General features: G+C 39.8%; 2 protein-coding genes and 1 pseudogene across 2 annotated transcripts; 2 read left to right on the forward strand and 1 right to left on the reverse strand.

Moving 5' to 3' along the window:
• Window positions 1-8,833: 8,833 nt before the first annotated feature.
• Window positions 8,834-62,193, reverse strand: WASL (WASP like actin nucleation promoting factor). Its single transcript, XM_066550649.1, has 11 exons — window positions 61,821-62,193; window positions 36,468-36,602; window positions 35,122-35,208; window positions 34,523-34,619; window positions 29,582-29,605; window positions 24,505-24,673; window positions 18,459-18,501; window positions 17,907-18,060; window positions 14,264-14,784; window positions 13,034-13,142; window positions 8,834-11,622 (listed from the first exon to the last, which is right to left on the reverse strand). The coding sequence occupies exons 1-11, from the start codon at window positions 61,932-61,934 to the stop codon at window positions 11,561-11,563; spliced, it is 1,515 nt and encodes a 504-aa protein (XP_066406746.1). The 5' UTR covers window positions 61,935-62,193; the 3' UTR covers window positions 8,834-11,560.
• Window positions 62,194-94,087: 31,894 nt separating this feature from the next.
• On the forward strand, window positions 94,088-102,703 carry LOC136556848 (hyaluronidase-1-like). The gene is made up of 3 exons (XM_066550250.1): window positions 94,088-95,005; window positions 101,068-101,157; window positions 102,275-102,703. The coding sequence occupies exons 1-3, from the start codon at window positions 94,088-94,090 to the stop codon at window positions 102,701-102,703; spliced, it is 1,437 nt and encodes a 478-aa protein (XP_066406347.1).
• Window positions 102,704-105,497: 2,794 nt separating this feature from the next.
• LOC136557119 (hyaluronidase-4-like) lies at window positions 105,498-120,017 on the forward strand (annotated as a pseudogene).
• Window positions 120,018-141,457: the final 21,440 nt, after the last annotated feature.

The following is a 141,457-nucleotide window of genomic DNA, read 5'->3' on the forward strand; positions in this document are numbered from 1 at the left end:
TTACACTTAGCTTCTAAGTGAATTAGGGATTTAGTCTGGAAATTCTGTTGAAGCTCTCGCTCTACTCTGATCTGCCTCTTACACCAGTTATATTATAATCCTTCCAAATGCAAACACTGAGCTAACCAGTGCTGGCAGAATTTCCTTCACAGTATCTGTATAGCTGCTTTTGAGTGGGGCCCACACTGTGCTGCAGAGGGGAAGGCTGCATTCAAATATATGAGGAGGAAAAGATGCTACAGTAAGGACATCTACCTTGAAGCGATTCCAGATGAGGCCATCAAGTTGATTAGAGGGATGGAACACCTTTTCTATGTGAAAAAGCTGAGAGAAATGGGATTGTACAGCTTGGAAAAAAGGTGGCTTGGGGTGACCTAATTGCAGCCTTCTGAAGGGAACCTATAAGAAGGTTGGAGGGGACTTTTGTAGATCAGGTAGTGACAGAACAAGGGGAATGGCTTCAAACTGAAAGACAGCAGATTTAGATTAGATATTAGGAATAAATTCTTTACTGTGAGGGTGGTGAAACACTGAACAGGTTGCTAAGTGGATTATTATTTGTGGATGCCCCATCCCTAGAAATCTTTAAGGCCAGGTTGGATGGACCTCTAAGAAACCTGGTCCAGTGCAAGGTGTCCCTGTCCATGCCAGGGGGCTGGAACTAAATGATCTTTAAGGACCCTTCCAGTTCAGGCTCTATGACTCTGTGGTTTTATTTGCCTTTCCCCCAAGGAAGGATCACCTTGCTGTGGGGCAGAGGTGAGCACCATCCTGCCAGGGACCTGACTTCTCACTTGAAGAGCTTTTTCACCAGCTTGGCCTCCTTGCTGCAGAGCACCAAATAAAGCTTGACTGTGGTCAGCTTTTCTTTTTCCTTTCCATATCTCTTGCCATTCCTCCAATAAACACTTTTAAAATATGGAGGAATATCTCCATCCCTTCCATTTTCTTCTGCTGACCCTTCCCTTCATTGCAGTGTTTTACATAGAAGAAGCTTGATTTCTTTTCCACATTTGCTGCTTTGGGTCTGTTTAGTAACTCTCTCAGAGACAAAATCAGTGTGATTCAGTGTTATCAGCTTGGGCTCAGGGGCTCTCATCAGTGTCAATCCTCACATGTCTCTCTGCTGAAGTCCACATTTTCATGTCAAAAGACACCCTACAACTATTTTTTCCCCTCTTTAATCCTCATCTGGCATTGCTTAGGTAATGGGAGATGAAAGCAACTGAGGTAAGGAAAAGCCAAGCCTAACCCATGAAGACAGTCTGAATCAAAGCTTCATCACACTGCTTTTTCCTTCCCACTGGCTCTGAACAAAAACAAAGAATAAGACATCTTTTCATCTTATGTCTCACTAGTGATGAAGAATATTCCCTCCTAGTAGATATCACACAATCCCTCAGTTGACATCCCTCACTGTGTTTCAGGTAAAGGGTCGTATCCTAGTGGATATCAAGCCCCCCAAAATTTGAATCAAATTGAATTTTTTTTGTTGTTAATCGGTAGCTAGATCTGGACATTTATGATTAAGCAATTGCATTGTGAACATTGTGTGCTTGACTAATCAATCTTTCAAGGGAAAGGGAAGACAGTCCCAGGCTGAATGGGCTGTTTGGACAAGAGCCACCAGGAATGAAGTCAGCAGAACTGAGCAGTAACTGGGGGAAAGGTAATTCCAGCAGTGGGAGATCCTGACCACCAACCCATCGACCACATACTCAAAATGAACCAACTCAAATGGAGGGAAGAACTGTGCATGCAGACTAATTAGAATGAGAATGAGAGGTAAAACTTGGCAATAGGTGTTTCAGTACTAATTAATGAAAAAGTTATGTAATCTGTAACCAATGAATGCTGATGCCTTTGTGAAAATGTATAAATAGCACAATGTTTTGATGATTGAAGAGCCAGCTTTTTGTGAGTTATGTCCCACCTTCATACTTTGCACAAACTAGTATAAAAAATAGAAATCACACCTCATCTTGGTGTGAATTGGTACTGTGCACCTGATAACAAGCCTGTGTTTGAGACAACAGCTGGAAATGTGATAAACATAAATGGGAGACTTCCTTGGTATATAAAGATAAAACTGAAACTTCCACTCTAAGTAAATGTTCTTCGGCATTAATTTCTCAAAAGCAAAAAATTCACAAAGCATTTTTAATATAGATTTGCTTCTGTTCTGTATTCTAAAAATCTTTTTTATAGCTTTTATTGGAAAGCAGCAGTTAAAACACCTGCACCACATTTAAAACATGTGATTGTATCTTGGAGGACAAAATAGGCTTGTTGTGGTAATAAAAATTGTCTATCAGTAGAATTTTATAAATACAATGCAGCATGCAGAATCAGCCTTTTTTTAAAAAGCCTTCTCCAGTACTACAGAGGTACGTCCTTTATACAGCTCCAGTCTCTGGTCAGCCTGACAATGACCAACCCCTGTTACTAATGCCAAATGCTTTGCCAGTTTGCAAGAACCACCAAAACTGTAACAGGAGCTTGTGGAACTCTTGATATAACCTTGTACCTACTGATATCCTTCTGTGTGATGGGGCACTGCTTCAGATAGCCTAGCAAACCCCTTCTGAACTCTGTAACTCCAGTCTGTTTTGCCCTGTGCATTCTGCCACGCCCTCGTGTGCCATGGCAGAGAGAAGGGGGCTTTGTACACACATTGCTCCAGATGCTCCCATCTGCAGTGTCAGCTTGTGTCTTGTGCATCAGCTACGTGCTTCTCTGAGCTAGCATACACTTCAGAGGAGAAACAGTGATGAAATGCAGAGACAACCTCATGGCACAAGTCCCCAGCAAGGTAGCTGTGGCACAGGAGAGCTGCTCGGTGGTCATTATGTAAACTAATCCTACAGGGACTCTCTCTCTGCAGACTAATAGTTCTATTCCTGTGTTTGAAGTACCACACCAATTAAACACATATTCTTCTCTGGGACTGAGACTGTTGCTAGGGCAGTACAACTGTACCTCTGCACTGGCTGCTGTACATCCTGTACATCTTGGCTGTTTCCAGGACATCCCAACAGCATGCCCATGCATGCACAGGACAACCAATATTTAAACTAAATGAAAAAATTTGGTGCAAGTACCTCTATGAGCTTCTGCTCAGCAAGACCTGAAGAGATTTTGTAGGGCAGAAACATTTTGTCAGTTTCACTCAAATTAGCAACACAAAGGACAAAGATTTTCTTTCTTTTTTCCTTCTTTAATGCAACAATATAGATGCTGCTAAATAAGCACCCATCTTCATAGTAGTAAAACAGGAGGTCAGATTTTAAGAGCTGTGCTTGCCCTTGTGTTTCTTAGAAGCCTTCTCTGTCTCCATGTTGACAGTGCAGCTGTTCACTGAAAATTATGCAGAAAGATTAATAAAATCTTAGATGGAATCTAAAAATGTATGGCAAGTCCAAAAGTTTTTTAAGTAAGCATGGATCGTGTTGTTCAGATGCAATAGCTGACACATTTTTACCTTATGGCTGTAGTAGTTATCAAGTGCAAATTGTAAAAAAAAAAAAATTTAATAGGGGAAAGTAAATCAATCTGACTTCAGCCACATCCTGTCACAATTTCTCCTAATGTTCCATGATGATCCAAGGGACTGGGGAATAAAGTGTGACTACCATCCAGCAGCAAAAATATTATCACACACTTCAGAGCTACTGGCTGCCTTTCCTCTAACAAAGTCAGAGCTCTAACGTGCACCCTGATGAAAACAGGATGGCCCCTTTCAAACTGAGATGACAGACGAGGCAGTAAGACGAAACCAGCCGAAGCCAGCACACGCAGAGCTGCAGTAAATCTAAGCCATAAACAGAATGCCTCCTGCACTTCAAATCCTCCAGGGGCCCTGCACTTTCTGAAAGCACTGCAGCAGCACTGCTGCACCTCTGACCTTGCAGACCTATGGGCACTCAGAGAAGCAACGATTCTGGAGATTTTCAAATGACTCACACCCATGAAACTGTCGCTTTTCACAGTTTGGGGAGGACCGTGTGGCTGTCGCTGGGCAGCTGGGGAGGCAGCCTGGTGCAGCCCAGGCACAGCCATCCGATAGGGCTGCCCACACACTGCTGCTGCAGCACTCCCTGTTCGGGATCAGTTAAGCTTCTGACACCGTCACTCACAGCAAAGTGCTCCTGATGGGAGCTGTGCTGCAAACCTGGCTTGCAAACCAGGGGATTAGCAACTAGGCTGTAGGTCCCAAACCTCATGTCTTTCACACAGAGTCTTAAAACATTTTTAGTTTTTAAAACTAAATCCATGGGGAACTGCATGCTGTGCCTGGGTTTCCAAAATATTAAATCAAAAACCAGTTTGATGCAACACTAGAGCATGACCCAATATTTGCACACACAAGTAATCAAACTGCTCAGATTAACTGCTCTACAGACATGATTCATGTTGTTTTGGTTTTCATTTTGAGAACTTAAAAATGGCTACTGATTCTGAAAACTAGACCTTGTAGAAATGGAGAAGTCTTACCTAATGTTCTTGTTCTGAGAACTGAGATAACTAAATTTGAACAAGGAAAACCGCATTTAAAAATATTTTAAGTGTCACATGTCTGGAGTGCAGTACATGTCTGGACTAGATGTATTTATATGCATTATGCTATTAGCACCATTAGACAAATGAGCAACTGAGGCACAGGGCAAAACAGATTTGGTTTCAGTTAAAACACCTGCATCTAAGCGCCTGAAGTGCAAGATGGCACCTGCTCAGTGTCTACACGCTGGTTACAGGGGGTGGAGATGAGCAAGGGTCAGAAGAGTGACTGAGTTGGACAAATGCAGGATTCCACTTTGCACTGCATCCCTGATTGCTCAGTTACACATCACATATTTCTGAGGGAGCACAGCTTCCCCTCCTGAAGGCTGGGCCATGGGCCTGGTGCATGGGACACAACCCCCACGCTGTTCTACTTTCTGTGCACACCACTGACATACCCCGTGCAGACCATCTGCCCTGATGGCCTGGAGACTCTTTGAAGCCACCTTCAAAAGAGCACCAACAGAGAGCCTGCTTGAGGTTGGACAAGATGCTTCTGTCACTCACAGCAGCAGTTTCATTCAGGGCTCTGTCCTCCTGCTAACAACCTGAATTTGTTTTATGGCAAAGAATGGACAAGACAGCAAATGTACAGATAGCTTGACTTTTCTGTGTCTTTCAAAAGGCACTAGTTCTATCTAGGCAGAGAAGGAGTATTTGAAGAATGGGCCAAAGGCTAAGAGGCTTACTGCTGAAAATGGCCTGGGGAAGGACAGAGGGAAGCATATAACCTAGTTTTGGTGGAAATTCAGAAACTACAAAGATCTGTAATAATTTCATACTGTAATGAATTCATATTGCATCACTCTTCTGGAGGATTTTAGGACCAACAGGAAGGCTGTTGTGACTGAACACACAAGGGATGGAACTAACAACTTGATCTACCACAACATTTGATTTCAATTGGGAGGCTGAAATTACAGCCTTTCAGAAAACAAAGATACCTTGTGTCTACAAGTAACACTGTGACAATTCACTTCTGCTTGGCACAATACACAGGTCCCACCAAATCCTCCCCACTGCAGCACAGCTGAAGATAACTCAGGTAAAACCTGTCATCCAGGGCACAAAGTACAAGGGATCTGCTCTGAGCTCACTCCCAATCCAGGTATCATCTCTAGACTGCACAGGCAGCTTAACTGAGGATTCTATATATAAAATGTCAGAATGATGATGATCAGCGTGCGTGGCTGCTGCCCAAGGTGTGCATGAGGTTCATAGCCAGCAGAGTGAGCACACACAATGAATCAGGCAATGTGCCCATTACCAAAGAGACTGTAGTGTTTTTTTGTTTTCTATGTCAGCAGTGATCTATGTTGGGTTGATTCCTGGAAAAATGCTTCTTGGATTACATCTATCCTTTAATCAGCCACCCACCTCTCACAGTGCTTTTGAGAGCAACCAGCATGGTGTTTTCCCAATTGGTCATTTAGGATCTCTGTTGTTCTTCACCTTGACACATGAGTAAGACATTATTGTCCCAAAGAGGAATCCACATCAGGACCACTTGTGTTTCCTTGAAATGTGCTGAACAACAGCTGTGTGCTGTAAGCTGCTGACGGTATTTGTGCTGACTGTATTTCTACCAGGAGGTTTAGGGGCACTGTTAGTGAAGACAAGAATGGTCAAATAGTAAGGGCTGAGATGTGATAACTTCTGAGTTATCCAGGACATTAGTGCAGTAAGAGTCAGAAGAGTATCACAGCTCCTGTAAGGCAAGCATAGAAGATACTACCGTACAAAAGAGATCCTTTAACGTTGCAAAATTATTTGATACTGTTTTTCTTCTAACCACTGCAGGCCTGAGCACTGTGAGCACAACTGAGAGCAAAGAGATTTGCTCTCCAAAAACTCCTACACTTCTTACCTGACACAGCAGGTGCATTTCAGTAACACCTCTAGGGATTAGGTACTAGTAGCTACTACAGGTAAAAAAGACTACTACTAACTAGCAGATTTCTGCTTTAACCATGGGCCTTTCTCATTCATACACAGGAGATAAACCATAAAAAACACATTTTATGTTAATTGGGTGTAGTCTGCTTTTTCCATTTCATTTTGAATTTAAAAATAAAGCCATATTCTCTGCTGACAGCTGGAGAGCCATAATTCTGAGTGACTATATTCTGAGGATTACTTCTTCTCTTATTAAATAAGCACTGCTTTGGTCCAAAGGACTACTACTCTGTAGTATTAGCCAGAAAAGAAAGAGAACATAAAATGTGCAAGCTTCTCTGCAATTTGTCAGTCCATGCTCCTTGAATAACAAGCATCTGGGAATGACCCATCTACCAAAAAAGTGCTCCAAATCCAGCTCAGATGCTCCAGCAGTTCCTTGGTTCTTGGCATCAACATCCAGAAGAGCCAATTCCCAATTCTCTGCTCCTGCCAATGTCATTTAAGCAAATACTTTGTGTCTGATACATGATACAATCATTATCCTATTTCTTAAGCTTTAAACATCAGATTTCAATTGTGTTCCCAAAGTGGTACATACAAAAATATAGTAGCTGGTAATGGCTGTTTTTAAGCAAAAAATACCCAGCTGGTAATGGCTGTTTTTCAAGCAAAACTTGCACTCCCTCATCTAGTCCTTAAGTAATAAATTTAGAATTCATACTGCACAAGTAACCAAACTCAAGATGATTAAGCTTCAGGGAGGAAAAAGCACACACATGAAGTAATGGCTCAAGAATTTCACTCCAGAGAAACTCCAAAAACCCTTCAGAGCACAAGGAAAAAGACCTTAAAGTATATTTGTTGATAATAATAGATCAAAAAAACCCAAACCAACCCCACAATAATGTAAAATATAAAACTTCCTAATTTCACGCACTCTTTATAAATGGGTAAGTCTTACAGTTATTACTTAAAAGTATGTAAGAGAAAAATTTGAGTAACAGAAAAATTACTAGTCTAATTCCTTTTAGCAGGTTACACCTGCAAATACTGTAAAATTCAGCATAAAATAAAATTTGTCAGAAAAACATCCCACTACTTATATTTGGGCAATGATTCTATTCCTCAACATGTATCTGAATTGTTTCCAAACCTGTGATTTCAAACAACCAGTGTTTTATTTTTTTCAAGCACAATATAACAGACAAGCCATAGCAATTTGGCCATTAAAAAAACAAACCAAAAAGGCTCCTTCACAACGGGATAAACATCCTCAAACTTTCAAAGACTGTCTTAGACTTGTCAGGCTAGAGTCACTGACAAGGTAGTTAAAACATGGTGTTAAACCTCCCCAGCTCACATTCTAGTTCTCACTACCCCATCCTTTCCAACTTCTCACTCACAAGACAATTCCAGGCAGGAAACAAATACATAGCAACAGGAGTCCTTACTGCAGTGCTAGAGGATGACACTGGTCCTTTGAGAGACAAAGGCTGAGTATCGTCTAACCTTCCCTAAACCATTTTCACTTTTCTATAAATAAAGCTGCTTATCACTGTACTTAAGCTTCAGGAACTTTAATTAGACCAAAAATTCCTCTAATGATTAGATAAAGGCTGTTGCAGTGGACTGCTAACAGTCTTAAAAGCAATAGAATCTTTCCTCCCTTTTCCTCCTTACAAGAATGTTGGGAAAGTAACCACTATCAAATAAAAAAAGGCTCATTTCAAAAGCATATTTTGACCTTCTGCTCATGAAGTGGAAATGATTATATACCTCAGCTGATCCTGCAATGAACAATTCCAACTTTGCCCCATGCTTAACACTGAGAAATCAAATAAGCACTAAACCCCAAAACAAAGTATTGTACATCAGGTAAGTTTGAAATGCTGGACTCAGATGCTTTAGGAGAGAGAAGCAAACTTCTGAAGTATCCTGAACTCAAACTCTATAACATGCAGGACAAAGATTTACATCTGTATAATCCAGGCTCAGTTAGAGCATCCACGAACAAGAGTTAATTATTTAGAACTTCTTCTAGAATGTTTATTAATGATCCCATGTTTGTTTGACCTTGAAATGTTGCTGGTTTATTGCACTTGCCTGCAGCAGTAGCTGTTTCCAAGGAGGCTGCTTAGCAGCAGTGAGATCTGCCAGGAGGACGGGGTGTCACATTCTTACTCATTGTGTTTACTCAACAGCACAATCCAACTTTCCAGAGACATGAAACTTCTGCGATTTGACAGTGGCTATTTACTGCTTTGTGAACTTGGCCAGGTGGCCAAAGTCACTTTTAAAGTGTGTAATCAATCTACAGATCTATTTTAAACCCGTGCCACAATCAGCACTTAAAAACCACACAGTTTTACACTAGTTGGGTCAAATTAATTTTATTATGCTTCATGATGAATTGCCACCAGTGCAACATCCTATTCACTGTACATTTCAAAAATTCACATACTAAAAATTTCAGTTTGATAAATGGAAAACTGAATGATTGAGAAGTTCTTACGAATTTCATACGTACAAGTGGCTAGCTGATATTGTCTATGCACATAGAGTGTTGAGATACAAAAGCCTCATGCTAGTTTGTTAATTGCTAAGGCTATCTGGACAGTCAATTAACCAGAATATATAAGAGGCCTTCATTACAATGTTTAGCAACAATGCACCAGTATCATGAAATGCTGTCTTCTGCTTGGAGCAAAAGTGGCAGAGTGCTGAAGCATGCAGCTATGACTAACTTAACTGCCATTGCAGTCTGTATGCCTGAAATTTATCATGAACAAACACTACTTGAAAGTAAATATTAACCTGGACACCACAGGTGTGAGTGTACTTTTTATATGAAGAAACAGAAAACCCAAGAACTTTCTTTGGCCAGTATCTACAAATCAAAGTTTTATTCAATAATGCAACTTCAGAGCTCCCAAAATCCAGAATAGAAATTTGATTAATGAACTGTGATGCCTAATTATTAACTATATTACAGAAATTCCAATCCTGGGAACATAACAGCTAAACATATCTAGTAAGTAGCATGTTAAGAAAACCTCTAGGCCTCATCTGCTTAATTTTAAAATGCCCTATATGCAATAAAAATAAGAGTGCAGTGCCAGAAGTTATATGAAAGCCATACAAATATTTTCCTTATACACAAGTTGCTAACTCCACTGCCATTAGCTACACCAGGCTGCACTTGCACTTGATCCAAAGCTCAAGCCATTACAGCAGCAAAGCTAGCAGGAAGTGTTTCCAGCAGTAGAGGCCAATGAGAAAGTTACTGCAAGAAAATGAGACCACTTGGCAATTTTTTTCCTCAAGTTATGTGCTTAAATTACTCTTGGAAGGAAGTTAGCATCCTACGAATAATTTAACTACAACCTTACCTCTCCCACTACTTCTCAGCAACTTTCTTTTCTCCTCTACAACTAAATTAATTTGCTAAAGACTAGGTTATAACTGGGTTAGAAATCCAAGCCATATCATGCAGGTCCAGCCTGTCAAGATCAGGTCAACACTGGGTTTCAGTCAATACTTTTCTGATAACTTAAATTTTGTTTGATACCCGGACTACAGTCAAAGACCCAGGACACTATGCATTAACTACACTCCAAATGTAACTGACTTTAATGAACATTCTGTGTCCGATAATGTGGTTTTTAAAAAGATTTTCTACCTGAAAATTACAGTAAGTACAGTAATTAATGCTGCAGATATTAAATACCCACTTAGCATAGATTAGTATTTCATAATAGGCAGATGTGCCAATGTTTACTGCACTACAAAGTACAATGTATATAAATGTGCAAGCTGTGAAATGAAAATCCCATGTTCTGTCCACTTATTCAATTACTATTCTTGTGAATCAGGTTCTTGATCTTCATCACAACCCTTGGTCTTAAAGCCAACATATGAAGACAAAATACTGCCATAAAGTTCAGTACTTTACACTCCATAGTGTATAATTCTGAGTTAATGAGACTTTCCAACCTACAGGATGTAGGATTGGTGTTTCAGCATCTGCTGTGTACCATAAAGCAAAGACTGCAAAGTAATACCATTTGTGTTTATTAGTACACCAATGTCCTACAAATTTTAAAAAGTAATTAAATGCTATTGAAGCAAGCCTTAAATGCAGCCCTTCAGCCTAAAAACCACAAAAAATTTATTTTAAAAATAGATCAAACTGCAGCGATTGCCAGCCTCCAGTATCGCCCCCAGTAATTTAGACATCTTCATTCTGAAAGTAAGAGCAGGGAACGAAAAAAAAACCAAAACCAAAAAAAACAGTGAACCAACAAAACCCAATCCCCCCAAAATCCCCCAGAAACCCTCCCTAAAACCCCAAACCAAAACCAACTGAAAGTTGAACTTGTTTGCATCAAAGTTGCCTTTACCACTATGACAATACAGAGCCACCCTGTTTAACTTCAGATAGAGGTCCCCATTGAAGAATTTGATTTCTACTGCTGTTCAAGAGCAGTCAGTACTATAGTTAGGACAGGTAATTTTCACAACTAGCTGTGCATTTCTGCAGTGCTTTTGTGTTATGTAAAGCAGACTGCTAACATTTGACCTGCAATGTTTTGATGTATTTGAAACCATGCAATAGTATAAATCAGCCTCAACATTCATACAGCATTTCATTTGAAATCAAGGGGCTAAATAAACTAAGAGCTGCATCACTTAAAGAACATAGTGCTATACTAGGCTTTAATAAGAAAATTTAGATACAGAAAAAGTAGGGTATGAAAATAGTGTTTTCCTTCTTGCATTATAACTAAATTACATTAAGGTTTTTGTCAGTCTCACATATTACATTTAAACTCCCTTATTGATGGAATGGAAAGTATTCACATGTACATTATCATCCAGGTGTAAACTTGCACACATTAACAGGGAGTAGCTTTGTAGAGGATTATGACAAACCTTTACAGATTAAATGAGGTATTGCACAGATTAATAAAAAAGCAAAAGGCAACAAAAATATACAGCAAATTGGTAGAACATTTACATGATAATTTTACAGAATCCATAGACAGAAAGCAGTGTTTAGTATATCATTCACCTTAAAAAATATATATATAATAATATATGATCAATCATCCCATTCGTCATCATCCTCAAAGTCTTCTTCATCATCTTCATCCTCATCTTCATCTGTAAGATAGGAAAAGCAAGTCACTTGCATGCACAGAATTAACATGATCAAAGTATTACTGATTTCTATCACAATTTTCTGAAAAGAGAACCATCACTCAAGGTCGTCATGACAATACATTTAGTAATACTCTATTTTAAGATTGCTAGACATGACATCCAGTTCAGATAGTTACTAGCTGGAAGTTAAATCTAATTTGTTTCTTTACTCACTCCTTTCTTCACAAAGGAAAAATGTGTTTTGTTCACAAAGAGAACAAGAATCAGAAGTTCTTGTTTAACAGTTACTATTTATTACTGTTGCTTAAAGAATGTGCAAGTTGCCAGCTTGTTCCAGACTGGGTTTTAAACTTCAGGAACAGATTAATTTCTGGAATGTAAGAACTGCTTCCCCAGGTTTGTTACATAATGGAATTTGTTTACTTTACAAGCAGGTAAAAAACCAGCCCTCCAAAAAAGTCTGGTGAGCTAAAGACCATTGTGGATACTGGAATATTCAAAGCTGTGTAATGAACATCAATTTCAAAGTCAATGCTTGCTGACTTTATTCAGCCTTCCACTTTTTTTACATGCATCATTTAAAAATGTACTCTGATGAAATTAAACTACTTATTTGTTGGACAAGAGCATTTCCTTCCCAGAGGAAGAAACTGTAAGGGAGCATTTAGCTCCCTTCAGGTATTTAATTTCTCTATTGGCAATTATCACATAGGGCAGCATATCAACTAACCATAGTGCACTTGGTGAGATGCTCTGTAGACTGCATATACAGTTCTGATATCAAGGCAAGCTCCAGAAATGTATCAAAGCCTAAGCAGAATAGATGTACTCAAACAGCTGCATTGCAGCTACTGAACTGCAATTTCAACTACATTACAAGTTGGTATTTCAGAAATGCAAATCCTCTTGCAGCCCTTATTTTTCCCAGCACTTAAGCATGGGAAGTTGATTCAGTCCTGGCAGAAGCCTGGTCAAGTAACATTGCTTATCCAGGAGGTGGCAGCCAAAGCCCACCAGAACTGACAGCACGGGAGCTGAATGATGGCAAGAGATTTAGCGTCAACAAACAGAAAACATCAAAAACTTTCTTCCAAAATATTTTGACCACTTATTTCATCAGACAGCTAGTAAACAAAAACAAATCAGTTGCAACAACAACAGAAATGTTTTTCTAAGGATATTAACCTTGCTTAGTAACTCAGTTGAGGATTACTGCGAGTTGCTTAACCCCAGTAATTCAAAGCAGCATGAAGGAACCATTCAGCCCATCACCAGGGCACTGCTAAGGGCAGTCTGCCCTGCACTATTTGCTGGAATCCATGCTTTTCTCCAGAAGTATTTTACAAAAAATAGAAGTGTTAACTCTTGAAAACCTGACACTATGAAGTCAGAAAAATTCCATCAGACGCACCTGAAGAATGAATGGCTTTGCTCCTTTTCTGCATAACTTCCATTAATGCACCCACAATCCCTGAGGTGGGTGCAGGTGTAGGTGGTGCACTTTCCTGACCATCAGATACCTAGGAAAAAGGTTACAACAGAAAGATGCAATTAGCAAAGCAGAACCTCTGTATTTTGAGACAAACTTCCTTGTACGACTATTGAGTTTATTTTCCACCGGAAGAAAGTGTGGAACAGTTTATTGTGGAACCTTTAGCTCAAACTGCAAAATCTTTAGTAAAAATAGTCAACTTTTTAACCATGTAACAGAACTGTAGCCATACCCAAGTTTAAATATTTCAGCTTTGATGAAGTGAACACTCATCTAAAAGAAAGCTTCTTAATATGGTTGGACAGGCATGACTTGTATGGCTGCACAACCATTATTTGTTTTATCTTTGGAATAGACCACAACATATTTTTCATTGCTTGGGTTTGTAAACTGAGTCTGCTTTGGGCTGATAATCCCTTCTGAAGTAATGAACTCTTCTAATGGCAAATAAATATGAACGCTTTTTACAGCAAATAAATATGAACGCTTTTTACAGCAGAAGCCTTGAGTGCAGAGGAGTGGCAAAAAATAAGTATCAAGAGGCAAAACAGTTTTAAGAGATTATTTTTAAGATACTCAGTGGCATCAGTAAGAAACAGTAATAGCCTGTTCTGCAGCAGTGACAGCTACAGCATCTCTTATGGGCAGCACTTGTCAAAACAGAAGCAGACACCTTCTTACAACCCTCAATATTTGCAGAACACAGGTCCGTCTTAAGATGAAAATAAAAACAGATTAATAAATCTAGTGTTTGCCTTCTACTACTGTTACTCCTAAACTCATCTCCTGAAGTTTAGATTATTTAACTGAACAGTCAGGAAAGCAGCAATCTTTTCACAATCCTTGCAAAAGTTCCGTACAGCCATGATACTACGGCATCATCATTGTAGGATTTATGGATTTTACTCAAAAGTGAGAATTGAGTTTGAAAGGGTGATTTCATGCCCCAAAACTCATCTATAGCAAACGTGTGTTCTTTGCATTTTCTTAGTACTACTGTTCTTTGCATTTTCTTAGTACTACTGTTTAGTCATGGCTTCAGAAACTCTAAAACTTACAATCCAGCCCCCAAAGCAGAGCCACATTTTACTGTTCACACTGCATTTGCAAGTCCCAAGGGAACCTGGGTGCCAAACACCTTTTACTCACAGATTTCAACTGTATACCCTGTCGTATCTGGTCTAGCAGTGCATCTCTTCCTGAGCAGGACACTGGTCGACTGTTCTGTTCTACCTTCTTCAACTGAGCTCCTTCTCTGATTTGATCCAAGAGTGCTGCTTTGTTTCCCGCAGGAACTGGAAGCTGGTGATCAACCTCTGAAGGAAGGCCTGGCGGTGGAGGAGGACCAGGAGGGGGCGGAGGAGGTGGAGGGGGCGGAGGAACAGATGAGCCGCTTGCGGGTGGCGGCGGGGGCGGAGGAGGGCCGGGTGGTGCGGCTGAGGAATGCACGGGCGGCGGAGGAGGATACATCCGGTTGGGAGGAGGCGGGGGCACCGTTGCACCAGGTCTGGATGGAGGTGGGGGTGGAGGCGCTGCTGTGGGAGCCCTTGAAGGAGGTGGAGGTGGTGCCCCTCGGCCCCTAGCAGGGGGAGGAGGAGGGCCCGAGCTATGGGGAGGGGGAGGTGGAGGTGGAGGGGGTCCTCCTCTGCACGGTGGTGGCGGAGGTGGAGCTGAAATGAAACAAAACAACTTTGAATTACCTGCTACTCAACACCTGAAAATCTTTCAGAGACCAGCAGAAAAAGAACACAGGCTGTGCCTTGCCTTTTGCAAGGATCTCTGTGCCTGTGCAAATTTCACCAATTCTGGATTAAAATGGATACAGCTGAATATAAGCTGTGCCTATAGGGCAAACCAAGCGAAACAAAGCCTATGTCAGTTGTATATTTTGTAAAAGAGTCAATGACTGCAGGAAGCAGGTACAAGACTTAGAATGACTGATTAAAGTTCATAAGAATCCTGTAAAATTTTGTTGAGCTAGGACACAACAAAAGAGAAAAACTTTTCAGAAATACACTTAAAGTGAAATACAGAATTTCCACTTTCTAATCTATCCCTTATTTTAAGTAATTACAGAATCAAGCATTTTTTAAAGTAGTATCTTCTAGTAACAACCCCCTCCCCCCCCAACAATGCATTATAATGCAGCATAAACTGACTCTTAGTCTCTTTTACTGAAAATTACTTCCAACAGTATCTTTATGGCAGGGGCTGTCAAAAGGAAACAACTTTAGGGCTACACACAGGATCATTTCTCTGTGAAGTGGCCTTGAAATGTACTTGCTTTGCTAATGGCATTTTAAGTAGCACTGTTTCATTTCCTCTTCCATTAAACATCTAATGGCTCATGGTACTTTAGGTTGTGTGGTTGCTACACATAACTACTTAATAATCCAGGTGCCATTGTATAATGGCACCTGGATTATAAAATTCATGTTTGATTTCACATGTCTTTATAACAAAAGGGGTATTACACTCAAGAAGATCCTTCTCTACCTGTTCTATTATCCCCTTCACGTTACTGGCAAAGAAAGCAGTTTGGCTGCACTGGCATAGAATAGGGAACATCCATAAAAATAAGATTTTGGGGAAGCAGAAGTCACTAGTACCTCAATGCCTCCTTCCCTGCTTATCTTTAGATACAACTCTTAAAAGCATGTATTATGTTCTTGAGTTCCACGAGTTGCTGAGTTTTTTTCTACCCCTTCACAAGAACAACATAGAGAGAACTGGATCTGAAATGCCATGTATTTTCCAAGAGACATACTGCTAACATTCTTGATTTTAAAAAAGTGCCGGTTTTGGCTGGCATGGCTGTAGTTCCGCTTAGGGCCACTGGAGGGCGGTGTTACCAAGGGCCACAACCTGCCAAGCACTACGGACGGGTTTTTGCAATACTGAAAAAATCGACGTGATCGTGGCTCTAGACTCTATACTCTCCCTAGATTTCTAACACAAGGTTTAGGTTTTCCTGTGGGGAAATAGTTTATTCGCATTATAACTAGAGAGAGATATGCCACATCCAATCTGTGGGAACAGCATTCTGCCTGTCAGCTGTAGTGAATGAGGAAGGAGCAGCAAGGGGAGAGCACTATTAACTTACCCTCTCTCTCCCTTCCCCCTCAAACAGATTGTACAAGCAAAGCAAGAAAATAAATTTAGTTTTTTTATAAATGCACACTAATCCGTACACTGATATTAACAATAAAATTTGTTATTATTATATATAATATAATATATATAATTATCTATAGATGGTACTGTCACCAAAAAAATAACCACCAGTACCAAAACTAGGGAAAGGGCAGGGAAAACAGGAAAATAATTTCCATCTCAGCAGAATGGCTTTTCTGCAACTCTCTAGTCAGCATGCTAGCAGGGTGAATATGTAAGCACAGAAATTCTTGCAATAAACACAGAAAAATGTTTTTCAGTTGAGGAAGAACACTTCAAACAGCAGTCAAGCCCATACATCAAATAACGCAGTAGTGGATAAACCCACTGAAACACTGGAATATTTTATCTACCTCTATAAAAAAGCACAGAAGTAGATTATCATCATGCATATTATAGATGAGGCAGTTTTCTTTTAATTGCATACATGCAAATGGTCATAATGTGAAGTTAACACATACAAAAATAGAAAAATATAGAAAAATAGGCATTTAAAAATATTTTAAGCTAGTCATAAGACTCCAAGGCAAGTGTCCTCAATGTAGTTTTAAAGTTAGCAATATTGGATCAACACCCTTGTAAACATTTAAACTGAGTTTATTCTATAGAGAATGTGACAGATTTCTTACTGAGAAAAAAAATTCATAATTGGAGTTTTGTTTGCAATTTAACTACGAATTTCAAACATAATTTTTAATATTGCATTCAAACAGATGCAGATTAAGGTATCATCTAGGAAAGAAATCACACAACAGCATGGATACTTTGAAGCATATGCTTAGATGCCAGCACAAGTACATACCGCTCCACCGAGGCGGACCTAAGAAATAAATGTAACAAGTCATTGTACCCTGATTCTGTATCTCTTCAGTCACTGAACAACTTACTCACTGCTTTCAAAATGTTATAATTTCACCTTAGATAATTTTTCTCTTGAGAAGAGCTCTAAGCAAATTTTTGAAAGTTTGACGCTGGCAGTATAATTTTAAACTGACTTGCTATCTTCCACCAGATAATGCATCAGCTGAGGTCACATTTAAAGGTTAGGCAGGCAGCAGCTTATTTGAGAATTTTTACCCAGCAGAAGCATGCTCAAAACTAGTATTTTTTTATTTCAAATGAGAAAAAGACTAATTTTAAAATATATAAAAATTGCAGGTCTGTTGCTGTTTCAAGGCTCTCTACAGAGTTCTGCCAGGGTACACATGCAGCAGACATATCTGCCAGCCGTCTACTACCAACACAGCTGACAACAGCATTATGTCTTCCAACATTTTCATTTATTTATAAGATTGAGATTATAAATAAATATTTAACATACACAATCTGAAAAAGCTGTATCAAACATACTGTGTAGCTTTGCATTCAGACTAAGTGCTACTGGAAATTACTTAATTGGCATAAATATCCTTATTCATCAGGGACAAGTACACTCATGGGTCATGCCTGAACATTTTTACATAGTGTACAGTGTATGGAAACATGATCCAGTGCAACTGCAGTGACATGAAGCCCAGAGAAGAGAATCAAAAACTGCTCACCATCAGCAGTTTCTACTCTAATCCTTAAGGCAAAAAATACCCTGTTAATTTTTACATGGAAGTGAAAGGAATCCCACCTTGTCTGCGCAGCTCGTTTTTAACAGCTTCCACACCTCCTGTTTTCTCAATGAAATCATATATGACCTTTGAAGTTTCTTTGTCTTTTAGTTGAGCCTCTGAAATTCCACACAGATCAAACAGATTTTTCAGTTCCGGGTCTAAGTTGTTCACCTGCAAGTGAGATACATTGGTTTTAAGTAGCTTGGAATGTGGAGATATTTTAAAACTATCACTTATATTAGGGAAAGAAAATGCTAACAAACCATACAGTTAAAAGGAACAGCAAAGTCATGTATAGGTCTCTGAGTTGACTTTTCAAGTCAGAAAGTACTACTTTAGGAGAAGTAAGTACCCTGCATGAAAAACTTAAGGTTTTGAATCTTTTCCCCCCCTCAGTCCCCCATGCCTATTCCCTTCTATTCCAACATCCCCCTGTTTACATCACATCATAAAATCCCAATTTATAACTATTTAATGTACAGTTAACTTGTTCTTTTAATGCAAATCTTTAGTGCAAAAAGTCTCTAAAGTTTAAATCATTGTCTTCAGCAACTTATTAAATTACTTACATCAAAACCTGTGTTTGGATCCCAACCAACATGTCCAATGTGTCTAAAAAAAGCAGAAAAGTCCATTTAATCAGCATAAAAAGGATCCTATTAACTAAAATAAGAGGACACCAAGATAACCAGAGATACCAGCTTCTAAATAATTCTTATTCCTCAGTGCCCCACTTGAGAATGGAATAGTAAAATGTCTTAATTTTCACTTTTTGTCTCATGTCAAGAAGACAAAATGAAGAATTTCTCTCCTTAGGTTGCAATCTGTGGCAAAACATGAAGGCTTCATGCCACCCTGTGGTGCATACGGACAATGATGGAAGAACTGCTCAGAGATCAAGGAGAAGTTTTGCCTTTACACAGCAACTGGACCTTGAGCTATTGCCAAATTTTTCAGTGCCAGGCAGCTGGAAAGCCTCATCCTCCCTGTCACCAGTGTGTATCACTCCTTTCTCATTCACATCTTTCAAAGATAAGGCAAGACTGTTTTCAGCTGCCATCTTCCTAAGCTTCTAGCAGCCATTTCATGTGACTACTGAAGTATTATTTGATGTGATGCTATCACCAGTTAGAACACAGACGAGTTTGGTGCCCCTCCAAGCTACTTGACAATACTGCTTTGGATATGGAAAAGAGAACCATAATGTTACCAGGAATCCACGTTTTGTGATTCTTTGCACACATGGTGACTTCTAGAAGGAAGATACAGTTCTCAGGAAGTTCAGCTCAGAGTTATAAAAAATACCAGGTCAGCTGTTAGTAGCCACAATGCAGTCTAGGCTACACTTGATAAATTACTAAGGCCGTTTGGCTGCTGTTAAACAGTGCCTTGCACAACAGACCTTGTATTCTTGCTGGGGTCTGTTTTTATCAGCAGCATAAGTTTTCTTCATTAAAATACTGAAGTACAATGATCAGTTTTGGTTTTGGTATAACTATGGCTAGTTAACTACTTATTTTAAGAAGCAAGTAAAAGGTTTGGTTTGAAGTGCCTTTTTTTATGCCATAAAAAAGGAAAACCAACAAAGTCCCTGTTTTACCTAATTATTTAAATGCCTTTAACTAACTACCAAAATATGGGATGATTTGTTTACAGGATTCTGAATGCTAAGATACAGCTAGCTTCACATAAATTAGACATGCATTTCCTAACAGGGTCTCACAGCTGATCACAATGTATTACCCTGGCATATGTAAATTGACATTAGTTTACCACTAATACGATCTTAGCCACATATTTGTGCACATCTGTATGACTTGGGATGCTCCTTTACAGGATCACAGAATTTCTAGGTTGTAAGAGACCTTTAAGATCATTGAGTCCAACCCATGTTCTAACACCGCAACTAGATCATGGCACCAAGTGCCACAGCCTTCCTTTTTTTAAACACATCGAGGGATGGTGACTCCACCACCTCCCTGGGTAGATGATTCCAGTATTTGACCACTCTTTCTGTGAAAAACTTCCTCCTTAATTCTAGCCTGTATCTCCCCTTGGCGCAGCTTGAGACTGTGGCCTCTTGTTCTGTCAGTTGCTGCCTGGAGAAAGAGACCGACCCCCAGCTCACCACAGTCACCCTTCAGGAACTTGAAGAGAGTGACAAGGTCACCTCTGAGTCTCCTTTTCTCCAGGCTGAACACCCCCAGCTCCCTCAGTCGTTCCTCACAGGGTTTGTGTTCCCAGCCCCTCTCCAGCCTCGTTGCCTCCTCTGGACATGCTCAAGCATCTCAACGTCCCTCCTAAACTGAGGGGCCAGAACTGGACACAGCAGTCAAGGTGTGGCCTCACCAGTGCCGAGTACAGTGGGAGAATGACCTCCCTGCTCCTGCTGGCCACACTGTTCCTGACACAGCCCAGGATGCCATTGGCCTCCTTGGCCACCAGGGCACACTGCTGGCTCATGTTCAGCCGACTGTCAACCAGCACCCCCAGGTCCCTTTCCTCCTGAGCACTGTCCAGCCACACTGTCCCCAGCCTATAACGCTGCAGGGGGTTATTGTGGCCAAAGTGCAGGACTCGGCACTTGGACTTATTGAACTTCATCCCATCAGATTCTGCCCATCCATCCAACTGTTCAAAGTCCCTCTGCAAAGCCCTCCGTCCCTCTAACAGATCCACACATGCTCCCAGCTTAGTGTCATCTGCAAATTTGCTAATGAAAGACTCTAAAGCCTCATCCATGTCATCAATAAAAATATTGAACAGAACTGGCCCCAGCACAGACCCTTGAGGGACACCACTGGTGACTGGCTGCCAGCTGGATGCGGCACCATTCACCATCACTCTCTGGCCATCCAGCCAGTTCCTAACCCAGCAAAGAGTGCTCCTGTCCAAGCCATGGGCTGCCAGCTTGTCTAGGAGTATGCTGTGGGAGACAGTGTCAAAGGCCTTGCTGAAATCCAAATAAACAACATCTACTGCCTTCCCTGCATCCACTAGGCGGGTTACCTGGTCATAAAAGGTGACCAGGTTGGTCAAACATGACCTACCCCTCCTAAACCCATGCTGACTGGGTCTGATACCCTGGCCATCCTGTCAATTCTGTGTGATGGCACTTAATATAAACTGTTCCATTATCTTGCCAGGTACTGAGGTCAGCCTGACTGGTCTATAATTACCAGGATCCTCCTTTGCACCCTTTTTGTGAATGGCTATCACACTGGCCAGCTTCCAGTCATCCGGAACCTCACCAGTGAGCCAGGACTGTTGGTGAATGATGGAGAGTGGCTTTGCAAGCTCATTTGCCAGCTCTCTCATTACCCTGGGGTGGATCCTGACTGGTCCCATAGATTTATGGACATCCAAGCATTTCAGTAGTTCTTTGACTGCCTCCTCTTGGATAATGGGGGGACCATTCTGCTCCCTGACACCATCAACCATTCCAGGCGGGCAGGTGTCTTGAGGGCAAGTCATCTTCCCACTAAAAACTGAGGCAAAGTAGGCATTAAGCACTTCTGCCTTCTCCTCATCTGCAGATGCTAAGTTCCCTCCCTTGTCCAATAAAGAACAAAAGCTGGTCTCACCCTTCCTTCTAGCATTAAGGTATTTGTAAAAACATTTTTTATTATCCTTTACAGAAGTCTCCATTCTAAGTTCAAAATGAGCTTTGGCCTCCCTAATTTTTTTCTGCATGCTCCAGCAGCCTTCTTGAATACTTCCTTAGAGACCTGACCCTCCTTCCAACGCTGATACTTCCTCTTTTTATTCCTAAGTACCTCCAAAACCTCCTTGCCCAGCCAGGCTGGACGTTCACCCCGTTGACTGATCTTTCAGCACACCGGGACAGTCTGTTACTGTGCCCTCAAGATCTCTGTTTTGAGGCATGCCCACCCTTCCTGAACTCCTTTGTTTTTAAGGGTTGTTTCCCGAGGGATGCTCTGAATAAGTCTCCTAAACAGGCCAAAGTCTGCCCTCTGGAAGTTCAGTGTAAGAGTCTTCCTGGTGCTCCTCCTGACTTCACCAACTATTGAGAACTCTATTATTTCATGATCACTCTGCCCCAAGCGACCTCCAACCACCACATCTCCCACCAGCCCATCTCTATTGGCAAAGAGCAGATCTAACATAGCCCCTCTCCTGGTGGGTTCACCCACCAGCTGCGACAGAAAGTTGTCCTCCATACATTCTAAGAATTTCCTGGACTGCCTCTTTACTGCTCTATTAAGCTCCCAGCAGATGTCTGGTAGGTTGAAGTCACCCACAAGAACAAGGGCTGATGATCTTGAAACATTACCTAGCTGCTTATAGACTAAGTCATCTACCTCTTCTTCCTGGTTGGGTGGACAATAACAGACTCCCAGCAGGGTGTCAGCCTTGTTGGCCTTCCCCTTAATTCTTACCCATAGGCATTCAACTCCATCTTCCTTAGTTTCAATTTCTACGGCATCGAAAGTCTGCTTAATATAAAGGGGCACCCCTCCTCCTCTTCTTCCTTTCCTGTCTCTTCTGAGGAGCTTGTATCCATCCAGTGCAGCACTCCCGCTATGTGAGTCATCCCACCATGGTTCCGTGATGGCAACTACATCATAGCTCTGCAGTTGCACCATGGCCTTTAAGAGGTTGTGAGCATACAACTCAATTTAGTGCACTTAATTGACTCTGAAGTTTTATATGCCATAGTTCTAGCATTATTTTTTGTTCATTTTTCACCCTTCAAAGTAAATTACTTGTACACACTGACTATAACACACGTTTTCACACTTCTTTTCAATGCAAATACATATTATCAGATAACCCCAAATCTTATGCTGCTTAGAAGAATGTATACAGTAATAAGTTCCATTCATTTTGAGTACAGACTGTTGTTTTTTTCTCAAAACACTGCAACTCCTTATCTGTCTAACAAAAGACATTCAAAAATTTTATCTACTGATTGTAACTTTGATCTGGCATAAACAGTGACCATGTTGGTCTTCACAAATATCATAGCACAAATGATACAATTATCCTACTGGCTTATTTGCCTAACAGTACCAAATGCCAGTTTCCATATGTTTGTACAAAATCAGTAGTTAAAGTATCTTACATGGTAAGATGACACATATCTGTTGCACTCTACAGGAAACTTAAACAGACCTCAAGCCAAAAGGATTTTCAACAGACTTCTTTTGTAAAGGGTCACCATTTACAACTTAAGGTTACATTATATGATACTAGAACATATCTTTTGTTTGAATGTCATTAAGTATCTTATCACCTTACTCTCAGCTTCCCTAAGTCACAATCTGATAGGCTTCATAAACAAAGTCTCAAAGTAATTTTATATCTATGCTGCTGCACAACCCCTTCCACAAATTCCAACAGAAGTCTGACAGGGTAATGCAAATTTTGTCCACATATGCTCAAGTCTGCATCAGTACAGTCATAACAATGACCAGCTACCAAGCACTCTTCATTTTTGTTTCCCTCTTCCTTCTTTTCTGTATTTTTCTATTCAAGTGACACTAACAGATGCAGCACTTCACTTGATACTCAGACCAGTAAGAACAAGGTTGATGCCTGAATTTTCTAAGCAGAGTTTGTTTAGGGAAGTATTTTAGCCCACCTCTTTTATGTTCCACCCACTATCCCATTCTACAGAGCACTGTTCCAAAACACTGTGCAGTAATGTTACTGTAACTAGTAATGCCAACATTACTTTAATGGAATTATATTCTGGGAAAACACATCAGTGTAATGATGCAACATATCACTTCAAAAGAATAAGGCATTCACTTGGCATGTAAACTTCACACTGCTTTTCTCATGCTTCACAGAAACTGATCTCTCTTGTAACTAACTCAAGCTCTAAGTTCCTGTTGCTTCAGCAAATAAAGTATATTTATTTTAAAAGGCAGAAGATTATTACAACAATTAATGTTCAGGAAAGCAACAGTTAATTGAGTAAAGTGACCAAAACCAAGTTTCATGAAAGTGAAGCTCAAAGTGGTACATCGTAACTAGTCCAAAAGATTAAAGATACATAAGAAATGACAATAGGAAAAATTTCTGAAGGATGTATGCTGTACTTTGATCAAAAGGTACAGGTCCTAGCCTACAGGTCCTAGCCTACACAACAGAAAGCTTGTAAACAGAAAGCCAAAGATGAAATCATGGCAAGTAATTTCTGCAGTTATGACAAGTCAGGACAAAAATGTGTACTCCACATGACACATGCACAGCTAAATATGTGCAGGAGTAGGAATTACAGTGTTAAAGAGTTGACCACTGAGGTTGAATGAGTCTTCACTGAGCTGACAACTTCAATAAGGCACTTCTATGCAGCTGAAGTCTTTTCTAAGCTGATTTTCCATAGCAAATTACTTTTTGTTCACAGCTGCAGGAAAATCCTCATCTATGTATAAGCTAACCTCCTTTTAAACCCCACAGCATTCCAGCTAGCATTTACTTAGTTTAGGTTACACAGGTTCAAGAGTTGACCATTTTCAAGTGTAACTGACACAAAAAAAAAAAAAAAAAATCAGAAAAGCAAAACGGCAACATCCTTCCCCACCACCCCAAGCCACAAAACTCCCACCCATCCAAAACCAAACTCAAACTCATGAAAATACTTACTGGAAATTAGAGGGAGTTCCAATATCTGCCTTTGTCAATCTTCTCTTTTTAGTTTTTCCTTTCTTCTTTTCTTTGGTATATGAAATATTGTTGACTTGTGGAGTATAAAATCTGTTAGTTGTAATTTCTGGGTTTTTGATATCAACAGTTGCCATTGGTAGATTTGGGCCTGTGAAAGTAAAGTACAGGAGTTTTACTATTGTGTTTCACCAATGCCATGTTCAATGCACAAACTTTGGGAGTTGTTTTTGACCCGTAAAACATTTGTACTCTAGCTGTAGCTCCTCATGCCACATGCATCCAGATGGGTTCTGGATGTCAGATGCATAAACTAAGATATTTGATTAAAAAAAATGTTGCTAGAGCAGAGCAACAGGAATATTTTCTGAACTACAACTTGTTTTTTGCAACATGCATGGAACACATGGAATGACGAGACACATTAAGATACAACATAGCTACAATCCTAGATAAAATCAAAGATGTAACGCTCATAAACAGTTAGACCCAAAGAGCCAGCAGGCCATTACCTGGGCAGCATACTAAACTGATCCTTCAGGAGATAGAACCTTCCCTTAATAAACCCCAAGTGGGAATGCTTTCTGCCATCACACACAACCTGAACATCACAACGACTTCAAAAGGCTGCTCTGGACACACTACTGTCTTTAAATACAAGACAATATCTGTGGAACTATTCAGGGTTTCTTATGTCTCACTCTTCGACAGGTTTTCAAAACAGTGAAGTCCCACATAAGAAACAGCTTGCAGAGACAGTAAAAAGAGCACTAGAAATACAATTTGTAATCTTTGTGTTTCACATAAATTCTCAAACTTTGCTTTTAATTCTAAATAATTCTGAATTATTATTCTAATTATTTAAAATGCATCTGAATTATAATCCTGCTAATTTAAGCATCTTAATATTATGTTACTTGCATAATGCTAGCAAACTAACATACCTAGAACATGTTCCACTCAGGTTTTTTAGCTTTGACAGAAGATAATTCCAGACATAAGCACATGATAGCAGTACTTAAATGCTAAGAGGCAACTTATGCATTTATCATACACATACACATATACACAGGTGTATGTTTATAGAAACCTACAAAAAGGGTAAGTAATTTCAGTTTTGGAAGAATGAGATTAGGCAGGTCATTTAAAACCAGTTTGGCCAGAAATAGTTTGAAAACATTCTCTACTTCCCTGTGAGTTAGGACCCAGTAGTTAACAAATGAACTAAAGACACAGTCTTACTGGGCAGATGATAAAAAAGTATAATTAGACTTTGATAAATTTGAATCTTGTTTTGACACTATTTTTTCATAACTGCATTCAGAAAGAAGCAACAAGCCTTATGTTTACAGTGCAGTATAAAAATCAGAAAGGACAAGTAGACAACACAACAGGTAACATAGCTGACACTTGCATTTAAACACCTCAGGGGAGGCACCTAGTATTGGCCAGGACAAAAAACAAAACCAGAAACATGACACTGGGCTAGACAAAACTCATCTAAAACATATGACAACTCCAACACCCCTGTAGGAGTCTTAAAAGACAAGATTAAAAACTGCATTGAAACTGCATGAAAAGAATTCTAGAATGTTTTCTCTGCTAAGCAGAAATGCTTTTATCTAGAAATGTTTTCATCTAGACAACTGTCCTTTGAGAATACCCAAACATAAACTGACCACGTAAGACTACACAAAACAATCTGCATTGTTAAGAGTTTCACTTAAAAGTAGCACTGAATTGACTAATCATCAAATATTATCAACTCTAAACTTAACAATAAGTTCAGTAAAATCTTCAGAATTAATTGCAAATCACAGTCTTAATTTCCTTGGTACCAAACACTAGGAGTTAATATTCACTTTAATCTCCTATTCCATTTTTTGTTATATTCTGTCCATTTTTACCTATTACATTGGTATTTACAGTTTCAATAGCTGTATTGACATTCAAAAAAGAAACAGGTATGTCTGTAATGCTAGTAAGTTGGTGACATTCTTCTCCCAGTTTCTAACAGTCTTTGAAGTGCATCTTTCTGTACATAAAATTCTGAACTAACCAAACATGGTCAGTTGCCTGTAAAGCAGCAGCAATTTGCAAACAGAAGTTGAATTCAGCTGAGCTAAAATCAAGGATGATAGCCTGATTCCTAGACAATAATATTCATACAATATTCAGCTGAGCTAAAAATCAAGGATGATAGCCTGATTCCTAGACAATAATATTCATACAAGAGGTCGCAGTAAAATTAAAGATGAAAATTTTTCTTACCGTCCGGTTTAGACCTTTGATGTCCACGAGGGATAAAAGAACCTTGCAAAGAATTGTACTCTTCTAGAACTGCCATATTTATATCCAGTAAAATTTTTCCCATCATTACACATGCACCTTCCCCAGCAGGTGCAGACAGCTCAATAAATGAAGATGAGAGAGGCATATAGAGCTCATCATTAGGAAGTACCTGACAGTACAGTGGCCTTAAGCATCCACTGTTATCAATATCTGTGACATCTTCAGAAGGGGCTCCAGAAAACGTTGTACAGAACATTTTGAAATGTTAATTCTAGTCTGTATTTTATTTAGAGTCTCTCTAGGTATGTCTCAGACTACAGACAGCTCTACAAGAAATGCAAACTGTTCTAGTTAACAGCTGAAACAAAATTCTGCCACATGGTTCCTCAAGATTCTCTCAAAACCTAATACTCTGACAAATCCTCATTTCATCCAGTACTCCACTACGAGGTCAGTTCAACCACAATAACTCTTCTTTATTTGCATAAAGAGACCTAGCAATTACAAATGAGTAGAACACAAATCCCAGGAAATTACAGACTAATACATTTTACATAACTGTTAATGCCAATTTGAGTTTAATCCTGCAATTCTACAAAAAAAAACCAACAAACCCAAAACCCTTAAATCCCTATCACTGAAAACATTATACAAAAGACCAAGTGCTTTTTCCATGCAGCTTCAATGTATGCAGAGAATCCAGACTAACAAGCCCCAGTAAAACAAAATTCCTCACAGTATTTCAACCATGGGTCATGTGAGTACAGAAATGTGACTGTTCTCATTTTACAGTTTTAGAGCTAGTAATACATTAGCACAAAAAACACCAGCACAAAAAAGCAGGTGTTTAATCTTTTCTTCTCAACAGAATTTCTGAGAAGCAAATGCATATAGACAGTAAAATAAAAAGCAGCTGTTTTTACATTAGATGTGCATTTTTCATCCAGTTACATGCTGCTAGTATGTATCTGCTCTAGTCTTAATTCCAAATACTGAAATGCAAAGTCTGTGTAGGGTGTAACAACCTGAGGCTATAATCCATGCCCTGACCACATCTTATCTGTGACTGTTGAGGATGTGGCACAACTTCTCACCAGCAGAGAAGACAGGCATTACAGAATTTGATAAAATCAGAAAAAGAAAAGGTTTTGATAGGTTTTGAAAGAGTATGTGGACGTCCCAAGGAAACAGTTTATTAAAAAACAGATGCTGAAACCTGTATATAACCTGAAGTGATTATAAATCTAAAAAGACTGAGTATAAACCCTATGTCTTCCACAGAACACTCAGGATAAATCCAGCATATGGATAATGACTGCAAGTTTAGTATGAGATATTTTTTTCTCAGAAAAATATTGTTCCCAAGGTCTTACAGCATGAGTTACGGAGAGTATTTTAAGCACAAAAATTTTTGCAGGCTTAGTTTTCTTAAATCTTATTCTATTCAAGGATAGCAAACTAGACCAATAAATTGTTTGTGTTATAACAGAGACAAAGGCTAATTTTTGCTTTGTGGGAGGTGTTACTACATGATCACTGCTGCTGTAATTCCCATCTGCTCCGCAGACACTGCTATCAGGGATGTGCTGTTTAGGTAACCAGAGCACTTAAAGGCTTTTGAAAGCTCAGAAAAGCTGGCAAGACCATCACACATGGTACTACTGTGAGTGTTTCAAAACTTAACAGCCCAGTCAAAGTTTAATCTATACTAAAAATGCCTGACCTAAACTGATGATTGCCTGAATTTCCTCAAAACTTAAAGTTCGTGAAAAAAAGGAAAAACAATTTTTTGAGAAGTATTCCATATGAGGCAAGTTTTATCTGGGTATGTAAAAGGAATCATTAGTTCCCATAATTCAGGCTTAGTTATGAATTACCTGTTTTGGTGACCTACAGAGAGCTGCTTGAATGACTTGGTCAGAACAAATTTTAAGGCGACCACCTCAAACCATAAGCAGATTTCAGAAGATCAGTTGACTCTACCCTTGCTCAAGCAGCAAACTCACAAATACATGCAATGACCTGTATGATCTGGCTCACCAACTGAAATATGACAGGAGAAATCCCTCTTTAACTTCAGTGTGAATTCAGAAATCAAAAGCACCAAACTTGATATTCATTGATGCACCTTTTTCATGATTTTAGAACGGATGGTAAAAAAGTTCTGTATCAAACTGATACATAGTTTGACTCCTTCCATCAAGTTAATAAGAGGATCTCCTGAGGAACCTGTATCTTCATGCTAGTGAGACACATTCCTGAGAGGCAAGGAGATTCAAATAATTCTTCATTCAAAAGGAGTTTAATATTGATGAACATATGACATAAACCCAAAAGACTATGTTACATGGTTAGCCAGATATACTGAAATTGAAATATTATATTCTATTAAATCCATCATTATTATACCTGCCATTAAGACAAATGGACTAACTTTGTACTGTGATCCTATACATGCAAATTCTGAAGATCAAGCAGCAAGTGAATACTACAAGGTTTTCTCAGTTTAAGCTGAAGGGTCCTCTCTCCTACTTGCAACAAAACATGCTTCTCCAGAAACATTCTTTACAAATGCCAGCTAAGCCACAAAGTTTTCAAGCCACAACAAATACCAAAGAACATAAACAAAAAGAATACTGTAACCTCCAGTTTACTGCTTTTGTCACTACATGACTATCCTGAACAAATCTGAAACAAAGCTATGCATAAACAGTAAATGACAGCAGAAGGAAAAAATAAAATGCAGTGATTCATGCAAAAAGCTTACCATTTGGTGGGTCTCGTCTTTTTTCTGTTGAAAAAGAAAAAGAGCCATTTAAACATAGGTATCACAGGAAAAATTAATTCTAAAGTTTAGTGTCTAGTGAAGCTTTCAATGACCTTGACCTCAAACTTAGGAATCTATTAAAATCCTTCAAGTCTACTTGTGCAGTTGAAAAGTAGTATTACAGAACAAAAAAACCCCAATCTTAGATAACAAGCACTGATTTAAGGTGTACAAACTGAGCAGGAGCATATAAGGCAATAGCTACTGACTAGGTTTCAGGCATTTCAACTGTGAAGTAGAATGAAATATTCAAAAATAATCTGTTTTAAATACAACCTATCAAAGTAAGATTTTTGAAGCATTATGCTTTCTGATGTCCACTGAATGAAACTGCTCTTTCATTTTTATCTGAAAGGTAATTAGCACTTTTATAGAGTATTGTTCCCTTACAGAACCTAAAATTCAAATCATTTTTGCTCTATGCCTAAAAAATAGGACACATGGGGATAAGACACTTCACCTATGTTATCCAACAGATAACTGAACAATATGGAAAGAACTAGAACCTCCTTGATACTAATATGATATTCTATTCACAGCACCAGTGTTTCACAGACTATGAAGAATCTGGCTTAATGATTTCAAATGTAAAGTTTTTACACCTCAGTATTCTCAGCCTATATTAAGTTCCCCTTCAAAGGAGATTTCCCTCACTTACTATTAATTACTATCCACCCCCAGTATATATTTACACACAGTACATCTATACACACACACTTAAAAAATTTGGATTTAGCGGCACCCAGAAAGGCAAGCAGTTTATCATCTCACTCTGTAAGGATCACAACTCTATAAGGATTTGGAGTATCTCTAGTCTAACAGGGGCTCTCAAGAGTTGTATAGTTAAGAATTTGTAACAGGCATTTCACTTTCCAGCAAGTCCAAGAAAAACTTAACTTCTTGTAAATACCAGACTCACAAACATAAGAAGCAAGAGGCTGACTCCACAGATGGTGCTGACCTTGTCCTAGGCATACTTATAACTCCAAAAATATACAATCCTTAGTATGCAAGGCGAGTCAGCCTCATGACAGTCTGCTGATCTTCAGGTAGGAATAAAGGGATGTGTCAAGATCAAACCTTCATGGGAAAGTGATCAAAATCCATTGAGAGTTAACTTTTGATGAAGAAGCCTTCCAAAGACAGTTGATTTTTAGTTCACAGCAGGTTAGTTTCAGGCACAGAGGTGGAGCACCTCTGCAAGGGTGCCTCAGCATAAGCTATCAGGTCTGAGGTGAAAAAAAGAAAAAAGGCTCTTTGACTAAGTACCATGCTCTCTCTTCCTACAAGATTCAGTTTAAAAAACCACACCTTGTACTGTCCCCTAGAAAGAAATTTTTAAAAAAATCCACCTCCAACTCAACCTTTGGACCATAATTAGAGTTCTAGGCAGCAACTTAGAGACAGCAAAGGAGAGTGGAGGACTGGTTGCAAATCTGTCCTGGGATGGGAAGATACAAAAGCAGGAAGCATTCATAGAAGTGTTAGGTGGCCTTGAGTCAAATCATGGGAATCCTTTACAATTTTCATTATAATAAATAGTTCAAGAGAAAAAATAGTGGGAAACAACCCAAAACATTATATACGCTTCCTGCAATTTTTACTGGCTAGATTAATTTGTGGCCCAAAGAGACTAGCTCTGTTTTTCTGTGGTTACCACTGCTGACAAGAAAGTATGAACTTTTGTTCCTGAAGCACAGATGACCTGATGAGAGTGGCAGATTTTCCGGTTTTTGAAGATGAACATGCCTACTGATCTAAAACAGATGAATATCAGGAGCTGCCTATTTACAAAAAACACGGCTCCATCCAATGAGCATTCCTGGAAATGAGAATAATCTCTGCCAAGACTTGAATCCAATGAAAGCTGAGCAGGTTAGAGATGCCCTTGTCACCCAGGCAGCAAAAACAAGAGCTGTGACCAAAGATGAAAGAAAAAAAAGCAAATAAAAAAAAATCCTCTCCATATGAAGTATCTACCTTGAAACTTATGAAGTCCATTATGAAGGTACTCAGGAGCTAAAAGCTTGTGAAGGAAAAAAGCACTTTCATGGAAGGTTAGCAGCTCCCACCCATGAGCTACAAGCAGTACACAAAATTAGTCAAGAAGCCTCCTATTTCAGAAAGAACTACTTGCAGTTAAGAACAAGTGTCTGTTTCTCTTTTAGGGATGAGTGCTCAGCATGTGGAGAAGGCACTTGTGTTAGTACACACATGAACATTTCCGAGGCAAGATAATAAAAATAAAAACTAATGGTATCTATGTGCAATACCTGAAGTGAGAGTGCACGACAGTGACAAGCACTGAGAAGAGACACAGTGTGTTCAGCTGTTTACTGGGGGAACTAATTGGGATTGGTTTAAGAAGTAAATGGAGAGATTATTTAAGTAAATCTACTGACAAATTAATGAATTAAAGCAATTTCTTTCTAATCTAAGGTAAAGAATTTGACTAAAAAAAACCAAACCCAAAAACAAAAACCCAAAGCCCCCAAAATGAAAAGGCCAACCCAAGCCAGAGTTTAGTTAGATAAAACCCTGCACTATTATAAAGATTTAGACAACAGATCAAAAATTCTTTCTCTACCTTTGTCCCTCATTCTTGATATTTTTTGTCCTTCACTCTACTTGATATTTTGTACCTTTTAAGCTTTTGTACATTCTCTGTTTGGAGCAAAACTTTCACCTCTCTGGAACTCCAGATGCACTTACTCAGGGTTTGTCTGTATACTGGAGTGCATTTCATGCTGAGTGAGGAAGAGCAGAACCCTGTTGTGTCTTCTCTTTGCTGTCAGACACTATTTTGTGTACTAACCTCAGCACCAAGCCATAGCATTGTGAGCCAGAACTGCTGTTACTGCTACCTTTCAACAACATAAGTTTTCCATAAGGCTCCTGGAGAAGTCTAGCAAGCCCTGAATGGTATAACAGGCAGCTAAATGATCCCATGGAGTACTTGGTTGAGTTTAAAGCATCTCAAGTGACACTGCTATGTGAAACATAGTTTGGAAGGCAGGAAAGTAAAAATCCCGTTAAAACAGAAAAGCATCAAAATTATCAGACTATTACCTCTGTGACTGAGAAATTAAGATGTATTAGTATTATAGATGATATACAACTCTGGTATCATTTGTGTGTATATATGTATACATCTATATGTAAATTAATATGTGTTTCATATAAGCATATGAAAGTTTATATATATATAAGTTTATTTATAAATAAACACATAAACACCAACAGCAAATCAGCTTTGATTTGAGCAGTGCAAAGCCTGTTATTTTCGAAGCACAATTAAATAGTCACAAGGACAAATACAGAACTCCATCTGGTGGCTTGACTAAGGAATCTTGTAACTATTTTAAATTCTTGGTTTGCAGCTCTTAACAAGGAAAAATCTGAAGTGTTTTGTTTTGAAGGTTATTTTTTGGTTTTCATTTAATTTTCTTTTTTAAATAAAAGCTGTCTTGAAGTTGCAAGTGTTTGGGGAGGTGGAGTTGTTTGTTAAAACAATATACAAAGTAACATGAGCTTTAGCATACAAACAAAGGTATTAGTTCAGAGAGTAAACAAGAAAAACTTAATCTGGTCCTGTGGAAAAAAATCACTATGTGGAAGAAAAACTCTGTGAGCAGAAGGTTTGACTGAACCACTCTTTTCAAACAAAGTTTGCTACAGCCACTAATGCAAATATACTTCTTCCCATGTCACGTCTGTGCATTGTAGCATTGCATTTCAGATGTAACAGAGTAAAATTTCAAGAACAGTAGATGCAAAATTACTTTTGCAATGTGAGTATGAGAAACTTTATAATTGCCAGTTCTTAATGATCCCCCTTCTTCTCATGAAACCTTATGAACTTATTCTGAGCTGAGGGAATCTTAAAGAAGTCATTTAAGCTCCTCGAACAAGTGGTCTTCTCCTGAGTCACCATGCCTTGGTGAAATCCAAGTGAATACATACAGATCGTGCACATTTGCAAGAGCACTTGCAAGGGCAGCTCTCCAGGATGAAGGCCTCCTCCTTCTACAGAAGCCTCCACTGCATTGCTAGTGTGACTCCAGAATGGATTACGAAAACGCATCCTGTAGCTCGCACACAAGTCCACCCTACATCTTAGAGCAACCCTGAGCACATCTACTTGTTCCAAGCCTGTATTTTGTGTCACTTTATGCTTCACGGACATATGGCTGTCAAGACAGAAAAGTTGGTTATGGGCTCCCTGGAAAATGACCAAGACAAGATCTGTAGGGAGCCTGAGCTGCCTTTAAAGCACTAACCACATTCCCAAGGTATCTTGCAGCTGGCAAAAAGCCTGCTGTGCTTCATTGGCTGTCCTGTGCTCCTAAGGATAGTCTAGGCACATTAGGTCTTCTGTTCTTGGCCTGAGCCAAGATCACTAGTTCTGAATAAAAGATATTTCTCTATTAACTGCTGGATCAATGCCAAAAATTCATGAACTACTGAACATACCAGATGGTAAAATTTTTGTTACAACCCACTTGGGCTGAATTTAACAAATCAGTTATAAACAGCCCAGGGCTAAAAGAGGGTTTATTCAAATATGAAAATAACTTAGAGAAAGATTTCTAGTTTTCCTGATGTTAGCGTACAATTTTTGTTTCCCCCAGTCTGTATTTTCAAATCACAACCTTGGGGTCTCAGCTTACACTTACAGAACAGAACACCAAGGTGAGTTGTTTCAGAAAAGTACTAACTTTTGCACACTAGAGAAAGAAGAACAGTTTAATAGCATAATTACTTCAAAATATAAATATGGCAGTAGTGCCTCCAGTGGCTTTCAAATATAGCAGTAGCTTCCTGCCTCCCCCCCAAAATAACATAAACAAGCCTGAATTTAAGATTAATTTGAATATTTACCAGATTTTCTCTGCCGTCGTCCAAGTAAATCTGTTACTGTTTTGCGGAATAGTTTAGCTTCTTCTTCATTAGCAAAATTAAGACCAACTTGACATGTCTGAAAAACATTAATATTTCCCCCCCCATGACTAAGAAAATGTTTTAAAGGCTTTCTTAAATATTGTCTTACACCCTTCTAAAGGTCTGACAAGAAAAAAATCACCGCAAATTAGGAACCAAGTCTTAGTGCAACATTATATCTTAGGAACATCTGTCTACTAATCAAGTTTCTAAAGATCATGGCTAATAGATATAAGCAAAATCTTGTAGCTTCGAATCAAAGAGGGGAGGGGAAAGGAAAATTTCTGCTTTAAGAATATATGCTATGTCATAATCTGCAAGTCAAAATGCAATTTCATTAAAGAAATTTGAAAATAAAGAACCACATTGTAGGCTTCTGTACTATATATTACATTTTCTAGTTGAGATGACAAACATTTCTTTAATAAATAAGCTTTTACAAAGAATTCATAGAATTAATAATTTCAGTTACACTAAAAGAAAATACTGCTCAAACTGAAGGCATTTTAAAATAGGTATTCAAAGACATTGAGACTCACATCTCCAGCAAAGGTATGAAAATATCCTCTAGGACTATTATATACAAAGTTATTGTACAGCTCCTGCTCCCACAATAATTTCCCATCCTGAAAAGAAGAAAACAAATAAAAAAGACTAAAAAACTTCAGATGAAATGGCAGTGTTTAATTTCTTTTACAATAGAACCTATTAAGAATTGGACACAGCATAGCATTAAACATCTGCCTTGCTATTATATTAACCCAATGGATAAATTCAATCAAAATCAAAATACACCAGAGCTTGTGGAAGGGCTGTGAAGGCCTATTCCACAGGGTCACTGTGTTCTGTTCAAATTACAGGTGCTTCCAAAAACTTCTTTCAAGTTCTATAATCCTGCAACAGCGATACTGACAGCAGTAATAGTGACCAGTTACAAGAATACAGTGACAAAACAACAAGTGCCATAATGGAGACTTCCAGTCTCCTGTTCTTATCTCAGGCTTGACTTGAAAATAGTTAACTAAAGAGAACAAAAATCTCACCTTTTTAAAAAGTCCCACGTATTTAAATGACATTATAGCTCTGCACCCAAGGAAGAGGTTTCTGGCAGAGTCTTAACAATCAAGTGACCAAATCAAAGTCAAATGCAAGTGCCAACTGGCAATACTTAACAAATCTGAGAGACTTCGAGCACTGAATGCTGACAGATAAGGAGCTGTTTCCTGGCTGCAGAGATAATGGGAAACTTTCCAAAGTCTCAGCACAGTCAGTAGGACTTAGGTTTCTCAGTACCATTTTTGTTACAAAAACACATCTTGGACACTTTGTCTCTCAGTTCCCACTCTCTTGATCAGAATATTATAATAGGACAAAGAACTTCAGTATGAGTCTATTTTTTGTGGAGGGGAATGAAAGAAAAAGCCACCCACCCCACCCCCAGAAAGTCAGAACAGACAACTTGTTTATCCTGCAGTTTTCACATGCACCACACTGACCAAAAACATTGTTTCCATCCATACATAAGACAGCATCTATTTCTTTAAACCATCCAAAGTAATGACACCCACTAGACTTTTGACAGCTATCCATATCTGTGACACTATACTAATTTCCACTAATCAGATCTGTAGAGGACAGCTTCTGAGAGCTGTGAGAATAGTTAATATTTATTTCATCCATTAAAGATGACATATATGAAATTGTTTAAATTTAGAGTACCTGAAAAAGTTATAATTAGCTATTGATAACAACTCCAACTGCACAGCTTAAAGCACAACCACTTGAGAATTTCTGAGTGCATAGCTACAACCTAACTCATTGAATTCAAAATGGAGAATGAATACAACCCAACTTAAAGGTTCTGAAAATGAAAAAGAATGCTTACCTTAATGTCAAATATTCTGATAAAATACGACCTCTGTGGATTGTCCTTTACAAGGCAAGCTACGCCACAGCACTTCTTTGACCACACGGCATTGCGATCTGCTGCGTATATCTGAACGACTGCTGAAGACATTGTCTAAAAAGAAAAGGTAGCTATTACTTTTAATGAAAAAAAAATCATAAATTCTATAACTGATCCTTTCCCAAAGCATCTCTTAGATTTGTTCCTTGCTCTAGGCAGCAACTTTGCTGATTTCCCAGGCAGTTAACACCATAAGGTTCAAATGACCCCAAATCACTCCTGTACTTTAGATTTTCACTTCTATACAAGATTTAGACACCTTAGGAACCCAAATGAACTTACCATTCTTTTTCATGAAAAATAGCAAAGAAATTTTGCCTCTAGGAAGCAGATCAGTAACTATGGTGGTCACACAAAGTAGCCCTACTGTGCAAGGAAATGTCTGTTTAATACTTCAAACTGAATACACAGACAATACTCAAGATGAAACTGTACATTGCACAGTTCCTGGACACACTCCTGAGTACTGGAATGCAACTGGAAGACATTGCTTAATTGTTTAAGTGGTCTCTGGCACAATTTTAACCTATGCCAACTAGCAAACTCCAAAAATTCCTGGGCACAGTTTGAGAATTCACATGAGCTAGGCTCATTCCCAGCTGGCAACCAGAAACTGTCCGGTTTTCAAACTGAGAGATTCTAGTAAGAGATGAAGAATATTCCAAACCAGATTGCTTCAGTCACTAGAATATTCTTGAGCATATTTTCTAATATATATGTGGTTTACCTTAAGAGTCCCATAAGGAAAGGAAAATGGAAGCCCTCAGAATATTTAACAGCCAAGTCATAGGGACATAAAGTTTAAATGATCTGTAATAGGCCAAACCAGAGGCTATCTAGCCTAAGATCTATGCTCCAGCAGCACCAGCTGCCAAAAGAAGGTAAGAATACAAGAATATACCATTACAACTATGGAAGCATGTCCCCAGGAACTGCCAGGCTGGAGCTCAAAGCTCCCCAGGCCAGCAGCACATACTGCATTGTTCCTTTGTGAATTTGTCTATTCGCTCTTCAGACCCACAAGAAATTCTGAGCATGATAACACTGCATAGGATTGTGTTTCACAGTTTTCTTATGTGTTGTGTGAATAATTAGCTCCTTTTATCTAGACTTTTGCCACCTGCTAGTTTCAGTTATCGTCCCTCCTTGGTCTTCCACTAAGAGATGGTGTTGATGGCTTCACAGTTGTTCCTTTATGCTGCACATCCTTTTATAGATATTTGCCACACTTCTTTGGCCTCTACACTCTCTTTAGCAAGCAACACTAGTTGCAACACAAGAAAAAAAAATATATTACACATTACCCTTGTCACTTTTACATGGATATTAACTAGTCCTACTATGTCCTTCTTTGCATAGAGATGAGACTTGTGCTGTATGAATCCAGTTTGTTAGCCCTTTGAACATAGGGTCACAATAATAGTTTTCAGCTTTGTTCTCTACTTATTTCACTATCAGTCAAAAAGCTGTATTTCCTTTATCACTATGAAATATTAAGCAGATGTTATTTTAGATCTGTTATAGTTTCAAGACCTTTCTGGATGACTTATACCTAATCTGAGTAATGGGCTCTCCATTAGGTTTTCCCCACCTGCTCCACAAGGATTACTATGCCTTCATCAACACTGACTACTTGCCAAAACAGCAGATATCTAGAATGCAGGCATGCCTTCTTGCATTATAAGATTATCTACTAAATGTCATTGTCACCATGGTCATACTTTTCATATGGCTTAAAACTCCAAAAGAATACCCTAAGTTTCATTGGATTTTTTTTTAATCAAAAACCCTTCAGTTTTGTTAAAATAGAGTCAACATAATATAGTCAGACTGATGGCTACACCTTTGGGAAGCTGAATTACCCTTGCCCAAGCACTGTGATGCTAACTTTCAAAAACCAACATATATTTGTGATTCTTTTTGCAGCCACCTTGTCAGAAGTTGTCAGACTGACTACTAATCTTGCTGGTAACCTACAGAAGAAGTTAAAGCAGGTTTGTCTGATGAAAAGAGTGCTTTGTAGTCACTTCCTCAAATGCTCTACAACTAAGTGTGGAGTAAAACTTCTCTCCCTATAATCTGCAGAGTAATACGAGTAATTTAACCATAACTGCACTTGTCAGAGAAGTAAAAAGGGACCTAAAGAACTACCCATGCTACCACAACAAAACAGTTATATCTGCAACTTAATGTCATCTAAGACATGCCATTTTCTCCTCTACGTTGCAAACAGGCAATGACCTGATTTTGGACACAGCCAGGCAGATTTTGTTCAAAATCTTTGCTTCTCTAACAGCCTCTCCCACTCATTTCTCCAATACTGTCTACTTAAATTGATAACCTTATAGACACAAGATAGCACACTGGAGCAAAATGGAGCATTCTACAGTTCACATTTAAGCACAGCAACTATCTCTCCACCCCTGCAAGAAACCTTCTCACTACTCCAAGAGAAGTCCAGTTCCACTAACCTCTACCCAACAGGACTGCTCACAGAGGTGGTCTTGGTAGGAATTATACAACTTAAATTCAAGGCACAGGAGACAGTGACTTATGTCAAGACATGGCTCCTATACATTGCTGATTATCACATCTAACAGCAAAAGCACCAACTGGAGTATCTGGGTAAACCAGTAACTGTTGTAACTTGACAAGTGCTTATAAAAGCATGAACCAACGCCCACCTCATGAGTACAAAGAAGAATATTACACAGAGTGTGTCCTCATTCTGCATAATCATAATATATTTAATATATACTTGGTTACCCTGTGAGTAGAGCTTGATTTAGAAGATAGAAAACAATTTCACTGGATCTATAGTAGGTTTTGTTTTGAGGTCTACCAAGTTTAGAGCTCAATTGCATTTTAACTTGCTCATTAGCTTTGTACAAATTCCTAATGTTGACAATTGCAATGAGGCTTTTGCATATTAGAATATAAAGCTACAAATTCTGCTGTCATACCACTCAGGTTTTTTTATTAAAAGGGTGATAAAGGAAAAAAAAAAAGTATATTTTGGGGGCCAGAGGGAGGAGGACAAAATCCAACTCCTTTTACTTCATCCCCTGTTCATTTTCATTATGTACAGCAGTGGTGCCAAGCCTTCTGCTATTCAGCTTCTGGAACAAAGATGGTTAAAGTAATGATCCACACGATTTGGAAATTCACAGACTCATGGCAAAATTTAAAACTTGAGAAAATAAAACTTCATCTACTGCTATTCAATATAAATCCTAGCCACATAAATTCAATTTTAAAAGTTCAAATTTAATTGCATAATTACAGCATCTGAGAACATTTACACAAATATCATATTTGAATATTCTACTGCATTTACTGAGTATTTACTGTCTATTTTGAAGATCATTAATGTAGTTAATTGTTTCAGTTTCTCACAGCATTCTTGAAGAGAATCTTGCATTTAAAAGTACAGGTTCTTTTATACATAAGTATTTCTTCAGAGTAGGTCAGACCACTGATTCAACATAATGATTGTATTTTTTCTGACATGTAGTAGGTTCCTTGTTACTACTGTATTTTCAGGAGGAGGATTTTCAAGTTGTCACTACTGCTTTTTTTAAGAGCTTTGGTGAAGCTCTTGTCCTTTTTATACAGCTATATATCTAGAAAAGGTGCATAGGGGAAAGAAATAAGGTAGTCCACCAAAAACTGCTGGGCTGTGGAGGTGAAAACCAACCTGGCTCAGCTCCCTCTATTTTTTCCACAGTCAACCTCCAGCTGGAGGACATACCATTGATTCCAGGAACCTGTCACACCCTTCAAGCTGATGAGCTATGAAGCAGCAAGTCTGTGCTGTCAGCTGTACACTGGCTGCCTCACTGGAAGAGCTGGTCTTACCCTCGGACCCATACTGCAGGATATGTGGTACCAACAAAAGGCTCGTGAAAACACCTTCTGCCTGCAAAACATAGCCACAGCCAGTCACCACACATCTGCAGAATGTGATCACAGCAGCCACTGACAGTTCCGACTGGGCAGCAGAGAGATGCGTACTTTGATCAGCTTCTGGTGTGAACATTTGCTGCAGTGGCCTGTCATGTTAATGACTAGCTGTAACTCAAGTGTTTCTCAAAAAACAGTGAAGCAAGCCAACCCAGACAGTGGCACAGCTCATTACAAAAAAGAATTATTACAATGCATGGCTTATGGCTGACAGACATTAAAACACAGTGGGCCAAAAGTCACAACAAAGAGTGGCAGCAAGATTAAAGCTTCAAGATATTCAGCCACCTCAGTATACAGTAGAACAGAAAGCAAGACCCATTTGAATGTTTTTCCCCAGTGTTTACATACAGCTGACAACAGGTTGTGGTGCAAAGATCAAAGGCTCACAAAATGACTTTGGTTGGATGTGACCTCTGTAAGTATTCCAGGCCAAGCTCCTGCTCACAAAAAGGCTAATTAAAAGCCTAGAGTTTATTTATTCAGTGTTCTGTCCAGTTAAGTTTAAGGGCTACAAAATCAACTCTGTACTTAATAATTCCCATTTTGGTGCTTGTGCAAATGCATCTAGGTTTCATGCATTTCTCTAATGGTTCAGTATTGTTATGTGTTACATGTTGACAGTACTACTGAAAACACACTAGCACTAACTTTCAACCTTTTCCTAATTTTAAGAGTGATGGATTTTTTCCCATAAAGGGGCAGAACTATACATACACACAAGTTAATCACATGACAGGCTTGCTTTTCTCAAGTTATCCTTCCCAGCCCCTGAAAACGTCTTACAAATAAAACCAGGAAAAAAAGATTAAAAAAAAAAAAAAGAAAATACTTTGTTCTGTAATGCAAGAATGCAAGTAGTAGCAGATGCTTTCAAGTAGAGTAACCTCTTGAAAAAACCAATGCCTATACAATGGCTGTAGCTTCTTCACCAAGTCAGTCTGAGGACCTTCAGCTCAATTAGCTAATTTTACATTTCTGTGGGAAAAAGCAAGCTATGGTGAATAGTTGTGTGCAATCCAAACCCTGTAAGAATAGAAATCAGTATTTCTCTTCTCTTTTCCATAAAGCAAGTATCTGGAAATGTTGTCCTAATCAATACTAGAGCTGGTGAGAAGACACCTATGGCAGGTATTTTTAAGACATGCTATGGTGGAAATCTTATAACTAAGCCAACATGTTGCAGCCTGACCAGGTGATGCTGGCTGGGTGCTCCTGGGTGACACATTTCTTCTTTGATACAAGACCAGGAAGACAGCCCGCAGTTTGCTCCTAGGGCAGCTGTTCCAGAATGTAGAGCTTTTGCTATTCTCTGATGCCACAACAGCTGTAATAGTTTTCCTCAGAGAGCAGGGCTCAGGAACACAGGCATGCTATCAAGTACCATTTCACTGCAGAAATGCTTAGTAAGGCCTAACTTTAATCTTGACCACAAGAACAGCAGGAAGCTTAAGTACCAAAGCAATCTCTAATAGCCTGGCATAAGCTGAGTCAGGAAAGAACATACAGAAACAATACCATTAAGACTTGTGAATGAGAATAACAAGAAGAAGAAGTGAGACCAGGTTCTATAGAAAATTGACCTTCATTCACAGAAAATGAGGCAATTAGATAGAATTCAGTGGCTGACATTTTTTTCTCCAGATGACAAATATTCCGAAGGAAAAAAACAACCAGAATATAGCACTGACTAATCAAGCAGAGACAGCTCTTGAAATCTTAGGTGCTCTTCTAAAATAAGCTTAGGTTTTAGCAATTACACTTTTAAATGTTGGTACTTAAAATTAATTCATGTAATTCAATGCAAATGCAATTGTAATTAGACAGTGATAATAATTCCCTGTTGTTTTGCAATTGCCTTATCTTCAGTGTCATAAATACATGGAGATTCCAAAAATATTTCTGTAGTGCTCAATACAGCTATACATTTTATCTCATCACTCAATACAGAAACATAAAACCTGCTGAAGGGACAAGGCACCAGAACTTCCACCCCTTTCTCAAGGGAAGATTTCAGTGCCCTACACAAGCAAGCTATACTTGCTCTTTCTGGCAGTTTAATTTTCCTTCTGCACAGTGGTCCTGTTTCAAGAAAAAAAAAATGTAGCTTTTTTTCTTGGCATTGAGGAGTCTCCTGTCATGTGGGAACAGTCTGTTATGTTCCCTTCCTGCTAGGAAGGGCTAATAACCCACTTCTAGGGGGAACATTCTCTCCACCATGCACTCCTACAGAAGGCATGCACTGCAACCTCTCCCAACAGCATTTTAAACAGATTGACTAAGCCTGCCACTATTGAAATGACCCCTAAGTAATTAAGCCACATAAAAAACATGCAAGTACGCTTCCCTAACAATTGCAACATTTCAAGTAGCAGAGGCATTTGCTAGAGTAGACAAAAAGACTTCCTAGCATTTTCACAAAACTTAGAAGAGTTTAATTAGGTTCAGAATCTTGCAATATTATAAGCCCTGAAGAGTAGGTAAGCCAACCTTCTTAAGCATGGGTGTCTAGCATGATGGTAGAGGTGCAATTCAGGCCTAACAGTGAGAAATATGAACACAAATTAACATCACCACTAAATTTTAAAAACCTCAGGAAGTATTTACAAGTGTCAACTTGTAATTGCTTTTCAGTTACACATGGGAAAGGATTGAGATGGGAAGAAATTGGAGAGAGAAAGGACCGGTGATGCTGAAGGCGCACTACTCTTGCTTACTGCTGATACCTTTATCTGAAGGACTGCAAGGATTAGGGCCCCAGACAATGGAATAAGTAAAATACATGCATCTGTCTTTTTAGGCTTTTCCCCTCTAAAAACAGTGTATCAGGCAGTGTATGGTTACTGCATCTTGTACAAGAAGTGTGATGATACTGTCTTGATAGCATGCACACACACATTCGTGCTAAAAATATTCTTCTAAGACTCCACAATATTTTTACTACAAAATTAGGTTTTTGTCAGTCAGCTTTTGCAACTCTAACTGGTGTATAATTTGTTTTCACACCAGGTTGCCTCTAGAATCTTCACAACTGAGTCCAAATGTGACAGCATTCCTCCACTAGGGATTTGACTACTACTTTATTTTTAATTTGGACAAACTGTGATTACTTCAATTTTTAAAGCTATTACAACTTCTGAAGATATATTTAGCAAATTCTTAAGAATCTCATCCTTAAAGACAATTGTGTATTGCAAAAAAGCGAGCTTCAGATGTTACCAACATGATTTTAAACTAGTTTCCCATAGAAAGAAGACAAAGAACTTCAGAAGTTTGCTGACAGACTTCAGTAAGTTAGGCAGCTAGAAACAATCTTCTAATTTTTATGTCCTTTACAGGATATTGTTTTCCAAAGACCAACTGACTGCTCCGAAGACAGGAATGCTAAAGCAAGACTTCACATTATTTGACAGAACTGACAAAAGAAAGCCTTTTGTAAATATCCAATCACCTAAGTAAAACTTTATTTTGTGCAAATCGAGAAATTACTCACTTGAAAACACTGAGGCCTCACCAGTTCTACTGCTTGTGAAATTATTTGCTACAATTACCAAGTGTTCAATTTTAAGCTTATAGATTGCTTTTCATTAAATTAATTCTCCATGATTACCCACTGATTTAAAAATGCCGTGTATACAGACATCAAGAAAATAGTAATTTTTTCCAAAAAGGCTGTTAGAAATAAAGCTACTGTGTAAGAGATGCTGCTTTTTCTTATTTGAAGGCAGAAGGAAGTCAGAACTTTTTTCAGAAATAACAAAGCCACTTCAGGTATTTCCTATCGCTTCTGAAACATGAGAAGACAACTCCACATATTGCATAGTGTTATGTAGAAAAATTTAAGGAATTAAGAGACCAAAAATTCAACACTTAAGAACAGAATCCCTGTCTTGCCTGTGCCCTGATAACCAGACAAGTCAGCTGCAATATCCTCACTGAAGATATTTTATTGATGTGAATAAAGTACCAGTGATGATTAAGTGATGTTAGAACAAAATGGGATGAAACAAGGGACTGCTGTTTGACAAATCTAAGCCGTAAAAGTGCTTGTCTGAACTTAGTGTGCTGTTGTCCAGTAAAGAGATCCTTCACTCCTAATCCTCAGTCAGCCAGTTACAGACAGCTCACATTTTAATGAGTGTCTTCAGATAAAAATTCATTTGCCTTTCCAGTACCTCCCACAACCCCACAGTTCAGTTAGAGCTGGCCAACTCCTTTTCAAAACATTGCTCAATGGTGGATCACAGAAAACCAACAATTAAGGTGTGGGCAAACAGCACAGCATATAAAGCCTAATCAAACAGCACGTGATTAAGAGAGACATTCTTTTACCAGACACAGCATGAAGATATTTTTAAATCCTACAACCTCCATTCAGGACAGCACATGGAAGACTTCAGCCTTCCTGAGATGTGACATAACCATACCCACAAGCATGCTGCAGATTATAATATTCCAAGCTATCTCATCTAGCAGATCATTTACCAGCTGACATACACAACCTGGGGTTTCCACCGATGAGCAAACTGAACACTGTCACTTCCTGTTTACCTGCACAGCATCACTCACTGAGCTGCACCTCGCTGCTTAATGCTGCTGAAACCTTGGCTGGCCACACAACAGCGCACACAGCAAAACAGTTACCCGTGTTCTGGAGCTGAAGTTGTTCATACAGATATAGATAACATGCTGCATACAGGCTTTCCATAAACTTGTCACTGTCTACTGCCATGGAACAGAAATTCTCGCTAAAGATGACATTTTGTCTTGCAGTTGCACAGCCTCTCCAGCCTTCCACGAAACGCTCAGATTCAAAGCATGTAAGACTGTTCTTGCCAAAGCTTGGGGAATTTTTAGATGAAATGCTGAAGTTTACCTTTCAATTTTGATCCATTTTAAATTTATCAAGACTCCGAAGACTAGGATGAACCTTACATAACCATGTAAGAGATTGTACAGATACACAGATCAACCAGTTCTCAAAACTATGTTTCATGGTCATACACAAATTGCAGATTCAAGTAAAGAATCAAAAGTTTCATGCAATGCACAGGATAAAATTTGAGTTCTCCTCTGTTTTGTCCTGTTCCACTGCCCATCCAGCTATAAGAAAACCCAGCCTCTTGCCCTCAACATTCCCTTCTCTTCTACAGCAACTCACTGCCTTCATGCACTAAGGTCCTCTTCCTTCAGCCATTCCATTCTCTGCACAGTAACATTTTTGTAGATGCTACATACTAGCTACATATTAAATGTAGATTCTTATAAAAAAATCTTCATACCCACTTTGAAGATATGAGAGTGCTTTGAGAAAAAAAACATCAGAATTCAGGCCCATTTTTTTAAAGTTAGATCCACGCAGTTCCTTATCAATCCACTTAGTGATATAGGTATCATGAAGTTTACAATTAAAAATCTGAAGAACAACAGTAAATTGAGTAAGGAAAGGATGTGAAACATAAACCTCAGGAATTCATGAATTATCCCAGCTCTGGAACACTCAATTAATGAGCCCTTGAAAATGCTATTCAGCATCCACTTGGTACTCCCAGGCCCAGATTTAAAAAACTCGTTAAAAAAAATGAGTATTTTCTTTGCAGACATGATATTTAGGTGAACTTCACTTATGAGCTCTACACTTGAAGACAGAAAATGACATAGAATTTTGACTTTTGATACTTAGGGAAGATTGAAATAAAGCAGCTTCATTTGTTTTAAAAGAACTCTTTTATAAGAGCACATTAATTACATGCCAACATAAAACAAAGAACTCCCTTCAAAATATTAGGAAATATGAGAAAAGGCTATTAAAAGTAAAACCTCTTTGAATAATAGCCAGCAACTGGTCTCGCAATTGAGTATACAACTTGTGTCCTGTCCTGTAAAGCACACTCAATCCACTTACATAAAGGTACTTAGAGATGCAACCCCCCTCACACTTTCACCATGCCACAATTCAACATGTATTAATTCCTCCTTGAGCAGTTCACATTTAAACAGAATAGTTATGGCAATTCAAGTCAGATACAAGAAAACATAACTACATGTAAGATTTTTTTTTTTTTAAATATATACCAGCAACTTACTTTGCTATGAATAGTTATTCCCAGTGACAAGTCTTAAAAAGTTGCTATACTATGGCAGGAAATAAAGGCATGAAGATGTGTTAGTTCTACGATCCCTTGCCATATTCAAAGTTTACTGCAGGATAAAACATTAGACACCGCTGAATGCCCAGGAGATTGCTGGTTTTCATTTTGTTCTAGCAATAAGAATTTGCATGCTAATGTTTGTTTGTCCCCCATGCCTCATTTTCCTCATGTGTAACATGTAAGGGAGACACTGACCTGCATCACTGTAAAGTGCTTTGAGAAATACTGATGAAGAAGTATTATGCTGTCACAGACAAATTATTTTTGGAGGGTGTGGGATATGTGTCAATAGCTCCTAATTGCTGCTAATAGCAAAGGTTAAGACAGGTTAATTTCCACATATGTTTTAGGTAAGAAAATGGAGATATTCTTTCACTATGGGGGGGATGCCCCTTGAGTCTAGTGACATTTATTACAGCTAACAGTTTCAATTATCACTGCCCAAAGGGGCTCCTTCTTTACAGATACCAGCACTACTTTTACCAACATGCTGTGGAGGAAAAAAGCCACTTAAATTCACCTGTCAGTAAACAAACTCTAGTTTGGAAGCAGTGTCACAGAACAGTGGTCTTAGATGCCCGAATGTACATAGATCTCAGGCTTACAATTTAAATCCCCTATTTCTATTCTAGACCAACCATGGCTGCAAATTCTTAGTAACAAAATTACTAATGCTTTTGTAAGACACCATCACACTTATTTTACACAGCACATTTAACTTGTGATTCTTAAGATGGAAGACTAAAGAGCACAATGAATATGACTCAAAACTTCCCATGTACCTGGAATGTCTCAGTCCTCTATTCCATGAAAACCCCCTGAGCAATAATAATCGGTGCAGTCTCAGTATGTAGGCATTGAAAAAAAATATAAAGCAACACACCAAAAAACAAGCAGTTTTGAAAACTAGGCACTCTAGCCTAGTTCTGAAACAGCCTGTCAATAAGGGCAATCTCACAATCCTCATATATCTAGGTTCATTTACAAAGAATTCAGGCTGCATAGAAAAATGCTAGGGCGAGTTTACTTTAGCTTTTGGCATTGCTACTTGGTCCCCTAAACTCCTCTAGGAGCTGAAAACTCCACTGTAATATGGCCTTTGCAGGTAAAGATTTATGTTTATACTCTCAGGTCAGGTATTACAAACCTTCAATTTCTACTACTAAAGAAAAGCCCCCACTAAAAAATAATTTGTGTTTTTGTTACATTCTCTCTTGACTGTCTAAATGAGTAGTACAAAGGTAATTTAGTGTGGTTTATTGAAGGGAAAAAACCCTTAAGGAAAGAATTGCTGAGTTTGCAATATTCAATCTCCAGGGTGAAAAAAGAAATACAACTGAGCTCTGCCAAACTGGGACTTAATAAAAAGTTCAGATTAAGAATTATTTTGAAATTCGGATATTAACAATGGAGTTGACAATTTCGTTTCTGAACTTACTACCCACTATCTGAAAATAAATGCAGAGGGCTGCTGAATGGGAAAGCTCTGTCCCTGAAGCCAAAATTCTTCTGTAACTCCTTATGGTGCCAGAATATTTCTCATAATGAAGCTGCCTGCCTTACTGAACACACCAAGAAAAGCAAAAACTGTAAAGAATCTACTATTTAAAGTTAATGAAAAAGTGTTAATTTATACAAGTAAAATGTTGTAGAAAGAGGGCAGCAGGATGTTATTTTTCTACTGCACTTAACACGTCAGTGTCCATATCCAGTCACCAGTTTCCAGTTTAAGAATAAAATTAAAATATCATGCAATACTTATTTTTTTCTTTCAGTGCAGAGCTGGTAGTACAAGTTCACATAGCAAAGGGAAGGAACAGATACAGTGATACTGTTCTCAATCTTAATTCTTAACGTCTGGATAATGAGAACAAAATCACCCTCATCGTAATTTGAAGATAGCTAGCTCCCCTTAACTGCTGTGTTCCTGTGTGTAGCTTGTGAGCATTGTTCAACAGCAGTAACACATATACTATATGAAAAGTTACGTGTACCCACCTGAATTTACAAGTAAAATAAAAATTATTTCACTCTACTTACACTAGTACTAGTAGTACTAGACTCATGTGAGAAACAAAGCTTACAATAAAGAAAATCAATATTTATTAGACCAATATAAGATTTTAGAATCCACAAAGTCACACGAATATAATTAACATGGACACGGTAAAGATATTTTAACAACTCTTAGGACAGAAAACATTTGTTTCAAAGAACAGCTAAAAGAATCATCTGGTCTGAAACTGACCTCTAAGCTTTTTGGTGAGTATTTTCTGAATTAATATGGAGCCAAAATATAAACTTAAATTAAAAAGATGTTAAGATAGCTTTGCTTGTGATCACAGTGAAGCTGTAACACTGGTAACTACCAATCTGTATTGCACTGCAGTCCAATCAATCAGTATTATTATCCTAATCAAGCATCAGATTTGAAGCAATACATGCTTCAGTTTCTGAACTACTTTTCTGCAAGTCTCCAAGTCTGTTCTGGAGCTGAAAGATGCTCACATACTCAATATTACTGGTTCCTGCTGCTTGGGAGAACTGGCAACTGCTTTCTTGTCAGGTCAAGTGTTTGTCACTATTTGAAAACCTCCACTTATGCAATAAATTACAGTGCTTTTATGACAGCATAAAATCAGTATGTAAATTGTTACGCCACACTAACATAAAAATGTACATAATAAATGTTATGCTAGTTACCATCATTGAACAGATAAAAGTTATTGTGACATAATGATTATTTTTTCAGGTGTGTAACACTTTTGGAAACAAGATATTCTTTGTAAGGGCAATGATGCACCTTAAATCCCAATGGGTGAAAGAAGGTACCCCTTGTCAAAGCAGACTTTGGATTTCCAGTTTTTGTGTGGATATTCCCTTCCTTTGTGGTAAACTACTTCAGCTGCTCTGAGCACCTGAACAGCCTCGATCTGTTAATATAGAAACAGAAAACTCTAGATGTTGAGCGTATGAAAGATAATATCACTCCCATGAATATGCCGTTTAGACAAAAAACAAGCTGGTTACCTCATTAGATAGAATTCAAGAAAAATTACACCCTCCTCAAGAGACTTTACATGAATATAGAAACAGGATACCTCTCCCAGTCTCCTGCAATAAATTATTACAGGTGTGGGACCTACATAATAGCAACACATTACTAGAAATTCAGTAGGGTTGATATGTATCAGATTTAAGTCTGTATAACTGGGTCCTCAAAAGACCTAGAAGATACATTGCCAGAAGCTTTAAGACTGTGGTACAAGCACTCCTATAGGAAGATGGTGATGGAGAGTGCCAGTAACACAGCTGGATCTTGAGAAAGCCTTGCAGGGGGATGAGGGGTTTGGGGTAAATAAAAAAGAAAATCTTGATTTCCTGATAGTCTCGTATCCATTCCTGGACACACAGAGCAGATTTAGAGAATAAATTGAAAGCTACTCAGCTTCACCAATGAAGTGCCCCATTGAACATCTGTTACTCAAAAGTGCATCCTTCAGAATGCCACTGCCATCCACCAGGTGCAATATTATACACAGCTTGAGAGCTTTTTACTAGATTATGTGAACTAACATCTCTAAATCTGCCAATCCCTACATAAAACCTTCGGTTCTGCAAGAAATGCAACAGTCCTCTGCAGAATTCCAGACTCCAAGAAGTAACATGTCAGTCAGCTCATTCCAGGACTAGGTTACTCTCACAAACCAGGCACCATGCTGCACTTAAAGTGCCCAGAGCACCTGAATTAAAAAACAGCCTTGATAACGCATGGCAGACATCTGTATTCAAGGCTGATTTGTTTATCTGAAGTAAGCTAACTATGCAACAACACCCTTTGCTAATTCAGACTTGCATCATAGTGATATTTTTTTCTGTATGTGGTGTCCTTGGAGAAGTTATTTTCAGTCAAATGGATATTGGTACTGCATCATCTCATTGCTAAAACAATTACTGCAGCCAGAATAGACACGCAAGCCACCATCCTGAAATAAAGCCTAAAATCACTCAGCTGCTCTGAACCTGTTGTAGGAGAAAACTGCTTGCACAGCACCAAGCCTCATCAGGGGACTGGTTCCTGCCAGTCCTGACTTATAAAAGTGATACTGGGAAAAAATATGGCCTGAAGGGAGAGAGAGATAACCAGACACTCAAGGGGAAAAAACGGTAAAATAAAAACTTGAGAGAAGTGCTTACAGAACTGAGGCATACAAACACTATCTAGCAGATCTTGTGGACATAGAAGACAGAACAAACTGAAGTTTCCTGAACTCATACCTTTATACACCAGACAGAACCAACGACTAAGGTGAGATATCAGCACAAACAGAATATGTGATGATCAAACTGTCACTAATTACAGTACTTGACACCCAAGAATGGTCTCTGGAGCTCAATCAGGAAACAAATTACTGCATCTGAGCTGATGGGAAACTGTCATGACACTCCAAAATGCAGTTAAGATTCTAAGAGAACTAAGCACATCCCTAGAGGCTCTGAAGATGCACAGAACTTTTCTTAAATTACTTACAAACTACTCATCAGAAAAGAACCCTTCAGACAGGATACATTTTCTTAGGCCATTGTTCTGCAAACAAGGAGTGAAGTAAAAGAAATGCAGCATCCTTTAAGGTCATCCGTGCTGTACCTCACGCACTCTGTAGAAGCAAAGTTACAAGTCAGCTACATCTCTTGACCAGAAGGCAAAATCTTTTTTTCCCTCCTGGAATCAGAGATCAGAAACCTTATGAGCTTTAGTCACAGTATCAGTATCAAATAGACTTGGTAATTTATCCACTGCAGCAGGTGATTATGTGCACAGGCACACTTTGGTCTGCTGTAAACTTCTAGGCACCTACATTTTCTCCAGTTTTCAAAAGCAATTTCTAGGAGCAGAAAGGCATTACTGAATTTTGCTGCTGGCAGGAAAAACCGGTTTGACTTGAACTTAATGTCAAAATAGACAGTTACGTGCACAGCAGCAGAGTTGACGCTTATTCTGTGATCTACATGCTACTGACAATGCAAGAAGAGATAGTTCACATCTCCCCAGCCCCAAAGCTGCTTGCAGATTTCCCTGGTTGTGCAAATATGAGTTAATAAGACCTGGGCCACTTTCTGGATATGATGGGAAATGGTGAAAAATGCATATATACATAGAGGAATAAACTCTCTTCCCAACACAACACAAATAGGGTGGTGATGGCCCTACCCCATTTGATGTACCAGGAGCTGTTAATACAACTCCAATCTCAAAACCACACTCATACTAATTTGAGAAACTACTAGACTACCACTCAAAACTGTGCCAGGAAGTGTGCCAACAAATTGAACAGCATGGATGGTCATGGAACAGTGCCTGAGTTCATGCTACTGCCCCACTTCGGTTTGTTAGCACAGCTGGCTGACACACCACAGTGAGAAAAAAGACAAGATGCATCCTTCTGCCACTAAGCTTAAATGTTATCAGCAATGTAAAGGTATGGTCCAGACAGGTATGGGCAGTGTGAGAGATGGACTCCTTGGTGACACACATGAAGCCTGGACTAGCAGCATGAACACTTTTTTGATAAATAAATTTCCATAAACAATACGAAAAGAGGACAGAGAAACAAACAGGATTTTTTCTGTCATTTACAGGCAGAAAAGACCAGAGGTGTTCAAAGAGGCTGTTAAGCAAAAGCCTCAATGATGAACTGAAGCATTCAAAGTATGACTTTCTAAATGACATAAAAAGATGACATTAAAACCATGACATGGAGTGAGATCTACATATCCCAGCAAAACATTTAGCACCAAATCCATCTTCATGCATCCTATCAAATAAAACTGTCGCACAACTATAGGTATGTTGCATCTAGATGTTTGAAGTAAGGCAAGGAAGGTCGTGACCTGAGCAGAGGCAACAGCTGTTATTATCAGTCTCTCAGGTACAGAAATACTGGCACCTAAATATGATATGGGACAAATCTCTTAAAGACAAAACTATTTTCTAAAATAAAGAAATGGTGCATGGAATCGCTGAGTTCTAGACACCACGTGCAACCACCACTTTCTGCCACAATCACACTTTAGATTTAAAGCTATACAAGGTTTTAAAGTTCCAGCTACACAAACTGAGCCCTGTGCCACCAGTACAGTGTAACACAAAGAGGCCAACATTGTTTAAGAAAGGTCAAAATTACATACTATTGTATGGCTAAAAGATACTGGTTCACATAACATTAACACAAAATTAAGACCAAACCCTTAATATCAGGTTGATAAAAATATAAACGCTAATAAATGCATATCCAGTTATAAAATGAATTCCATACCTGAGACACTCTTAACTAAAACCTAAAACAAATAAAGAAAAAACAGCCCTGCATTTAATTTGTTAGAAACTACTTCTTCCTTCTCTGCAAACGCAAGGGGAAGCTTTTGCCTGTGGTATTGCACAGAGTGCACACCACTACAGGATGTTCATAGTTTTCTTCCTCTTTTTACTTAACCACAAGAATCAAGCACAGTTTTAGAGAGAGGAGCTTATTTGGATGCCTCTGTGTATATTTAGTGTCATAAGCCAAGTGATGTTTCTGTTTGCTTTGGCTGACTGAGGGGGAGTAAAGGGAAAAAATGTCTACTTAGAAAGAATGACCACATCTTAGCTGTGCTCACAGAGAGCTGTCACATGGTTAGAGGAGCAGGAAATAACTTACAGTTCAGTCAAAGCAGGACTAAGCAATTCTGTGGTTTCAAATCTGAGCTTGTATAGTTGATGAAGCTGTATCTTCCAGTATACAGTTTCTTAATAGAGCAGTTTACAAACTGGAGAGTCCAGTCCTGCCTGGAGAAGCAGCAGTGAAGGGTGGAGCAGTGCAAGAAACCTGAGGAATACCATACTCCTGTTTCTGTGTACACTTCTCATATCCACCAGAAGTTCTCTTCCCTATAACAACATTAACAATGTCTTTGGCCAGTGAAGACAAATACAAGTGAGAAATGAGTAATGGCCAGGTCTCAGGCTCCAGTGCACTCCATGTCTGCAGCAGCAAAAGCTGCCTGGCATAGACATTGCCTCCTCTCCTCATGACTTTCCTTATGCAGTGCTCTGCTGAGCTACAACACAAATGCCATGTCTGTCCCAGCACTGCGTATGGGTAGGACTACACATCTGATGTGACAAATCAGATCCTTCCTTGCTCATCCTTAAGAACAAAGGAGCTGAGGAACTGAGGAGGGGGAATAAGGGAGTGGAGGGGAGAATGGTGAGGAAGAGAGTCAGTCCTACCTGGAGATCTTTGCGCAGATGATGGATGCAGGAGCTGAAGGGAGAAAGGGAAATTCTGGAAGCACTTGAGGTGCAAGAAGAAAACAGGAAAGGAGGAAACCCTGCTACTGGGACAGGGCAGAAAACTTACTAAAAACATAAAAAGCACGTGTGTTAAGAGTACAAGGAGAACATGATGAAAGCAGACATGAGATTTGGAAGGAAGAGGTCACTATGCAGGACTTCAAGGTACATCAGCAGGATGCGGCTTACAAAAGAAATAGTGGTTACATTGATTCCTAAAATAGAAAATTCTTTTAAAGTCAATAAATTACTGCTTCTGTTACAAAATGTACTAGGGAGGATGTAAAATAATCGGTCACTTTTCTTTATCCCCAACACAGAAAAATATTAAAATAACAAATTAATATTAATTTCTTATCCACAAATCACACACATGTAAATTAGCTGCCACCTCAAGAGGGGAGAAAATATTTAAAATTTACTGCCAATTTCCCACTTCCAAATATTATTGCTCTTCAGCCTACACAGCAAGACAAGCACTAGGGCTCATTACTTAATCTCAGCAAGTGCTGGCTAACTTTTGGGACAGCCATTACCATCAGTAATACTTGAAGTAAACGCATTTCTTAAAAGTATCTGCAATCTTAAAGGCAAGAGTTACCTTTGCATAATTGAGAGTCCAAATAATGAAAAACAGTTTTCAAAGTTGTTCAAAACTGTGAAAGTCACACTTTCTTTTGCTAAGTTGGTGTTTCTCAAATTGCAGGCATGGTACCTTCACATACAAAATGTGCTTATATGGGAGCATATCTGTGCTTATTAAATACACCCCCCTTATGCTGCATAGCGGCTAATAAACAAGGGGAGATAAAGGCAAAATAACACATTTGCATTGAAGGTAAAGGAAATGAATGCAGGGAAATTCTGAATTACAAGATATTCTGTAGGGGAAAATGATATGTGAAACTGTCTTACAGAAATGGAAACACAACCTTAGTGTGATCTTTCAGCTTTCAACTAGACACACTGGAGGACTGAAAAATGTATTAACACTGTTTCTTAAAAAACCTAAAAAGAAAACACTGCGTTAAGAGTGAGGATTTTAAGGACAGCTAAATAAACAGTAGAGGGAAAAACAGCCTCACCAAGGTGGGGATGCATGTATGAAAGCAAGTGCCTAAAGTGAGAAGCAATCTGCAAATGTGTCGTGGAGCTCTGCAGCCAGCAACAGTTTTCTTGCCAGCAATGATAATCTCCACAGAACATTATGTCTACAGGAATTGAGTAATTCATTTAATGAACTTATTCCAGAATCATATGTTCTTAACACAGACATTCTAATTTGAGATACCTAAAGTGTCATTTACTGCACAAAGAGGTGTCAGCAAAACTGTCTACCTTTAACTCAGAAGTGTCTGAGAAAACACTACTAAATTTTAAGAATTAAGCAAGTGAGTGGCTTTCTAAGAAAGTGTCCCAATGATTGTTTGAACTGCATCTTTTCTTTTTCTATTTGGACCTTTGAGAACACCGCTCCTGTGATGATCACAGTACACTTCAGGATCTTCAAATTTAACTACAATTGACCTGAAGGTCACACCTATTGTTCCCATTTTATTGGATATCCAGGCACCAACAACATGTCTGGAAGCCACAAAAGATGGTGTGGCAGGGCACCCAAGCAAATATGGAGAAACTAAACTATCTTGTACAGCATCTGAGTCATGTCCCAGGTAGAGCGGGCTGTTTAAAACCACCCATGAAGTAGAACTTCTAGTTCTACTAAATCCACTCTGCAATATTTACTGTTACAAGGAGAACCAACTAGCCAAAAAAAAAAAAAAATCCCTCTGTGCTCGTCAGCCTTTCTTCAAGAAACTGTACCCTAACCTACCAATCAGCAACTCTGTCTAAGTGCCTGTGACACATTTTCGTTGCTTCCTGTATTTTATTATCTAGGTATTAGGTAATGAAACCATAAGTCTCCTGTATACTAAGTTTTATTTCTGTACTACAAAGATTCCTCAAGAGACAAGCCTATGAAACACACTCACTGGAGGAGAGGACACTATAAATCTTACCACACAGCTTCAAGTCAATGGCAAATTTTCTCAGCAAACAGAGCATTTAGAGCTCTACAAACCCCATGTACAGACAGTTCTGCCTATAAAAAGTCAATGACAGGATCAGGCCTTTTTTCACGTTGGTTAATGAACTAGTACAAAGTTCCTAGGTGGCACTCACTCATCACATACAAATATCTTCAACGCTTCACTCCATCCATTCCAGCACTAAGCACGAAGCTGCCAGTGGCAATTGCTGCCACTGCTGGCACCTGCAGCCACTATCAATGAAAGCAGTAGATGAGTTCTTAATGCTGGCACAAAGTAGAGCAATAAGGGTCATAGGAAGTTCTAAAGAAAAAACAGGTGAGTTTTTTCAGGCAGAAGTACCAGAACTCTTTCAAAAAAAGAAATTCAAGATCTAAAATTAGAGCATTCCTCATTTTCATGTTTTTAGCCTGAAACTGCATGGTTCTTACAAGATTAATCTTACACTCTTCACTTGCAACAAATTCGGCTAGTACTACATCTTTCAGAACCCCAGAAGAAATAAGCAGAGAGAAACACATTCTAGTGATAAAATATTCAAAACAATATTTACAAGCAGGTAATGCCAAGAAATCACATCAATTTTCCATTAAAGGAAGAACAAAGTAGTCTTTACATTTAGAAGTTTGCATGAAATAGCAAACTCAATGCTTATCTTCTAACAAGAACCTACCTCTTCCTTGGGCGCGCTCCTAAGCAATCTGAACTAGGCTATCTGAACATCTTGGTGAAAAACTTGCAATCAAAACTTGACTGTTCATCTGAATCCTTAATCAAAACTCTGCCCTCTTCTAAATTCCTTAATATGACTCTTAGCTGTGAAAAACCAGTAAGTTACAACACAATACCTTGTGACTACAAATTGTTTTCATCCTGTTGTGTATGTATACCATAGGATTCCAGAGCACTTATCAGGAGCATGAGTGGCATACTTGACCATCTGATTAACCACAGAGATGCTGAGAGACTTCTGGCACTTGACTGCCTCCAAAACAGATAAAATATATCTACAAAGATGCTCAGAAGAGCTTAATGTTGAAGCCTTAACAGAGTGAGGTACAGGTTGTGCTTGCCTTAGATCACCCTTCATTCAGCAATACTTAATGCTTCACAGCAGATACACAGTGACTGAAACTTGTAGCAGGACTCACTCCTCATATCAAGACACAATTTGTCTAGCACATGAGGTACAAGAACAGCCAGGAGAGATATAACCACTACAGCCACTAAACAAAAAAACTTCTGTTAGCTGAATTTCTATCTTAAAGTCAGTTGAATAAGAGATTTAGATTACTGACAGTGAGGTTTATTGACAATTTTGGGATTTTAAGACCTAAATTTCTGTCTTTTTCACCTTAACCATAGCCCACACTTCGTGAATTGATGCTTTGTCTCAAATGCATACAGCTACGAGATGCAGTGCCTTCTAGACTGTTCCCAAGCAGTCTCAGAACATTTCTCATCCATGGGTAAATAAGCTAAGGCAGTGAACTGTAAGACATTAATAGCATTACATTAAGAACTGTAAAGACATTAATAGCAAGCTGTGAGCATGAGAAACATACTATTATAAGGACAATGGTTGTACCTCTTGTTCTACAGTCTGATATGATCCATTACTGTGAAAATCAGTTTTGTAGGCACAGGTTTGGTTCAAAGGAACTGTCAAAACCCCACTGTCATTTTCTCTACAATGGAAGATTATCACTAATAAGTTGTTCAGAGAACTCACTCTAGTGGATACTAGTGAGGTGTCCAAAGATGCTACATGTCTTTTGTAGAACAGGGCAGATCTCAAAAGAAATCCAAGTGTAATTCTCACTACTCTTCTCTTCCACAAGACCCCATCCTTTACACTTTATCTTTTCCCTCCACATCTCATTTAAAAACAAATGCAAAGATGAGAGAATCACCACTGAATTAATGTGTCAGTTCTCCATACTTGTACAGGGGATAAGTATTTTTTAAACTGCAATGTTAGCCTTTTTTGGATGTACAGACTGCAGCTAAACTCAAACTGAGGAGTCCCAACACTTCTCAGACACATAAGTTGCCCATTACTCACATCTGTAGTCTATCTTCAAGACCTAGTTCATGCTGTTTTCATAAGCACAAGTAATCTTACAAGTCCCTTCCTGATAAAACATTTAATTCTTATCAATTAAGAACTATAACTGCCACTCAAGTTTTTATTTTGTTTTATCTCAGCTATTACTGCAATTTGTTCTTTGGCTCTCATACACAAACTTATTCTGGTCACGTGCACTTTTAAAAGCAGCCAGAACAGTTTTCTTAGTTAGCTTACTGCTGTGTCACTTCTCTTTCTGCATCCTTCACCAGTTCCTGTTTACCATATGAACCACAGCGAGATCTCACAAAGAACAACATATTCCCAGCCTTATTCCTTGCACCTTATCCAAGTGTTGAGTCGCACTTCTAAGCAGCATAAAACATCCATACTCCATTCTACCTACTTCTAATGCTACCAAGTACATACTTCTCATGGTTTGTTTCTCAAAAATTATTTCTACAGAATAAACTAGTTTTTCATTACTGACATCTCTGACCAATATTAATAATGGAAATTACAAAAGTTACTTCTTTATTACAGACTATAAAATGGACACCTAGCATTTACTTTTTCTTACAAAACTAATCATTATTTAAAGTAATGATTAATAACTAACCAGAACTTATGCAAAAATTTTTAAGCTGGCCATAACCACAAAAATCATTAATATGCACAAAACTAATCTCATAGCTCCACTTAGTATAAGTGTACATAAAATCATTATTATTAGAAAGTTATTGAAAACTTTTTACAGAGAGCAAATTTTACACCTGACCTAGATAACAAAGGTCACAAACCTGAATGAAAATTAGTTACATGCCTAAACAATGGAAATCCTAAAGGGCTTTATGCTGGATATATTCTGCAAATAGTTCTACATCTGGATTCATATTTCAGCCAAATTAACTATAGCTACAGCTTTGACTATTAGCCAGTGGCTTGATTTTGAATGCCTGATCTGTCATGGGCAAAGGTATTTTAATTGCTTGTAGATTCAGATAAACATTTTACAGCTCAGCAAGTAGAGGGGAAAAAAAGAGTAGAGAAGAAAACCAATTACCCTCTGTGTGTACACTTGCCTATTACTGAGTTTCTCAAAGTATCAGTAGTAGTGTGCAGAATGGTATCAACCTCAGCAACACACAAAGTGATGGCTCTTCAGCATTTCCCCCTCTCACAGGAAATTTTTCTATCAGGGATCATTACTTAAGAGGCCATTAGAACTGTGTCCATTTCCAAGTTCACAGACTGTGAGTACTCAAAGTTATATGCTACTTGATATATTCCTTTGCTTTCCCATAGAACAAAAATCAGATAATTGAATCCTCAATGTTACTTCAAAATAGCTGCCTTGTTACCAGTCAGAAACAAAGAAAAGACTGAAATAAATCAGGTTCAGAGCACCACATGCTTTCTTAACTAAGCCCTTCAGGTCTGATAGCAGCACTATGGAGTCCATTAAGAACTCTATAAATTATTACTACAGAGAGTATCTTAGGAGCATGGTTTAATGTCTGAACCTTCCTCCGGTGTTCGCTGCAGTAGTGATATAAACACGAGATTTAGCCAAACAAAACCTAAAATTATCTCAATGTGGCTGATACATCCAACAGCCTCTCTATGCCCCAGTGACAGAAACACCACCTGCACCAGCAAGGCAGCCCAGATATTCCAGGTGATTGCAAGAGCAAGCATTTAGCATCCTACAGAACTCACAACATTTTCCTTTCTTAAAAAGCAGCACTTAGAGTCAGAAACTTCACTAATGAGTAATTCAAACATGGATATTATGAGATCAAATATCATTATCAAAAAGGCATTTATCAGCATAGCATGTTGAGTCAAGCTAGAAGGTCATGAGCACCAAGAGTCCTACTGCACCCCAACAGATACTGTGGTTTCAAGTTAGACAGTTGAGGCTGTTACCATCTCCAGGTACCCATTCCACTTCCCTGCTTAAGACAGTGCCCTCCAAGGGGCAGAATATTCGATCTGTTCACTTGTTTCTGAATTTCTGGCACATGCCACACAGTAAGCCAAAAAAGCCTGGTTAAATACCTCTAGATCTTCAGTGCTTAAGTCCTCAAGACTGAGAAGAAAATAAGCCTATGATTAACTTAGAGAGCACAAAGGGATGGGAAAAGAGGAAACAACAGATCACAATTTAAGAACCTCAATTAGAAAGTCATCCAATATTCAGTGTAAATCAGAAGAATGTCTACTTTCAAGCAAGCCGTAAATCCCATGACACCCAGATCCTGTTAACATCTTTACCTCCAGTCTGCTTTCAACATACTACTTATGCAGAAAATTTGGGAGCTTAACTAGGTGAGTTTTACAGCTGAGTATAACAGAAATTAAAAGTGGGTTCACCTGACAAGAAAAACAATCAAGTTACAGAAAAGCAGACTGAAAATCAATTTACACACAAATTCATGCACTATTTTTTTATATTTAAAGAAAAACTGTTTTTTTTCTTCTTTCTTAGCAAAGAAATAGAAGATATGAAACGTTGCCTGAAACTAACTGAGGCATTTCTATAATTCTATACTTTTCAAAACATATACTTTAGGGTCATACCTTCTGACACACAACTTAGTTACTGTGAAAGCATCTTATCTAACCCACCGCAAAGTAAATATACTCTACTTCCTGTTCCCTTGGTGCATCTTATGTTTTCCTCACAGCAGTTTGATCAACCATACCATTTCAAAGTCCAGAGAGTTATGTGGAATCAATATATCCTGCTTTAAGTCACAGTTTTAAGTTCATGAAACACTCTCCATAGCTATACAGCAAGTGCCTAACAGTATTTTAGGTACGAGACACAGTGCACCAGAATAGTCATTGTTTTGAAAATCACTATTTTTAAAAAAACAGCTTCTTTTCCAGTGAAAGTGTTCATCTTCTGAAGCTTTCGAATAGTTCTTTAATATAGATAAGTAGTTTTAGTACAGTTTTATGTTACATGCAAGAAGGTATTCTGAAACCGAACTTACTGATATAGAAATAGGAAAATATGCAGTATTTGAGTACACGAACTTGTTTACGCTAAGAAAAGTACAGGCTGAACCCAAGGCAGGCCTAGCACTGATACGAGCCTTCCTACAACTTCGTCCAACACTGCTTTGTTGTACCGCCGGTGCACCTGGGGTCCGTCCCAGCCTCGTCGAGCCATGGAACTTGTACGGCCCCGGAGCCCCGCGGCTGCTGCTTTACGGCCGGCTTCCCCTGCAGCGCACGGGTCGGCGGCAGGGCAGCGGGAGCCCGGCCGGCCCCCGGGAGCTCCATATGCCGATGGACAGCGAGGCGCGGAAGGACGGCGCCCACACCGGTGCCCGAGTCGGTCTCGGAGCCGCCCGGCGCGCCCGGTTTCGAAGCGAGCGAGGCCGGGCCCGGCGCTCAGGGCCGGCAGCCCCGCCGGACCGGGCCGGCCAAGGGGCCGCTGCCGCCGCCGTTCATCGCTCCCCGCCCTGCGCTGCGGGCGAGCCGGGCGGACAGCGAGGCCTGCGAGGGCCGCCCCCCGCCCGACGCCAGGACGGGGCAGCGGAGCAGGATGAAACTTCCGCAGGCTCAACTTCCAAGCGCCCGGCCGGGCTGTCCTCACACGCCCCCGCCTGCCCCGGGCCCCGACCCGCCGCGCCCTGGTGGGCCGGCTGGGGGTGCCCCAGTCCTCTCGCCCCCCCGGTCAGGACTTACAACGCATTTCTTGCCGAGGAAGCCGAAGAGGCTCTCGTTCTCCTGCGGGGTGAGCAGCAGCGAGCCCACGTTAGTGACCCGCCGCTGGGGCTGCTGCTGCGGGGCGCCGCTCATGGCCGGGGCCGGCCCGGCGCTACCCTCGCCGCCCTGCGACCGATGGCGCCCGCGGCCCCTTCCTCCCCTTCCTCCTCCTCCGCCGCCGCCGGGGCCTCACAGCAGCCGCATCGCTGAGCCTCTTCGCGGGGCCGGGGAAGGAGGGAGGAAAAGAGGGGTGGCGGGGAGGGTGCCGGGGAGGGGGGCAGTCAGGAAAGGGGGTGCCGGGCAGCCGTGCAGCCGAGCCGGAGCCGCTCCGCGCCGGGGCCGATCCTGATCGCTCCCGCCCCTAAACTTCCAACTCCGGCCCGGCCCCAGCAGCCGCGCGATTCAACATGGCAGCGGGGGCGGGCGAGACCACGGCGCGCGGCAGCCAAGGGGGAGCCCGGCGAGCGCGCGGCCGCCGCGACCATGTGCTGTGCGGGGGGAGGGGAGGGCAGGGCGTCGCCTTCCGCGCCCGCCCCCTCGGTACCTGCCGGGCCGGGCGGTGCCGGGCATGGGCGGCCCGCGGGGGCGAGAGGGGGAGAACAGGGGTGATCAGAGCACGAAGAAGAAGAAAGACAAGAAAATGACGAAAAGGAGGAACGGTCGCCGCCGTAGGGACGCGGCCGCTGTCCCGGAGCTGTGGGAACCGCCGGGTCGCCGTCAGGGGCAGTGCCGCCCGGTGCTGAGGGCTGAGGCCGTGGGGAGCTCGGGTCCGCGCTCGGAATCGCCCGGAGCGTGAAGGGGCCCCGACAACATCGCCTGAGCGCGGGGTACCCGGGCCGCCCGCGGGGGTGCGGGAACCAGCGTGTGCTGGAAGCTGTCAGGGGAGCCCGGTGTAGTTTGTAACCCAAAAGTCTTTTCTCGTTTTGTGGCAGAAAGGAAGCTTTTTGCCCAGCCGGCGTGTCGCTGTGCCAGCCAGCGGGGAGGCCGGGCGGGGGTGTCACCCACCCACGGCCAAACGCTGCCTGCCACAGTCTGAGGTGAATAGTAGGTATTTCGCGCTCTCCAGGAGCCAGCTGCTGAGGAGAAATCACGTATACAATCAACAGCCTTTGTCAGCCAGATTTCTCTTCCCCCTGCTTCTCTCCGTGTGACAGCAACCAGCTACGATGAAGGCTGAAGACATTTCAAAACCCCAAGACCCAAAGCGCTGCTACTTATACTCAGCTTTCAGCTGCACAAAAGAAATGTTCACGTTTCTCACGTGCAAAGGTGAAAAAAGTGAGCACTTTGCTAGTTTTCTGTGGTTTTAGGTGAAGAGTGTCTCTCATACTCTGATAAATTAATTGTCTGTGTGGAAGGTGCTAGGTGAAAGAGGGAAGGTCCCCCACTGTAACTGTACTGTACATTGTACAGAAGAACTGAAGTATAAGAGGAAACAAACCAGGGAAGACAGAAAAAAAAACTGGGAACACAAGTCTTTATATGATGCTGTACTGACTTAGTATCTTCCAAAAGATCAGGTGGGGACAAGATGGCAGCCGCTTCTGCTCTGCTTACAGGCCCTTTTGCCTGTACTTAAAAGCTTGTAACTGTGTCCCAAAGTATAAGGAAGGGAGAATATGGAAGAAAATTCTGATTTTTACACCATAAAAATAGTTTGAAATGGATGCATATACAAGACTCCTTAATCTGCAGGTTTCTCGGAAGTGACTTGAGCCTTGCCGTAAAGGAAAACCAGTAGGAACCAAGTGTTTCTAAAGTACTTCTCAGCAATCCTAGGTTCTTTAGTGCTACATACTTTCTGTAAAGTACACACTTTCTGTGTAAGCATGTGTGTATTTTACTGGGAAACGCTTAAGCTATAAAATATTGGCAGCATTTCTTTCATTGCAAATGTATGTAAAAAGATAAAACACTTGGAAGCACTTTACAAGACAGTATTTTTGTGGGTTTTATTTTTTTGAGGTTTGTTTGTTTGGCTTTTTTTTTATTTCATGAATGAAACAATTATTGACTAGCTGAAGCAATTTTGGGGAAATTTACATGCCTCCCTTGCTGGTGGTGTAAATAACAAATATAGTACATCTTCAATGGGTATATGTTGGTATTGTCCTCATCTTCTAATCACTTGTATTCTTTGATTTCTTTTTTTTTTCTCTCTAAAAACTTTTGATATTTGTTCCTGTGTAGATCTTGCCATAGGGCCTGGGTGTTACAGGTGATGCATTTTGCTTCATACTGTTCTTTTCAGACCAGCTGGCTGGTAGATATTCTTAAGGGCCTTTTAACCTTCAGGCTCTATTGTTAAGATTTTGTTTGCTTTTAATAAGGGAAGGCAGGAAAGGGAAGAAAAGAGGTCTATTTTCAGTCCCTGTGTTTCATTAATTATTCAAAAGCTGTTTCTGTTTTCATATAATGGCTAAACAGTGAGTCCTGAGGGGATGGGGAAATACCAATATCTGTCGATACGTCCCTGGGATCCACTGAAAAATAGATGTTTTGCCTTGATATATATATTTGCAGTCATTTCAGCAAAAACCTGCTGTTTCTGCATAAAACATCCGATTTGAAGCAAAGTTCTCTCAAGGAATTTTTTAATTTTTCTAGTGCTATGAATCATACCTTAAAGATTTTATTAATGACTGAACTATATAAGTGAAAAAAAAGTTATCCAAGGGTTTATTATTTTGTTGGTAGCATTTCCCAGGTCTTGATCTTGTCACAGTCCTGGTTTTAGGTCACAGTTTAGTTTTCTGGTTTTCCATAAAATGAAGAGAGAGTTGATTACATGGAAGAACAAGCAAGGGGAACAGAGAATATGGCTTTCCATGGGGAAAAAAAAATTCCTGCCATCTCTTCCATCTCATGTTATTTGCAGTGACAAGTGGTACAGTCTGGGACAAGTGCAAACCTCGCTGCAGCAAGCTGCAGCGACCACAAGAACAGGGCTGGGGGAGATCAGGAGTGAGAGCTTATGATTACTGTGACCACGCAGGAGGGCAGCCTGGGAATGGACAAAAGTGAAGCAAGCTGCCTTTCCCTCAATACCCTTTTTGGCTGGGCCTGTAGAAAACACTGCTCTGCTCACTGCAAAACCGCTTGTGGTAACTGAAAATGAGGAACTGTCTTTGAGATTGGAAGTGGGTTTGCAGCTGTGAAGACGCAAGTTCTCTTTTTTGAGTAAATCATATTTTTCTCAACAGACACCCCATTGATGAGGATTGGGTTTGCACTGCTACTGAATCGATGCCAAATAACATATTAATTATTTTACTGATAATAGACTCATTCCCTTCTGCTCTCTGTGTTCTTAGCCTTTGAAGTTGAGGAATCACAGCCCTGAGAAGTACCCCCAGAGGTAACTGAATCATCTATTAAGTTAGGGTTCATTTCAGATTCAGTCACTGTATTTCCTTTCTCAGAAATTTTGCATTATCTGTTTCAGGTGAGGAACAGTCTAGAAGAAAGAGGATCAAACCTATGGTGTTTTATTTGCTTTATATTGAATTTGTATGCTGTAGGTTTCAATAACAGAACGACATGATTTAGCAACAAAAGTTGCCAGAGATGACAGTTAAGTCTTATTTTAATTGGTCAGTAAAGCCTGTGCAGATTCCATGTGGACGTGGAAGTGTGTCAGTAGGAAGCAGCCTCCCCCTTGGTGGGCAGCAGTGTCCTTGCCGCAACAGTGAGCAGGCTGCAGCCTGAGAACCAATGCTGTGGTACAATAAGTTCTTTCATTTCTTGCACGAATCCTATCTTAGGTGCCAGCTAGAACTTTTCCTCTAGTGCCCATTGTATATGTCTATTGTTTGTATCTTTTCTAGCCCTCATTTTCGACATCAGACTACTTACTTGAAGAAATTTGTGCCCTTCCAGTTTACTCAACAAAGGAAAAGATTGGTTTTTCTTTGGATATAGAATTGTACTTTTGAGTTGTGAGGATATCTAGCTCTTTTCAAGAGCTCCTCAGCAATTCCCTTGTGGCCTGAAGCATCAGACTGTATTGCTCTCCTTTTCAAGACTATGAGGAAGATGGACTAAAAACATACTGGAATTTGAGGTGTTCTCTCTCTCTCTCCTCTTACTTACTGATCACAGTTGCCTGCAGCAACTGTGCAACAGTTCTGTAGCTGCTCTACAAATTAGAGGAAAACATTTTTCTTTCCCCAGCCCAGGTAACATCTGGCCTTGCATTAGGGCTCATCTTCAAAATTGTATGGTGTAAGGTTTTTTGAAACACTCTTTTTATTCTCTTTGCTTGGTTTATAACTCAGCAAAGGTAGACTTTTTGAATTTTACACTCAGCAATAACCATGAGTGGAGTAAATAAGTAAATCTTGTTTTATTTGCAGGTATTAAAGTGAATATTTATACCTTCCTGTAAGTTTCCTGACAATTTTTGAATTCAATGTAATAAAATCCCCCTTCAGCCATTAGTCAGCCACCATGGAGCTCAAGAACCTCACCAGTTAAAAAAAGCAAAAGAGACACATGTTCTTTCCTTAGTGTGATCTGCAAATCTGTTGTTAGAGCACATTTCCTTAACAACAAAGATCTTGCTCTGGCTTTGAAACGTCAGTTCTTATTTGCAGCGTGACTGACCTCCCACCCTGATCAGCATGGTTCTGACCAGGAAGCCTCCTCTTTACTGAGAGGAGGGAAGCACAGGCAAGTGCATTCAAAATGCACCCTTTTTACTGTAAGTGCTAAGAACAAAGTACATGCTTGCCCTCTAAAATCTGCCTTGAGGTCAATAGTTTACTCCCAACAGGTCAATGAGCAACTGGCAAATATGTAATGCAACTCAGCAACAATTGCTTCTTGGATCCTTTTGATGGATGACTTAATAACTTTTATATAGTTTTTATTTATTTTCCCTTTTTTAAAAAAATATTTAATTCTCTATCTGGCACATAACAACCTTAATGGATTGGCATGAACTACATCTTTATTGTTTGCTGAGGTTGTGCTGGGGCTCACACCTGCAGATCCTTTCTGCAGCCCTGTGGTGTGTCAGGACTGGCTGTGTCCAGGCAGTCCTGCTTTGCTGCTGCTGCTCTCCAGGAGGCCAAAGACTGAGACCCTGTCAAAGGGCAGATTTGGGCACCTACCTGGGGCTTTTCTGTTGCATCATACTGTCTCTGGTACTTCTTTAACTGTTTTGCTTCTGTGTGGGTTTTGCCAGTTGATGCAAATATTTGGGAGGGAGGGGGAAAAGAGAGAGCAGTCTTTATGCATCAGTGTTCTTGCAGGTGTATGGCTCCACCTCATAAAGCAAGATTGAGAACATGCATATCTTGATCAGCCTGATTTTTGTGTTCAGGGAGGTCACTTATATAAGCTGCAGGCCAACTAGAGCAACTGGTACAGTGAATTATATTGGTTTTATAGGCAAAAGAGAATATACTTTAAAAATCTAAAAGCTTAACAAATGTATGCTGTAGGAGTTTAAACATATATAAACAAAACGAAATTGTACATGCTTCAAACTGGCTTGAGAAGATGGATGAAAAGTATTAATTTAATTTTTTTTTCAAAACAATTATGTTGCTTAGAGCATATGACCCATCAGTAAGAAGATCTGTAGTCTGTGCAGTTGCTTCACCTCTGAGAGAATTAAGTCTAAAAGTACTTTTTTGTTTTCGATTACATTCTAGTAAGTAAAGGCAGTTTAATTTCCTTAAGACCTGAGGAATATTTGGGATTTAGGACAGACAGACAAGTTATTTTAATTGGTACATTCCTGGCAACTCTATTATTATTTTCAATTAAGGACTCTTCCTATGGTATGTTAGGATGGGATATACAAATTATGTCAGTGCCTTATGTGGATATCTGCTTTGCTCATGCTCACCAACTCTTCCTGAAGGAGTAGTTGTCCAATAAGAACATACCTACCTGACTTTTTATAACTAAAATGCTGGTATATGTGTAGCATAGCATTGCTTGAAGCCCTGTATAGTTTTGGTGCCCAACTGCCTTTTAAGCACATATGAGAACACAGTGGCTGATCTGGGGAGAAACTGTTAAACTTGGAGAACATCCACAGCAGTCCCTCTCCTAAAACTAACCACCTTTAAATAAATACTGATTGGGTGTGCTACAGACTGAAGTAGTGAAATTTAGTTCAGTTTCTATACTTTGAAACAAATAAATTTTGGAAGATGTGTAACTTTTTTATTCGTAGATATCATAGTTCTTCAAGCTTATTGCTTATTATTACATGTGTTTTTATATTTATATATATATATATATGGCAACTTTAGATCTAGCATTTTGAAATGTAGATTTGGTTTTGTAGTGTTTGCTGCAACAGCACAACATATAAAGCTGACCTGTTTTGTTGGGTTAGCTTTCTTGACCTTGAATTTTCTCGTGTCTATTTAAAAGATGAAACCCAGCATTTTTATTTAATATACTGTCACAATAATTAAAGTACAACGAGTTGCTGTTCAATAGCTAGAAGCCTACAGCACAGCTAATAAGGCTTTCTGAGAACATACTTGCTACTGCAATAGCAGCTCTTTCACTGAGGTCATGGCGGGGAGCCAGAGGAGGTTGGTAGACAGCTAGGTAACCAGAAAAGAACAAGTTTGTCAGCCTGTACAGCTGATTAACATGAGGATAATTTTCCATAAGGATAGCCTGCAGTGTTTGCTTAAGGTGGGAGGGTTTAATTTTTCACTAAACTTCCTAAAAACGAAGCCATTTTTAACTGTGGTGGAAAGTAATTTGTTCAATTCAAGTGGAATAAGGCTCCGTAAGATTTTTATGCTATTTTAACTCTGCCCACACATTGCAGTAGGCTGAGGTGTACTTAATGTATAGGCAATATAAGGTTATTCCCCTAAAGACACAATATGACAGGTATTTTTGATAGGTGGTTTTATTTCTACTAGTTTCAGTGATCAGAACAAGAAAACATGAGAAACATTTAGTGGCAGAAGAGGCAGCCTTTAGCTACTATGTTCTCCTGCTTCTGAATGTCATCTAGATTGCCAGCATATAATGGAAAATAAATTACCTTGCATTTCTAGGTTGCTTATTGTTATAAATCACACAATCACAGGATCGCTAGGCTGGAAGAGACCTTCAAGGTCTTTGAGTCCAACCCAGCCCTAACACCTCAACTAGACCATAACACCAAGTGCCACATCCACTCTTTTTTTAAGCACATCCAGGGATGGTGACCACCACCTCCCCAGGCAAGCCATTCCAACACTTTATCACCCTTTCTGTAAAAAACTTCCTAATATCCAGCCAATATTTCCCTTGGCGCAGCTTAAGACTGTGTTCTCTGGTTCTGTCAGTTGTTACATAAGCCTGTGGGAATATGAATGGTCTTCTAAGTTTTATGGTGTTCTGTAACCCAGAATCTCTCTTCATGGACAACTTAATCATAGTTCCAATCTCCACAGCAGGTTTAGGTGTATTCAAGTGCTGCACTGAATCTATGCTTCTCCTTTCTCTGGCTCTCTCCATGGGCAAGGTCAAGGCTGAAAAGACAACATTACCCAGGCCTGTGTCATGCAGAGACTTTCTTCACACTGAAGTAACCCAGTGTTTGCCTAAGGAACAGTATAAAGCAGATGGACTAAAATAAATGCACAGGCTCTAAATGTTCAAAAGAGAAGACAAAAATCAATTCATATTTACACTGTTGGGTTTTTAAGAAATGAAATAATAGCTCACTCAATTCTCAATATTGTTCTTGAATATACAAGATATTTGCCAAAGTCTATAACCATGTGTGGTTTATTTTAAATGTGATGCAATCCATAACCTGCATTCTGCTTAATTTTGCAGTATGAGCTGTCTTTATCCATTATTTATTGTGCTCAAATATGAGGAGGATCAGAATATTAGACAGAAATAGCACAGTGGCTTTGAGGATGACTTGTAGAAATGAGATGAAACTGAGTAGTAAAAACAGCAGTGCTTAAGGGTCTGGATTGAGAATGACTGCAGGGGAGATCCAGGAGTGGCTGGGAGTTGCCCTGGCAATGTGGCCTTAGAAAGATGAATGCAGGTCCCTGGGGCTTCTGGTAAGAGATTCCCACTAAAGCCAGGGATACATTAGTGCCATTGTGCAAGGCCCTAAAGCACCTTATCAGGAATAATGTGTATAATTCTCTCTGTCCATTTTCTAGAAGTGAATTTAGATTGGAACAGGTTCAGATGATAAATAGCATGTCTGGGAAAATAGGAAAGAGGAGATGAGGCATCATGGCAAAACGAAATGACAGAAGATCAAAGAAAATATATTATATATATATATATATATATATATATATATATATATCCTTCCTGACCAATGAATAGGTATAATTTCTGTTGACTTGATATAATTTCTGTTCCTACATGTAATTTCTTAACAATCAACAGAGTCATTTTTCAGGTGGTGAGGGACTTCATGAGCAACAGGGAGGAAATATATTTTTTTAAGTAAAAGATGATGTTCATTCCAGAAGTGTTTATAAATTAATAACAGACACATTTCTAGAGAAATGTACAGATTCCTCATTCTGAGGACAGTCTGTAATGTATCTCTAGCAGAATTAAGTGGGGACTAAAAGATTTTACTGCTTTAAAGCTGGAGCTCAAGACAAAATGATTCTATACAGTGTTGCTTTTAACACCAAAGGACAGGACTCAGTTCAGAAAATCCCTTTAGTTTTTCTGTTCATCTTTGTCTTTTAGGTATCTTGCCATCTAAAAAGTAATAGTAAACCCAATCACTGTTATGGAAGGAATTTAAAATCGTTCTGTCTGAAGTTGTCTAAAACTAATAATGATTTGGGGTCCCTTTGAAGAACAGTAGCTTCCAAACAAATCTGTCAAATATTAATTTAAGTCTCTGTTTAGTCTACAGCAGTGAAATTGCTTTGAATAGAAAATACATGCTAAAATATGTGTAATGGGTCTTGTCAAAAAGCTTTTTCATTCTATTTCGCATTTTCCAATAACAGACAATCTCCACTGCATTTAATGAAAAGTAATAAAACTTCTGAAGCCAGAACTGATTGCTGGTTAATTTAAAAGAAAGGAAAGTTTATTACCTCTCTTTGCAGTATACTGCTCATTCTCTGAATCTAGAAGTCAGTGGTTAAATAAAGTCTCTCTGGGAGGAATTTTCCATTGTGAGTCATGAGCTTTGGATTGACAACCTTTATAGAAATTTAAATGCAACCCTATTAAACAATACACTTCTATAAAAGCTGAGGGACAAATTCCTTTCACTGAGTGTGGGGGCATTGAGGTGCAGTATCTGAGAGAATGACCTGCAGAGAGTTTATGTAGCTATGACAAGCCATGAGGTTGGGATCTGCCTGGCTGGAACACCCGTCAGGAGGACAGGATATCTAATGGTACAGAGCCCATCAGCCAGCAGCAATTATCTAAATGGTGTTTGCCCACAGGAATAAAGCAACAGCCACATAAATAAAGAATTGTTGGGTTTATTTCAATATCACGTTAGAGCTGGATATTGCTCTTGCAAACATCACTTGAAACAAGTATTTCAGTAAGATGAAAATAACTATCACAATACTTCCTGGCCTGTATTTTGAGTGTACAAAATTTAGGAAAAAAAAATGTCCTCTAAACTTATTTTGTGTTTTCATCAACTTTGTCTCCCATAACTATCAGTTTGGTTTAATTTTGAGTTTTCCCCTGTAAACTCTGGGTTACCTATAAGTGAAAAATGTAAATGTGTGAAAAATTATTAAAAATTTCAACCACCAGTCCTGTCACACACACACACACACACACAAAAATAATGCATAGGGGAAATTACAGTTTCCCATATTTAAAACAATGGGCAAATGTAATGCCAGTCAACCCACTTGGGATGCTGAGCATACACATGAAGGAGAAAACTAGAGAGATCACAGATGCTATTGTAATGATGCACAGGAAAAATGCTGAGAAGAGGATATGTGAAGATGCTGGACAGCTTTCTGGAACAGCAGAGAAGGCATCACCAGCAGCTATTTTGGGAATGTGTAACATCCCTGTTCTGATTGAATCCGAGCACTCATAAATGCCAGTGTGTGGCCACAATTTTGTGACGCTGACCCTGGCTGCAGGGCTGGGCTTAGGGTGAAGTTTTTGGACACGGACACTTCTTTGTGGTGGCAATTCTGGAAGCAGTTCTCAAAGTCTACACAGCTACACGAGCTTAAAAACCACCATTCCTAATATAATCCCTTCTGGCATCAGGTCAGGCGCGTGGTGCTGTGCGAGGTATTTATTGTTTTCACCCTTCTGCTATCACCACCTCTAGATTACTTAAGATCTGCACTGGTAGTAGCTTCCTGGGGAAGGGCATTGCAAGGTGTTTATAAGCTACAAACCCCATGCAGCTCACCACTGTGCTTCTCAGAATGCAGGAGTGCCAAAAGAGAAATGCAGTGAGGTCCTGCCACTGTCCATGAGTGTTACTATTAACATTTCCTGTCTTGTAGCAATAATTTTTGTCGACATCCACGTCTACATGTTATTTCTTGTTTCTTAAAGCAAATTATTGTTTACTGCTAGTGATCAGCTGCTCTAACTTTCTCTTCTCACTCAAAACCAGCTACTAATAAAACATCAAACTTTGTGCTTTGCTGTACATATGTTTTTCTCTTGGTAAAACTGAATAGCTCAAGTTATGCCAAACATTTGAACAAGCAAATGAACCAAACCCAGTAAAGAATCTGCACAAGTGAGTTTGTTTCTATGCATTCTTCTGAGCCAGCAATCAGAGATTTAAAGTATTTGGAAACAAAACAATCCATTAACCAATGTAGTCCATAAAATTAATCAGCCATAATATACTCCCTAAGATTAGCAGTAATTTCCCACCAGCCATAACCTCTCTCCCTCCAGCAAAACAGGCACTTTACAGGTCTGTATCACTCCATGGCTCATGCCAGCCCACAATCCAGAGAGCAGCACAGCTATTTACAGTTGGTGTCATTAAAATTGCTTTGTATTGCAGAGATGGGAGCATTCATGCATGTGTATGTATGTATGTATGTATTTTATGTGTATATGTCTGTATTATTTGTACATATATAATCACTGTTTTTTTGGGTCCTATTCCAACAAGGATGCATCCTGTCAGCTTGGGTAAAGGTAGAATCTGACGAGAAAGAACCATTTACTTTCAACAATCTTGTAGAGCATCACTTGTCTTTGGCCTTTCCAATGCATTTTATACTGAAACTTCTGCAGCAGCAGAGGCTGTAACTGGACTTTTAATTTGGCTTTCCTGTCTGGATGAGGTTTTATAGCCCAGGGCCTCAGGATGGGCAGGATTTCCAAGATGCATTTTATTGGAAAGCTTTGAATAGCTCTGCTTCTTCACATGGATTCTTGAAATCACTGCTGGTCATGCAAGATAATTTGAATCCAAAATCATGTGGAAAACCTCCCACTCTCAAAGTTCTAATGTGTTTGCGAGTTTTGTAAGCAGTTGCCCTATAAATGTAAATCTCTTCCTATGGTAGACATTTACTATGAATCAAAGAGAACTGTAGTGGATGCATGTTGAGTTCAACAGATGTATGGGGCTTCAAAGGCACTGCAAACATGACTGGTTCTCCAGTGTGTAGTCTTACTTGAAGTGAGGTAGATGATATTTTTACTAAGAAAAGGTGTGCGAATTTTTCCAGACCTGAAAACAGCCATAGATCAGTATGCAACTCTTTTGTATTCTCTTCACCCACTGCTGACTTAAATTCTAAATTATTCTATGAAATCTCTTTTCTGTTTGTTAGCAAGTAGACTTATGCCTCTCTTGAGTTTAGTTACAGACAATGAAGGTACAGGGACTGGATCATCAGCATTAAGATTTGTTAAATGTGTGATTATTAAATGAAGAAATTTAAAATTATTCTGCTTTGTGCCATATTTTTGTCAGAATGTTAACAAAATCTTTCTTGATTGATAAATATTGATAAAAAGAAATCTGGATAAATTTTCTGATCACTTCCATTTCATAACGTTATGTTTGTTTCCAGTGTTTCTAGTGATCTTTCACTTTGCCCCACCAAAAATACTGAAAAAGAGAAACTATAATAAGTAAGTGTTCATTCTAATACAGGCACATCAAGGAAGTGTAGAGAACATGACAATTAGCATGGCAATCAGAATACCAACTGATGGTGGCAATGCTTTCTAGCTCTGGGTTCTCTCAGGCTCTCTCAAAATTCAGTTCAAATTGATGAGGCAAAGTTTAATGTTCAGAGGATTTTCCACTGAACTTGTGCCCTTGTCTTAATTCTGTGAGGATGGGATGCCAATGGCAGGAGCAGAGATTTGGGGAAAGGCATCACCCTTGCTGTAAGGCCCAGGATAGTGCAGGAACAGTTCCTAATCTCAGTGGCATTTTCTACCGAAGGAGCACAGCAGGAGATACAAGGTGGGTGGAGTGGCTGGCATTTAGCTGAGTCAGACTGCTTCTAACATCAAAAGAGTTTCAGTTCAATAATTGGCCAAAGGGTCAACCAGATCCTTGCCTTGCCTAAGGCAATATTTCCATGATGCTTTTGGTCTGTGCAATTTTGCTTCCATACAAACATGGAGTCAGGGAGCCTAGGCAAACTCCTTAATTCTTAGAGGGCTTTGTGCTGGGCTAGGAATTGTCATTTCCTAAAACACTGGACATGTAATTGCACAGTTTAGCTTCCCCAATTGTGTTTATTGTGCGGTTCTGGTATCTTTTCTCATCGGTTGAATAATTGAGCTGGTTTGCAACAAACATTTTTAATCTATGCTTCGTACGTTCTAGGTAATTATGGTCTTGCTAAATAAGTTTTTGTGGAAGCATTTTCTTATGATTTCCCTTTACAACTTTATCCATATATATGTATATCTGTATATCTATATGTATATCTCTTTATATTCCTTTCCTACCTCATTTTTAAGTGGTGCCATTCTATTTGAGTGCTTAAAAAGAACATTTATTATTACTTCACATGTTAATCTTTGTTAATGCTACTTTCAACATATACTTAGCAATGGCAAAATGAACAGAAAGTACCTCTAAATGTAAAGCAACTGCTGCTATAATATATAGTTCCCCTCGTAGGTTCGCCACAAAGGATAATGCCAACCTCCTGACACAGCATGTGTAGTTCATATTAAGCTATTTTAATAGCTCTTAATTTGTTTTTATTTTTAGAAGTTGTTCTTGAAATATGTATTTTAGATTCTCTTTTTAAAGTCATTTGGAGTTCTGAATTAAATATCTACAGGGCTCAAAAAAATCTTGATAATGTTATTTCCATGAGGCACAAGGGGTAGGATTTGTTTGACTGTGTGCAGATCACTGCAGGAGTTATCTGCACCTCTGCTAATCACATCATTTTCCTTTTATAACCAAAGAAGAGAAATGAGTCAGCTGATCAACTTCTGATATCTGGAACAGGATGAGATGAACTGCACCTTAAAAGCAGCTTTTACTCCCTAGAGACTTCAAAACAAGCTTTGGTGACCAGTTCAGGTATAGACATTTGCACTGGTGATATCTAAAAAGAGATGAGTCTCGCCGAGGTGTCTGCCAGTAATTATGAGCAGGCCTTTAAACAAGCTTGAGCTGTGCACACTTACTCTTAGCTGTACAGCTCTTTGCATATTAAGCAATCTGGTAATACTCAGTTTCCACAATATCCTCTTTTTTCTATCTTTGCAGTAAATTGCTGACAATTCTGACTAGTCCTTTAAAAGAAGAAATTTAGTTGTTTAAAAAAAAAAAGTCTGCAACTTGTAAGTCTAAGAGTGAAGGCAGTTTTTAAATCAATTGCTACATAGCTATATTATTAGCTTTAAACTTGCAGGAACTTTACTAATGGTCCTGAAAACTCATGATTAAAGGCAAACCCACACATTATGCTTAAATCTAGTTTGGATAATTTCACTGAGGTTTAAATATATAAACAAATCTTCTTCATGTGGATTTGAAGAATTTTGACTCACTTCTTGGAGTAAGACATTGCCACTGCAAATGTAGGCATTCTTTTCTTGAATGCCTACATTTTTTTTCTAATTTTATGAAGGTGGCCTCAAAAGAATTTTTCAAAAATCTTTCTATGACATTAGGCAATGTGTCAGAAATCTGTGTGGCAAGGTAGGTATTCATAATATTGTGCATTTTTTTGCATAATAGATCTCAGCTTTGTGCAAAAGTCTTTTGAAACAATTATTAGTTATTAGACTCAAAGGGCTGTTCTGTAGAATTATGAGAACCTTAAAAAAAAAGGGGTGTAGGAAATGAAAGAAAAGTGAAAACAACTTCGTTGCTAAAGAAAATATATTTTCATTTTCAGCCACAAGATGGTGCCACTTCCCTAATTTAAAGTACAATTTGCCTTTGAAAACGGTTTAAAAATTACATTTATCAAATTAATCCCCATGGAAAGAGTGAAGGAGCAGAGGAGTCCTACTAGTGCCTTTAAAATAGCATTTAAATGGCATTTAAATGAGATATGGTTCTTGTGCTGGCCCTCTGCAGAAGACTAGGATATATCCTGCCTGAATTCAGGGACATATTTGCTAATTTGTGTGACAGAAATAGCCTTTTAGTGCATATGGTCACTGCCAGCTCTTCAGCAAATCATGGTGCTCCATCTGAATGGGTTTCTGTTTCTTTCTGTGTACAAAAAACAATTATTTAGCAAATTTCAAAACTTTTTCTGAGGACGTGTACTGAAGATTGGTGATCTGCACAGACACAACTGAAATTTAAGAAGAGTGGGGCTGCCAATGTATGGCTGAGAACCCACCTGACCCATTCACAATATTTATTTTAGAGCCATTTCAGAAGAAGTCCTTTTGGGATACTAACTGTGGTTTATTATTCTTTTCACCTTATGTGGGTGAAAACCTGAAAGAGAAAACCAAAAACCAATGGTTTGTGCAGCACTTTGTCTATAAAATTATCTTCAGGTCAGAGGCTGAAAGAATAGGAAATGGCAAAAGAGGCAGTCCCTTGGCAGCTCTCTGTCCCCCTGCTTGGCTCCACTTTGCTCATCCCCACTGGTCCCTCTGGAGGCCCTGGCCTTTGCCCCAACCTTCTGCCTGCTTCCCTGGTTGTTTGCCCTGTCTGCTTCCCCTCACACTCAGCTGGTAGCTGCTTCCTCTGTGGTCACCCCAAGAAAGTACAGGGGAGCAAAAGAGCATGGAACATCTCCCTGCTTTTACTTGAGGTTCAAGTACTCCAAAAGTAGGGTGTAATGATGCAAAAATGTTGGACAACCACGTGCATCATTACTAGTACAACACATGATGAGACTATGTTTTACTTTTCTAAGAATAGAGGTGTAATGTGTTTTATCATGGAAATGCTAGTCTGTAGTTAAGGTGGAAAAAATCAACCTTTCATTCAAATGAACTGCATGAGTGATTCCTACTGAAAGTCAAAACACGTAGCCTCCTACATCCCTCAGGCAGACTGCTGAGGCTTATTTGAGAGTGTAACCCAAACCTGCTTCCCTTCACACGGGTAGGAACAACAGTGTGAATAACTGAAATGCTTTCAAGCATTTTTATTGCCCGACAAACTCACCTGAAATGTAGAAACCCTGACACAGGCAGCCGTGTGACAAAGCCTGACTCCAGCTCCGGGCCAGGAAGCGAGTCATTGTCCCAAGGTAGTCCCGCACTTGTGCCCTGGCCAGGTGAGGCAGTGTCACCGATGTGGTGACCCCGCCTTCCGGAGGCTATCCACGAGTTATTCACCACCTTGGGCGTGTCACACCGGTGGGTGTCAGAAGAGATCCTGCAATTCAAATTGCCTAAGTGTGGGATTCTGAGTGACTCACAGCAGCCTGATGACTCCGTAGCTCATTTGCTGCAAGCCCAAGGATGAATCCCAGCCTATGCCATGCAGGTTGGTTCTCCTGCTCCTTAGGGGAGTTCTATGCATGCATATGCTGCCTGTGCTTGAAAAACAAAAAATATTAAAGATGAGACATGACATTTTATGGAAAATTACTGTACTACATCCTTGAAATCTGGAGTTGATGTTATGTTGCAAGACCCTTGGATTTTTCTAGTTATGGAAGAAGTAAAATGGCCTTTTGTTTTTTCCTGAAATGGCAACAAAAGGAAGGTAAATAGAGGGAAGGGAGAAAGAAAACAGAAAAAGTTTTGAAATCAAAGTTTTTAAAGGAATGTTTAATTGAGTTTAATTTGAGTTAAAGCTCATAAAAAAACCTCAGTACACCATATTTCTGAATAGTTCCATTTTATAATACCATATTTTTCATATTATATAATATTTTTATATTATACCATATTCTAGAGGAAATAACCTCTCTTGGTATTCTTTAAAGTCATAATTGATTCTTCTTTTTTTAAAAAAGAGTATTTGTTTGAGACATTTTCTTCCGTACTTCACAGTTAAAATTTAATCATACTTCCTTGTAAATCAAAATAAAGCCCTCTGTTAGGAAGGAAGAGAAGGAAGGCATAGCAAAGGCAGGAAAATATAGCTTCTGTATCTGGATATCTTTAGGAGCACATGATCCAAACTGTGATCTTCAAACTAGGAAACACATTTGCATTTTTACTCTTATTTTCCTCTCTATGGTTCATGGAAAACTTTTTTTTTTCCGCTTCATAATCTAGATCTGATTGTTTGGGACAAGTTTTTGTCTTGCTGCACTAAGCTAAACATAGCAGGGTTAAGGTGATCTGCCTGGTGAAGATGGAATCTCAGTCAGACAGAAAGCAGAAAGGATTGGAAAAAAATACTGCAAAGAAGGAAAAGAAGCTGGAAAGGAAGTTCATACATTAGAAGGATGGTTATTAGAAAGGTGTCAGAGGCTTGAAGTGGCATTTCCTCCAGCACTGACTGCTGCTGCCTCTTTGGAGCAAAGGGCTGCTGAGCCCTGCAGCCTGCACAGACAGCACCCCCAGGCTGCCAGGAACATCGCCTGTGTCTCTCTGATGTAGGGTGGTGTAACAGAGGTGTGCAGTGCCAGTGGGCCTCGGTGCTGGCTCTCTGTTCCTCCATCCCTGTTCCATCTTCAGCACTTTTTAGAATCCTTCCTCTTTCAGTTCTCCTACCCAGAGAGTTTTTAAAAGGTCAGGGGGCATGACCAAAGTGAACACTTCTGCAAATGTCTATATTTATGATATTTCTACTAGCTGGCAAACAAGTTTTTGACAAGATTTCATGATTGTGAATGTTCAACAAAGAAAAGGATTAAATAATTTCAGAAAACCCAAAATTCTTGATTTTTTCAGTAGCTTACTGTTACCCTCCCTAATTACCCAAGTTTTGGTTAACAGCACAGACTTTAGAAAATGAGTCTAAAGTGTGAGGTGAGTTTTGTGCACAATGCATTTCTGACTGTCACTCCTGTATGCACACACACACACTCTCATATACACACACACACACACACAGAGAAAAGCAAACTTATTCTTCGCAGAATGTTTTTTTCTCAACTGCTGTCTTATTATTTTCTATTAGTGTTCAAAAGTACTTAGTGTTGCAGACAAAAATCTTCTATTTTAATATAAATAAATAACTTGATCTCTTGAGGTTTTTAAATAATCCTGCTTGCTTCCTTATCATGTGAGAAAATACATGAGAATTTATGAGATGTGACTTAGCCACAGGCCTCAGCTTCTGCGCTCTGGCTATACAATAGAAAAGAAGAAAGCTGCCATGCAGAAGTATGTGGGTAGTCATGGCTGTTCTTTAGCTTCCTCTTTAGTCAATATAACATTTTTTTTCTCCTTATTAATTTATCTCCTGCTGTTGCCTGAAAGTACTGTCAGTTGCACAGGCCCATGAGTCAGCCACTTCTCTGCATGAAGCTGAACAATAAATTCCATTTCTTCCTCCTTTCACTTTAAATATAGCTTCATTCCTCTGTTCCACTGGGGCAAGGTCTGTTATTTATTCTCTTCCTGTGAGACTGGTTCACCAGCTCCCTTTGGTGTGACAAGGAAAAATAATCTGTGTTCATAAAAAAGTGAATCCACACATCTTTTTCTAAACCAGTGCCAAAATAATGGTAATATCGCAGGAAAAAATATTAGGAAAAGTTCCTTGAGTAAAGTGTCTCTTCAGACATCAGTGTCTCAGAGCTGGTAACTTGTATCTTCAGACCCCACGTGTCCGTTTGAGAGATGTCCAAAGAGCAGAGACACCATAGATCTGATTTTATGAGAGTTGTTAATAATGCATTAATTTCTCCAAAACTGTGCTCTGAGAGTGATAAGCTTACAAATGTTTGCCGTTTTGAGGTTTAAACACATCTATCATTTTATTGTAAATGACCATTTCTGAGTGCAAAGGCCCATCATGCCAAATGTGTTCTCAGGAGCTCCTTGCAAGAATACCTAAAAACCAAGATTGGCCAAACCACTGTGTAGATCCAGAGAATGTTACTGAAGGGCAGGTTTTTTACATTTATCCATGGAATTAAACATTTGTGGAAATGCAGAGGCATTGGTGTAAGAGGTTGAGTCTTAAATGAATTTTTTGGTTTCTTTAGAAAACATAAGGAAAGTGAAGGGAAGTTGTCTTGAAATTCTCATGATTAGTATTAGACTAAGAATAAGCATCAGGTGTTCCTTGGGCAGAACATCTAACCATATAGCAAAATTTCCATGTAACACTATTAAACCCCTGATCTTTCTCCTGATGAAGTCAAACTTCACATTGGTGAAGCTAGCCCACACTTCACATTGGTGTTGACTGATTTGTAGCTGCCCTGGTTTACACAGGTCTGACCTTTTTTTCACCCTAAAGATGTGCACACCCATTCTCCTTTCCTGTGTGGCAGAAGTGCCACTCACATGTGGGTTGTACATATGTTTTTCAGAGACACTCCTACGTGAAAGAGTTTGTGTGTGTATATATATATATATATATTTGTATATATGTGTGCTTTGGCATCTGGGGGTTGTGTTGGCAGTTGCCTCCAAACAGAACACGTGGGGTATGTTGGATTTGGTCCTGCAGGTTGAGGGAGGTGGATATGGCTCTGGGTTGGAGGCTGGGTACTTGCAACAGGGACCTCCAACAGGGACCAAACACTTTCTGGCAGAGGTGACCTGAGTATTCTTAGCTTCAGCCAGACTTCACCAAAAGCCTGTCACAACAAGTTCCCCAAGAAGGTGTTGGTGCTAAGCGTTGACAAAAAGGTGGCTAACAATTGGTACCAGCACCCCAAACTTGTCCCTGTCCAAACAGAAAGCTGGGAGAGGCAGCTTGTTCTGCCTCATGGCTAGCTAGACAGGTTCAGGGTGTGTTTTAGTTGTAGTTTATCTAACCATAAAATCAAACATCTATTATTTGTGATTAATCATGTTCAGAAAAGCAGAGAGGGACCTAATCCTTTAACCCTTGAAGGGATAGATTTATAAAAGTACAAAGGGACTTAAAGTGCAATTAACTATTTAATATTTTCCAATATTTTCCACTGAACCTGGTTCAGTGCCATCAGTCTCACTGCCCAATGATAACTAGATGTCTCATTGCACTGAAATTGCCAATAAATATGAATTAAATATTTGAATATTTTTACAGATATGGACCTTTAGTCCTATGACTCCCCATCAGTTCAAGTGCTTTTAACAGCATCAGTAAGTGCCTGCTTGCATTCTTAGGCAATGATGTGACTTGGAAATCTGATAAGTCCTCTTAGTTCACATGAACTTCAAATAAAGCAGATTCAGGAGCAGAATTCAGTTCTTGATACATGTGTGAGCTTGAATTGAAACCCACAGTCCACATGTCTAATTAACCTGACGACAGTTATTTAAAAAATGGTTATTAAAAGTCAGACTAATACTAAATTATTCCCGTGCCCTTCTTACCCTTTTTTCCTAGCTATGAAGAAAAAGAAGTTATTCTGTAGAAAGTGTTGAATTTTTTTTCTAAAACTCCTAAAAGTAATTTTGTTATTAAATGCATATTCTGGATAGAATTGTTATGCTACCCCAGTTGTTATATAACATATGAGTTTTTAGAAGCCTTTATTCTTCCAAATGCATTTGTGACATGGCACAAAACCTGGGTATTAATATATATGGTCTTTTTCTTAAAGTCTTTAAATGCTAATAACTACTTGATAAGTAATTAGAAAATATGTATTCTAATTGCTTTGTCAATTGTTTGAAAAAAAAACCAAATCAGATCAGTTCTGTATTTGAGAACATACTACATTTTATTCAAGTGGCAATATTCAACATCCCACATATGTATTGGGATTTCCTGAGGCTTTTCTTTCTTGATGCATTGGAAGCTGAATTACATTTATCAGGAATAAAACTGAAAATAAAAATATTATTTTTAGATACATAATAAGAAGTTGGAGACAGCTGAGCTTTCTCTCCACCTCTAAATAAATGCTGCTTTACATAAAATATAGCACTCTCTCTCAAATTCCTTCCACTACAAAGAACTTGGTTTCATTTCTTATTCAAATAAAACCAAAGCACAAGTGTCTCTCTGAATTATTTATCCAAATGTGTCTTCTTATAGTTCCTCCTTGTCTGATTCAGCCCATCATTCCTTCTGTCCCCCAGAACATTTTCTGCACGGCTGCCAAGAAGGAGCAGGACCTGGGAAGCCTCCTGATGTAGATGCCCACCCCCTGAGGTCAGGGTGACAGAGCAAGGCTGCCTAGGGCTTTTATTTTTAGCAGAAGTTTTGTATGGCACAGGAGGAGGTTGGCAGGAGCTAGACTGCAAATCCTGGTGTCATTCTCCTCTCTGTCAGAATTATATATACACACAGAGGCATCCTTTGTCAGATGGTGGGAATCAATAGCTGCTGACTCATGGCAATTGTTGCATCTCTCCCATGATCTCCATTTCCCAAATATCAAGTGGAACTACAATACCAATTAAAACAACCAATATTTCAAATTTGTTGTTCTTTACCACTTTAGTTGGGGAAATGCAGTATTTTCTAATGGTTTATCTAAATTGTTTCTTCCACTCTTCCACTCTATTTTAAATGTGTTCAGCTCTGTTTTTTGACTATAGCAAAGGTTTTACCTACAAATGTATATAACCCAAATACATGTGAACAGTGTGTGTATATTTTAGTCTTGCATACTGATATTTTATTAATATTTAATTGGAAAGTTACTCTTTGCATGGTATTTTTGAACAAAGACATTAATGGGAAAACATTCCTCACAAATACATTAATGGGAAAAAAATTCCTCACAAAAATTCTTTACAAAAATTCCTCCTGTTTGCTTCATATTCATTTGCAGATAAGAAAAAAGGAGATGTTTAAGTGAAGTGAAATGAGACGTAGAAGAATGAAAGTCAAAGAGAGGGTATATAAGTGCAGATCTGCTAAGGCTGAGCTGCACAGAGCTGAGGGTCCAAGGCAATGCTAACCCTTGCAAAAAGGGTGTGTATTAAGGAGGAGGTGAGTAGTACCTGAAGCAGCAGTCACCCTCCAAAGGAAAAATTCATCTAGAAACACATGGAGAGAGAGGCATTTCAAACATGTCAGATCGGCCTCCTCTCCCGAGCCTACAGGCTGAGATAATTTGGCTTAAAAAAGAGATGGATGTAAGGCCAAACATGAAAAGCTGTCTGGTTAATGTTACCCTTTGTCCTATAATCTATTTTAGGCAACTAGATGGCCCTTTGTTTTGAAAGAGGTGTTGCTGAGATGTGGCAGGTGCTCAGGAAGAGCAGTGCCTGCTGGCTGTGCTGCTGTTTGTGCTCTGCGTGGGACCCTGAGTGCTGCCGGGGGCTGAGGGGCACCTACCTGGTATTGATGGTATAACAGTAATCAGAAGTTATGTCAGCATTTCCCATTGTAGAAGTGATCTTCAGGTCCTCACTGACCATATAGATACAAGCAAAACCCTATCTGTTTGTCCATGCAAGCATGTCCCTCCCTGACAGCAAATATTAGCCAGACTGAGAGTGGTTCAAGCATCAGATACTATCTCAGAAACCAACTCATTGGTGGGAAAAACCTGCTGAGTAAAAGACAAGAAAAAAGGGAGTCATGCTGCAAGCTGGAGAACGAGTGCTGGAGAGATCTTCTGTACACGCCTCAACCTTGGGAAACCTTAATTTGGAGCTCAGTCAAGGATGAGACACAGGCCCATAGGAAACTTGCCTTCATTATTTCCAAGGCTGAGGGAGCTACCTGTTTGCTATTTAATCCAAATAGCTTTGCAGAATCGGAGACAAATGTGGCAAGAACAATAACAAAAATGTCTGTAGTTGTTCCAATAATTCTTTGTACTTGTTTCCTGTATTTGTTTCAAATTTAATACTTAAATGGCAATAGCCATGCTTGACAAGATGAGGAAACCCAAGGTTTCCTTTTTTTACACTTCACAGTTCCCACATGGGGATATGGACATTTTTGACCTTTTAGTCTGCATTGTTAGGATACACAAATGCCTTTGACCACCATAGCTCTGTACACAGGGACTCTTTCTATCCATCCCTGTATGTCTGATGGGGGTCTGACTGGTCATGGAGGTGGCATGTAGCTGTTGAAGCTGTTGTCATGCTGACTTTAAAAGCCTCTTTATGAAGCTGTGATATTGCTGGTCCCTTCTGCCCTTCTGTGGTCACTCACACCATCCCATGGCATGCAGACACTGGATCAGGGAAGAGTGGTCCCTGGGCTCCACTTCCACATGTCATGTTCAAGGAATAGCAAAGACTGAGCACTTCATATTTAGTTTTAGGGAGGATTATAAACAAATGGTAGAATCATGGAATGAGTCTGGAAAAGATCATCCCTGGGGAACACCACTAGTCACCGGATTTGAGTCAGTCACCACTGCCAACTGGATTTGAGTCCATTCACCACTAAATCTTTGGACTCAGCCACCCAGCCAGTTTTTAATATAACTCTTCCTGAACTACTTTGTTTGCTTGGTTTTGCCAACATCCCTGCTTCTCCCCGTGCTGCAATGACCTAGATGTCCCTTCTGCTGATGCCTGTCGCTGCTGAGTCCAGAGTGTGCAACTCTCAAAACACGATTCCCCTCCAACACCCCTCTGGTCGATCCCATATCAGGTCATAAAAGCAGGCGATACAAAACTAGTACAGAAAGAGCTCAGATGCTTACAAATAGTAACCCACCTTTTAAATGAATTTATTTACTTATTTTACAATTACATGATGAGGGTTTAGGTAAAATTCTGCTCTCATCTTCAAATGCCCTCAGTTTCTCATTAGTTAAATGCCCACTCATTAGGAGGAGCACATTCCTGGGACAAACACATCAGCTGTTGTAAATTGTTTCAGCAAAGTTTTCTGCTATTCATTGATTTTATAGAGGTAAGTGCCATGTTATTTACTCAGTTAACAAACATTAAAGACAAAGTTTTCACTTCTGTTTGTAGTCTACCAGTTAGGAAGGATTTCTTTGTTTTGTTCTGTATCATGTCAATTCTGGACTATATTTTATTTCTTGGTTTGTATTTTTATCTGTCAAATAGCTATTTGGTGCTTAACAGTCCCATGTGAAACAGCAATTTTAGTCTAGAAAACTTATACTGATGCTGTTTGTGAATAAGACTCACATTTCAAAAAAAAGAGTAATGTTTTGGCTTAAAGGATATTTCAGAATTTGATTTATCAATTTAGTACTTAAAAGCACTGGGCTCTGCATGCAATGCTGCTCACCCAGAGGGCAGCTAATCACATGCTGTTTGGGTATTTAATCCCATATGAATAATAAAAAAATACTTCTTTCATTAGAAGCAAAACATTCAGGGGAATTTTTTCCAAATGGCAGTCACACCTATGAACAGAGCATTTTAAAATAATCCCAAGAGGAGCCCAAAAGAAGATGCAGTTCGTCATTAGAAAATGAGTTCTATTCATTAATGATTGGTGTCAAAGTACTGTGCTGGGTTTTTGTAGAACTAAAGGTATTTTAAATTCATTTATTTGAAACAATGTAGACAACAAACTAAGCTGTGTATTGGCATGCAAATAAAGTGTAAAGTTAATTTCACCTCAAATGCTTTACACGTATTTTCCAATTTGTTTTGAGTTTCTGTCACCAAAGTGTAATATTCCCTTTTGTACCATCCAAAGAATAGTAATTATTTACTGCAAGCAGAGATTTACAGTGGAAATGCACAAATGTTTTAAGAGTTTGCCAACATATTAGGATTTTTTAGCTGACTAAAGGATACATTTTTCCTCTCACAAGATTATAAATGCTTAATACCTCCATGAATTCAACTGGATTATTTCCAGATTTATACCCCTCAATTAATTTCAATTGAATTTTCTTGAATTACACTATCTGAAAGCATAATTCATCTTTGTGTGAGCTAAAGTTAATTTCGCTTAGAGCATTTTCTCAAGAATAAGCCAAGGCCTGATTGTAGGCATTCTCTCTGTTATCAATTTGACTTAATTTTTTCTCTTATAAGTGCCTCTAATAACAATAAACCTTTCAGAAAATGAATGTGTGAATTTAGCAGATGGTGTGAAAGAAGCTAAACTATTTTAAATGCTTTGCAACAATGTAAACTCATATATTGTTTATTATACAGTATTACCAATTCACACATTCTTAGAAGCTATTAAAATTCCATGCCAGAAGGTAGGATGTATTCTATTAGTGTCAATTAATGTTCATGGTCTTCAGTTAAGAATATTTAGCGATAAAATTAGAAGGAAAATCTATAAAAAAGTGAGAACTTTACAGAAGGCTGGTGGTTGGCACTTTAATTTTTACCCATTCAAGGTCAGAGCCAGAAGAGAGTACTGAACAATGCTGAGGATATTTGTCTTAATTATTTAGGGAATTAAGGCTTTAACAGCTCTGATAATCAATATGTCTCCTCCAACAGGTATAACCCACCCATTTCTTTTTCTCCTTTATTCTTTGCATGTAGAGAAGAAATAGATATTAAATTGCATATAAAAGTTTGAACTTTTGACATAAATTTTACAACTTTAAATATTGGAATATTTTTTCCTAGGATACCTTTGTCTTCAGTTTATAATGCAATAGAAGCAAATGGACTGGAATTGAAAATAACAATGCATCAGGCTTTTGCATAAAAAAAATTAGATCAGTGATTAACATATTAGATGCAAGCTAAATTAATGTATTTGATGTATAAAATGGTATAATACTCCAGATATTTCTTCCACAAACAAAATACTTCTTTTACTCAGACCTTCAGTAATTGAAAAATTGTTTGTGGCTCATATGTATTCCATCTCCCTCTACTGTACAGACAGATTTAAACCATATTACTTTATCTTCCCCTGGTATTCAAAGTGTCCTCAATAATCTGCAGTGATTTAAAATGACAGCACAATCTTTTATCCACTGTAATGCTGGGACTCATGATCTGTATCTTTATTTTCCCTCTGTCATTGTGCTGAGTAGCTCTCAATCTTGCTGGTGCTAGTGAAAGGACTTGGCACAAGAAACAATGTGTGTGAACATGTAGCACTCTGGCCCCTAATAGCTAGAGACAGATGCATTACAGGTACAGGAGGATAGACCAGGACACAGGAAGGACTACAATGTTATTTTTAATAGAATCATTTCAGGCTCCATGGGAAAAATATATTGTCAATACCTGTTTTTTTCCATTTCATTTCCATGCTTCTTTGCAGTCTTTTCTCTCAGTTTAAAGCATGACACAAGCTGCACATAACAGAAAGAATAAAACTAAACAGGAATTGCCTAAGCAAAACTCTGCCCCAAAAATTATTTACTGTAAATCTTTGGTACGCACCAAAGAATGTCCTCTGGCATTTTCCATTTGCTTTTATATGAATAATCCACAGTGCACAAAAACATCAGCAATTATAGCAGCATATGCCTGGATCTCCACTTCCTTGGTCTTTGAATTTCTTTTCATATATTTTGCACAAAAATAAAGAGATGCTACTCCATGCTTTGCAACCAGGTATTTATGCTCACCTATTGGAAGTGAACTGTAATATGTCAATCATAGGCTCATTTCTGATCTTTGATCTTTAAGAGAGATTACAAACATAGAATCAGAATTTTAGAATGGTTTGGGTGGGAAAAGACCTTAAATATCTTCCAGTTCCAACCCCCTGTCATGGGCAGGGATGCCACCCACCAGATCAGGTTGCTCAAAGTCACATCCAACCCGGCCTTGAACATTTCCAGGAATGGGGCAACCACAACTTCTCTGGCTAACCTGTGCCAGAGCCTCACCACCCTCATAGTGAAGAATTTGTTCCCTGCATCTAATCTAAACTTACTGTCTTTCAGTTTGAAGCCATTTCCCCTTGTGCCTTCACTACATGCCCTTGTAAAAAGCCCTTCTCCATATCTCCTTTGGGCCCCCATTAGGTACCAGAAGGCTGCTCTCAGGTCTCCCCAGAGCCTTCTGTTCTCCAGGCTGAACAACCCCAACTCTCTCAGCTTGTCTTTATAGGAGAGGCACTCTGAGCATCTGAGCATCCTCATCACCCCCTTCTGGATACACTGGAGCAAATCCATGTCCTTCTTGTACTGGGGGTCCTGGAGCTGGATGCAGCATTCCAGGTGGGTTCTCCTGGGGGCAGAGCAGAGAGGCAGAATCAGCTCCCCTGGACTGCTGGTCATTATTCTCCTCACGCAGCCCTGGGTGTGGTTGGCTTGCTGGCCTGCAAACACAGGATGCTGGGTCATGTTGAGCTTCTCATCAAGCAACACCCCAAGTCCTTCTCCTTAGGATGTTCTTGTCCTTCTGTCCATTTTTAACTTGGGATCTAATCTGAGAAATATAACTGGAGAATGACAAAGATATGTGAGTCAAGAGACTGAAAACTGGTAGTTGTGAGGATACAGTGGATGCTTAATCTGTCTCTAATGCAGTTTTACATTTTGGACCACAGAAGGTTTGAAGACAGAATACTTCTGTTAAGACGGTATTCTCTGTCCATTTTTCCAGCTTACTCATGAAAACACTATTCAATAAAAACAGGAAAAACAAGAATTTTTGCATAGTTTTCAAACAGTAAAATAACAGCAGGGTCAGACAAAGACAGATTCAAAATTGACAGATTTGGTCATTCCTGTGTTTCCTAAGAAGACAGAGAAATACGTGTAGATAAACATATGGTAAATACATATGATATGCATATAAACTATACCTCATAGGGAATAATATATCCATGCATGAGATTTTTTAAGTAATTTGCAAGCAACTTTGAAATGTGATTGTGTGGAAAAGCAACCCCCCTCCCTTAAATACAGTAGAAATGTCTGTATTTCTTAGCCATAATAATAACTTCTACACCAAATGAGGTCAGCCCACCTTCAAAAAAGGACACTTCTAGCTGCCAATTTTATACATTCTTCAGTGGAATTCAAATAATTCAGTTTCATTTTCTCCCTTTTTGTCATCAGATTTTATTTAATTTCCTAGAAAAATAATTTCCTACAAATATGAGAAACACCAGTTAAAATGAATATGTTTGCCACGAAACAAAGTGTGAAGTATGCTCAGCAGGTGCAAGACAACAGTCAATAGCACATATGAGAGGCTGAAAACAAACTTGGAGAAATGTTGTAAATCTGGTTTAGATCACAAAACATGACCCTTTTCTAGGAAAAATAACCTTTCCCTCTGTGAGTTAACTGTACTCTTTCCTATTCTGGATTTTAAATTAAGTTAATCAGATATTGCTTATGAGGGACTCATGGGTGGCTGTTACCATAGGAACTACAGATTTTTTTTTTAAAAAGTTTGTTTCTGAATTTTGAAGTAATTATTGAGTTCAATGACAGATGTGCAGTATAATGCATACTTCACAGATTAAACCAATCACATTATAGCTAATTGTATAAAATGAGAGGATGACTTTGCTAGCTGTTATGAAGCTGTATTGTCTGGTTATATGACCAACATAAAAATCATAATAAACAGCAGCTGCAATGTAATCTGTTGCAGTGCAAAAAATGCTGGGATAATCAATAAAAGCCATTAGAGAAGAATTGTCCATCTAGAGAAATCATTGATCTGTATTGGAACACATGGTGTGCAAATAGGTTTCTTTAGCATGACAGTCTATATTTTTATGAATTTTAAGTAGTATATTTTGTAATCAAAGAGTGCAATTAAGACATCTAGTTCAGTTGTTTTCAACTATTTGGAAATCAAAATAGAGTGGAATTCTGACTAATAAACACAGTTGAGTACAGGCTGGACTAAGCCTGTAAAAAGTAAACATTTACTTGGGAAAAGTTTGCATTTTTTACAAAAATTATGAGGGGAATATGCAGAAATGAACTGATGTTTCAAGAAATTCAAGAAATGGCAAAATTCAAACTTACTAAAGGATATATTGAAGTCCATCCACAACCTGCTTCATCCTAGACTGCATAACAGAAACTGAGGCAAATAGAAAACTACATGTCATTTTGTGCAGTGAAAACATGATTCATAATTTCCTGAATAAATAAAAAACTCTCGTCAGCTTTGTTCTTCATTCACTTATGAAGAACTCATTTTTGTTTTTAGAATATAGAGCAGAAACTCTGAGAGCATATTCTGCTCTAAAAACACTGTAGCACCACAGAAAGCTATCTGCATGTTTGAGAAGTTAAACTGAGCATGATAATGTGTCATTGAATCAAAAAAAAGAAAAAAAAGGGAGAATTTGAACCAAAGTTGATAATGAGCTCCAGGGAAGAATCGTTAGTGTCTGTGCTCATTAAAAGCAGGGATTAAAGCACTCCAATTAGTACCCATGCATGAGAGTAAAACGGACAAAGTCCAAAGACAGAGCAATGGAAATTGTAATAAAAGATGTTTTGTTCTTGTTTAGAGGTTCCTTCATGCATTTGTGAAACAACAGATAATTTATTTTCTCATCATCCAGAACTATAGGCTTGTCTGCTTCTTTGAAAGCTTGTTTCCCTTGCCTTCAGAAGACTTTTTAAAGAAAAAGTATCTGTAATTAAATTCCCATCTACAAATAACATCAGAATTAATTGCAGATTAATGAAACTATATTGGAACTTGTTAAAATTATGATCTTTTTATTCTAACTAGCTCCCCTTTAAGGAACTGTGTATATGATAATGTGTCCTGTGTGGAATGAAAAGTAGCATGAAAAGTGATTTGCTTTGCAATGAAATGCAGTGCTTTAATTGCAGTGAGATGTTTTAGCCATCTAAAAGGTGGGCATGGTATCTAGGCACTTATCATCTTGTTTAGATTAATAGAGATCGCTGGGTAGCTAATTCCATGTAGCTTTAAATAAGGAATTTACAGCAACTTTTGGAGGTATCAAGTATTCACTAGAGGATTCTGAATGACTGCCCTTGATCAGATCCTAACTTCTAAACAGCTTGAGCAGGATTACACAGATTTTCAGCTTTTGTTTGTTTGGGTTTTGTTTTTGTTTTTTTTTTTTTATTTTGTTTTGTTTGTGGGATTCATCCTGTAGAGTGCAGAAATCTGCATGTCTAGAGTTGAGCAACATGTCAAGCCTTCTTCACAATTTCAAAGATTTGGTCAATCCAAATATTGAGAGTTATTTAACATTTCCTGAGATAAATGTTTTCATTTTGTCACTTGTGATGTTTTGTCCTGAGTGAACAGCTCTGGGGGTGAGCCAGGGACCCCCAGAGGTGCTTTCCAGCTTCAACCACTCTGTTATTTAAAGTCTTGTCAGGGGCTTTAAAATCTTGTCAGGCAACAAGAATTGCCCAAGAACTAAAAATACATAGCTTAAAATTATCCTGCAATATTAGCTCATGACCTAACTCTGCTATGATTTATTATCTGCAATATTCTAGTGTCCAGGGTTCTCAGATCTAGGCAAGAACTATACTGTGTTAGTCATTAATATCTAAAAAACTGATCTAATTATATGTACATAATAACACAAGGGTGAACAATCGAGCATTTGGATTGTGGGAACAGGAAGCCGGGATCTTTTCCCAGATCTTTTCTTACTCAGAAATTCACTAAAGGTCTTTTCCCTTTTCCTGATCCTCTTCCCATTTCATCTGAGCTACCACTTTTTGAGAAACTTGGTGTTAATCTTATGGATTTGTTCACATGTACTGAAAAGCAGTCCAGTCCAAATAATGAAAAATCACTTACTGATGTAGTAAGATAATTTGCTATATCAAAGAAGAAATGCAGAGTACTGTGGTGTGTTCCACAGTTTGTATAAAACAGGAAGGGAAAGGAAGTTTTTGCAGCTGTTTTGTTTTTCTCAGGCCATGGCATTACTTAGATGTTTATGCAAGACTGCAGGAAGATGGAGAAAAATATTCCAGTTGCAAGCATAAGACTTCCTTCCAATAGATCAGTGCAGTGAAAATAACCTTCTGTCCTTTTTGAACAGGCAGGCTTTTAAGTAGTGTTGGATTGATGGAAACGGCCCATTTCACTCAAGGATGTTGTCCTTAATAGGATCTAGAGGATTATGAACAACATTTTAAAACTTGGGTGCTAAATCTATATTCAGGTCTACAGAACAAGCATTCAGAGAGGGGGTGAGGAAACAACAGAGCATAACTCTCTAGCTTGGTAGTGAGGGCTTGCTCCTGGGAAATCCTGCATCTTGGCTTCTTGCTGTCCTGCCTTTCACTCCCTACCCCAGCCACAGTTCCATGAAAATTGCTTCCTTCTCATCTTGGGAAGCTGCTCTCATATCAGAGCACAGGTGAGGGAACTCAATGCTTTTCTGGGAGTGAGGATAGAAAACCACAAAGTGGAGAATAGAGAAGGACTGTTTTGTAGGAGACAAAAGGACAAAGTAGAGTTTAAGGGAAAGGCGGAAAAGTAGGAGAGCAGGGTCAGGCAGGAAAAGATCCATCTAACCCAGAGGATGGAAGAATGGCATGGAAGGACAAATGAAAGAGGAAGAAATCCTGGATTATATAACTTAGAGCAAACATACTTTCAGGGGGAAGCTCTTCTAGTCAGTGATTAACTGATGCTAACTGAGGAAGTACCAGAGACAAGAAAAGCTAGACTTTACGGGCAAGGAGAGAAATCACTAAAATGGATGTAAAAATAGGCAAACATCAAGTTTCAGGACATTTAAAATTCACATGTCTGGTGCATGAATTGAACCTGCAACACACACAATGATTGCAGTAATTTAACATGTGCCTAAAATGGTGAATGATAGAAATAACAACTGAGATGATAAACTATGTATATTCATAGAGAAACCTTTTTAATCATCTCTGTAGCATAAAAAGATCAGCAAAGAAATCTGAATAACGAACCCAGGACAGAGCTGAACTGTGCTCTGGAGCAGAGACAGATTTTGGAGCAGAGGCAAATTCTGGAGCAGCCACTTGTGGACATGGGGTACAAAGCAGGGGGATGTCTAGGGTACCAGCAGCCTTGCATCTCTGGCAGCTCCCAGAATACTGCAGCACCAAGCCAGTGTGACTATCAGGGAAAACATCATTCCCTGAAAGGAAAAATTATTATGAATACCCCTCATTTCTAAAAAGTAGCCCCTTTTTCAAAGATACAGCATGTTCTTTCAGCTATTCAGATCTGTTTAATGTAATTTATCTTCTTTAACATACAGATATTTAATTTTTCTTTGGAATAAGTAGCTTTGACCACTAAGTCTTTAGTTGTATCCCTCTCCTAGCCTTCAGATTGATTATCACTCTTGCATCTATTCATTTAGAAAATGAAAATGAAATTCAGGGGTAGATAATATTTTCATATCCTGAAAATTGCAGAGTTTCTGAGGTGTCTACCTGTGTGAGGTAGAAGTGTCTGCCTTTTGTTTAAATTACCTTTCCTATTGTGACCATTTGAATATGGAGATAGTAAAGACTGTAGCTCTGCTGTGATGATTTCTAGGCAAGTCAGGCTGACTATAGCAGAGCTTGTTTGGAAGCTGAGATTTTGAATGGGAGCACATTCTTTTTTTATGCTGTCATTTTAGGTTATTACTTTATTATCTAATTTTGTAGACATGAGGGAGCAAATGAATGTTATGGAAACGTCTGAAACAACTGTGTGAGGAGTCTGGGTGAAAAGAAAGTGAGGTTTCCAGACTGTAGTCCATAAAAATATTTTTCAAAGCATTTGAAATTAGTGTTAACTTTTACAAGATCAGTTTTGCACTTTTCTCTCTTTGCACTGAGTTGAATGTCATCAAAAGCAAATCAATGTTATCAAAATGTTATCAAAAGCAAATCAAACCAAAACACATACCGTTATCATTCATGTTGCCCTTCTAACATCTCATCTTGTTTTTGTCTTCAAGGGCCCACCATAGCCATTTCCCAGGGGGACCCCAGGCCATGGCTGTGCGGGTCAGAGTGCTGGCAGTGCTGGCCCTGCTGGCTGTGGCTGACGCTGCCCTGCCGAAGCCGGCGCGGGCGCCCCCGGTCCTGCACAAGCCTTTCCTGGTGGTTTGGAACGCGCCCACCGAGCAGTGCCGGCTGCGATACAAGGTGGACCTGGACCTCGGCGTTTTTGACATTGCATCCAACATCAACGAGACTCTGAGTGGATCCAATGTGACGATCTTCTACCACACCCATCTGGGATACTACCCCTACTACTCAGACAACGGAGATCCCGTTAATGGAGGGGTGCCTCAGAATGAAAGTCTTATCAAACACCTCAGCAAAGCAAAGTCTGACATTGACTATTGCATACCCATGAAGAAATTTCAGGGACTCGCAGTCATTGATTGGGAAAACTGGAGGCCCCAGTGGGATAGGAACTGGGGCAATAAAAGCATTTATAGAAATAAATCTCTCGAGATTGTTAGGAGACGGCATCCTCGGTGGTCAGAGGACAAAATTAGGAAAGTGGCAAAAGAAGAATTTGAAAATGCTGGCAGGAGTTTTATGAATAACACCATCCTTCTGGCTGAGCATATGAGACCAAATGGTTTGTGGGGTTACTACCTTTACCCAGACTGCTACAATTACGATTACAAAGAACACCCCCAGACGTACACAGGGAAATGCCCAGCCATTGAGTCCTTCCGCAATGACCTCCTGCTCTGGCTGTGGAAGGAAAGCACTGCTCTCTACCCTTCTATATACCTGGATTATGTACTGAAGTCAAGTCCAAACGCACTAAAATTTGTTCACTATCGGGTTAAAGAGGCAATACGTGTTGCCTCAATTGCTAGAACAGACTATGTTTTGCCTGTATTTGTTTACTCCAGACCATTTTATGCCTATACTTTTCATGTTTTAACAGAGGTAAGCAGACAGACTTCTTTCAAAATGTAAAAATTAGAAATAGCCTCTTAGAAAAAGTATGTTCTAAAAGCACTTACACATTTTTTTTTCATATTTAAGGCAGCCCCCTGAGAGGAAGTACTGTAGTCACAGTACAAAACTCTGCCTTTCAAGAGTTAATATTGCAGTGGTTTGGTCTACCTCTGGGAGATAACATTGTATATTTTTAATGAAGGTGGTTTAGAAAGAAAGTATAAAGAAATATGTTTCTTAAGGAAGTAATTCGTTTTGATACTTTTATTTTCCAGGGCAGCTTGTGAAATGAGCTTGACAGATATTGTGACATTTAAAATTAATTAGTGTGATGGAAAGTTAAACTTTCATGAGAAAGGATCCTCAGGGCTTTTTTGTTTCTTTATGCAAATATAAATTCATTCAATATAGAAATAAACTAGTCCAAGTAAAGCAATCTCTCCTGGAGTTCCTAACTCCTGCATGATGAGCATTGGCCATCTATCTTACTTGCCAGAAGTACAACATCTTCATGTCTAACATTTAGTGCTAAACTGTGGAGTCTTTTTATCAAAGAAACCCAGTTTTTGAGTCATGCAATGTCCCATCAGCCAGTGTTCAAGTGCAATAAATATGTACTGGCCACAACACTGATAGTAAATTATATATGTGTAATTCTCTGACTTTCTGGATGTGTAATGATGATGGTTGCTCTTTGTTTATGCCAATAATAGAGATGCACAGACACTTATTCATTTCTCTAATAGTTGCTTCAAGTGCCAAATGTTTTTCTTTGGTTTCTATAATTTCATGAGAAAGGAGAAAATCTGGGACAGGGAACTCATGGAAATAACCCCTTGATGACGAAGGTCATCTGAGGGTGCTCCTTTATTTTATGGAGAGCTGGTGAGAGATTCCTTCTAATGCTGCCAGAGACAAGTTCCTGACTCAAACTAGAACAGAAAAAGGGAGAGAATTGGCAAGGGAAAAGGCAAAGTTCAGCCCAGTAAACCACAGGCTGTGTGGGGCTTCAGCTGGGACCTGGAGCTGAAGAGGTGCAGCAGATCCCTGAGAGCCTGAGAAATGCTTCAAGCTGACCCCAGGAAGCAAATTATACTTTCAGGCTGCCCCTGAAAAGCAAATTGTACATAGAAGTAATTAGGAATTTGGTCTGGTTCATTTTCAGCAACCAGAAGCTCTCTGGAGCTGTTTTCTCTGCGGAAATCACAGGTGCTAGCTGACTCAGAAATCATGGGCAGATAGGCCAGCCTAGTCCTGAAGGCAAGGAGTCACTGGGGTCAGTACAGGCAGGATGTCACCCAGAACAACCTTCATTGAAGAACTCAGGCTAGGAAATACATAACAATTCTTCAAATGCAGTCTGTAATAATACATTTTTATAAAATTAATTAGTCCTTTGATCAATACAAAAATACCACGAAAGCTATGAAAAATAGCATGCTATTACCAGTTATGTGTGAATTCAAAATCTGTAGTGGTACATAGTCACTGTTTTACCTTAAGCTATATTCTGAACAGTACAGTAGTAATTTGGAGTGATGTTTCTCTCAGGTTACATTCTTTAACTCATCAGCCTGCTTTCCAATTGCATGTAGCCATTTACTTTTGGATGCTTGAAAGATTGCTTTACAACTTAAAAAAGATCTTTACATAGCCAGAGAAACATATTTAGATTATGCTCCACTACATATTTTCTAATAAGGACAGCATGTGCAGGGTACTCAACATGGGACAGGGCTTAACGTGGCCAGACTATGCACATGATCTGTGAGAACAGCTTGGGGTCTGACAGGAACTTGCAGGGTTGTATTTAAAAACATAGAAATGATAAAAAAAATAATGTTCTTGTATTCTTTCATAGCCCTGGAGCCACTGGATAATTTAAATGTGGTTTTGTATGTTCAGGTTTTAGACTAGGTTGGAGCTTCTCATTTGACCCATGCCAAGCCCCTAAGTGATGCTCACAAAGTTAAAAACATGGCATGAAACCTCTGAGCTCCAGAAACAATGTGCATGAAGGTGACAAGGCAAGGTCCCAGGACAGTGACATCCAGGCTAAATGGCCACAGAAAAACTGGGGCAGTGGGCAGATGGGATAGTTACCTGACCTCTGCCAGGGACTGGGCCAGGACAACCACAGCCTTGCTCCATCGAGCTGTGCAAGAGCTGTGCTTTCTATCCCAACAGAAACACTGCTGACATTCAAGACTTGTGTGCAAACCCTTCTGTGCAAAGGGCTCATGAAATTGCACAGTGAAGTCAGAAAAAGTGGTTGTGAGTCAGTCACTGAGGGAGAGGCACAGGTCTATCAAACCTTCAGAAAGATGGAAGGCCCAGGTCCCAGACAGATGCTGTAGCTGTGTGTGCTGTACCTTTCACCCTGACTGCATCTGGAAATCAGGTGAGTTGTGCATAAGGTGTCTGAGAAATTAATCCTGCTTTTTCTCTTGGAAATAATTTATAAATTTGGAATTGGGATCCAAATCATTATGAAAGGTTTTTGTATTTGCTAGAAATGTGTACAAGCAGTTTGCCATCTGTAGGGTATTTAGAAACTTTCTGCTTGGACAATTCACTACTAAGCTTGTGGGGGAGGGAAGTCACACAGTAGCATCTGTGCTTCATGACTAGATGGCTGAAATCATTAATAAAGCACGATGACAACTGGCAAGTGATTAATAATGGATAGCAGTCCTGTTGTTCCCCTACAGATAGTCTTTGATGACCAGGTGTGCATGTGTATAGAGACCAACCCCTGCAACCATGCCAGGCTTGAACTACTATTGCTGAATACAGAAAACTCTTGTCTGTACTAAGGCTCTTCAAGATTACAGATTTTTTTCTTTCCTCAACATGTAACTAGAACTGACTGTCTTGTTTCACATTCATCTCGAGCTCCAAAACGAAAGGTTTAGTTCACCTCCTATTCTTTTAAGGTCCAGTGCAGTGACTTGGGTGATCTAAATACAAAGAAACATTGACAGACAGTAGAGCCTCCTCCTGCTCCCTGCCAAATCAGGTGTCCATTTGGGGATAGCCCAGCCTAGTCTTGAGGACTTTAGGTAGTTGCACACTGCCCCCAAAAGCTTGAACAGAAATGAGCATCACAAGGGAAGAGGCTTGTTGACTTGTTAATCATTTGGACAAATACCAGTCACCAAAGTCTGATACGAGAAACAAATTAGGATTCCCCAGCTAGAAAAATGTTAAGATAATAATATTTAAAATATCTATTTTTTTTCATTGTATGTTTTCTTCCATATGAGGCTTTTATTAGACTCTCAAAGAGGAGCTATTCCAGTGAGCCCCCACCAAGGCCAAGCTGTGCTGTGTAGAAGGGGCACATGTTCAGTCCAAAACCAGGACTGCTGTGTCTGAGGCTGCTCGTGGAGTTCATGTGCCTCACTCAGTTCTTCATTATTAACACAAATTTATCATAAGCTGTAGTTGGGTTCCCACTTATTTCTCTTTCTCTCCTTTGAACATTCATTGAGTTGGTGCAAAGTGAAATGGCATCAGACAGAGATGTCATCTGAAACCTCTGGATGAAGGTAACCCTCTCCACAGGGTTATCTGGAGATTATGTGTCAGACCAGCTCTTTCTATTTCTCTCCTTCTGGGAAGGACTCTTAGCACCTGACCTTTGTTCCAAAGAATACAAAAAGAGGAGATGTAAGGTGTAAGGAAAGCGATTAAATGAAGTCCTATACAATATTTTTGTGGTGAACTGCTGTTTTCACCAGCATCTAGCACCTGTGCAGGGGCTGTAAGAGTCCTTTAAGAATCTCTAGGAAAACATACCTTCCAATAAAATGCCAAATTTTGGCCTTAGCCAAAGATAAGTGCTGAATTTTTCAGTGTTGTCAAGGTAGTAATTCTAGATTGCAGGAAAGTTAAGGAGTAGGTGCCTGCCTCAGGGACTTAAGTGTGAAATTATCAGTGCCATTAGACTTCACACATCTAGAGGCCTGGAAGAACTTCAAGCATGAGTTCTGTCAGTTTTATATCCATATGAATTAGACATGAAGTGCTGTAATATATTTGTGATCTAATAAAACTAACAAAAGAAAGATGTGGGAAATGGGCTTATAAAAAATTTAGATTTACTGACTTCTGATCAAGCACTCTAATTCCCAGAGCATGTTACTTATATAAAATTTATTTCAGGGTTTTCTTAGGTCCTAGTTCATCCAACAATCCTAAATATTTATTCATTATTTATTCTGGATGTCTGATAAGTTTTAATTCATTTTCTTAATGAGATCTGAAATGTGTTAATGCAAAATCACTCAACTGTCTTGTGAGTAATGTAGAATCACAGTCCAGTCTTTGCATCTGGGTAAACTTCATAAAATGTTTTGCAGATGACAAAGGCCTGGGAACCCTCATTACCAACACAACAGACTGAATTCCACATTCTTTTAACATTTGATATTTTGATCTTTAATTAACACACTCCTTTTTTTTTCAACTGATTAATTGATTAATTCTCATAGTAAATACCCATTCTCCTTAACCCCATTGAAAATAACACCTGCAGTCCACAGGTGTTTGGATGTACCACTATCCGTTAAAAAGTACTACTGGTCTGTATGTTTTTAAGAGTAGTGACAGTCTCTAAAAGACTGTTTGGGTGATCAGCAGCAACAGGAGCTTCAGGCAAGACCAGTTGCACCTTAAATCACTCTGAACTCTGCACTAGGAACCAGTAGGCAAGCTCTACTCTTCCAGATTTTGCAGGTTCTCCTACATTTTATTGTCCAACCTTTAGCTGAGGGTCAAAGCCACTGCTCACTCTGAATTCTCTGTAATTGTATTCAACTCTTCAGTGACTTCTCCATTTCCCACGATATTTATTTGTGCTTTTTTTGTATCTCTCAGGCCACAAATGTTTCAGGAATGAAAATTCCATAACTACGCATTGATAAATTAATGCAGGCCCATTTACACAAAGGAGTATATTATTTAGTAGTAATTAATAATAACATAGTTCTTCCACTCTGTAATTTTGCTTTTCTAAATTTTCTACCACCATACTGAGATAATTTGGCTGGTATTATTGATTGTTCTCCAGTCAAAGAGTTGCAAAGACTGTAAAAAAGACCATAAATATCTTTTGAAAGGCATTTTCTCTTTGTCAAATTGAGAAATATTGTAAGGTCTGTCATTACAAATACTGATCAGGAATTACTTTTTAATCAGCTATTGTAGACAGAAATGGTTTTAGATGTAATTGAGTATGCCTTGAAATTTGGGGGAGAAGTTCCTGCATATTTTTGAAGATTTAATTGCATTTTTCTAGACACAATATTCATAATCTCAGAGAGTGTCTTTAAGACATGTGCAAGATACATTGCCATGTGGTTGGCAAGGCACTACTATTCAACACTCAGGCTGCTGTGGTAGAGTTGTGTTATTGTTACTGCTACAACTCAGCTCCTTATTGGTTCAATTCTAAAAGTGGACATGGTTAAATATGCAGGTGTGTGCATTTGGCTTTTTTCCCCCCACTTGGCACTTTTATCAGGGAGAGAGATTAATTTTTCAAAGATATGTTTCCTGGACTAATGGCAGTCATGCTGGTAGAAGCAGCAGCCCTGTCTGTACCATGGCTAAAGCAGCAGGAGTTAGACCCTGCCTAAAGCCATCAACTGCAGCCAGACGCTGTAAGGATGATCCAGGATGTGTGATCAGACTCATGATCATTGCCAAAAATGTTACCTAGGTAGGTTTGGTAATCATTCAAAGATTAGTACATAAAATAGATCACCAAATCCTTACTCCACCGGCTTGGTTGGAGGAACCCTTGTGAATAAATGATAAAGATTTCATTATTTAAGAGACCCACTGATGAATGCCACCTATGCAAACCTTTGTAGAGACACAGAAGAGCTTTCTAAACTAAACAGTGATTTTACTGTGAAGAATATACCGCAGGATCAATGTTCCCTCTGGGGGAAAAAAGAAGCAATGCACATATCCCAATGCTTTTCTACTTTTACTTTTGTGTATTTGTTTATCTCATGTGTGGATTTGTCCTTCTTTTTCAGAGGGATCTGGTCAGCACCATCGGGGAAAGCGCAGCTTTGGGAGCAGCTGGAGTTGTTCTCTGGGGCAGCATGCAGTACGCCAGCTCAAAGGTCAGTCAGATCAGTTTGCCAGTTCTCAGGAATCACCTCAGTACCTCTTGTCTGGCACCACACCCTCCATATCTACCTTTATCAGTGCCATCAGCCAACAAGGGAGGAGGATGGCTGAGCACTACTTTAAGGTCTCATTAATTCTGTTAGGCTGAAAAGTCCTGTTGCTCCAGAGCACATTGCTTTGGGCAGGTCATTTGTAGCTCAGTGGAATAATGAGTCCAGGTGAGGAGAAAGACATGTTTCAAAACAGTGCCATAGAGATATAAGCACAGCTTGTTTTACAGTGTTCTACTTTGTAACTATGACAATTGTCCAGATGGACTGGGAAGGAATGGAGCCTGGAGGTGAGGTATTTTCTCCAGTTGCTAATGTTGAAATGTTACATGGAAAACAATGTCACAAGACAAGCCCCAGTTGCTTCTCCCAGGTTCTTCAGACTTTCATAAATAAACCTTGAGGAGATAGAAGGCAGGACTGGATTTTCCCAGGAGGCATGGCAGGATAGCCCTCATTCCTAAACCTGGGCATTGGTGCCCACTCTGCTTTTCATGCAGTCTGCTGTCCTACTCCTGAAGTCTCTGGCAAAGTACCACTGACTTGGTCAGAGGAACCAGGAAATCCAAACTGGAACTTTTGAGTTGCAATTGCATCAACTTCTGTGCTGGTTTATGACTATTATGTGGCTCCTGGTAAACTGAAGGTATTGGAGCGATCAGGGCCAGAGTGGTGACTTAATTTGTGCTTTAAAACCTGTTAGTCCCATGCACTTCTCCTATTCAGCAGCTACCAGAAATCTCTACTTAAGGAACCAGTTAGTCTCAGATATGAACCATATTAACTCTCTTTCTGCTTCCTGGAACTCCTTCCTAATCTTACACTATATTTTCCTATCAGGCACTCAAATAGTAACTATAGCAGAGGTCAATTCTTTTCAAATATTGAAAATAAACTAATTTAAACCAAATATATCCCTCCAGTATGTGAGTCCAAGAAGATTTATCTCAATGGATTACTTTAGACAAGAAAAATTTAGTACTAGCATCTTTTTAGGCACAATAAACTTGGACATAGTGCTAGATACTAGAAATGTGTTGTGGCTGTTTATTTTTCGCAGGAGAGCTGCTTAACGGTGAAGCGGTACATCGACGGGCCCTTGGGGCATTATGTCATCAATGTGACCTCAGCAGCCAAGCTCTGCAGCAAAGTCCTGTGCAAGAAGAATGGCAGATGCATCCGCAGGAACAGCGACTCCTCCGCTTACCTCCATTTGTCACCCAGGGATTTCAAGATCCACGTGCATCACTCAGAGAGGGGCCCCAGGTTTCGGGTGACTGGCAAACCCAGCCTGGAGAGCATTGAAGCCATGAAGCAGAGGTTTATTTGTCAGTGTTACCAGGGCTGGACAGGAATATTTTGTGAATTGCCTGACCAAAGGCTGTTGGAACACTGGGTTCATGTAGTGTTTAGTAGATCAAGAAAACAAAGCCTTTTTATCTTCCTCTTAGGAGCCGTGCAGCTTCTTCTGCTTTGTTCTACACATTAAGGTCTTCTAAGGCAGTGCAAGGGAATAAAAATGGTGCCTCTAAGAGTCCTGTTTCTTAAAAAAAATATTGTAAAGGGAAAAGGCATTCTTGATTAAATGATTTTATTCTGTTTTAGTAATTTTCTACTCCTGGAACTTTTTTAGACATTAAAAATTTTGAAAACCTTTTTTTACCTGCTCCTTTAGTCCTACCTTGTGTTTCACTCACGTGTTTGACAGATAAAGATTCTGTTGTTGCAGTGGAAATTTTACCTGAGGAAAAAAGTTGAATGAACTTGTACAATGATTCAACCATGCAGAAGTTTAAAAAGATGAACACAGAACCTCTTTGGGGGTGGGTGATTTAACATGGTGAGGAGGAGAATGTTGTGGACCTGGGATTGGGAACTGTTCTCTGCAGCTCTTGCTGAAATCAAGTGGTACATTGTGTGAGCAGCTGCACTGTGCCCCGAGCCACATCCATTGATCCTACTGCTACTGCATGAGCAATGTGAAGAGTATAGAGTTAGACATCAGCACACACTTTTAAAAATTTATATTTCAGTATTTTGAGGCCTAATTTGATTTGTGTTACTTCCAGAGGTATCGGTATTTCCAGTACTAGTGTTCTGCCATCAGTTTCAATGATTCTTTCTGACTGAACATCTCTGCAATTACTTTTAGGTGAGGGGTTCTGAGCTCTGAGAGCAGTGCTGGCAGCTGGCACCCAGACTTTCAGAAAAAAAAAAGCAGGAAGTAGGGAAGCACTTTGCTCACCTCAACCCCTTGGGAAGGAGGCATCTGTGCTGCCTTTGGAGCTGCTGCAGGTCTTTGCTTTCTGCTGGCTGGTCAGTGAGTGGGGAATGAGAACAGGCTGACAGACCCTACTGGCAGTGTGCATTTCCCTCAGCAGGTCAGGAGAAAATGAAGAGCTCTATTCATTGAAATATTTTGGCTTGCAGCCTTTGGCTTCAGGTGGGGACCTCTCTGAAGGTGGTGTAGCTTAATGAACTACTGATTACTGGTTAATTTAGCATCCATAACACACTGTTCTGTCGGGCTGTGCCATGTCCATTTGCAGTTATCCATTGATTCATGCTCATGTGTGAGCAAATGTATTCCACCAAAGACCTATCTGTCTTCCACACAGCCTTTCAATGTAACAAACAATGGATGCCTTCACTGCATTGAAGACAAGCCCAAGAAATTTCCTACACCACTCTGACTTACTAAAATAATTTTATTTGAGATTTCTGTATGATGCATTTGACTGAGTATTGCTCCAGATCATGGACACAAACCCACATGTGGGTCTAAGTCTTCTTTTTTGCTCTTACATGTGTCTGTATTGATCATCTGTGGCCTGACTACATTGCTCACCTTACACAGTACCCTATTCCTGTTGCAGTTTGATTAACATCAGAAAGGCTATATGGAGAAGATGCTCAGCTGTGTAAGGAGGTCTGAATCATGTCTCTATGAATTATAATCTGCTGTATTCTCTGTAATCTCTCTATGTCTGAACATTTCTTCATAGTAACCCCACCTAACAAAAAATGTCTTTGCTTTGCCCAGACCTGATTCACAGCTGGTGTGAAAGGTGATGCTCAGATTCACTTGAACCAAAGAACCAGCTCATTACAGACCTGCAGTGGATGTTAAGCCTGCCTTTAAACCTAGACAATGAAATTGAACAGATTCAGTTGAGACTGAGTGACTTGGGGCCTATAGTGAGTCATTGTAATGTCATGTGCTGAGAAGCTCCAGGAGAGCTTTGCCACTGACCTTTTGCTTTGTAATGTGTAACAGCAATGGATGGCAGCAAAAGTAAAGGTAAAAATCTTCCTTATTTTGGTGGGGGAGAGGAAGGATTAAAATTGAAGTTTAGGAAAACTAACAGCTATTAAGAGCTAAGCCTTTAAATTGAAGTTATTGTGTTTACCTTATAAAATATTTATATCTATATCTATAGATATATTCTGCTTTAGATTCTTTATTCAGTTCAGATTTTGTTAAACTTCCAGGGAATTTACACCTGCTTTAGTATCTTGGGAGCATAGAAACTGTTAGCCAGTTTTGTTAAATACCTGTCACCAATGTCAGTCTGTATTTAGAGTGGATGCTCCTGGTTTATGTATTGTTGTCCCATAGAGCTGAAATGAAAATGTTGTAATGCTTATGCACTGTGTCAGTGAAATGTGCTTATAAAATGTTATGTGTCACTTCATAATGTGTTTTCAATATTTCTGTATGCTTATAAGAATAAATGATGTTAAAACTTCTTAAATAAATGGTTTACTTGGGTAGCATAAATTCAATTAAACCAACATAAGGTCTTCATCACTAAAGTTCTGGTAATTTGTGGAAATTTATGCAAACTAAGCACATGCTGTGGGTGAAATGTCCATGTTCATCATTCGGTCTGTGCTGTATATCCTGTATGAGGAAATGCTGGTAGAGACAAGTACATAAGGCTCTGTCAGTTTATGTCAGAAATTTGTCCAGTGGTTCTTCTTTAGCCTAGGGTACAATTTCACACAGAAGAGTGTGGGAGTGTCTGTGGTAGTACATCTATCTGGACACAAAGGCTTTTGAATTTAGGTCATGTATTTCTGTGAAGAGCTGCAAGCCCAGTTCTGCATCTGCATCACAAGGTTGTCTTAGGTAGAAGACCAAAATCAGAATTTGGTCTAGGCTTCTTAACAATTATTAAAGGAATCAAATATCTAAGTGAATGTAATTTTACAATTTATTTTCTATTTCACCAAGTTAGAGACGTTTCTTTTGCAAAGAAAACCACATTTACCATACAACAATGGCCCTGGAAGAGGAGGAGTTGGAGGTAGCTCTGCAGCTGACTGAGGACAGGTAGAGTTGCACATATGAATGTAAGGTATCTCATGTCTTGAGTGCTCCCATGTGGACCACCAACTACACCAGCCAGTACCAAAGTTAGGATGTATTTGATTCCTTAGCTCCACAAATGGGTCACCTTACAGGACAGGGTCACAATGTGGTGCTGCATTAGTGCCCTTTACCAGGGAGAATCCAGGGTGGATCATGCCAGGTTGGCTGGAAATTGGTGCTAGGCAGGACCACAGAGCATGCACCACATGGAGAAATACAAAATATAGTGAAAACCTTGGTAACAAGCAATTTTTTTTCCTTCAGTTACCCTTAAATTAATACTACTCTTACAAATGATGAAGTAATTGGTTTACTTAATACAGGTTGTACAGTTCAGTCTTTGGAGAGACATGATCCAGCTTGTGTCTGTAGTACAGCTATTGGAAAAGGGAGAGTTTGAGGCAGCAGAGAACACTTACCATGATGTTCTTAGCTGGAACCTGTTCTTAAACCACAGTTGATCCTGAGAAATAGATATTGATTTCTAGAGACAACAGAAATAGGAGTTTGTTTTATTTTATCTGAACCACTTCTGCTTCAAGATGATCATGTTCTTCCCAAATGCTGAACTGTAGACTCCTCTAATTAGCTGAGGATAAGCAATACCAACACACTGACAGGCTTTCAACTTTTATCAAGTTTTCTGATTTAGAACTCAAAAATTTGAAATTTGGGGAAGCATTATGCTCATTTCTTATTTCTCTCTCACCACAGCTGGGTGTTTGACTTAAAAAAATTATATTTTGAGCAACTCATAAAATATAGAATGCCTGGACTCATTTTGTTCCACTTCAGTCTGACTGGTAAATGTGTGGGATTGTGGTTCCAACTTGACCAGCTTTAGGTGTCACTGACATCTTCTTTCCACTCCCAAACTTTCCTCTCACTCCCATCTATCCATCATGGTGTGCTGTTCCCTGCTTGTGATGGCACAGCTGCTCAGGGACCCTTGACCTAATCTGGACTGGGAAACCCACGAGGTAAAATGTTCCCTTGTTAAAATACAGGTGCTTTCCCACAATGCTTTTTTTTCTGAAAGTCATACGAATTCCTCCATCTGACTCACATGGTTCTGCCCATAATGTTGAGCCAGGGCTAAGGAAGTGGACAAAACCCACAAGGAAGTGGTAACAAAGCCATAAGCTGAGTATTGTCACCCAAGACAATGAATTGTGAGTAAGCAGCCTTGGTGTGCAGTTGGCAGCATCTGTCAGGGCTCACCCAGCTCAGTGGTGGGTGTGTGGGTGGGTGGGGAGGGCAGTGCCTGGCACCCCCTGCTCTCCTCCCTGCCTCCATGGGCGACAGCAGGCAGCACATCCTCCCAGGGATGGGGACACTGCCACGGCAGGGCACTGCTGGACTCCCCCAAAACTGAGGGCTCCTTGCAGTGATCAGCCTTGGTGCCTCACAAAATGCCAAAGTCGGGATAAGAAAAACTCTCCTGGCATGGCCCAACTCAGGAACATGGGTATTTAATGTGTTTTCTGAAGTAGCCTTTTGCCACTGAGTCTTAAGGTTGGAAAAAGATGAAAAGGCTTCCTGGCTGAACATAATCATGTAGCTTTTTTGTGTTTCATCAGCTTTTTACAAATGCAGGGTTCTCGGCTAGGGTCAGTGGTTTTGTAAAAATGAGAATGATAGGATTGTTTAGAAAGGAGCTAACAGCTCTCACCAACAAAACCTCAGACCAGCTGGGACTTGTAATGCTGCACATTTTTGTATACAAATCTTCTTTTAAAACTCCTTGCTAAGATTAAAAAGATGTTGCTTAAATTAAAAATTATATCAGTTTTGCACCGAAACCATTTGTTGCAGATAATGAATTAAATTTGCACATCATGCACAATAAGGGTACGTATGAAAATTTTTTGCCAAAGAAAATTTGATGTTTAAGATGCTGTGGCAGACACAACTTCTCCTTTCTTTATCTTTCAGGAAAACTAATTTCCTGTCAATATGTGCTAGATTCAGAGAGTGAGAGTGTTTGCAAACACAGGTTACTCTAAAAACAAGTTGGAAATGATAGTTCTGTACATTTTGAAGAGCCATACTGACTGGGAACAGTGCAGCATCTCAGACACAAAAGTTCTATTCTTCTAAAAGCCTAAGGAAAAACAATGCTGTGGCATATTGCTTAATGGATTTAAAGCCCCTGAGTTGTTCTCACTCAGCCATGGCACCGTGTGCCTTCCAAATACTGTAGCATGAGGCAGCAAGGAGCAGCTAGAATCCTATTAGGAAAGAGGGGAGAATTCCTCCAGTGGCTTCCCAAATTAAGTTTGATTTAACTTTGAGAGTTAACTTTGCTGCTTTTAACAGTTACAACAGATCAGATTATCCCTTGTTGAATGTCAACAGAGTAATTCCAAGGCAGCATTTTTCTGATTCAAGGAATACTTTGTTTAAGCTGTAATAAGAAAACAAGGGGATGTGTGAATATGTGTTGATATCCATGGATATCCACATGCACATGTAAATGAGACTATGCATGTCCATACTGTACTTCATGTGTCTGTGAGCTCCACTCAGAAGCAGTTGAAGATTTCTGAGGGGTGTGAGACTTTGTTTTCTGCCTGGCAGGAGCAAGCTTGGAGCAGTTGCATAACCTTATAGCCTGGCATGCATGGCCTATGCTGCTGCACAGATTATGTCTATTATGTAACCCTTTTATACAGGAAGCTAACAGCATCTAGCAAGCTAAAAATAAGCAGACTTCTATAATTTCAAACAACAGTATTTTAAACTTCCCCTTATGTGGCTGCTTCTGTTTCAACATTAAATCTGGCCTCTTCAAAAATTTTATTGATTTTTTGACTAGGGTGATATTTTAACACACTGGCAGCCTATTCTCTCAGAGAAAGTCAGAGCTCCTTTGTCATTTTCCCATTACAGCAAAAACTTTTCTAGCTTTTATTTAAGGTGCTCTCCAATGTCTATGAAAACAAAGCAGCCTAGTGCATTAGTCCTGTTTTTTTTCCTCAGACAGTCAAGAAGTCTCATATTTGTGGGCAATTTTTGGAAAAGTTATGTTTGTTTTCATGTTAGTAATAACCTTCTCAGTCAATTAGACAGCAGATTATTAAGAGTATTTATTGTATTGCTCCTTCCAATGCTGAGTTTGCTTGGTAGAACTAAAAGCATTTAGTTTTTCCCTCTGCTGAAGGTGCTCCTTGCCTTGGCTTTGTTTCCATGTGCCCTGTGTGCTATGGAAACCCTGCAGGGCTGACAGCTCACTCCTGGACAACAATATGGTCAGTGGCTCGTGTACACAGAGCACAGCTGGGTTTCTTAGCTGACACTTGCATTCACCTTGTGTTGCTACCCTTGCCCTCCATGTGTGGCTGTGCTTGCCTGTCCCCATCATGAAGAGAATGCTGAGCATTTTAATGCCCAGGGAATTGCATTTTAATGCCCTGAGCATTTTAGTGCCCAGGGAATCTGCCCCTCCATTTCTGCAGGTGCATCCCAGTGGCAGTGTTAAAAAAGGCTCATGCCAGGTACTGCCTCCCCCTTGCTGGGCTGTCTGAGCTGGTGGGTGCAGGGAATACCCAAAGCACTGGCAGGGCAGCTTGATACAGGATTTCCCTGCATGGGAGACCAAAGGCCCTGCTGATGATTCTGATCTTCCTCCAGTGGGACCCAGGGATGGGGGAACACTTCTCCCAGGCAAGATGCAAGCTGGCTTTGGTAGGGACAGAACAGAGGCAGGGCCAGTGCAGGCCACTCACTGCTCTGTCAAAGGTGCTTCCTCAAGCTTCATAAAGCTGAGTCAAGCTCAAAGATCCCACAGAGACCTTGAGTTCCTACAATGGACAATGATGCTATTTGCATGGGATTAATTAATACAAGCATGAACTGAAGTCCTTTGGAAGCTTTGGACCACTCTTTGGACAAATATTCTTTTTTTAAGTGTCAGCATCAAACTTCATGGTGTGGAATTTGGGCATTTTTTCTAAATCTAGAAGTAGGGACGAATGAGACAAATTCTCCCTGGGCCTCCATAGGAATTTAGGTACTGATACACCTCAATTTAGAAGGGGTAATGATGTGTAAGCACCACTGTTGTATTTATCTCAGCAGCCATTCACAGGTCAGAGCATACTTGGATTAAAAACCAATAATAAGCCAACCTGATTTCACTGCAGATGCTAATTTGAGTGGTAGAGCTACTTCACTTTTCACATTAACCTCACCAGAAAAAAATCTCCTAATTTTGTTTTGCTTTCTCCACTCTTAAAGGGGCATAACATCATCTGCTGTAAGACAGTTTTTATCATCATAGACTTGAAGTAGCTGAAAAGCAGGCATGAAATATTCAAGTTCGCTTTGTTCACCCTTGGAATTTTCCTTTGAGACTGGTGTTAGTCCATTAGTTCCCAGCACCCACCAGCTGCTCTAAGGACTGTGAGCAGACATTCCTTGGAATATCCCCTCTGTGCTCCATGCAGTGAGCCAGCAGGTCCTGTGACAGCTGATGAGAGCTAGATGCAAAGGGACTGCAGGGGCATGGCCACTGAGAGAGGCTCATTAAGTTTGTTCAAAGTCTCCATCCATACATGATGTTTACCCAGGTTTACACGAACCCTGGTTTAAAATAATTGCAAAAATCCCTTAGACTGACAACACTGAATTGTTGCATTTTCTGCAACACTAACATTTAGCTCTAATCTAATGCTCAGCTGGTGAAAAAAATCAACCTTGTTGTTGTTATTGTTATTGTGTTACAGCTATTCTGTAGGAGTAGGAAGAGAGGAATGTCACCCCTATCTGCTGGCTGGGTGCAAGCTGTAATCACTCTGCTGTGTGTGTGGGTGCTTGTTCTGCTCAGTTTGGGGGCTGATCTTACCCTACTTCAAATACACAGCAACTCTGCTGGACCCCAGGAAGGGTGGTGGGGGGAGAGTCTGCTCCTTTCTGCTGCACAGGGCTAACCTTCTGTTTAATTTCCATGAGAAGAACATGCTTGGAACATTAAGCGCCACTGGTTTAATTTTCACTTAGGATTTACCTTACAATTGCATCAGGAATCACAAGAACCAATTCAGCACAATTTAAAATGCTATGAGCTGTAAGAGAGGCAGAGGGAGAGCCCAAGCAGCTCTGATGCTTTTAAATGGACATTTTCCCTAATGCCAAGTGGCTGGCTAAGCTGGATTGTGGTCCCCTGAGCACATGGCCCATCTCCCACTCTTTGCAGTGTGGCTATTTTGAACTGCAGGTAAATGAGCAGTGTAAGCATGCAAAATATAGCTCCTAGTGTAAAGGCTCCCATCTTTGGAAAAGGCAGGTCCTGCAAAACCTTTAGGCTTAAAAGAGGTGTAAAATTGTGCTATTGACTATGGAGAACCTTGTAAGACTGGACAGGGGCCAAAGAGGCTTTGTGATTATTTCAGGGTATGTAGAAAATGACCCAGTCACTGGCACCAAGAGCATGAGGAAAGCACAAGCTAAGCAGAAGGACTGCTTCTATGGATGTTTCATCAAATTCATCCATCAAACCCTCTGCCTTTTGCTAGGACTAAGCATGAGTCTAATCTCCCAGGCTGGACCACTGTCAGGTGCAATTGTCTGCAGATGAGAGACATTTATGCAGCAGGAAATGGGGGACATTTTTAGATTCAGAAGTCCAGATATCTAGTAGGCCACCAGAACATATTTATTCTCATGTAAATCATAAGAAAAAATCACTACAATAGCAAATGGAGCTGAGATGTCCTGAGGAGCCCAAAAAACAGTTGTAGCTTGTCTGCTAAAATGTGATCTCTCTCTAGAAAATTGCCTTCCAGTAATTCAGCATTTTAGCTTTTGATAAATTTTTCAACTCATTCCTTACAGTGCTAGGGAAATAGCTCTATTGTATCAAATTCATACTTTAATCTGTAGCATTTTGAGGAGGCCCTGTCCTAATTTTGAAATGTTCCTCATCAGTTAATGCTGTTTAGGTTTTCTAGCACCTTCACCAGGATCAGTGAAGGATTGTACTAAAAGAGTTTGAATCTTGGCTATAATCAGTCACCAGTGTCACTGGGTCAGGCAGACAATTGTGCTATGAGATCCATTTTTATGATCCTTTATTAATTTTTATGATTATTATTATTTTATCCATTTTTATTGTCTGTTATGCTGCATTTTCTATCCCCTGCATTTACTAAAACACCAGAGACACTCTGCAGAATATCAGTGAGGCAAATCCCTCAAGGCTGCCTTGATCTAGTAAGCCCCCATGCATGAGGAAAGGCAGAGAGAGCAGCAGTGCATCCTGCCATGCCCCCCTGCCCCTGTGCCTCTCCAGGTCATTTCCTCTGCCACCAGCCCCCAAGCACATTGCCACCAAATCTGGGTCCAGCAGACAGCAAAATTCTCTGCTGACAGCATGACTTCCACTGGGAAAAAACTCATTCCATCATCAGACTTCTGTGTGTATCAACTTTAGCTTTGCTGATAAAAAGTCAACAAATGGACTATTCTGTAAAAATCCAGGGATTTTGTTGGATCTTGGTGGGTGTGAAAATTCTTCTTTCAAAAAATATTCCTGTCTTTGATAAGAGCATTTGGCAACTGGCTTGCCTGTTGAGACAGCTTGGTTTAAGTCCACCAAGGCTGTGCTGTTTCAATGTCATATTGTTGTAGAAAGGAGAAAATATCATTGTGCTGATTCTTAACTTTTGTCATCTCTTGATATGAATATTGTAACATCACTGGAGCAGGTTTTCTGTAACAAGATAGATGACAAAGCTTGAAAATGAATTCCTGTGTTCTAGATTAATTTAGGGAGAGAGATACAGGGTTTATGTAAACTGATGAATGTTTTGTCATTTTCTTATCATTTTGCCAGCTATTTTTTTCAGCAGTATCTTTTGTTTTGGTTCAAGTACTTCTCTCTGTGTCTTCATTTCAGAACTGCCTTTTTAAAGCTGATTTTGCTTAGTCTTAGCTAGAGCTGTTTGCTGCCTAGAAAAGACACACAGTTTCTACTTTCTCTGCATTGGAAATTGCTGTTCATTCTGCATTTTCACTGTCAGCTGGATGCCAAGATGGGCTGCCTCTGTGTTCCCCTTGCCAAAGGAAAATCTAGTGAGCAGAAAGGGTATGTCCACTATGATAGACACAAATGAAAGAAATACCAAGCAAAAAGAGGAGGATCATTTTTTAGCAATCCTGCACAACTGGAAGCATTTTGAAAAGTCTGGGGAAAGGGAAAAATATTGTAGAAGAGTTTGGGCACATCCTTTCTGCATGTTGCAAACAAGAGACTGTTCTCTGATGGAGCATGTGAGTGTGTTGTGGCTAAATGTATCAAACGGAATAAAATTAGAAGCCAGAAGTCAATGATTTGCCATGACACTGAATAAAAAAGAGCAATTTCCTCCTTAACAATAGAGCTCCTACAAATATCTTTCTGTGCTAAATTACCCAGGAAAGGTTTCTCTCGGGGGTCAAGGTGGTCTGCCACTTTGCAGTCTTCAGTGACCTATAATGATATTGTGGTTGTTATGCTGTTGCTTCTGCTGCTATTTTTATTATTATTATTTTCTTCAGCTTGCTGATACTTTGCCATGTGCTAGCTCAGAGGACTTTGGAGCAGCAAATCAGTGCATTCAGCAGGAAGTAAAGCCTAGGGCTAATTGCACCCCAGTCCTGCCTGAGGGGAGATGTGTGGACCCACAGTGTGGAGCTCTGAGCCTCCCCACCTCCCACTGGGAGGCAGATCCCAGAAGCGCAGCCTGTGCAGAGCCCCATGGGTTTTGGGGAGATGCCTCGAGGTGGCCTAGGGCGTGGCTGCCTCCCAGTGCAGGGCTCCTGCCTGGGAAGTGCTCCCTGGAATCAGACAGGGAATCAGACAGAACTCACCTGAGGATGTGCTCAGCACAGGGTGACACCTCCCTGGGCCAATCTGTTACAAACAAGACAGCAGAGGGTGGCAGCACAGGGAAACTCGCTGCAGCTTAGAATCACAATGTGAAAAACAAGCAATTGTAGGGATTTGCTGCCCTCTGGCAGGATTTTTTTTACAGCTCGGATTTTCTGTGAACTACAAGAACAGTGCTCAGCAATAGTGCCCCAGCACAGCAAGGTCTGCATTTTCCAACTGTTTGTTTGCCAAAGCTGCTGATCAGCAGTGCTGCAGCCTCCATGGAACCCTCCTGGAAAGCCAGAAGTACATGTTGGTCCCAGGCATGGGCTGGTGTAAGGAGCAGGGCTGCTGGGCTGGCAGGAGGTCCCTGTCCCTTTCCTCCATCTCTCTGCTGCTATAGGCAGCCTGACTCTCTAAAGGTTGATTGTCTCCTCAAAAGAGCAAACTCATAATCTTCCAGTTTTGGCTGTGCAGCCTTTCGGTGAGAAATTCAGTTTTGCCTCCCTCTAAAGCTGACAAGCCCTGAGTGGCTTAGCCAAGTTCGAGTTCTAGTATATGCTTTCTGAGAGATAATCAGGCTAATTTTCTTTAACAGCATTTTCTAAAAGGCTCAGTAATGCTGCTGTGGCACCTGTGGGTATGTGGGTACTGAGTTTGAAAACCTGGGGTTTGCTGTGTTCTGTGAGTCTCCTGGGGTGAGATTCTCTGACAAAATGTTGAGTTCTGCAGTCTCTGCCCATCCTGCACTGCTCCTGTGTATGGGCTGCCCATCAGCAGGAGCAGCAGGCACACCTTGTGTGCTGTTAAACAATCTGGTGCCTCAGACTGTCAGAAGATTATATCCTAAAAGCATCAAAGGCTTATTAAAAATACCTAGTTTGGTTACCTTGGATGTTGATGGTTTTGATGAAATTAAGTTATGTTAGACTTAAACTAAAATAGCAGAAAAATGGGGGACTGGGGAGGCCCATAAAAGCACCTCAGGTGCATAGATATTCCTCACTTTTTTTCTGTTTTGAGAGAAGGGAAGGATAGCATAGCTACACTATTCCCAGCAGTACTTATGTAACAGCCTGGCTGCCCATATCCCACCATGGTCTTCACCTCCAGCAGGTCACAATCCCAGGAGAGATAAAAAAGGAGGCTAGGACTGAGTAAGAAAAACAACAATAGAACTCAAATACAAATGGTTGATTGTATAGGTGTATGGGAATTTCCTAGGGTTTTGAATGTAGGGGAGACCTTGGAGCTGGAAAATGATACAACTCTCTCTCTCTCTTACATAAAGATATATATATATAGGTTTGCTGTAGGGACCTTGTGATTAATAATGCTGCCCATAGTAGTGGCGCAGGCCTTAGCTACAAAGTCCACATTGCACACTGCAGTGCTGTGCAGAGATATCAGCACAGTGTCTGGAAGGTCCTAGCTGCATGTGATAGTGGAGGCAGGCTAATAAATAGCTCAGGACAAGTGTTCATGTATCTGCTTTATTGCTATCAAGGGTTTGAACTTGGATCCCTTTATGGTACTGCACAATGACAATGAAATATGTGTGCTTGTTTAGAGCTGTTTGGAGTATCTCTGGCTGGCATTGCACAGACAGGCCAGGGATGCTCATGAAATTGTGAAGATGGTGATAAAAGCCAAGGTTTGATTACAGAGTCACTCTGGTTGTTATTGAGAAAGCTTGAATGGTAAGGAAACCATGTCTTCATCAGGCTTTCCACTGCAACAGCCACAGCCACTAAGATGTCCTGGGGCCCACTGAAGTGGTGTCAACACCCTCAGTGAATTGATGAGAAAAGTAACTGCAGTAGGATGGCTCCTAGACTTACACCAATTTACTTTGGCTGGGAATTTCCCCCCTTTGTTTGGGTTAGATTGTGTTCACCTTGTTTCTTCATTATTAGCATGGTACATGCCTTAGAACTCACTGATAACAATACATATATTTATATATGGAACAAATATTAACAGCTTTTCTGTTATGTTTTACAGACAGACTGGGAGATCTGCCCAATGTCCTCTCTTAAGTCGTGTAAGTATTCCTGGAAATGGAACTCAGTTTGCATTGTTCACCTTTCAGCCCCTGGCATGGCTGCACTTACCACTTATCTGGACTTCTCTTGCTTTGAAATCAGCCTGATCAGCAGTTTGGGAGGGAAAGCCTTTCAAGTCTCCTGGAATGCCTGACAGAACTGTGCTTCCTGAGGTATGGTGTACTGAACCTGAAAATGTTCTATATGGTTTGAAGCCCCCCCAGCTATGGCAAGAGGGCAGGCACATCACTGGAAATCCATGGTAATGGTGGCATACCCTAAAACTTCAGTTTTCAAGCCCATCCAGAAAAAAAAAAGGCATGGCATTAACTATTAGATCCCAGCTGAGTTCTTCACTGCTCACACTGGAGACCTCAGTGGGCCTGCAAATGTGTGTGGTGCAAAAGATATCTACAGAGGAAAGTCCAGGAAACACAGAACTGAAATGGAAGGGAACATTTCAGCATATGATGTTGGATGTTATCAATTCCCTTTGAAGAAAGTGCAGAAAGTTTTATGAAGGAAACAATTGCTTTAGGAATGGGAAGCAAACCGAAGAGCCTGTGGGGATGCTACTTATACCCTGACTGTCATAATTACAGTTTCCCTGATTAGAACTACACTGGTTCCTGCCCAAAGAGTGAAGTTCTGAGAAACAATGAATTTTTCTGTCTCTGGAATAGCTTTGCAGCCCTGTATCTTTCCATGGACATTTAGAAACCCCTTGGAAACAGTCGAAAACATTTTGTACTTTTCTCAGTTTAGGTTGAATGAATCCATAGGGATTCCCCCCATGGCATCCCAAGATTATGCTTTGCCTGTATTTGTCTATACCTGACTAGGCTGTCAAGAGGAGTCTGTATTATTTCTCTCTATTAAAAGTTTTTGCTGGAACAATGTCGGCTGCATTTATCCTTTAACCATTCTTGCAGATGGTGCATCAGGATGGAAAACCTCCTACTTGGGCCAGCTCTGCTGGTTCATGCTAATCCTCCATATGCTTTAAAGAGCACAATGTTCTGAAGAAAAAACACAACCTTGAATATTTTTTTTTCCTTTTTTTTTTGCTTTAATTCCTAACTAGGCTGTACTCAAACAAGGCTGTACTCAATCATTTGAATGGATTAAAAGGAGTTCAGAAATTTGGTGTAGTACATAGGAGGCTGTTAATACATGAATCCTCCCTCAGGTATTTCTGTTCAGGTATGCAATCACTAATCCCCAGACACCTGCTCTTTTTTTAGAAGGGAAACTGAAGCAGAAATGTTAGCAACTTGGTCTGTGTACATAAGAATGGAAAATTGGAACCAACAGTCTTTCTGCATGCCTCTACCTCAAAACCATATAATTTAGCCCTGTAACACCTATGTTGGTCCAAGCTCCAGAACAGAGGAGTACTGGTCACATCAGCTGAACACATACAAACACACACATAACACTACTTTTGAGATAAGTCCATTACCCTAGGTCTTTTTTGATGTGATTCTGGACATCCTCCAAGAACCTGGATGAGGGCAGTAGAATTCCTGTGAAAAATCAGCATGGTTTGTCTGTCACTGTCCTGTTTCTGTTCTCACCTGCAGACAGTGACTGCACTACCAGCAGACCCCAGTTCCTCTGTTTCAGAGTTTAGCAAGTGAGCTGTATTTGCTTTTGAATGCTATGTCTGAATTTTCATGCCAGGTACTGAATCTGAAGTTGGCAGCCTGTCTGAGGAGGAGCATTAGCTCCCTCTGCTATTGGGTCTCACTGCTCCCTTACCACTGCCATTACTCACACACTACCCTGCCCAGCATGGAGATTGGAGACACCTGCCTTGGTGTTTTACCCAGCTTGCTCTTCCTTAGCTTTGCAAGGACAGGATAGACAGACATCAATGACTGCTGCACCCTCTTTGCCATTTCACGTCCAGTTCCTGCCTCTTTTCCCCCTCAGGCAACATATCTCTGTGAAGCTTTTTCCCATCAAGTCATTTCTTAATGTACTGTGGCCCTCAAACTCCCCTAAATCAGTGATGTTGTCTAGGGAGTCACTAGCTTATCAATGGCCTTTCAAATTCTGTGCTTATGGCATAGTAATTCACTTGTTACTGATCCTTGGTCATGGCTCAAATTAAGGATAAATATCCAAGCACCAAATACCTTCTCCTTACAGCCTGCTCTGTGAGAAGGACAGTGAAAGATATCTCTCTGGAACAAAATGAGAAACAATGTAAACTTGAAAGGATATTGTAACTGAAATTCTTAAAATTTGCCAAGTGTTGCATTTTCTCTTTCATTTAAGGTTGCACAATCCTGGTATTTCCCTCTTATAGTGTGGGCCTATTTACAGTTGCTTTTTCTAGGTTTTAATAAGAACTGAATGAGCTCCTAGGGAAGGCAGCAAGAACAATGCATGCCCTTGGAATTACAGCTCTCAAATTGGAGAGGGACTGAAAAACAACTGATTGACATAGCAAAATGGCTGTCTCCTTCCCCTTATCAACAAAAAGAGAACTGAGGAAATGTTTTGGGAAATTCTTGTGTAAAAAATCTCACTTTAGTGAAAGGATTTAAGTTGCTTCTAGTAATTGATGAGTTATCAAATAACTGTGATTAAATTTTTGCATCAGAGTGGATTAAGATACCTTTTTTCCTCCCAATTTATTAATTTCCTTATTACCAGCATCTCAGGCAGTACCTAAGTTTGTAACTTCAGTTTAATACTCATTGTAGTCTAGACAGCAAACCTTTAGCCAGGATAAAATATAGTTCACAGGGACCAGATTGAAGTCCTAGTCTGGGAGACAGCCTCATAACATTCTACTGGATTACTTTACAAAGGATGTGAGATGCTGAATTAACCTGACAGTGATATCTTTACTCTTTTCACTGTAGCAAAATCTTTTTAACACTATTGGAGAGAATGCCCTGGGAGCTATAGGCATTATTATTTGGTCAGCTATGACTTTAACTTCTTTAGAGGTAAACCTTAGCCTGGCTTAAATGCACTGTGTAAGATCCTCATTTTACCCAGTTAATAGAGAGTATCTGACTGCACCAGCCCTGAGTACTTGGCACTAGCAGAGCTGAGTGCTTAACCAGCCTTTGCTGCCCTCCAGCCAGGACAACATGGAATGTGGTCAGCCCTTCCTGGCCTAACAAGCCTCTTGTGAGGCAACCAGTAGTGGGAAGCCAATGGCTAATACCAGGTATTTTGGATGATTGCTCCTCAGTAGTTATCATCCTGGTCAAATTCTCTCCCAGCTGGGTAAAACACTAGGAAATTATCTAGAGAATGATTAGCACACCAGACAAGGTCTAGTGGTGGTGCTCAGCAATTTGTCAGGTTTTGAGGACTGTCCTTGTTCGTGGGAAAGAAAAACAAAGCAGGCTGATCAGATGGAGAGGTTTTGTACTACACATCAGACCTAGCCATGTTAAAATCAAAGATTGATTTTTGAGGCTCTGCCATGTCCTGGAGTTTTCAGAAAGCCACATACCAAACTTTGTCATAAAAAAAGACTTTTTCCTTAGAGCTATGTGAAATGGGTGTTTTGGGCTGTTTTTCTCCTGGCAGATAGTATAGAAAACCCAGCCAGCACGAGAATGAATGGCTGAAAATAAATGTTCAGTTGTCCTCAGCAAATTCAATTACTTCAGCCAATTTTTTAAACATTTGGATGTGGTCTCTGTCAGAATCAATATGAATAGGAGGGTGAATTTCCTTCTACCCCAGTTAAGTGACAAAGGCAAGCTTCTGGAGCTTCTCCATCAGCTCCAGACACCCACAGTCTTGCCACACAGCCACGCTGACATGATCTGCTTTTCTAGCATATACCATGGCTTCTTGAAAGATCTACACACTGGTGTTTCCTGGGGAATACAAGTTGCTGAAGTCATTTGCTCCTCAATATTGAGGATTGTATTTTCAGTATAAAAATTCATATTAACCCTTTAAATTAGTGAAATTTATGTTATCCTGGATGAATTCATTAATGCAGGCTCCTTACATATTGCATATTTTTTAGAATGCAAGAGGAAAAAAATAAAGTGGGTAGTCTCATATTAGCTAAAATTTCTACCATTTACAGAGCAACTGAAGAGAAGTGCAAAAATTCACTGATTTGGAATTTGAGCCCTACATTATCAATGTCACAGCAGCAGCTGAAGTGTGAAAGAGTATCTTTGTCAGGACAAGATATCATGTGTTCAAAGAACCTGGAGAACCTCAACATATCTGCACTTAAATTTTAAGACCTTCCAGATAGATGCCTTGGAGAACCAAGGATTTATTGTGAGAGGAGAAAGAATTAATGAAGATCTGGAAATAATGGCAGAGACATGGTCTGCCACAGTGTCAGGGCTATGAAGGAACTGACTGTGATGAAGTGAAAGCTGTTGAGGACCATCCAGGCAGCTCTGTAGACTCTGCCTTCCCCAGATTTGCAGGTACCTTCTCTAAGTACTGCTTAGGCAAAGGGCTGGCCTCAGGCAGTCAAGAGGAAAGGTGGAGTGGATCCAAGGAAAATCTTCACATGCTCTGCAGCTGAGGGCTGAACATTGTCATTGTCCCAGACAAAATCCAAACCCTGCAGCTGTGCCCTGAGGTTTATTGGCCATAAAGCACAGAGGGGAGTGGAGCCCCTTGGAGGCCGAGTCAAAAATGCACAGATCTCGGGAGCATGTCTGGCCCTCGATCCCATTTTCTGAGATGAGGCTGTTTAGCACTCTAGAAGCCTGGTTTCTGCTCAGCTAACAGCTACCACCACGACAGCAGAAAACTGCTGCTCCTGAATAAAACAGCACGAGGTCACTTTTCTCCTTTGTAAAGCAAAGAGGAGTCTACCCATATCATCTGGAGGTCATACTGGATATTTCCTCCCAGAAAATGAATGATGAAGGGAGATTCCGAGTTTCTTTTCCATTTGAGTGAATTCAAGTTCTTGTTTTCCTCTTTCATGGTCAGTGTGATTAAAGTTTTCGCAACTTTTTGAGCCCTCCACAAGATAAAGAGGAATGAAAGAGTCAGGAGCTGAGAAAGGAAGAAAAATTATTAGTATATTAAAATATACTGAGAGAAGAATGCATATATTCTAGTCCAAAACAAATTGTCTCACTGTGTTTTGTTTAAAACCATGACTATTTAAAATAAAATTAATAAGTAGTGCTAGAGGCAGGAGTATTATATATATTATATATATAAAACATATATATAATATATATACATATATTATATATAGGAGTATTATATATGACTTTTTATTAGAATATGTGTAGCTGGATAAAAAAATACCCAAATAGATATAGAAAAAACAGGGATCAGTGAGACCTGTGCTGAGCTCCCTGCTTTTTCTTCTATTTGATCCAGGCAAACATTTGCAACATAAAATCCAAATTCCATCTGCTCCTCTTATTTCTTTTTGTTTCAGAACCTTAAAGATCCCATCAGGCTTTGACCTTTGTGAATTTGCACCTCCTAGCAGCTTTTCCTTTTTTAAACACAGGTTATTGTCCTCATATATACTCAGAGAATTACTGCTGTAATAAATATGTTAGAAAAGCAATTGTGCATTGAAAAAACATTATATTAATAGAGCTCTTGAAGGCAAGTGAGAAGAACTTTCATTATTTTTTAACAGGGTTCCATTGTAGAGAAAAAAATTTAAGATTCCATTTAGGGTAGGAGAGACTGTGATTAAACCACAGCCAATCAATAAGAAGTTAATCAACTTTACAATGATCCTTCTTTAAAGAAAAAATTTAAACTTAATTCAGGCTATTTATTTCCAAAAAATAAATTAAGGATATCCACCAAATTTTTTCTGAAACATACCTTTATAGTGAAGAAAACTAGAGACTTTAAAAAAAAATATGGAATGGCTTTCTCAGAGAAATGCAGTTTTTTAAAAATCAGAGTATGATTATGGTGGATTTTTCAAAGGAAGGGTGTAAAAATGATTCATTTGACATTTTGCTTGTGCTGTAGGGCTGAAGTACATGTTAGCAGGAAACAAAATGTTTCAACATTAGAATTAGATGTTAGTTTGACTCTTCTTGCTGTCTCCATTAAGGTCACATCTTACAGAAAGATAGTCACACTCCCAGTAACTGAACAATAGGGGAGTGAAACAGTATTTGATAAAATCTTCTGAGAATATGTTAAATTTGCAACTGTCTCCAATACATTAGTGCATCCTGTATAAGTGTCTATCCAGGTATCCAGGAAGCAGGCACAGATTTTTCCCACTGAATAAATCCACTGAAGTGGGGCAGCTAAACTAGAAATGCACCTTTTAGCTGGGAGGGCACCCCCAGTGGGCTTAGCTGGTTTATATCTCAACAGTCTTGGCAGGCCGGATGATTTTGTGAGGGTCAGGAAGCTGGGATCTGCAGTGTGAGAGGATGAGCAGGAGGGCACAGTGAAGAGATGCTTCTCAAACCCCACGGACATGGTCTGTTCTCATGGGCAAAGCTGTCCCAGGTGTCCTCCCGATTCTTCTGCTAGCATCCCTCTCCTTTTGAGGCTGGACACGACCATGGGCAATATGTTTGCATACATTTGTATCAGCTGCGCTTCTAAGATCAAATCCTTTCTCTTCTGTTCTCTTGTGAAGAGCACTTCTGATTTCTAATTTTATAACTTTTTAGACTCCTGTTTTCTTCTCTTTGTGTTTCCTGTTGGCTACATTTTGCTGTCTTTAACTGATGTGCTAGCATTTGCACGTTTCTTTCCAGGGATCAAACCATCACAGAGCATCCTGTGAAGAATCAGATGCCTTAAACTTCACACCATGAATTTCTCTGCCTATAGCCTCAAGATTTAGACATACCAAACATTACCATTGCAGTGACTAAATTACTTTATAGCACGAGTGTGGAGGGATAGAATGTAAGAGAATAGTGCAGAAGGTAATCTCACCCCTGAGGAGTTACAGCTGTACTGATCACCAAAGATTAGGAACAGGCCTGCCCTTAATAGGCCACAGCTGTGTCCAATAAGAAGATGAGTGCTACAAAAGAGTGGGTTAGCTGAGTGAGGAGAGAGATGGAGTTGGTTGTGCTGTGGAGAAGGAGGCAGTGCTGTGAGGAGATGCCCATGAGAAATCACTGAGAAGGTATGGAACTTGTGAAACATGATGACAACACATGAGGTACATACCTAAGCAGGCCTGAAAATCTGCACCTGAGCTGTCAGCAGCTGCATGGTTAAACTGTAGATGTGGAACATAATACAATGTGTTGTAATGAAACTAACAGTGGAAAAAAATTATTCTAGCTGTACACTTTTTTTCCTGCAGTGGATTGAAGTTCAATTTGTGGTATTGTTCCTACTGAGTGGTAGTGAGTTAAGTAACTCCTACTGAGTTAAGTAATCTCTGTATATCCATGAGAATGGATGCTTTTAAATATAATAAACATACTTTCTCCTATTACAGTATAAATTGTGCTTCTTTCTTTAATCTTTGTGAGACTTAAAAATTCTTAGCAATATCAAGTGGAAATAATGCATGAAAATAAAAGACAGGGGGCAGATGATAAGCACAGGGCCCTCTTATTGCTTTTGATGGTCTGATCCAAAGCCATAGGAAGTTAATGGTAAGCTCCCTTGGTTTCAGTAGGCCTAGCATCAAGCTGGGGTGCCTCCCAGGGAGTTACACCACCAGGGTCTTGTGATCTTGATAGGTGTCTCTTCCATGTTAGAACATTCCTAAAATAAATCAGAACGCATGCATTGCAAGCAAAAACATATTTTAAAAAAGTATGTATAGATGTTTAAACAAAGAAATATCTAAAAGTATTTGTTATCCAAATTGGTTAAGATTTTGATAAGCTACTGAGCATTTAGATAACAAATAAATATCCTATGTGATTTGGATTTTAACAGTACTTTTTGGTATAAGGTATGAGAATAACCTTAAATGTTCCTTGGCCACATCAAAAAATTAACAAGCAGCTATAAATCTGCTAGTCTCTCACTAACAATTGAAACCATGTATGTTGCAGTGCGTTTTTATTTTGCAGGTTATTGTTTGATTTGTTGTTTGGTGGCTTTTTGGGCTTTTTTCCCCTTGCTTTGGCGTGACACAGACTTTGTTATTCAATTGAGCCAGGTGTCAGTTTACTCTTTGCTACTTCCTGCCAAGTTTCAAACCCCTTCCTCCCACATCCAGTTGTTAACCCCTCCTGTCCCAAGCAGTTTTCCTCCCTTGTATTCCTTGCCCTTGTGTTCCCCCCCCCCCCCCCCCCCCCCCCCAGTTCTCCCGATTAGCTGAACATTGTATCCTCCCATGAGACCTGCCCCCCTGTATAAGCTGTTGCTTGCCCCCAGCTCAATGCCTGGGACCCTGAGACTCGGGGAGTGTAACATCAAATAAAGGAACCCAGTGCCATCCCAGGCCCGTGCTGCTGCTGTGGCCTTTTTGTTCTGCGTTGCGCCTTCGCTGGTAGCTGGGATCCTGCGGAGCCCCAAAGAGGGGGACTGTCACCATCCCGCTGTCACCACCTAGCCGGGACGTGCGACACATGTGGAGTTCTCAGCACGTTGAATCTTTTAGCAGAGGCAACCAAGGTTATTGGAATGTCTTGTAGTTGGGACTGAGAACAGGACAGAAGGAAAGCTGCTCTGACATAATTACCTGCTGATCACTCTCCCAGGCTTTTCTGTGAGTTGCTTTGAAATGGGAAATCTGATACTAATTCTGTATTTCAGGTTATTTGGAACATTCACTTTTAGTAATTGTCTGGCACTGGGTACCACATATTCCACCAGCTTTTGGCAACAAAGATATCTTCTTGTTTCTCTTCTGTTTCCTCTCATCCCAGAAAAGGACAGATGTTTGATGCTGGTGCCTGGTTGCTGTTACACCATGAAGTGGCTATAAAATTCATGGCCTTGTTTCTTCATGTAGATCCAATCAGGTAAACCCCATCTGTATGTTCAGCCAGTTAGGAGGCACAGATCCATGTGACAGCAAGGGTTCAGTTAGTGTTACAAATTAAATCAGCAATTCCAATGCAGTGTAGGCAGCCGTCATCCCAACCATCCTGCTTTATTCAGTATTAAATTATTTTTCTCCCATTAGCCTTGAGGCAGCTGAAGGGTAATGCTGCACCTTCTTGCCCATTTCTGCTGCTTGATATTGAAGTCAGGATTTTTCTTTATCACTCAACCAGTTCCAGATGTCTGGATGTTGATCTTAATCCCAGACTGGGGCTCTTTGCTGCAAATCAGTTTGACAGTCAAGTGCAAAGTAGATTTGCCTTGGCATAACTCAGGTGCTTAACTCTCTGAAATGATGCTTAAACTCAGCAATAACACTAATAAATACAGCACTTTAAACTCTGTACAGATTGCATCTCACATTCATTTTTAATTGTGTTCTACATTGAAATTGATGGGAATAGGGCTCCTAAGTACACCTAATGACTTAGATTAATAGTTAGGAGTTTGTTTCTTTATTGCCATTTTTATATAGAGTGGATTAAAAAGTAACTACTGATCTGAGTCCTCATACCCTAAACCATGACAGATTATTTTATGCATATATTGTAAAATTTAATTGCCAGTGTCATTGTACTGAGAATAGTGGAACAAATTATGTATCTTTTTACAGATACTTCCACCTTGTGCTCCACCAGTGTAGAAGGCTGAGGAGTGCCACATTCTGAAAATTACAGAATTATATCTAAATCTTAATAAATCTTGAACCCTAACCTGCTGAATTAGCACCTGAATTTTCTATTAGGCTCCAAATTTAATGCAGGATTTTCTAACTTAGCCAATGAGGCTGCTTACTCAGATCAGTTTTCACAGTCTCCCTGCAGAACTACAGACTCCCCACAGAAAAATGAAGTCTCAACTAAATGTGACTTTCTGGGTATTTAGAAGTGTGGAAAATGTGGCTCTTTTTTTAACCCTCACTGGATGTGGCTGGTGAAGGCTTGAGCATTTATTCCCTGTAGATTTGTTTAGAGTTGGAGCAGTTCTGCAGTTTCTTGCTGCACATAGAATTTGCAAAGTTACGTCCAGACTCTTTCCAAATCTTCAGGCACAGGTCGTTGAAATGGCCTCAGTACTGAAGGCAAAGGCTTTCCCAGCTTTTCACTCTTTGTCAGAGTTACACAAACTGTGTTAAACAAATGGGACAACGGTGAGTTTCTCCCAGAGAGTGGGAGGAAGGATGGCAGCTGAGCATTTAGGGAAAAAGTCCTTAGTTTAAAATGACTGCATTTCTGAAATAAAGACTAATACATGCCTCTGCTACCAAGAAAATCCCTCTTTATTAGAACACAACACAGATTTTAATATCATTCCCTTATGGCAACATAACCACAAAAGGTTTACAAGTAACTCCTGAGAGGGAAGAAAGGGGTGTTCCTATAGGTCGTAAAATCCATTTCTCCACTTCTTGAGTTAGTGTTTTTATTTTAATAATACATGTTTTCTTATATTGCTTTATATTCTGCTTTGTGATTTATTGTAGAGTAAATATAAAAATTCTAATAAAGTCATAAATGGTTTTGGTTATATTTTAAATAAATAGAGGATTAAAGAAAATATGTAATTTACAGTCTGGTCTTGCATTTGTCTATATGATTATTAGAGTTGCTGGCCTGTAAAATGAAATATCACCACTCAGTATCACATATATAATTGTCTCACCTTGATATCCTATAGAGTTCACTAGCAGTGACATACTTGCTCAACAATGTGGAGCAGACAGTATGACCTAACTTATGTCCAGAAATAAGATGCATACACTGAAGAGCAGCAGCCACAAGCCAGTTCTCTTTTGTGAGGCAGCTTAAGAAAATATAGGAAGTACACTCAGCATTACTAAGTTTACAAAAGTTTTCTAATTTTTCTAATATATCCGGATGTTAGAGACAGACCCGCTATTAGACTTCCAGAATATATGAACCAAGTTCAGGCAATATTTGTTTATCTCCTAAGACAAAGCCTTTGTCTGTTACAGGAGAAAAGGCAGATTCTGGAGCTTTCCCCATCTTCCTTTGCCACTCTAATTCTCCCAAGGCTGTTCAGCTCCCAGGCCTTCAGTTTCACTAGAATATTTATCTGGAATAGAATGAGTTGAATTTTTTGAGCAGCAGAACTGAAAAGAGAAAGGAAACAAAATGCAACAATTGTGCTGTGCACACAGGCAATGCCCACACCTGCTGGGGAGTTGGGCTTCACAAGGGATGCAGTCCACCCCCACCAAAAGCTAGCAAAATCCTTCCAGTCACTTTGACAGGAGTGGTAAACTTCCATCCAAGAGACAGAAGAACAGTTAAAACTTGGTTTTGATTCATTATGATAACAAACACACATCTGTAAAAATGTAAAATTTGACTTTGCATTTTGACTTTTATTCCTAAGACTTAAGTTTATCAGATCCATGCTTTCTTTGGTTCTGCTTTTTTTAAAACCTCTGAATTTTCACTTTAGCTCTTGTATTGATTATATCTGCCCTATAAAGAATACTTAAAGTCAAAGAGCATTACAGAAAATGTGCATCTTTCTGAATTTTAGCCAGCTGTTGGATGGATAACATTGGCAGCTTAAAGGTCCTGCTGAATTTTTTTACCATCTAGAAAATGAATCAGAGACTTCGGTGGGATTTCTCTGATTTATACCAGTTGTGAGTCTGACCCTGAATCTTTCAGAACTGGCTAATTGCTAATCAATTAGAAAACCTTTCAGCTGGTATGTGAAAAATAGCATTGAACTTCCAGTTCGTTCCTTGGCTTTTCTGGTAGAATTTTGGTAAAGAAAATTGTCTCAACCTTTTTAGTGCCTGCCCAAGCAGCAATTACAGATTCTCCTCAAAGTAGCTGCTATGGCCTCTTGTGCTTTTAGGGCAGTAGAGCAAGGAAATAGGTGATAGGATGAGAAAGGGGAATACAGCCATATGGGACTTGTGTGCTGGGATAATTTTTTCAGGTAGGTAGGAAAAGGCAAAGGGCTGGCTAGCAAGGTGCATCCAAAGGAAGAGCCTGGGTGACTGCGTCAAAATGAGATCCCACACAAATCATCCTGGGAGCTGCTGTGAGTCCTGCTTAGCATAACTGTGCCTAAAATTAGCACCAGCTCTCTGATGCTAACCAGATTCCTAAATGTCAGGTTTTGCTGTTTGTCTCTGCCCCGACACGTGTAGAGTGGTTCTTGGGTGGCACGCGTTTCAAAGGACGAGTCTGGACTCTTCAGCTTTTCGGTCTTCTGATTGTTTATTATTTCTTATCTACAAAATTTTCTGTCTGCCCAACAGAGGTCTGATCTGCAAGCAGTCACAGGCACTCTCTGACCACCCACGGGGCGGTCATGTCCTTTTATACTAAAATCTACGTACATGATATTTACCTTTATTTTCCAATGCTTTTCACCCTTGTTAGCAAGTGCACCTTCACCATAAACCAATCCCCAAGTGCCAACATCACCACAGGAGATGGAGGACAAGAAGAAGAAAGAAGAAGGACGAGACACACCCTGATCCCTCCATCTTGTCTCCATAACCCCCCTGTACCAAAAACCTTAAAGTTTATATTTCACCCTCTAAATGTGTCCCTTTTACACCCTTCACTCTAAAGTGATTCTCATGTCCTCAAACTGCTGTCACTTCTGTGGATGGATCAAAATCAAGCCACCAAACACTCTTGGCAACATTCCAGGATTTTCAAGACCCCCAAGGGTTCTCCTGGCATCTCTGGACATCGGGAACGATGTGCTGAGATCCCACACCTAAATACCACAGGGAGAAGGGCAGTGCCAGTAAAAGATGATCCATGTAGGATGTCAAGGCGTTGGTGTGAAGCAAGTATGTAACAAATAGCAAAAGTCAAATACCCAACCTGAGCAAGAGCTCAGCACGAGTCTGGCCAACATCTGCTCCCACTGAACCACCCAAGTTCTGGCTCCTTCTGGAGGTGCTGACTACCATCTTTTGGGCAACAGCTTCAATACATTTATAGCTATTGCCATCATATACAGCTATAGCATGGCCCAGGGGCTGGGCCAGATCTCAGCAGCAAGCTGTAAAATTTAGCTTCCTTCTTGCTTCTGTTGTTTATATGCCTAGTATTTTATCTTGCCAACTTCATACATCAATCTAGGGCTGCAAGGTATTTTGAATAAAGCAGAATATTCAAGGCCAAACAGAAGACCTAAAATAGTCTTAGGTTTGGTTTTCTTTTTTTCAGTGTCTGCATGTCTGAAGCTGCTGATCAAGCTGTTTTCATCAGACACCCCTGATTGTGTAGTCTAGTAATATGGTCTATTTCATCTATTCTTACTATTAATTTTTTTGGTCATATGGAGGATGGATGGAAAAGACTGTTTAAAAGATGTCACACTGGCATTCCCCCATCTTGGATTCCTACCTCTCATCAGCTTGGCTTACACAGCAGGTCTGCTGCTCTTGGCTGAGTCTGGAGCAGCAGGCACACAAATGGCCCAGGTGGAATTGTCTATCTTTAAACTGATTTCTGCATCAGCAGGAATTGGAAGCTATTCTATAAATCTAAAAAGAGCTTTAAATCTCTCTCATATCCACTCTCACACCAAGCTCACATCCTATTTCCCTGAAGTTAAAGCTCCACTCAGAGAAATCTGCTTCAGGTGGATCAATTTCCTAGAACACATCCATTAGTTACTGCTGGCATAGCACAGTGAAGGTGGAGTGTTACACAAACAAGTAATAATGCTACTAATATGTGCTATTTAAAATACCAGCTGGCATTGCAAAAAAAAAAAAAAAAAAACCAAAATTTGTGTCATTAAACATATATTAGGGCTTTCTAATGAACAATCAGCATGACTGGTCCTGTGCAATCTTGGCAAACAGAGTTGGAGAGACACAATTTCACTTGGCAGCTTTGTAGTGGCAGGGCTGTGCTCGGTGGTGGGAAGTGAGGGCAGAGCAGTGAGGGCAGTGGGGGTCTCTGAGGAGCCAGGCCTGGGTGCAGCCCTGCAGGCAGGGTGCGCTGGCAGCTCTGTCTGCAGGCTGTGGAAGCATGGCTGTGTCATGCACCTGAACCGTGCCCAGGCAGAGTGCCTGAGCAGCGCAAAGCCCGGAGCAATGGGGAGGGTGAGTGGGAGATGTGACCTCTGGGGGCTGTGACCTCTGGGGGACATCACCTGCTGCTCTGCAGAGTCATGGAAGGTGAGTTGCTGGGCTACTTGCTGGTTGCCATCAGCAAGCTCCTTGCCTGGTGTATTGGCAACCAGCTTTGCTAACTCCTACACACTTACTATTGCTTTTCAATACCTGGAGGATTTCCCCCAGTGCTGTCTGGCAAAATATAGAGTACAGAGGAAATAATAATTTTCATTTATGAAGGAACACATTTGGCTGGGATTAGCTTGTGGATGGATTTCTCCAAGCATGCCCATTATTTTTCTGATTGAAAGTTTAGTCTGGTATTTCTTTTCATGTTCATGGCTACAGATGAGATCAGATAAGTGACATCTGAGCATTGAATATGACATTTTCAAAAAATGACATGTCTATTCTCACCATGCTGCAAATCCAGTGTATCTCAGGTACAGTAGATCTTCTCTGCAGATCAGCTCTAAACTTCTGCCCCAGATGCCAACACTTCCCAAAGGTGCTGGACTACTGAACAAGGCATACTGTTTGACCTGTGTGGTGTGGAGGAATGACTGAAAACTCATGAAGCCAAACATCAAAAAGAGCCTAATGCCTACTGTTTGTAATAGTTGGTGGCTTTTAAGTCACTCACATAATGTTCCCAGTAAATACCTGCTCTTTTATAGCATGTCCAGCCATGAATCTTGAAATGTTTTATTAAGCCCTAAACAACCATTTTACAGGTAGTCAAACTGTAGTCCAGAGACAGTTTTGCTGATGGCTGAGCCCTCAGACCCCAGGTGAACAGGCAAATATCCCCAAATCCAAAGGACAAACAGGGTCTTGCCTTACCACAAACCACTGCAACCATACATTCTGCAAAAGCAGACACCAGCAAGAGGAGCACAGGGAGGGTCCAAAGGACAAAGGGTCTGTTCTTCACCTCAGATGTCTGCTATGTTTCCCTGGGGTCCTTCCCACTTGTTTCAGTGCCTGTGCACTGACAGAGTCCTTGTAAGAGCAGTCATGGCACTGTTGTACTCCTGATCCCATTGTTCTCAGCAAAAGCAGCTAAATGGGAGGAGTGGTACCAGAAATGAACATATGGTCCATCTCTACTGTTTCATTAATTCATTCATAATAAAGGAGTCACAGACTTGCATAAAAAGAACTAAAACCATGAGTTGCAGTTAGCAGGGGTCGCCAGAGCTTGCCAAGTGAGGCTATAAGCAGTTTATGTGTCTTAACTGGATTACTAAACTACATCGTATCCTTTCTTGAATGCTTTCTAGCTGTTAAAAGTAGATTTGATTCACCCTTCCTCCCTATACTCTTACAATGACTTAAAGCAACTCAAGCAAAGGCCCTTTACTTTTGAATGAAAATACCACACAAGGGTTTTAAAATACTCAGTCCCACTCCAAACTCACACCTAGTTTATCTAGTTCACAGCACCATTCCCAGTTCCCCCATCAGCCTGCTCCCAGTTTCAGCTGCTGAATAAAAAACTCCTAAATTTCTAACTCCTGAGACTGCTGATGTAAGCCTCAAAGAATTGCCCTCAGGCTCAAGACCTAGAAAGCAGGGAGGAATTCAAGTCAACCGAAAAGTGTCTCTAAAATGTCTATGATAGCTCTGGTGACCTGTGGCACTGTCACAGGCTGTTCCTGGAGCAGCAGGGCTCTGGTGCTGCCCATGCTGCAGGGCTGGGAACAAAGCCTCCCTGGGCACACACCTGGGGAGCACAGCACTGCAGGAGAGGCATGAACCCCCTGGCTGGGGGTGCCTGGGTAGTGCCTGCTTAGGTCACAGTGTTAATACCAGACCTATAGACACATAAGCACTGTGAGAACTGTCCTGTCTACTTGTTTGAAACATTATTGCATACACATAATTCAACATAATGGAACTGCAGTGCATGAAAAGGTATTTCTTTATGTTGTCACAAAACCTATGAAACAAAAATTTGCTTCAGTTGTAGCAGACTACCTTTACTTACGCGATTTGCCTATTTATCAAATAGAATGCAGTACCTGAATTTTACATTAAAATCTTTAATTTTTAAATGTTCTGTCATTTTTTGGAATAGGTTACTTACCCACAAATTTATTGTGCCTTCTGAGGCACTTGATCTTTCTGACCAGATCAGTCAAATTCTTTCAGTCAATATTCAAGGCAAATGTTAATGGAGAAAGATGTAAAATGTATTCTTTTAGAAATTTTTTCTCTTTTCAAATAAAATTTGCTGTTTCCTCAAGAGGCTTGCTGACGAAAACTTGCTCATTAAAATATTAATTGGAAGCAGACATAAAACTTTTATGAATAGAGTCTCATATCTACTGAAATCTACCTAGAGGAATGCGATTACCTGGTTTCTCAAATAGACTTTGTAGCACTGATCAACTCATTGTTTGGAAAAACATGATAATCTTTTAAATCTTCTCATTCCTCAGTGGAAGATTTGATGGTGTAGAAATGAACAAATATGACTTATCCATATTATCTCAAATTTCCTGGGAATGGACCACTTCCAAAATAAGGTGAATTTGTCTGCTGATTGAAATATAAGAGTGACATTGCCTTTTCTTATTCTAACCTTTTTATTGACTATTTTTACACAGTGCAGTCCAAATCTTCTTTCGGGACAACTCGAAAAAAACACAGCTCAGTTTGCCTTGGTAACTCTGTGTCCACGCTGGCTTCCAAGGCTCTGCTTTCTGAACAGCTCCGCGTCCCTTCCTGTGCCATGGGGCTCCAGACAGAGCCCACACAGCTGGTGAAGCAGCACAGCAACAGGGCCAACAAACCAAACTCCCCCGTGTCATTAGCTGGGCCACACAGGGAGAGGGAATCAGAAATCAGCCTGTGTTCCCTTGCAGAGGTGGGCACCCCCTTGCTTTGCTCCTCATGAGGAGCAGAATTTGTACAGCTCCTTGGCAGCTCTGCCCTTCAGGCTTCCTGGGTCTGTCTTATGGGCAGAGGTCTCATAAATGTGCTGGGGCTGCCCCAGCACCCACAGCCACTGCTGTGCAGCACTGCTTGTCAGAGGGTTATGTCCAGCTCCACCAAGGAGCACGAGGTCAAGAGGAGTCAGTCACAAGCACAAACACTCACTTCAAGCCTCCACCTGTCTGTCACATTTCTGACCTGTGCTCTTTCAGGAGCTTGCAGACTTTCCAATGGCTGGTTTTCATTCTCTTCATATCTATGATCAGGGACTTCAGTTTTTACAAAGCACCAAATGCTTCTGTCTGCATTCCAAGGGCCCTCACCCCTCCTGATCTCCAATGCTGGGAGGAGGTTGGGATTGCTTTGTTTGCTGTGCCAAAGAGTACATGCTGTAACAAGTGAATGTGGGCATAAGTGGTGTGCCACAAACTTCACTCTGTGCCACTTAGGGAAGGACTGGAAGAACTGAATGTCTGCCAGCCAGTATAAAGGTAAGGTAGCCTGGGAACAGACAGTTCTGGTAGCTCTCTCCTGCAAAGCCTTGTAAGCAGCAGACCTCATCAGAACCAGGTAAAAACCTCTGTATGAATTTCCTTATTTTGGTTTAAGCCTGCTATTGTCTGAACTCGGTCATTCCTAAGTGAAGGGTGGGATTCAGGTATACCTGACCTGGCCTTCAGCCACTGTCCCAGATGGACATGGAACTCCTGTGCACCCTGTGTCACACCTGCCAACCCTATGGAGATACCTGGGACAGAATACAATACTTATAATATATTGTATATAGACAAGTAGATCATCACCAAGTGTTTTTAAAACTGCTTGCACTGGGGTTTTGTGGTTTTAGTCTGCATAAATTCACATTTATAAAAGAAATGTCTGTGTCCTAATATATGGGAACATTCACAAAGATGGTTTGTTTCTCTGTGCTTGCTAATAAATGCAGAATGGCAGCAACCACGATGAACCAAGATTCTTACACCTAGCCTGTAGATGTTACCAAAGTCCTAAAATCCTCTGCTCAGGTACTTGCTAGCACTCTAGACTGTTATATTCTTTCAACACAGACAGTTTTCCTAGCAATGTCTCATCACCATCTGGCCATCTGGCTACCTGGAGACCTATTTCACATTTATGATTTGGTGCCATTCTCTGGAATTCTCAACTATGTGACCAGCAGAGAGTGATTTGCTAAGTGTCCTTAGAATATATCTTCTGAATATCTGAGGGAGAACCAGATGATGCTGATAAACCCCAACTCTATCCCATTATATTCAACAGCCTAGTGCTGTAGTTTCAGGTTGGGAAACCAATAAAGGGTCTAATAAAGTTGGGAAAGTATTTGGTCTGAATTCAGGACCTTGACTGGAATAATATGCTGGATAGGTAGGAATGACCTGAGTTTTGTTATACCTTTGATTTCCCAGAGGCAGCCAGACTGTTATATAGCAGAATTTTCACTGAATGTTGCTCTCCTGTGCTGCAGCCTGACCCCCTGAAGCCTGGTTGGGGGGGATAAGGGTGCTACTCTGGGACATGAATATTTGCTCAGCTGACAGCATGGGTCCAAGGCATCCACACAGAGACAGGGCTGGAGACTGGCAGGTCTGCAACACCTCTGGGGCAGGGACCAACAGCCCCAGGCTGGGTCAAACTGGGGCTCCTGGGACAGAGGGAGGGACAGAAAGGCCATCAATGCCCTCAGGGCCACAGCAGGGAAGTGTTTGATCCTCTTTTGTCAGTCACCAAGAACACATTGAAGATGTGACCTCCAGGCATGAGAGGAGCTACATGCATGAGAAACTCTGGATGCTGAGACGCACCTCTCCTAACACCTAGGTTAGGTGTTAGGAGAGGCCTCAAGCTCCCCAAACCATCAGCAGGTGCCCTACCTGGGTGTTTGTCCTGAGAAAGGTAGGGCAGAAGAGTCTCCTGAAGCCTACAAGTGAAACATTCAGAACCAGATCCCTCCCTGCCAGGTGAGAACTCTGCAGGCTGTGGGCAAAGTGCTCAGTCAAGACCTGTCAGAACTGCTCTGCCTCCTGTCCTTAACATACTTTGTGACTGTATGAAGGTCTGTGATTGTTTTTCACCTTCAAAAAGCTTCTTAATTCATCATTTTAATGGGATCTGATGTGGAAATACCCAGCACTAATTACTCCTAATACAATTTATTTTTCCTGACTGGAATTTACATATTTTTTAAAGCATGGTCTGTCTCATTTAACCTTAGAATTGAGTAGAGACAGGTCAGTAATGTGAAGAACTAGAAATACAAGGAAAACTAAGACAGACATTAGGGAACCTCTTTTAGTAACAAGCTAAGAATAACAAAAGAATAGCTCTAGCACACAGATTCTCTGGTTACAAGTTTGAAAACCCCTCCAAATCATCTAACATCTTAAGTGCACAGTCCCCTCATTTTGAACACAAAGCTTCTAATATCCTAATGACCCAGAAAAAAAATATAAAGAGCTTTACACACAGAATAGCAAGTTACTTAAGATATGCATTGCTTCCTTTGGAAAAAAATAGCGGAACTTTGTGAGTAGTATCTACTAAAAGCTGTTTTTTGAGGATACTGGGCATCATTTCATTAATATATTGCACAATCTGTCAAATTTATTTGCACGTACACAGACAGACCTGTTATAAACATTACAGCATTGCTTGCTGCTCTTAACAGTGTTAGTGTTGACAACAAGACTGTGCTTTTGATTTTCAGTGTGTACGTTAATTCCCACCAGTCTGGCACTGTAAAAAGTAAAATATCTCCTAACAGGCAGAACCCAGGGCTACAGTATCAAAAATAACTGAGAATTGACACATACTCAAGATGTCTTCATACTAGTTTAATGGCAATAGTAATGGTAGTGAGATTTCAGAAATCACCTTCTCTTAGACAGACCCACTTAGGGAAAAAAAGTGATGCTGGCAGGTGCACAAACTTCATCAGTACAAAATGGTAGAGCTTATTAATCTCTGCCAGCTCATTGTGTTTGCACATGGTAATGGCAATAAAGAAATTATTTGCCACTTGGAATTATTTCTAACAAGGTACTATAATTAACTTTTAGGCAGATGAGCAGTATACTAAATAGAATAATTTTTGGACTGTTATTCCACCCCCCATTTTTTATGCCACAGAGCACCCTACAGCCTAGACAGGGCCTGCTGTATCCCTGTTTATCTCCACGTTGAAGGGGTCATACATTGTGATAAATTTATTTTTACCATTAGTTCACCTACTAAGGAGCATAAAACAGCCTGTTAGTCAAATCAACACAGGAAGATTTTAGAAGTGAGCATGCAAAGGATTTCTTTTAATTGAAGTTTCATCTGTCAAGATATACCTCTTCCTTTTCCTTCTCCTAAAGAGCAGCAAAAAGCCAAAAGTGAAACAGGTAGGACAGAAATGAGGGCAGTGGCTTAGGAACTTTGCTGCTTTTTCCCTGGATTGATGTCCTAGAGGGAAGGGCTCCAGCCACAGCAGGACCCCAGCCCAGGGCACCCACCAGCTGGAGGAGATGCTCCTGCTGCCCTGAAGGGGAGGTGTCGGTGCCCTGGGCCAGGTTTGACCTTCAGAGCCTGGGCAGTGCCAGGGCTTGTGAAAGCAACCTGCAGGCAAAAGGCAAAGCTTGGGGGAAAAAACCCAAAGAAACAACAACTTGGAACAAGTGTCAGAGATCTTTATTTTCAACTGCATTTTCCAGCAGTTATGTCCTCTTATTTCCAAGGGATACAGATAATGCAATCCAGATGCTTCTCTGGCTATCGCTTTAAAGACTCTTTTTTTTCTCAGTCAGGAAATGACAAAATCCTTTTATAGCTGTTTAGTTTCAGCAAATGATTTTGCCTTCAGCTTTTTAACTTCTAACTAAATACAAAATGAAAATGAAAAGTAATTTCAACAAACAGACAAACTTTTCTTCCCAGGACATTTTGAAATTGTTGCAACTTTCTCTCTCCTTTTCACTGACGTTTTATGTTAGAGAAAAAAGAAACAATTTCATTTTTATCAGAAATAAGTTTAATGAAAAAGCTCCCCATTTTAATGTGAAACAGCTTTTCTAGCAGCTTTACCTCCTGTGCTTTAAATACTAAAGTCAAAATACTCTTTGATCCATTTGCTTCTGCACCCCTGCAGAAAGTCTTTAACATTTTAAAGATATTTAGAATGTAAATAAACAGGTGATAGGGATATATTTTTTCTAATATTACACTGCAGGCTCTATGTTCTGTGTTTAAGAATGAATTTTACCAACCAGCTCCAACTGATTTAAATAGAATTCAGGCTTTGAAAATCTTTAAATACTTAAGTGGCTCTGTGGGCCTAAACCCTACTCCCTCTGGTCTAATGTATAGTGAGAATGGTAATTCAGGGATTACAGCACTGAAAATAGGAACAAGAAATACCACTCAAATTTGAGCAAAAGCTGAGGCTAGAGAAGAAGGTTCAGTAACAGTCAACTGCACCTTTCAGCAATCCTTGCCTAAAGCAAACTAAGTTTGAACTCCCATGGAAAAAAGTGGACTCTTTTCTTCCAGCCTGCCACAGTCTATGCTTCTTGAAATTTTTTTTTAAAATTAAAAATACAAATGGCACAAAAATGCCACATATATCCTACTCTGATGGTCTCATCAAAATTAAGAACAGAGAACTTACTGGAAATGGCATTCAAAAACCTCACCTAGGAAACATGTCTGGTTCAGGAAACTTAGATGAATTTCAGTTACAGCTGGACAGTTTTTTGCAAGCTGCATAAAGCTTCTGAATATTCAGGTCTCTGAATTTCCTCTTATTGATGAAAACTTTGGTTTCAATGTTTATACTTCTGCATATAATATCAGACTTTTGTACTTTAAACAGCACTTTAGGCAAAACAGAAAGTTTAGCATGTAAAAAGGTCACAAAACAAGACATTGAATTTACTGGCTTTGGGCAGAATTGAAGGTTCTTCCCATTGGGGCTTGAATGTTGTCAGTTTTCCACACTGCAAAGAGCAAATACCTCAAAAAACTTCTCTAAGGGTCACAAGCCAGCTGTTCCTTTCTACCCCATGTAAACTGCAAAACTCACCAGCATATCGCTTTCCCCCACTATTATTACACTTTCTATTTCTCCCACAAAACTCTTCTTCCCTCTCAATCTCTGCTTCCTTTCTGCAAGAATTCTCTATATCCCCTATCAAAAGCCAAGTTCAGTGACAGACATTCACCCATTGGCAAACAAAGCTGCTCTGAAATTCTGCTTGGCTGAAATCTATCCCTGTGGGGTGAGTGAGATAATAAGGTTTTGGTTCTGTAGTGAACCCTTTGTGTGGGGCTGCTGCTCACTGTTCTGCAGAATTAAACCAGTCAGGATTACCAGTGACAGCCACAATAGCTAATGGGCTTGTAAGGTGATTTGCATAATGAAAAATCTGTATTAATGCAAATTAATTAACTTGGAAAAATGACTTTTGAAGGAAACTAGACTCTTCTCTTTGAAAAATAGTAAAATATGTAGAGAGTTCATATGATCGCTTTATTGCCAAAAAGACTGAGTGGCAAGGGGTGGGGAGAAAATTACTGTGTTAGAAAATATGGTGCTCTAAAAGAAAAATGTAGGTCAAATTGGAAAATTTTACATAGGATCCAATAGGATTGTGAGTTCTTTGCCAGAAATGTTTAAACTGTTATTTTCCCTACAGACACATCAGAGACTTCGTTATCAGCTCTGCAGGGAATTCAGTTTACCCAGGCTCCCAGGCTGGTAGAGCCAGATTCCCAAAATGGGGATAGCAGAGAGTGAGCACTGGGGACAAGCCAGCTGGATGAAGCCCTCACACCAGGACACTCAGGGGTTTCTATGCACCAGTGCCCCATCCCTCCCCTCCAGAAATGTAAATCACACCCTGGATTATTAACCCACACCTCTGCATTAATAGTTGCTATGATTCTTGCAATTGTTTGCAAGGAACCAGAAAGGAGGAGTTCAAGCAGGTTTGGGATTCTCCTCAAAATATCTTACTTTTTGGACCCTGGAAGAGCATGAAAACAGAGATTTTTGTCTCCAGCCATTTTGTATGTGAACATGAGAAGAGGTGAGGGTTTACCCCCTCCACCTGCCAGTTCCTCTGGAGGGGTGAAGGAGTGAAATTGCAGGCTGGGTCACACCACATACCCTGGTTATCTGACCTGAGCACCTGGGCCTTTAAAAGCTGGCCCCCAAAAGAGGGGCTCTCTGCCTTCTGCCTACACTAGTTGTCTCTGAAATTGGGATTTTTGAGTCCTGGGAAGCCTCCTCATTGTGGTAAGGGAACTTCAGAGAGCATCTCTCTGTCCACCCAGGGCCAGCTGGCCAGCACGGGCTCTGAAAGATGCTTGACTGTTTGTGGCTTTAGGCTTTTTGCTGCCTGACACATCTCATCTTTTACTGGTCTAAACTCACTTTTTTTGCAATCACTTCAGGTCATTCACAGAAGGCCAACTTCACTTTGAAGATGGAAATGTTGTAAATGCCAAACAATCTTGTGGTTATTTAAATGCAAATTTACATTGTATCAGTCATTTACATTATAGCAATCTAAATGATAAGGTCAGAATTAAGCAAAAGGCCAAGAGTCAACATTTTCTGCCTGAAACTAATGTGCCATTGAAAAATATTTAACTAAGCTGAGTTCAGGTAGCAAAATTGATATTTATGATACTTTCCTTAGATATTGGGCATGTAGCCTTCAAAACTACAATGAAGTTGCTACACACTGCCTTCCTGTGGCTCCTGGAAATATTTTCAGCCCAAGTTTCAACACAAAAATCCACTATAGCAGAGCAGTAATTCCTGTGTTGCATTTACAAAATAATCCTCTCTCTCAGCTCTTTGGAACATTCCACTGATTTCGTCACATTCTGAATCTTTGGGTATCTCTAGAGGCTGGTACAACCCATAGCACAATCAACAAAACAAAAAGTGCTTTGATTTTGATGGCACAAGGTCAGATCCTAAGGCAAGGCACTTTATAAGCAATCTTTAAAAACTGGTGATGAACGCAATAAATAAATTTGTTTACTTGTGCCCCCCCTCCTTCCTGACAATATACATTTATTCTCTTTTCTTTGTTCCTTTGTATAAGCAACCTGTAATATTTTTGAATCTGGTTACCTTTTTTATCCTCCTGTCCTATTTCTGAATTGCTCCTGAATTGCACTCCTATGCAAGGCCAAGTTCTTCCTCCCAGTTATCAAAAAATTGTGTTATAAGAGGGTCCTGATTATTTTCAACCTGCATTTCCATTCTGCAGTATTTTAGTTTTACCTTGCATGAACAAATTCAGATTTATTCACAAGTAAAAACAAGAAAAGATCTGTGTTTGCTTGATTTTCCCTCAGAGGAAGAAGAGCCAGTGAGTAAGTAAATTGTATTCACTGGGAATCAGAGTAGATTTTCTGAGTTAGTGGCAGTTCTCAGGGAATTAGTTGTAGTAAGTTCTTCAAGTTTCAAAGGCCACTGGGCATGGGGGAAACTTAGTGGTAACAATCAGAGAATGGAAGATTTTTCTCCCTCAAGGAAAGGGAGATAGAGAAAAATAATAAAAAACATTTGCTCAGTGAAAGAGTTGTATCTAGGAAAAGAAATGCTGAAAGAGCATAGCAAATATCAGTGGCTAACGAATAAATAGCTTCATCCAACTGCAAAAAAACCCCAAACAATTGAATTTGGTGTAGCAGTGGGGCATCATAAGGCAGTGTCCCTGCACCTGCAATATTGCACACTGATCTGAATAGAATCCTACCTCAAAAACATGTTAAACATTATAAGCAATTTAGGGGTAAAGAACATGAACAGGAATGAAAGAGACCACTACATAGATTATATATATATTTAGATATATATGTATGTGTGTAAATATATATATATGTGTGTGTGTGTGTGTGTGTGTGTGTGTGTGTATATATATATATAAAATGACTGATTATACAATGATTCCTGGTAAAAGGACGAAATCATAGGCAATAATAAAAATTGCTGTAGGCACCAGAAAAGGGAGGATCTATCTATCTTGTATGATGTCAAAGATTATGAATGGTCTGGTGACTATTAGGGTAAAATGAATTTGTAAGGTTATTTTACTCTGTGGCAAGTATTTGAAAAGAATATGTGAATTTTGGGGATATACATACATTTTCAAAGAAGGGACCAAGTGACCTATTAAAATTTATCTCACTTTGAAGATTCTGACAAATATATCCAGGGAATGAAATGTCATTACCTTCACTTTAATCAATGCTTTTCAATAGAAGAAGTTAATTTGACACCTTGTTCCTGTACATAAAAAATTAAATAATTAGTATGTACATTTTCATTGCCTGAATTATTTAGGATTAAAACAATTGCTTATATATTGGGCATCTTTTGGAGCTAACTTGGTACAGGCAAAGCTTTGACTTAACTGCCTAACACAGTATGTTATTTGGAAAAGTTATCAATAGACATGTTTTCATTTTACTTTTTCTCCTCTTTTTTCCTTTGAAGTAGGTGATTATTGTAATTTATGTAGGTTTATTGACTGTTAGGCTAAACATGAAGTATTCAGTTAGGCAGTATCTTGGAGAAGAAATAGAGGAGCCACTACACCAGAGAGTTGCTGCCCCAGTGGGTCCCCAGAACATCTTCAGACTGTGCACTGCCTCTCAAATTGAGCAATTTTGTGTGATGGTATTCACACTGTCCTTTATCACATCCTGAGTAGTGCAATACAGTGCAGAAAGCACTTCCATCTCCTAGGGAGAGAAATTACTTTTCATTTTCTGTGTGAATAACTGACTATTTAGGTCTTGAATTCATCTACCTTACCTTCCATGTGCTAATTAGAGGCCTGCTCTCCTTAGGTACCATCTGCAGGCAACTTAGAGAGTCAGGCACTTCTTGCTCCCCCCTCACACACTGCTGAGGATTTGAGAAGGACTTGAGA

This window comes from Molothrus aeneus, chromosome 5, assembly GCF_037042795.1.
Source record: "Molothrus aeneus isolate 106 chromosome 5, BPBGC_Maene_1.0, whole genome shotgun sequence".
NCBI classification, from domain to species: Eukaryota; Metazoa; Chordata; class Aves; order Passeriformes; family Icteridae; genus Molothrus; species Molothrus aeneus.

Bases quoted from the DNA above. Each gene is read 5' to 3' on its own strand.
- WASL (XM_066550649.1), bottom strand. From the start codon at position 61,934: ATGAGCGGCGCCCCGCAGCAGCAGCCCCAGCGGCGGGTCACTAACGTG. The intron at 18,061-18,458 runs GTAAGTAATTTA...TCTCACTTGCAG, and splicing joins ATCCAAACACAGGTTTTGAT to GTGAACAACTTAGACCCGGA. The intron at 14,785-17,906 runs GTGGGATTCCTT...GTTTCATTTCAG, and splicing joins AAACGAGCTGCGCAGACAAG to CTCCACCTCCGCCACCACCG.
- LOC136556848 (XM_066550250.1), top strand. From the start codon at position 94,088: ATGGCTGTGCGGGTCAGAGTGCTGGCAGTGCTGGCCCTGCTGGCTGTG. The intron at 95,006-101,067 runs GTAAGCAGACAG...CTTCTTTTTCAG, and splicing joins CTTTTCATGTTTTAACAGAG to AGGGATCTGGTCAGCACCAT. The intron at 101,158-102,274 runs GTCAGTCAGATC...TATTTTTCGCAG, and splicing joins TGCAGTACGCCAGCTCAAAG to GAGAGCTGCTTAACGGTGAA.